General features: G+C 45.3%; 3 protein-coding genes and 2 non-coding genes across 17 annotated transcripts; all 5 read right to left on the reverse strand.

Moving 5' to 3' along the window:
* Positions 1-3,059: 3,059 nt before the first annotated feature.
* ARHGEF19 (Rho guanine nucleotide exchange factor 19) lies at positions 3,060-19,144 on the reverse strand. Of its 5 annotated transcripts, none has more exons than XM_071220848.1 (16): positions 19,029-19,144; positions 12,548-12,991; positions 11,868-12,131; positions 11,588-11,696; positions 11,436-11,512; positions 10,849-11,111; positions 9,949-10,109; positions 9,684-9,836; positions 9,318-9,447; positions 9,095-9,169; positions 8,833-8,922; positions 8,541-8,701; positions 6,457-6,615; positions 6,074-6,153; positions 4,821-4,925; positions 3,060-4,400 (listed from the first exon to the last, which is right to left on the reverse strand). In XM_071220848.1, the coding sequence occupies exons 2-16, from the start codon at positions 12,960-12,962 to the stop codon at positions 4,243-4,245; spliced, it is 2,400 nt and encodes a 799-aa protein (XP_071076949.1). In that variant the 5' UTR covers positions 12,963-12,991; positions 19,029-19,144; the 3' UTR covers positions 3,060-4,242. The 5 variants fall into 5 exon arrangements, with proteins under 5 accessions (XP_071076949.1, XP_053777100.1, XP_053777101.1 ...); XM_053921125.2 differs by lacking the exon at positions 19,029-19,144 and adding an exon at positions 16,374-16,558; XM_053921126.2 differs by lacking the exon at positions 19,029-19,144 and adding an exon at positions 14,008-16,352.
* Positions 19,145-23,529: 4,385 nt separating this feature from the next.
* CPLANE2 (ciliogenesis and planar polarity effector complex subunit 2) lies at positions 23,530-29,473 on the reverse strand. Of its 6 annotated transcripts, none has more exons than XM_045190568.2 (6): positions 29,257-29,473; positions 26,866-27,014; positions 25,649-25,801; positions 24,931-25,055; positions 24,478-24,614; positions 23,530-24,272 (listed from the first exon to the last, which is right to left on the reverse strand). In XM_045190568.2, the coding sequence occupies exons 2-6, from the start codon at positions 26,975-26,977 to the stop codon at positions 24,023-24,025; spliced, it is 777 nt and encodes a 258-aa protein (XP_045046503.1). In that variant the 5' UTR covers positions 26,978-27,014; positions 29,257-29,473; the 3' UTR covers positions 23,530-24,022. The 6 variants fall into 6 exon arrangements, with proteins under 6 accessions (XP_045046503.1, XP_053775980.1, XP_024410490.1 ...); XM_053920005.2 differs by lacking the exon at positions 29,257-29,473 and adding an exon at positions 27,211-27,928; XM_024554722.4 differs by lacking the exon at positions 29,257-29,473 and adding an exon at positions 27,341-27,914.
* A 9,584-nt stretch (positions 29,474-39,057) lies between these two features.
* On the reverse strand, positions 39,058-115,213 carry FBXO42 (F-box protein 42). 4 transcript variants are annotated; one of them, XM_045190564.3, is made up of 12 exons: positions 115,000-115,213; positions 114,414-114,499; positions 107,612-107,749; positions 80,736-81,002; positions 75,327-75,443; positions 66,037-66,171; positions 44,534-44,687; positions 44,048-44,158; positions 42,312-42,408; positions 41,780-41,836; positions 40,798-40,914; positions 39,058-40,279 (listed from the first exon to the last, which is right to left on the reverse strand). In XM_045190564.3, exons 3-12 carry the CDS (start codon positions 107,646-107,648, stop codon positions 39,164-39,166), a joined length of 2,208 nt encoding a protein of 735 aa, XP_045046499.1. In that variant the 5' UTR covers positions 107,649-107,749; positions 114,414-114,499; positions 115,000-115,213; the 3' UTR covers positions 39,058-39,163. The 4 variants fall into 4 exon arrangements, with proteins under 4 accessions (XP_045046499.1, XP_045046498.1, XP_024410032.1 ...); XM_045190563.3 differs by lacking the exon at positions 114,414-114,499; XM_024554264.4 differs by lacking the exon at positions 107,612-107,749.
* Positions 78,488-78,594, reverse strand: LOC112299687 (U6 spliceosomal RNA). The gene has a single exon (XR_002974280.2). It is a non-coding gene; the product is annotated as a U6 spliceosomal RNA (small nuclear RNA).
* Positions 80,095-80,200, reverse strand: LOC112299689 (U6 spliceosomal RNA). The gene has a single exon (XR_002974282.2). It is a non-coding gene; the product is annotated as a U6 spliceosomal RNA (small nuclear RNA).
* Positions 115,214-116,140: the final 927 nt, after the last annotated feature.

Raw genomic sequence — 116,140 nt, forward strand, 5'->3', positions numbered from 1 at the left:
CAGGGCACATGCCTAGGCTGTGGGCCAGGTCCCCATGGCGGGGGGTACGTGAGAGGCAACCACACATTGATGTTTCTCTCCCTCTCTTTCTCCCTCCCTTCCCCTCTCTCTAAAAATAAATAGATAAAATCTTTTTTAAAAAAAGCAGAAAAAAAATTTTTTTTAAAGTTCCATTTCAGGATAAACTCAACAATAGGTTTAGGTAGGGGAGGGCAGCAGGTCCTGTCAGGCACTGCAGAGAAGCGGGTTGGCCCTGCGTGTGGAGGATGCTCCCAGGTCCCTGCCATGGAGATGGGTTCCTGACATTCCATGGTTTGGAGACTGACTGAGCACACAGCCTCAGGGGCCAGAACCCCTGCCACAGACATGCCCACCCCATCTCCTGTCCTTCCCAATACCACCCCACCTTCCTCCTCCTGCAGCAAGCAAAGGCAGGGCCCTGGGTCCGTGGCCAAGGCCAAATATCAGGGTAGGGCCTACCAGGCAGAGGCAGGTACCACTGAGCGGGTCTCTCCCAACATGCCTTGCTTGGATCTACCTCCTGGGCAGGTGGGGAATGAGGGAAGTGGGGCTGGTGCACCTCGTGCAGCTCTGTTCTCCCTGCCTGGCAGCGTGACCTGAAAGCCAGCCGCGCCCCCTGACCAGCACCCAGGAATCTAGCCCGGACACAAATGCCATCCAGAATGCAGATACGCCGGGGCGGGCTGAAGGCTCGTTTCCTCTGCTTCGCCAACCTGGGCTCTCGCCCTGCAGACTCAGGATGGGAAGAAGGACAGAGAGGCCCGTCTTCACTCAGTGCAGGAATCCCATTCTTGGACTTCCTGAGTTCCTTAAATCCTCAAGAGACAGAGGCCTCACCACCTCACAAGGGCCCCCATGCTCTGGCTATGCAGCTCTGGCACAGGAAAAGCCACCATTTTTTTTGCAACTTCTTGTGGGCCAGACACTATGTCGACCTTACGTAGTTTATTTCACAGTGGTTCCATGAAGTAGGTATGGTTTTCACTGTCCCCATTTTTCAGAAATGCTAACTGAGGCCTAGAGCCACTGTCTTGCCTTAAAATCACACACACACACACATACGCGCGCGCACATGCGCACACTTCCTACCTCTGTCCAATGGGGGGGACGAGGAGCAATGACACCTCAATAGCAATGAGCACCCAGAACTTGGTTCCTAAGCACCACTCACCAGTGAAAGGAACCACACGCCTTAGAGAAATGGTTGATTCCACCACTGAGGCAGCGGAAATGCAAGGTGAGCTCGGAGCACCTTCCAGAGCCAGAAAGTAAGGAAATGCTCAGAAAACAAAAGGATGGGAGAATGTCAAACCGACCCAGGAGCTAATCTGAAAGAGCTCCCAGTGGCCCATAGTGGAACAACTTACACAACTAAAATAAATACCTTAGGACTGAATTATAACCCAGAGGATAAGACAGATAAATGCATGGGTCCATGCTGATAGAAAAAAAAGGTTGGTTAAATAAATTGGGGGCGGGGGAAGAGGGACAAATCTCCCTGACAGGAGAATTGCAAATACTAGGGGTGGATACACCCTCAAGGAGGTGGGGCCTGCCTCCTACCCCACCCCACACGCTCTTCAGTGCGGGCTCCGCTTGCCCCCACAGAACAAAGCCTGTTCTGCCCCCACAGAACGCCGACATCAACCACGTGACTGAGATTGACACCACCGGGAATAGTCGCGTGCCTCCTGAGCTCACCTGACGAGAGAGGCACCTGGCTCTGTGGTGTTCTCGCCCCAAACCCATAATTCCCGTCTAGTCAGGAGAGGAACAGTAGAGAAGCCCCAACGGAGGGACAGTCTAACAAAGCACCGACCGGAACTCCTCAAAATGGTCAAGGTCATGAAAAATAGGGGGTGCCTGAGACATTGTCACAGACCAGAGGAGACGGAGATGTGACGACTCATTACAGTGTGGGTTGTCCCGAAGTGGGTCCTGGAACAGAAAAGGGAGGTTGGCGGGAAAACTGGGGAAATCCCACCCAGTTTGAGCTGCAGGTAATAGTCACGCACCCGTGTCGGTTTCTCAGCTCCGATGGCCACGCCCCGGGACGTAGGATGTTGACAACAGGCAAGACTCAAAGCGGTGCATGGAACTCCCTGTACAGTCTCTGCCACTTTTCTGTAACTAACAGCTTTATTTAAAAGAAAATCACACGGGTATAAACATCTGAACCTGAATTTAAATTCAGAATGTGCCCGCCTCCTTAGCCTGCACACTCCACTCCCCTGCACCGTCTCATGTTAGAAAGTCGTCCCCAAAGGCCTCCTTGTGGGCAGGGGGTTCTCCCCACTTGCCTATGTTCTCCCTCTGGGACCACCCCGACTCATGTTTGCTTTGCCCCACAACCTCCTTCTGAGGGCTGAAGGATGCTCCCATCCTCACAAGTATTCTCCATTCCCTGGTCCTTCTACTCTCGTGGGTGATTTGGTTTCCAATGAATTGGCCTCCCCAGCATTTACCCTTCCTTTGCAGCAGCCACGGATTACTCTGAGGGTTCCACAGGGTTTCAGGGCACACAATTTCCCAGCTTGGCTCCAGGGATAGAGCACACAGCCTGGGCTTAGATCTATTAGCACGCACCAGCCCTTGGCCCCCGTGATCAGCCCAGAGGTGACCCAAGCTGGTCCTATCAGAGAGTGTCCCAGGACTCTGAGAATGTGGAGACAAGCCCGTTTCTCTTCTTCCATACTGGATGTGAATGAAGAAGCCCCCGGGAGCCTTAGGATGAAGGTGACACCAAGAACAACAGAGCTGAGAAGTGTGAAGGTCTGGGTCCTCAGAGACAGCAATGAGCCACTGGATTGAGCCTTTCCTGAAGCCCACACTATTCTACATTTCTCAGTCATGAGAACTGTGGTAGACTGAGAAAAGGTCTCCCAAAATACATCTACATTCTAATGCCTGGAACCTCTGAATGTCATCTCACATGACAAAAAAAAGGGGTGGGTCTTTGTAGATGGGATTTAAGTTAAGAATTATAAGATGGATTTTTTTTCAAAGATTTATTTACTTTTAGAGAGATGGGAAGGGAGGGGAACACTGATTTGTGAGTGATACATCGATCAGTTGCCTCTCACACACCCCCAACCAGGGACCTCACCCACAACCCAGGCTTGTGCCCTGACCAGGAATTGAACCAGTTGCCCTTTGGTTGGTAGGCCGGTGCTCAATCCACTGAGCTATACCAGCCAGGGCTATAACATGGATTTAGGTTAAGAATTGAGAATCTGGGTGGGCCCCAAATGCAATCACAGGTATCCTTATAGGAGGGAGGCAGGGGAAGATTTGACATGGACACTGTGGGAAGGCAGTGGTCTCAGAGAAGAGACTGGAGAGATACAACTGCCAGGCTAGGGGTGCTGGCAGCCGCCAAAGCTGAACTAGGCAGAGAACAGCTCTCCCCTAGAGAATATCTCTGCTGCAGCTTGGAGCCTGGATGTCCAGACACCGAGATTTTGGCCCACTGATACCAATTTCAGAGACTTCTGGCCTCCAGAACTGTGAGACAACAAATTTCTGTTGCTTACATCATCTAGTTTGCAGTGATTTGTTACAGAAGCTGTAAGAAACAAGTACTAATAAAGTTTCTTTAATATTTAAGCCTATTTGAATTTGCTATTTTGTTAATAGCAGCCCAAAGCAGTCTGACATGCAGTCCCTCTCCCAGCTTCCCCTGGTTGCGAGGGGAACTCTACAGAAGGGCAAATCTCCCATGGGAGGCAGCCCGAGACCCTCCTGGTCTTTAGCTGGGGATATGGGGCTGGGCAGGGGCAGCATCAGACGGCTCACAGACTCCAAGCAAAGGCATGATGGGAGTTTATTTACAGACAAGTAGTAACCAGGGCACACACAGGCACTGGCCAGAAGACCCCAGATACATATAGGCCCCGGGACCCATCACTACCAGAGCCTTTCCTTGCCAGGCCCCTGGTAAAGGCACCAAGGGTCAGGCAGGGTCAAGGACATGGAAGACAGAGGGCCCCAGTCCTTGCCAGATATCAGGTCACCTGTTGTGGCCCCCATGCCAGAGGAAGAAACTGTCCCCAGCCCTGAAGAGTGGACACCGAGAAGTGTGAGGACAGCTGTACTCTCGATGCCTGGCCGCAGGGCAGAAGTCCCAGCAGCAGCGGCTTGGGGCACGGAGACACTGCAGTCCCCCTCCAGACCTGTCTGGGAGCCGGGCATGCAACTGATGTCCCAGGCCACGGCTGCCCATCATGCAGGAGGCTCCCCAAGTTTGCTGGTGGCACTTGTGATCCGCTTATTCTCCCGGAGGTTTCGGAGGCGGGCACTGAGGCTGCTGATCTCTTCTACGTAGGCCTGGGGCACCCACCCCTTCTCACCATCTGCCAGGCGGACCCCCTCCAGCCAGCCTAGGGGCACACAGGCCAGGAGCAGCATCAGTAGCATCAGAGGGACACTGGGGCCAGGTCTGCAAGGGAAGGCTCCTAGGCCCTGATGCAAGCCTCATCTGCACCACTGGGGCCAAGGTGATGTCATCTGAGCGTCTCCCAGCTCCAAGAAGGACCCTGCCTCTAGGAGTCTCATAGAGGAACTTCTGACCTGTTTTTCCTAGCATCCTCAAAGGGTATTTCCCACTCTCCCCCATCAGTCACTCTTGATCCTACATCTTTACAAGTAGGAAGTTCCTCCTCTTGTCTAACTTCATTCCAGCATGCTGTGGCTGGTTGAGCAATGCTTGCATAACCTTTTCCTGTGATGTCTCAGCCATCTAGCTACCTCCTGCTCATGCCAGCCCCATCAGGGAGGCCTTCCCAGAGGGCCCCTCTCACCGTCACTGGTCCGGGTCCTCACTGCCAGGATGTCAGTCTTCTCCAAGGTCAGCTCGTCTGGCTGCAGCGCCTTGTATGTCCTGACACACTGAACCTGGGGGCGGTCTGACAGCCCAAGAGAGACTGAGGGAGTCCCCGGAGCATGATGGGGTGGGCAGGAAGGGGCAGTGGGAGGAAGTAAGGGGATGGGACGGTGGTCGCTGCTGCTTCTTTTCCTCTGCCCCTCTCTAACCCTCCCTGGCCACTCTTCTCCCCTCTTACCCTAAACACAAGCCCTAGGTGAATCCGGTCCCTCCCAGCTTCAGTTAGTTTCTGTGCCCAGGGCTCTCCCCTCCCCAGCTCAATCCAATACCTTGCTCCTGACCTCCAGGTCAATGCCCAACTGCCCCCAGAAACCCCCACAGAACAGTGATGGCCCCTTCATACGCCTCCTAATGCTACTCTGGTGCTCCCCCTAGGCCATTGTTCTCAACTGGGATTCAAGCCACATCACTCCCCCCATATATGACCCTCCACGGCTTCCTGCTCCTCTTAGAATAAAGTCCTAAGTCCTTCCCGCAGCCTACAAAGCCCTGCGTGGTCTTGCGTTGCCCCTTGCTAACCTCATCTCCTCCCTTCTTCTTTTCTTCTCCCCATCACTCATGAAGCTCAGCCACACTGGTCCCCCTGATGTTCCTCCAACACTCTAAGCTCCCTCCTGCCTCAGGGCCTTTGCACTGGCTGTTCCTCCGACCAGGAGCACTCAGTCCCAGATCTTTTCATGGCCGCCCCTCCTCATCCTTCAGGGCCCTTCCCATTCCACCTCTTTGGAACGGGAAGCTCACCCACCAGCCTAAACAGGATTCCTGCAGGGCTCAAGCCAGAGAATCTGTTCCAGTCCAGGCTCTCAGCAATTTCTACCAAACTGGGTGGGCTGGTAGTATCGGGTGAACTTGGACAAGTCACTTTACCTATTGAGGCTCTGTTTTCTAACGTGTAAAATGGGCTTCTGTGGGGAGGAAATGGGAGGACATAAAAGGCTTTGTCATCTCCCCAGTGCTGCCTGTGTATATGGGAGTCGGCCTGTCCTATGTAAATTCTTCCTGTCCTCCAAGGTTCTTCAGAGCCACCCGACTACCCCAGGCCACTGGATCCCTCTTCCTGGTAGCCCAACTGGCCACATGGCACCCAGGATTTGAGGGAAGGCAGGAAGCAACGAGGTACCCAGCCCAGGGGATGTGGACCTTGGAGGGAGGAGAGTGGCAGGTTGCTACCTTCCCCCTCGCTGATGACCTCCTTGTCCTCCTGGGGGCTGGCGGGGCACATGGCAGAGATCCATCGCTGCTTCTCACTTCTAGGGAGGGAGGCTGAGTTATCACAACATGCAAACTGCCTTTCCCAGGGCCGGGGTGGTGAAACAGCTGGGAGAATGCAGTATGATGTCCAGACCTGGAACCCAGGTCCTGTCTACCCCGCCCCAGGACACACCTCCCAGCCCTGTTCCCACAGCCCTGTGCCCCACCCAGCTCCATCAAAAGAACAGAGCAGGCCCTGAACCCCCTGGGTGCCAAATCTGCTCATGTCCTGAAGCCAGAGAAAAAAAGGCCAGTGCCTGCCTGGGACGGGGTCCCCTCTCCCCATAGGCAGGCCCACTCACTCCGTCTGCGCCCTCAGCAGGAACTGGTGCTTCGCGTGCTGCCCGTGGAGGAGCTGAAGGAGGAACACGTGGCCAGGGATGCCCTGGGGCTTTAGGCTCAGGTCCTTCACCTGCAGCTCGGCCATCTTGGCATGGACAAAAACGGCAAACTTCCCCAGCCTGCAGGACAGGGGGAGGAGAGGTCAGACAGGCGCCACCCTCAGGACCAGCCAAGTTCTGATTAAAGGGAGAGGGGGTCGTCTGCCCCTCTAGAACTTTCCCCAAGGAATCTTGGCTTTGCAGGGCACCACCTCCCTGGCAGCCAGCAAAGTTCACAAAAGGAATTGGGAGCTCCGTTCAGGCCAGATCACTAACAGGTGGAAGGTGAGCAGACCAGCCCCTGACCACAGGCGTGCAAGCACCTTCTCCCTGAGCCTCTGCCCTGAGCCCGTTCCAAGAGCCAACGGGCAGAAACTCCAATGAGACCTCCGCACTGTTTAGTGTCTGACTCACTAATGTCTAGAAGCTGAACTTTGTCTCTTGTTCTGCTCGCTTTGGTCCAATAGCCACTTGCAGGAAGGATGGGTGGGGCGGGGGGCAGATTTGGGGATGTTCCATAGGTTCCTTCATCTCAACCCATCTAAATAGAATTTAGTATCTCCCATCCCAAACCAGATCTCTTCGCTGCTCCCCATTCCAGTGAAAGAACCCTCCTGAGAGGCAACTCACTCATCTTTCTTGCTTCTCCTTCCTCTCCTCTCACCCCACACCAGCAGCCACGTCCTATCTATCTCCTCATTGTCTCCAGAATCCACCTACCACTTCTGGAGCATCTACTCACACCTGGGCAATTGTAAGAGCTTCGGGTCTCCCTCTCCAGTCCATCCTCCACATTGGCCAAGAGTAAAATACCACGCCTCTGCTTAATCCTCCGTGTTTCTTACTGCCCTCAGAAAGTCCAACCTCTCCACCCCGATTTTCAACGTTCCAGCTTCTCGCTCTACACATCCGGACACACATAGGCTTCATTTCCCACCACACACACTCTGCTCTTAGACCTTACTGTGACTTTGCTATAGGAGCAAAGGGAAGGACTTTGGGAGGACCCAAACTCCTTCCCTACCAGGAAAGCTCCTACGTATCCTTCAGAACCCACCTCAAATGTCCCTTCCTCTGTGACGCTTTACTGATTCTCACCCCACACCGGGGTATGCTACAGTACAAGTACACCCTTCCATCAAAACCCTGACCAGGTGGTGATTAGGATGTGCTTTCCCTGGTCTAAGAGCTCCTGTGAGCAGAGAACAAGGCCCATTCACCTCTGTGTCCCCAGCACCCATCAGAGAGCCCAGTATGGAACAGGGCTTCAGTGATGCTGCATTGAACAAAGAAATAAATCAGAAATGAACCCTTCCCATAGCGGAAGATGTCCATTCTGCGTCCCATCCAGCCTTAAGGCTAACGTCATTCAGAAACTCTTCTTCATCCCAAACTTATAACCACAGCTAATACTGAGTGTTCACAATGTGCCAAGTGCACACTAAGTTCTCTTCATGTACTATTACCACATGAATCTCCCTACATAGTAGCCTCTATTTTACGGGCAGAAGGCAGGGTAGTACAGTGGTTAAGAGCTGAGATCTGGCATCACACGGACCTGGCTTCCTCCTGACTCCTGCATTTACCAGCTCCAAGATATCGAGAATAATGAGGACAACTACTTCCCAGGGAAATACTTAGAGTACAAAAGGGAATAACCCACACAGCGTGCCTGGCACAGAATAGGCGCACAGTAAAGGTTGGCTGTTATCATTATGACTCAGGGCAGACCTGGGACTCCAGGGCTGTGCTCTTAATCTCTGCTCTAACTGACTTAAGTCAGAGCTTCAAGTCCTCTGCACGTAGTCCAGCTCTTGATTCTGGAAGATGAACTTGCCTTGAATCTCTGCCTTTCCTGCCAGTGCCTCCCAGGCTCAGGGAGCCCTGGCAATACTGTCTGGCACTGGCCAGGGCTCCCAGGCCCAGCGATGGACTGGTTGTGAGCCCATTAGTGAGGCAGAAGGTAGTCTCCCATCAACCTTCCCTCACACCCTGCCCCGACTCACTCCTTCCGCCGGGAGAGAAGCAAGCAGTCATTGAAGAGGTGCAGGTAGACCGCCTTGCTGGACAGCTTCAGCTTGGCCGGGGGGGCGGCAGGCAGTGGTGCCAGCTCCACCAGCTCCCCGTGCCGCACCAGCCAGCGGGCCTGAGAGATCAGTGGGAAGATCTGGGAAGGTGGAGGAGGCAAGGCAGGAGACAGGTCAGGCCCAGAGCAGCTGGGCAGAGGGCACAGGCCAGGGATGGGAAGGGACAAGAGCTGCCCTTTGTGTGCCCGTCCCGCTGGCTGTGGGCATGCACCTTGCCCTCAAAGTGGATCTTCTTGCTCAGGTGGATGAGCTCCTCTGTCCTCTTCATGGACTGCACACTGGCATTGCATTCTTGCACCAGCTGGGGAGGCCATAGGTGGGTCACTTGCAGCTCCCAAACCCTGGCTCCCAGAGCCCAGGCTCAGACTCCCACCTGGGGACCAGAAGCTCTGAAGGCTGGGGCTGTTTTAGAGATGCACTGAGGCTCCGGGAGGCCCCTGGGAGCCAGGTAGCTCCTGCCCTGCTGAGCTCACCTCCTTGAGTGCATTGAAGGCCTTGGTGGCCATGTCTTCATCGTCAGAGCCCTGTGCTGTCCGCTTCAGGATGTTCTAGAAGGTGGGGTCAGTTCAATGAGGCAGGCCATGACCTCTCCCCATGATCCCACCCATCCGCGGATGCCCAGAAAGGGCTGTGAAGGGCAAAGCAGCCTCTCCTTCGCCTGCCCTCACTGCAGCCTGGTGCCCACCCTCTAGGTACCTCCACCAGCATCTTGAGGCGGGTGATCCTTTGAAATGGCAGGATGAGGAAGGAGGTGAGGGGCAGACGTTGGCACACGGGAGATTCTTCTAGGCGAGCCAGAATGCTGGGGAACTTGGGGTTCCCCAGGCTGGAAAATTGGGAGGGGTCTGGGGTCACAGTTGGGCCTGAACTCCTGGGATTCATGACCCAGCTACCCCATTGGTTCTTCAGGTGCTTTCTCAGCACATCCTTCCTGCATTCTGGCCACAGATCCCTTTTCAGGGACCCCTCCCTCCCAGGTCACCCTTCCTCACCCAGTCCTCTGCACCTAATCCCACCTGAGAATCCCTTCATCCTCCCCCCTTTCAGAGGCCCCAGCCCTACAGCAGGCGCTGGTAGGTGCGCTCCTGGTAGGCCTGGTTGGTAACGTAGGGCAGGTAGACAAGGCGGAAGGCCGGGCAGTGGTGCAATACAATGTCACACACACTGAAGCGCAGTACATCTGCCTCTAGTCGCTGCTCCAGGTCCTGCAGGAACCTGAGGGGTCATCAATGGGTCAGGGCCAGGGTGAGACCCGAAACCTGGGAGCCTGGCCAATCGCAGGCTCGGTCCCCGCCCCCAGACAGGCCAGGCCACGCCAGTCCCTCACCTCTCGCTGGTGCTCTTGACCTCGGGCAGTTTGGAGAACAACCACTGTTTGTCCTGCGCCCCCAGACAATCACTCAGCTCAGCTGAGCCTAAGAAGTGGTCCACGGCCACCGATAGGCTGTGGATGTATGAGGCCTCGGACGTGATCAGCTCAAACTTGGCCTGAGCAAGGGCGGATGTAGGGTTGAACCTGCAGGACCAACCTGGCGGACCAGCCCACCAGGACAACCCCTCCTCGCTGAGCTCTTACCCCAAGCCCTGAACATCACCTCCCTAGACACAGCCACACCCCGTCTTCCCGACCCCATCTCTAGCGCCATCCCTGATCTGGTGCCTGGTGGTGTTCGGGACCCATCTCCTGCCGCGTGCAAGTTCAAACAACTGAAGCCCTGGATTAAGCCCCTAGCCCAGCGTTTCGAGCCCCGCCCTCCCACCAACGCCCCTGCTCTTGGCCCCGCCCACAACACGGTTTTTGCTTGTTGGCCCCGAAGCTTCCCAGTCCTAGCTTTCAGCGATGCCCTCCTCCTCTAGCCCAGCCTGAATCCGCCCCTCCTCTGTCCCTGCCCTATCCTAGGCCTCGTCCCGTGGGACCCTCCCCTGACCCCGCCCCCTCATCCAGCTCCTCCACTGGTCTTTGGCTCCAAGGCTCCTCCTTCTTCGCATGCAGCCAGCCCCGCCTTGTCAGGTCCTAGCAACCACCTTCAGATTTACTGTCCCATCGGTACCTCCCTGCTGTGGCCCCAAATTCCCCGCCTTCTGCCGTTTGCAGTCCCGCTAAATCTAGGGACCGGGTACTCCTAGCCCCGCTCCTGTTGTCCCACCCCCTCTGGGCCAAAGGACCACCTCCCACGACTGGCAGCTCTGCTGGCCCCGCCCCGCCCCTCCAAGTCCCCGCCCGCACCTCCTGCAGTTTGCAGTCGCGCAGGCTCAGCGTGGCCAGGACGCCGCTCCCTCGCACGTCGGGGATGTCTTGCCACAGCGAGAAGGTGGAGCCTCGCGCCGAGCGCTGCGCCCGGAAGGAGCTGCTCGGCGAGAGATTGGCGCGCGGCGGCCCCGGCCCCTCCTCCGCGCCCTCGGCTTCGTCCCCGGGGCCCTCCTCCTCGCGCTGCTGCCGCCGCAGTTCGCGGGCGCTGGCCACGTCGCTGTATTCCTGGTAGAGGACGGCTGGGCAGGGAGAGGGGCAGGGGAGGGCTGTGGGGCGCCCGCCAGCCCTGGCCGGGCGCCTCCTGGGCTCCCCCAAGGGCCCGCCTCGTTCAACAAGTCTTTCCGAAGGTTCAGATAGCCGGACATAGTGAATTCATTCATTCATTCATCCACTCATTCATCCCAAGAACATTGCTTGAGCACCAACTGCATGCTAGCAGCTGTGCTGGATACTGAAATTCAATTCTCTCCCTCTCACACGATCCCTGCCTCTCAATTCTCGAACCCATTTCCCAGCTTCCCCAAAACCCTAGCCTCTATCTCCATGACACCCCTCCCGCATACAGTTAAGGAGGAACCGTGACTGTCGTCGCTCGCTGGCACTTCTGGAACCCAGAGCCGACTCTTCTTGTGATTCCAGCCTAGGAAACAGAATGTCAGGGCTCTTCTTTGCCTGCGCCCCGCCTCACACCGGATCCTGGAGTAGGAGGTGGTACCTGGACTCAGGCCAGCTGCCATGGCCCCCGCTTGGGTCCACAGGTACTGCCATCGCCACACCGTCCACCCTCATCTCCACACTGCACGACTCCCTTCCAGATGCTTTCCCTGGAGAGGGCGAGAGCTGAGAGTAGGTGGCCCAAAGAGAGTAGCCCTGGGCTCCCAGGCGCCGCACTCCAGCTGACCAGTACCCAGTCTCAGGTGTCCAGTGAGTGAGCCTTGCTCCACCCTGCATCTGGCTCCTGGGCTGCTCTAAGGGCCATGGGGAGGAGCAGGTACCTTCCCGAGGTGCTCCAGTGCCTGACCCTTGGGTCAGTGCCCTGGCTGCTGAATTCCGCCCGAAGCGCAGGGAAGAGTGCAGCCGGGTCATCAGCTCAGAGGCTGAAAAGCGCCTCCGCTCAGGCCCCTCAAGGCCCACTCGGCTGGGTCCAGACAGCTCTAGCGACCTAGGCTCCTCTGTGCCCAGGGACTGCTCTGCCACCTGGCCAGGCTCAAGGAAGACAGTGTGGGCCTCTTCACGCTGGTACACCCGCATCTTGCGCCCTGCAGGTGGGGTGAGAACACAGGCTGGCATCCACTGGGGTCTCTCCCCAACCCCCTCTCTGATGCTGCCCTGTGGCCCGGAGCATCTGGGCAAGATGCCCAAGTGAAAGGGCAATGTTTTTGCCAAGATCTGGTCCCCAGAGAAATGAATTCGACAAGAGGGGTAGAGAGAGCACAGTGCCTGAATGCAGTGGGGGGAAGGTGGGCAAAGGGCCAGAAAGACCAGGACAGCCACGCATGTGCTGTGTTACCTCAGACAAGTCACTCATCTTCCCTGAGCTCCAAGTTCCCTATCACTAAAATCCACTTGTCCTGCCTGTTTGGGGAACTCTGGGGCTTAGGAGTCCTAAAAAGCCACCCAACCTGTCCCCTGTTCGCTCCACTGAGCCACCACCCCCTCACCCAGGGTGACTCACAGGCTGACTTCTTCTCTGAGCCATGGCTGGCCCGGCGCTGCGGCTGGGGGTGCTGGGGACTCCAGGGTCCCTCCAGGGCTGGGGGCTGGGCACTGGGACAGTGTGGCCAGCTGCCAGCCCTGCTGGGCCGCATCCCCCCACTGGTAGCAGTCTCAGTGTCTGGGACTCCTGGGGACGGTGGCCATAGCAGCCCTTGGAGAGGAGTAGGGGTCCCCACGGACCAGCGGCTGCCAGGAGCCTGCAGCTCCTCTGGGGTGACAGGGAAGAGATCCAGACACACAGGGCTTGGGGGCTGCAGGGTGGGCAACTCCACAAAGGACAGACTCTCCTGCTGGCATACAGCTACTGGGTGGCGGGCTGTACCAGGTGGCCCAGCCATGTGGGACTGCAGGGTGGCAGGTGGCCCACAGTCCATTCCTCTTTTGCTCTGCCCCTCACCTGGGCCTGCAAGGGAAAAGGTATCAAAGCCAGACACAAGACAGTAGGGCTGACCAGTGAGTGACCATGTCCTGGAGGCCTGGACAAAACCTCTCATAGACATGTGTACACCCACCTGTACAAGCACTCACACACCTAATTACATAGGAATAGCTAATACTTACTTGGCATTTAATGAATGATAAGCCAAGTGCTTTATACATATTATCTCATTTAGTCCTCACTGCAACCTTGAGTTGATGCTATTTTTAGCCCCACTCTATAGGTGAGGAAAGTGAGGCGCGAGGTTATTTGGTGATTCGTGGAACCAGGGTTCGAACACAGGCAGTCCAGCTTTAAACCACCTTGTACATTTTCTAATTCTCGCTGACCTATGATCAGATGTACAGACACGCACGCTGTCACACAAATCCATGTATGTTTCATATGCTGCACACACATTTCCTCCCAGGTATACATGTTGACATACACACTCACAGGTACACTCAGACATGTCACATTCACAGGCTCACACACCACACACACAACTACACATTTTCACACACACTGACCCATCAGTTATTTGCACATCCACTCAAGCTTTCTCACACTCCTGTCCCATTCACGCTCACTCACCAGGGTGCAGACACAAACATCCAGGCCCAGAAGTCCTGGCTTGGTGTTACCCAACCTCCCTTCCCGTGCCCAGAGTGGCAGACTTCAGTGCTGAGTGGTGCCCACACCCATGCCAAGCTGGCCGGGAGGGTCACGGACTGGCAGGAGTTGCCACCACGCAGATCAGGCCGGGACCTCCCAGGAGAAGGCAGGGCGGTGTCCCAGCCCCCCAACTTGGGGTGAGGAGGATTTCTTCCCTACGCCAGCTCCCAGCCCAGGCATCGGGCCAGGCTGAAGGGATCCTCTCTGCGTAGGCAGTCACCCCGGGGAGGCCACTGAAGCCTCGGGACAGGCCTAATGATCCAGGGGTCCAAGCTCCCACCCTTGCAGGGTGGCCCTCTGCCAACTGCCCTCCTACAGCCCCTCACCTCTCCAGACGAGGCCTGCTGCTGATGTTCGACTGCTCCGGCAGGGGAAGCCCTCTCTCTGCCCAGCTGGCTGGGGGAGATCCCACCCAGACAAAGAGTTTGATTCATCAAACCCTGTGGTGAGGCAGGCGGTAGGGAGGGAGGGAGCAGGCAGCGGCTGGGCGGGGGCCTACCCTAGCCTGGCCTCGCGGTGGGCAGGCGGGGCAGCCAGGAACCCCCCCAACCCCAGAGGCCCCTCAGGCCAAAAGGGCAGTGCCCAGCCTGGCAGGGCTAGGAGGCCCAGGAGACAGAGATAGAGACTAGAGAAACAGAGACCCTTTAGACAGCAACTTAGAAACTGAGACCCAAAGTCCTGCAAACCAGAAATCACAGACACTGAGACACTCAGGGACACCAAGATGGAGACAGAAAGGGACACTGAAAATTTCAGACAGACCAGACACTCAGAGACAAAGGTGAAGCCCAGAAAAGCCCAGGGAGACAGATGGACGAACATTTCATGCCTTGCGGGGTTGCCAGTACAGTGGGGAAGCCAAAAATGAAACGGTTACAATCTAGGTTGGCAAGAGCAGAACCAGAGGAACCATAAGAGCAGGGTGCTGGGCTCAACTCAACCTGAGCATTCCAGGAAGGCTTCTTGGAGGAAGTAATAGCTAACCATTCTGGCTGAAATACCTAGGGACCTAGTACACAAAGAGAAAGCTTTGGCCTGAGAGAAACAGTGACAGGTCAGCAACCCAGAGAGAGAGCGAGGGAGGAGAGTAGAGGACCCAGTGGGGACAGCTGGGCCTGTGACTGGGCCCCACTCTCTCTGCACAGCCCCTCAACTCTTCCCCTACTCTCTTCATCCCCTGCCTGGGTGGGGGGCATGCTGCTCCTAAGGGACAGTCACTGTCCCCCACAGGGACGGCTTTAGCTTGTACCTTAAACGTCTATCCATCTAAGCAAGTATCTCAGTTTCCTCATCTGGTAAATAGGATAGTCATGCCAACTCCAAAACACTGACGAGAATTAAGGATAACATAGTGGGAGCTCTGTCAATAATGATCATGCTTCTGAGTATTATTATTAGTCTTTCTCCAGTTCGGAGATGGCTTGGGCTACCGCACAGATGGAAAAGCTGAGGCAATGAGGGTGAGATACACCCTACTCTGCAGAAGCATCTAGCAGGCGACCTGGGACCTCTGTCTGCCAGACAGGTCTTTTTCTCTCCAGGAACCGATGTCCTCGACACAGAGGTCCCACTTGCTTCTGCGGGCACACACACATGAGAACACACGCATGTCCCTGCTCCCTTGTGTTCTGGGAGATTTTCTCCACTTGGGCCCTGGAAGCACCTGAAGGGCAGGAAGGAACCTCCACCCCCTGTCAGTTGCAGAGATAAACCAGCAAAACATGGAGCCCTTGGGGCAGGAATAACCCTCTGAAAGCTTCAGGGGGAAGAAGGCTGGGTGAACGTTGGGTGGTGGTGGTGGAAAGCTTTCTAGGGGGAGATGGGGCTGGAGGCAGGTCTCTAGGGGAAGAGCCAGGGAATGACCCATCTAGCTGTGCTGCCTGCCCTGTGGCCTTCCAGGGGTGTGGCCCACTCAGCCGGATGCTGGGGGCCAAGGAGGTGCAGAGCTGTGTTTTTATTTTGTGTAGCTCATCTCTGCTAGAAAAGAAAAAAACTCAAGAAGAGACCTGGCCAAGGGGGCAGGGACATTACCTGCACAAGACATGACCACAGGACACTCCAGTGCCCATTAGGCCAGAGTCGTTCTGGAACCCACAGGGGGAAACCCTGCCAAAGTTCAAGGCCCGGTGTGGACATGGACAAGCTGTGTGGCCTTATGCCCTGGCCGGTGTGGCAAGCCGTAGTCAAGTCATAGTCTGTCCCTGGGCCTCAGTGTCCCCATCTGTAAAGTAGCCCCTAAGGCCCCTCCTGGCTGTCCCTTCCAGGAAACCTGTGTCATCAAGAGCATCTCTGCAAGCTGAGAAGGATGGGCAAGGGCCAAGGGTCCCAACCAGTGGCCACTGCTAACCACAGGACAATGGATCCCCTTTTTGGCAAGGCTGGCAGAGTGGGCCCCTGGACACTACCATGGTCCAGGCAAAGCACCTCTGGCCTCCTGTGCCCAGCTTTTCCCTACCCCTTCCCTGGTGCCCAGAGAAGTAGGGACCCTGCTAAGGCCCCTCAGCCCCTAAAGGGACAAAGCCAAGGGAAGGTCACGGCTGGAAAGGGGATCCAGGCCAGGCAGGCTGTGCAGCCCCAGGAGGCCCTCAGTGAGTGCGGTCCGGATCAGAGGCCAGTCAGGCAGCACAAAGGACTCACTCTGGAAGACTGGCGGGAGGAGGATGGGGCTGCTGGCAGCCGTGGGGGGCCCTACCTCAGCCGGGGAGCTCCGTCCAGCCTCCGGCACGGTCCAGGGCTGCAGGCCACCCTGGGGGCTCTGGGGTTGCAGCCAGGTCCTCAGGGGGCGATGTCAGCATGGCCCCTGAGCCCGGGCAATGCAAGCTCCTGGGTATTGTGTGGGGCAGGGAGGGGGGGAGGTGAAGGCGGAGGGAACCTCGCAGGCAGGCAGGCGGCTGTCTCAACGTGCCTGCTCCCCGCCCCCCTCCCCCAGAACCGGTTTGGCCAGTCTGGGGTACAAGAGGGGGGCTGGAACAATGGGAGTCCTATGCCCAGGAGAGGATCTGAAGGACCCCAGACCGAGTCCTAAAGATGGGGAGGCACTTCTTTTCTTCCCAGCAGACAGGGCACCCTCTTCTAGAGCTTCCCAAATGTGAGACACGCTCAGGAGGCTCCTTGGGGCAGGAGAGCATGGGGGGAGCTTCGCGGGGAAGCTCTCAAACCTTGGACTCCTCAGGGACCCTGAGAACTCAGTGGGCCGACCCCCTGAGTCCGCTACAGCACCTATCAAGTGGGGACACTCATCTCTACGACTGGGGGACAGAAATCAGGAAGGCAGGTGGTGTGATACATCTAGCATCACCCTGGCCAGCCCTTCCAGCATCACTGCTCTTCACGAATGACCTATCTCAACACCTCTAATGGCCTCCTCCACCAGGAAGCCTTCCCAGACTCTAGCCCCACACCCAATGAGCCCTCAACAAACCAACTGAAATAGCCCAAGCAGAACCAGCATCAGGGAAGGAAGGCCTACTCTGTGCCCTGCATGCAATCTTCCCACGCCTGGGAAAGGAGAAGCTGCCTTCTCCCAGGGGCCACCTGCCATTTATTTGAGCACATGGTAATTGCCAGGCACTCAGCACTAACATGAATATGTCCATAAATACTAATATTCGCGTTGCTAATAACACTTATTGCACACTCGCTATGTGCCAGGCACTGCTCTGGCTGCTGTTACAGCCCCACTTTTCAGATGAGGGTGTGAGGCCGTACAGGTTGGGAGGGGCATTATCCCACTGAAATCTCTCGTCAGCTCTGGGAAGCGCCTATCTCGCAGATGATGAAGTTGAGGTTCCAGGAATTAAATAACTTGCTCAAGGTCACACAGCTGATAAGAGTCAGAAGGAATATTCAAATCCAGGTCGTGTGACTCCACCACTAACGAGTGTCCTTAATCACTGCCCTGTATTGCCTCCCCAGGCTTTGGAGAGGATCTGGTAAAGACAGTGTGAGAGTCTGCTGGGAGGTGTCTCAGCTGACCTAACTCATTTTCAGCCGCACACTACAGGCCTTGAAGAACATAGGGGGCAGGGGGTCCAGGGCCCAGACCCCAGTGGACTCCCTCTGCCAACAGGTGGCTATTCAGTTCAAAGTGATTCGGTGCCTCCACTCCCTCATATACCCCTGGGGGCCCCCCAGAGCATCATCCCATAATGAGGAGACACTGCACGCAGGGACTGGGGACCAGGTGTCCAAGGAGAGGCAGCAAGCTGGGGCTCAGAGAGAGGTGTATTGTCAGCATTGCACATGGGGCAGGACTAGGGGTCTTCAGAGAACTCCGACCCTCTCATCCCAGCTCTGGGGCAACCTTGAGGACGCTGGCCAAGGTACTGCCCAGACCCCTAGCTAGAAGCAGAGAACCATAATCTAAGGAGCATTCTTGGGGACCTAGGGTCCTGGAAGGGCAGTCCTGCTTCACTCGCTCCTGCATCCCGGGCTCCGGGGACAGAGCTTCTGCTGTAGCGAACGGAAAGCACGACTCGGTCAGGCTGAGCAGGCTGGCCCCCAGAGCACAGTAGACTCGAGCGGGTATCTAGTTTAAAAGGGGGCGTGGGTGGAGTTTGGCGAAGGGCGGGGCTAAGAGATAATTAGAAGTAATGCGGCCAATCCTCCCTCCCAGCGAGGACGAACCAGAACGAGGGCAGGGGTTGGGGGCTGGCGATGAAAGTTGAGCTAAGGGCGGGGGCGTGGCCAGAGGGGTGGGGCCAGGGTCCCCAGGCCTTCCGACTGAAGGCGCCCCACGGTCGTCCGCTAGCGCCTGTTTAGCCAGGTAGCGGTCGCGCTTTATCTTGGTAGCTGGGACGGCTGGCACGTTGGGCACAAGCCAAGCAATGAAGGGCAGGAAGAAGAATACCACGTGCTGGGGAGAAAGGGGACCAAAGAGAGAATGATTGCCTTAGCAATCTCAATTTATAGAGCGCTTACTAAACGCGAGGCACTATTCTGAGGGTTGTCCGGGTATTAATTCATTTAATCCTCAGAGCTCTAGGAGGTAAATACAACTACTACTCCTGTTTTACAAGTGAAGAAGCCGAAGCATAAATAAGTTGTCATTTGCTCAAAGATACAGAGATATAATTAGAACCCCTTCACACTGGGACCCTGTTAGAGGCAGGGCTAGAAAAGAGGGATCTTCAGCAAAGCTGGAGAGAACATGCTTCCTCCCTACCTCCAAGTCTGTTGCCCAGAGATAATAGTAGTTGTAGTAATGAGATTAAATCATTGAGAACTTACGATGTGCTAGGCAAGTGCGGGACATTGAATCTTCCTAACGATACTATGAAATAGATCCTATTCTGTAATATATCCCCATGTACAGCCAGTCGGCGGCAGAGCCTGAACTTGAGCCTACCTCGAAAGTGATGACGAAGTCCAGACGCACAGCCAGCAGCTTCCAGTAGAAGAGAGTGAGGTTTCCCTGCGCAGGCTTTGCACCTGGGCTGCGGGAGGGCGTAGGATCCTGCCAGACTCTGGATTCCACCCCGGGCACTCCCGCTCCTCCCCCTGGAGCCTGGCCCAGCTCCTCCAGACCCAGCTTCCCGCCCTCCCATCTAGGTCCCACCCCACCCCTTCCACAGGCTCTGTGCCCCTCCCCTCCGAGAAAGGTCCAGCCCCCTCCCCGCCCGCTCCCACCCCTCGCCTGGTGGATATCCCAAGTGCTGGGCTTGTGGTTGCTCTGAGCAAGGTAGGCTGGAGATACAGGCGCCAGCGCTGAAGCTGACCTAGCAGCGCATCTGGAGGTGCCGTTCGTACTGGTCCAGGAGACGTGGTAGTCCGAGGCGAAGGTGCTAGGGAAAGCTAACAGGGCTGGAGCATCTTCAAGGCACCATCTTCTAACTCACATCCACCTGGGTCCAAACCCACTCCCACAGGGGTATTATTGTCCCTATTGTCCCCCTTTCACTCAGAGAGAAGCAAAGACACAGAGCTTACAGGAGGCAGAACTAGCTAGCGTCCCCATCTCCTGACCCCCAGTGGGGCGGGGGGTCTCTGCTTCATTCCCATGAAAGCCCTCCACTCCGCCTGACTAGGCCCAACCCTGTGCCCCTACCCCTCCTGTACCCACGGCATGACGAACTCCTGCAAGCTGTTTGCCCACTGTGATGACGAAAAGATGCTAAGTGAGCTCGAGGAGGCCGCTGCTGGGGCCACTGTGGTTGGCAGACACAGGGCACCTTACTCCAGGCTTAGAGACTGTATAGGGTGGCCCCCATCTCTCTGTCAGAGCATGGAGCTGTTCCGCTGCTCCTTGGGGGCCCCACAGGCAGATCCTGCCCCTGCCAGACCTGAGGGTGGGATGACCCCCACCAACCCCTAAGAGCCACCCGGGGGGCATTCACGTCCTCATTCTAGGAGCTTACTAACCAGGGTGTCCCGCACACCTGGGGGCATGTGCCCTCCTGCTGTGGAGCCAGGCCAGGCCGCAGCTGAACTCCACGCGGGGGCTGACCCCTCTGCCCACTATGCCCCTGATCCTCTGACCTCCCCTGCACTGAGCCAATGATGGCGACAGGACCTGCCCCCTCCCCACTAGCCCCAGAGGGCTGCGTTCCCAAGGGCCTGTGGGACCAGGGCCGTATCTACTGCTCAACCCACGAGAAGCCAAGGAAGGCCCAGGAAGAGGGTGTCATGTTTGTGGGGACAAGTTCTGATGATTCTCCCTTCCATGCCCACCAAATGCAAGGGCAGTAACAGGGTAACACCACCCCCTGGGAGCCTAGCCCTTTAGGACTCCTAACCAGTCATTAAAAACAGGAAGCTCCTGAAGGAATGAAAAGCCCTGGTTTATTCGTGTCCCCAGCATCCGGTCCAGGGTGCTCAGCGAGAGGTCATCACAGAGATGGCAATGACCCCAAACCGCAGCACTAGGAGGTGGGGGGAGACAGACCTGGGCCCCCCAGGGAAAAATGAGTAAATGAATGCAGGTGTTAGAGTTTCACATTTGCCCTATGAGGTGTTGGTCTCTTCCGGCTGAGAAAACTGAAGCCCAAGGAAATCAAGGTCCAACTTCAAGGTCAACAGCAAGACCTGGTTAGAGATAAGACTGGAGGCTCAAGGATGCTACTGCTCTGCTGGGCCATGTCCTTGGGAGGCAACAACTTTGGAAGGCAGGGGGCCCTCACCTGCCTTTGAAGATGCCACATAGAAGGGAGAGGAGTAGAAATTGACAAACTGGAAGATGATGACTTTGAATGTGAAGGCATCTCCACGGAGAGTCTGGATTCTGTGCATCTCTGGGCCAAGGGCAGAGCCGGTCAGAGTTCTATGAGGTTTATGGGGGCTGGCACAAGCCACTGAGTGAGCCCATATGTTTTGTCCCCAACCCACCTTCCCCTAGTGCCAACCGTGTGTCCCTGGCCAGCCTCACTAGAGAATGGCTGAGCAGGCTAGCGACACCAAGGCAGGAGCTACAGGCTCTGAGGTGCAGGCAGACCTTCCTTGGGACTCTTAGTTCCCAACTGATGCCAGGACACCATTGCGTCCCCCCGCCCCGCCCTCACTCACCCCACCTGGTGAGCTGCTCAGCCAGCGAGGCGTAGACCTGACCTAAGAGGAGGGTCAGTAGCAGGTTGAGTACAGTGCTACTGACGTTTGCAATGTTGCCAGGCTAGGCAGAGTAACAGCTGTCACCTACAGGTCCCCACTGTGGGCCTGGAACCTAGAACAGTGCCCCCACGCTGTGTCTCCCCAAGGGACACTCCTGTCAGAGAGAGAATAAATGTTTATCCCAGGGCCCGAGAAGCTGGGTGTTATGGCCCTGGGGTGGAGGAAGCCTGCCCCCTTCCCCTGCCCACACAGGGGGCTCCGGAAGTGCGGGAATGAGGGCTGATTTACTTGTTTCTGTGGGGCCTTGTCCCTCAGGGCCTGGCTACGAACCTGTGGATGGGTGGGATGGACGGATGGATGGATGGACACATAGATGGGCGGGCAGACAGTTAAAAACAAATGGATGCACATGTGGGAGAGGCCTGGCTAGACTGATAGATGGGTGAGTAACTAGGCAGGAAAACCACCGGCAAACCTCTGTAACTGAGTGCACACATGGAGGTGTATGGGAAGGCTGGTGGACGACGGGCGATGGCTAGGTGGGGGGCAGATGAAAGCGTGGACGATGGACATGACGATGGGCGGGTGGGTGGACGGATGAGTAAGTAGCACATCAGTTTATTCAATGACTGCTGTGTGACTGCTATGCGGTAGATACTGGGTATGCCATGGTGACCAGACTGGGGTGGTGGGTGGCCAGACTCCAAAGCCCAGGTCCATTTTCTCCCTGCTCTGTTCTTCCCCAAGGAGCTGGCGAAGTGAATTGTTCACTGTTGGTTTGGAGCGAAGGTGGGTGACGGGTGAGTCTCTGGCTGGAGCAGTGCCACCCAAGATAAGATGGACCTGTGCTGTTGTGGGGGGGGACCTGGGTTATTTCTCCAGAGCAACCTTCTGGCTCTTAGCAGACCTGGTGCTCAAGAAGGATTCGGAATCTTCCTTTCTGGGGGAGCTTCAAGCCCAGAGATAACTGGCTGGGATGTGGAGTAGCTGGTCCTGTAGCTGGAGGGTCACAGTCAGGCCCAGAGGCCACCTTCCCCGGGGCCCACTCCCACAGTTGGCTGCTGCCCTGGTGGGGTAAGGACCACAGGAGCTAGGAACAGAGGGGACCAGGCTGAAGGCCACTGCCTGGAAGCAGAGCTGGAAGCCACCGTGGGAAGGTGTGGGGTCTATAGGCTGTGCCGCTGTGAGTCTTGGGGTCCTGCCCAGGACACTCCTTCTCTAGGGTAAGATGAGGCCTCAGCTATGAACCGAGTTGGTGGTAAGAAGATGCTGGTCAGTCCTTTAGGTCCTGGAAGGGTTGGCAAGTATATGGGCAGTGCCCAAGGCAGACAGACATGGCAAGGGCCACACAGGCAGTGTGCTCCAGAGGGTGAGCGGGGGTGGGGGGGTATGCAGGAGCCTCCTGTGCGTGCCAGGAGGGGAGAGCCTCAGAGGACAGTGCTGGGTGTGTGTGCACACTCGCACGTGACCATGTGTGCGTGTGGGTGTACAGCTGCCAGGGTTGACTTCTCAAGAGGGGGCTCCAAGGGCCAGCTGGCTTTGGGGGTCACTATGCCTAGGCCCCTGGGACCCTGCCAGCTGGGTCAGTCAGGCCAGGCCTCAGCCCAGGGGTCAGTCTATGGAGCCAGGTATCACAAGGGACCGTCAGAAAGTATAAAGGCCCCTCTTCGTCCTCGCCCTCCTCCCCACCCCTCACTTCAGCCTGCATCACCAGTGTCTCTGGCCGGTGGGGCAGAGGTGAGACACAAAAATGAGCAAGTTCACTCACCTTCCTGCTCTTGTCCTTGCTGGCTTCCCACCCCCACCTGGCCCGGTGATGCTCTCTGATCCCCCCAGGCTGGCAGGGCCCCTGTCCCAAGCCTAGCCTGACAGCCTCATGATCAAGAAAGGCGCTGCAGAGTGAGGGGCTCACCTCCTGGACACACAGGTGGACTACATTTCCCAGCTTCCCTAGCAGCTCCATGTGACTTTGTGACTAGGTTTGGCCAAAGGAATGTGGGCAGAAATGGGGTACGCTGCCCTAGGCCAGGTCCACAGAAACCTTCTAGGTGACTGTCACTTGCACTCGTCGGTCTGCTCACTGGATGGTGGCGTCCCAGGGCAAACTGGGAAGCTGCGTGTTGAAGACCTCAGAGCCTGGGTCGCTGAATGAGTGCACAGAGCAGAGACCCCTATGGCCACCTTCCCCTCCCAGGTGAGGTGAGGCATGAACAAGAATAAAACTTCGAGAGAGTTCAGCCACTGAGACTTCCAGTACAGCAGATGGTATCATCTCAACTACAGTGGGGCAAAAGGGTGACAGTTGAGAATATGTGAAACAGTTTATTCTTGTATTATTATTTACTAATCATTGTATTGTTTTCCACACAAACAACTGTAAGCCTATTTTTTCCTCACCCTGTAACACGGGCTCTCAGTTGAAGTCACTTGAGGTCCAGGGCCCAGCTGAGCCACCCCTCTCCCCAGTCACCCTCCCCATGTGCTGCAGAAGGGGAGGGACAGCGGGTCGGTGGAGATGCTTGAGTCCGGGGGCTCTGCCCATGCGGTTCCTCGGTTTCCAGAGCCTAGACCCCCAGGGCCATGGGAGAAGGCAGAGGGCCTCCAATCACCGCCCCATAAAGCCTGGTGCCCCCACAGCACCACCATGGATTCTGCAAAGAAAGTGCTGCTGGGGCAGAGTCTTCACAGGCCCCCAGCCTCCCCGACCAATATCCCTGTCCCAGCCCTAGGACCTGGGTCCTGTCTCCAGCTCTGGGTCACCTGAGACCTGGGAGGAGGGATCACACGTGCCCACTGATGTCAGCTGGGGGTGTTCTCTGGGGGGTTGGGGAGCAGGCCGGCTGCCACCTGATCCTGGTGCCACAGCTGCTCTGCTAGGCTATTGAGCACATGGGCAATGTCGGCCAGCCCGGCCCGCCCATCCAGCGTGCGCCCATCGGCCAGCCGCCGCCCCGGCACACTCTTCACCCGCAGGAGAGGCAGTTCCCAGGCCTGCCGGAAGGCTGTGATGTCGCGCTCAGGCACGTCCGTGTGCATGTACTGGTCAAATCTGGAAGAGGGTCAAGGTCAGGTGTCTCTGCTGACCACCCCATCAAACCCAGCCTTCTCCCTCCTCTCTGGATCCCCACACCCAGGGTCTGGGTGAGGCCCTGCTGCAGCCTTGAAGATAAGGCCCATGGGGCTGGACCCCACAGCGGGGCAGGGGCAGGGTCCATGTCTTGCCCTGGCTGTCCTAGGGGCCACCCAAAGGATACTTGGAGCCGATGATCATCCTGACAACACCAGGGGCCTCGCCTGCGACGCGGGTCAGCTGTCCAGGGAGGTCTTCGAAGGAGGCACGGTCGGTGAAAGAGAACAGGAAAAGGAAAGCATCTGTTTTCTCCTTACAAGCCTGGGGATGAAGAGGCCAATCTAAGGTTGTAACCACAGGACCAGAACACTCCCATCAGCTGCAGGGCCCAACTTTCACAGACTGGGAAACTGAGGCTACAGTTTCCTGAGTAGCTGGTCCCAGGGCAGAGCTCAGGCTGGGATCCAGTCCCCACTGCCAGCTCAGAGCTCGCCCAGCTGGGGCAGCACCCTCAGCCCATTCATGCCCGATTCTGGCTCCTGCAAACCTGGCAGGCTGGGCTCAGACACCTGGACTCAGAGGCCCACCTCAGACAACCAGCCCTTGTGGGACCCACCCAGGCCCCCCTCCTACTCACCGGCAGCATGTGATCGAACTTTTTGAGCGCAGACTCCCCGCAGTCCCAGAACTCAAAGCGGAACATGACGACCCGGTCACTGACCTGCAGCTTGGCCGGCCAGAATACCACAGTGGTCTGGATGCCTGGGGAGGCCGGGGTCAGCCACTTAGCATAGGAGAGGCAGAGGTGGAGAGAGGTTGGGGGCCAGGAAGGAACAGGAAGACCATCCCTGCCCTGGGGGGTCCGAGTCTGACCGGGAGGACAGAGTCCCTGACCTGGGAGCATTCTCAGTCCGATGAGGGAACCTGACCTGCCCTGGAGGAGCCTCCGGTCTACCAGGGAGATGCGGCCCTAGCCCCAGCCATGACAACGAAGCTGCACTCATATGTACAAGGGGTCCCAAAGGTCCCGGGATACAGGAGGATTTTGCAACGTGATGGTCAATCAGCATCCAGGGGAAGGAAACAAGAAAAGATTACTGTTTCCTGGGCACCTACTTTGTGCCAGCTCCATGCTAGGCATGTTACCACCACCATCTCTAGCACCAGCCCCCCAACAACCCCATGGGATTGGTACTGTTCTCCCTGTTGGGCAGAGGAGCTGATGTAGGCTCAGAGAGGTGACGCGACTTTCCAAGTCTGCAGAGTAAATGGTGGGGCTGGTTCAAATCCCAGGCCGTGTGGTCCAGGGACAGTTTTCTCTCCACCCTGGGGAAGGCCTCCAAGGACAGACTCACCAATGGTCTCGTGGTGTACCACGGGCACCTCCAGGCCAGCTAGCTTGGCCACCAGTGCCGTCTTGCCCACTCCGCTCTTCCCAGACACGAAGATCTTGTAGCAGGCCGTGTCAATGGCCACAGCTGGGGGCAGCACCGGTCGCTCGAGTAGCCCTGGGGCAAGGAGGGAGCCTGTGGGGTCAGGTTGTCTCACCCGGTCTTGCCCAATCAGACCCCAGGTGGCACAACCTCGTCTCTAAGGACTTTTTCAGTGCCAGCCATCTGTGGTTCTCTCCGCTCACTACTGTGGCCCTGGACACCAGCAGCACCCCTGCATGCGCAGCTCTGCTGAGAACGCCTGTGCTCCGCAAGCTGGGCCGAGCCCCGCTCCAGATGACACCGAATTATTTTTTTAAGTGTGATGCATGAGGTAGTTTTTATTGGTATTATCATCACATGTTCTGGATTTCTTTGTCATCGACGCTCTAGATTTCTCAAACATAAAAGCAAGGTGTTTCATAAGTCTTCCTTTAGCAGAGAAATATCAGCAAAAGTATTCTCGATTACTGTAAACTCCTTAGAGTTAATTCATCAAGAGCTTTATGAATGTTTTCATTTTAAAACTTGCAAAAGAAAAGTCTAAACTGTGATACGTCTGTAGACATAGGACCTCAAAGTCCTCAGTTGTGGGGTGCCCTCTCATTCTCTGGTCTGAAGCTTTCTGGGGCGTGGTCTCTCCTGGGCAGAGCTGGACTCTCACCGCTGATGCCAGCCCTGCCTGGACTGGGGGCGTCGGCTTCAGCCTGAGGAGCATGAGTGGCTAACCCTGGACGGAGCAGGATATGAAAGAGGTATGTGTCTGCTCACTAGTCTTACCAAGTCTGTAAGAGGTGCTGTGAGAAGGTGAAATGGGAGTCTATTATGTAAAGTGCCCAGCAAAGGGCTTGGCACAGGGGGGAGGGCTCAGTCAACAGCCTCTCTGGTGACAGTAGTTCCTGGCAGGTTTTCGCGTGTTTCCATGTTCCTGGCTCTGATGATGGAATTAGCTCTTAGGAGATTTTAGGGAGGGGACCCCACGAATAGTCCAGAGGTCCCCAAGGCTGGAGAGTGCAGTGTGGCAGGCCCTCACTGCCCTGCTTCTCTGCTCCCCCAAAGGAGCGACAGGTGACACTGTTCTCCCCAAGGAATAGCAGGTGCCAGGTTTGGGGTGTGGGGTGGGGGGAGTTGAGGGGACTTACCAAACACCCGCCGGCGGTTCTTGCGCAGGATGCAGGCCAGGTACTCCTTGCCCTCACCGCTTTCATGCCAGTCTGGGACAATCACTGAGCCCGGGGCGGGTGGTCTGGCCATGGCTGGGCATCCGACAGGGTACGGAGGTGGCAGAATGCTGAAAGCAAGGAAGAGGCAGGGTGACTGTCCCAAGCTGGACCTGTGAGCCCTCTTCACCTGCCGTCTGGCTCGCTCCCTCCTTGGGTGGTGGAGCGGTCTGGAGCACCGGCCTCCTTATTATCTCAATTACCATTTTGAGAGTCCACGCTCCGTTTCACTGTCCTGGGGGGTAGGGGTTACTCATCCCCGTCTACCTGTGATTACCCAGAAGGTACAATTCCATAGTCTCTTCTACTCCGCATTGCTCCCTGGTGGTGGGGGGGAGGGGGCAGCCATCCCATTTATTGCCCTGAGGGTATTTACACAGCTCCTCTCCTTTGTCACCTCCGGGAGGAGTCACACGGCCTTGCTTCTCCTCGGCCTCCTCGATACTGACCCCCCGGGGCCAACCAGCCCTCACCATCAGCAGTCCCCACGGGAGAAGAGGCCAGCGTGGTGAAGAGGCCAGTGTGGCGAAGGTCCCTTTAAAAGTTCTTTCCACGCTCCCACCGCCCAGCCCGCGGGGCCTATTTCCGCCCGGCCTGCCACCGGCTTTGGCGCACGCCGCCCGGCCAGGCGGGGGAGCAAGAGGTGAGGCGCATGTGCGGAGGTGTTGTCATGACGACGCCAGGGGGCGGGGTTGGGTTGTAGAGTTCGGGGAGACGGTAGTCTCTCCAGCCTCAGCAGCTATCGCCGTGGAGCGACACCTTGGACAGGGCCTTCCCCTAAGACCAGGCAGGGGTCCTCTTCTCCATCGCTTAGTCGGAGCCCGTTTTTCCTCCGAAACTGAATTAAATCCCCCTTCTCCAGGAGGAGTGGGGCCACTGCCCCTCTGCGCCGGTTCCCTCTTCTATGAAGTGGAGGTGAAGTAGTATTACCGCCTCGGGTTCTGTACAACAGTGCGCGAACCAAAGCAATGCTCAGCAAGTGCTGTTACTACTCTACCGACCCTGCTGGGCAGGACCTCAACCTGAGCTGCACCCCTCCGCCTCCACGGGTGGGGAAAAAGCAGCTCGGACAGATCAAGGGATTTGCTCAAGATCTCAAATCATGAATCAGAGGCCCACTGGATTGTACCTGCCAGTCATGTGTTGATTGACTGATTCATCCCACTCATTCAACAAATAATTACTGAGCACCTACTCTGTGCTCACCTGGTCTAGCTGCTGGGAATACACGAGTAAACAAGAAGTCCCTGCCCTGCTGGAGGGGACAGTTCTGCACTGAGGCCATGAACCCTTCCACACCGTTCCAACCCTGGGCACTGGGCCTCTCACCTGAAGGCGTGTGCTCAGTAAACGCCTCTCTAGCTGGACAGGGTGCAGCTGGGGCATTACTAAGAGGTTGCCTGTTACACTTAATTTTTACCATTGTCCTCTTACAATGCTTTCAGGTAGGGCAGATCACTGTTATGTAAGAAATAACCTGTGAGTTAACCTTTACTAAAGGCCAACTACGTGCCAGACGGTGGGGCTGTACAGAGGTTGCCCCATTTAATTCTATAAAGAACACTGTGTAGGAGACATTATTATCCCTCTTTTCTTTCACAGATGAGGAAGCTCAGAGACTACGTAATTGTCTGAGGCCATACCACACAGCTGGTCAGTGGGATACTAGACAGAACCCGAGGTTTCTGAACTCTGATGAATGTATCTGTTCAGCCAGACTGGGTTTTTCAGACTTTTCCCCAGCCATCCTGGCTGGTGTGGCTCAGTGGGTTGAGGGCGGGCCTGCGCACCAAAGGGCAGTGGGCTCCATTCCCAGTCAGGGCACAGGCCTGGGTTGTGGCCCCCAGTAGGGGGCGCAGGAGAGGCAACCACACGGTGATGTTTCTCTCCCTCTTTTTCTCCCTCCCTTCCCCTGTCTATAAATAAATTTTAAAAATATATTTTAAAAAAATTTAAAAAACGGCAACAACTTTGCCCCAACCCCTAGGAGGGCTGTTCCTAGTAAAGATGGAAGCAGCCACAGGACCACAATCCCACCAATCATGGGGGCCCATTATGTCCAGTGGGGTGGAGGGGAGGATGTGTAAGACACGGCACTTCCCTCAACGTGCCGCCACTGCAGCTAGGCAGAGATACAACAAACGAATAACCACGTCGACAGGATTCTGTGCTTGAAACTTGCCCATATTCCCAGGTCACTCAGCTCCCCTTCCTGCAGCCCTCGCCAGATCTGCCCTGAGTCAGGGCACTTCACAGCTGTGGTCTCTCCATGGACCAGCCCTGCCTCGGTGGCAGGGCTCAGATCTGACTCACCTCTGGGTTTCCAGACCTCACACCCAGCCCTGTGCCGGCTTGCCTTGCGGCGGACTCAGGGAGAGTGTGAGGAAATGAAGCAACACGGCAGAATGAGCTCGCCAGTTAACCTGCAGGCCAAGTCTTTCCATGCAGAGGGAGGGAGGCTGGTGGTCAGAGCTGGTGGCCAGAGGGTGAGTCTCAGGAATCAGTCTTGACTGCCCTCAGGAGCTCCTGGAGAGGACACTTCAGGGAGCATCAGGAGACCGTTCAAAACACGGATTCTTGGGCTCTGTCGCCCAGAGATTCTGTTTCAGGGCATCAGACGGGTTTGTGCGCCTGCACCTGTTACAAGAGCCCTGGGCGGTCCAGGAAGCTAAGCTCTGTATCAGTCTGCTAGGGCTGCCGTAACACATTGCCACGGACTGGGTGGCTTGAACAACAGAAATTTACGTTCTCATAGTTCTGGCAGCTAGAATTCAAGATCAAGTGCCAGCAGGGTTGGTTTCTCGTGAGGCCTTTCCTTCTGGCTTGTAGGAGGCAACCTTCTCACTGTTTCCTCACGTGGCCTTTCCTCTGTGCATGCAGTCTTTTAAAAAAATCTTATTTATTGATTTGAGAGAGAGGAAAAGAAAGAGAGACAGACAGACAGAGAGACATCAGTTTGTTGTTCCACTTATTCATGCATTTTATTGGTTGATTCTTGTATGTGCCCTGACCAAGGATCAAACCCGCAACCTTAGTGCATCAGGATGTTGCTCCAAACAACTAAACTACCCGGCCAGGGCACGTGCGTGCACTCTCCCCCTCTTTTTATAAGGATACCAGTGATACTGGATTAGGGCCCCGCAATTATTACCTCATTTAAACTTATATCTCCTTGAAGGCCCTATCTCCAAATAAGTCATTTTGGGGTTTAGGGCTTTGACATACAGATTTGGTGGCAGGTACACAGTTCAGGCCATAATAGGATTCACAAACCTAATTTCGATAAACTTTGCTGCTGGGGACAGGAGGCCAGTCGGCAGTTGGGACCTGGCAGTGAGGTGGTTAGAATTGCATCAAAATGATGCTTGTGAATCCATTTTGGTCTAGTGAGTTCCCCTCGACTGTGCCCCTTTGACCCCTAAGCAGTAGGTCGCCTTAACCAAGTTGCTTCTCCTCTTGGGGCCTCTGGTGAAGCAGGTGACCGTCTACCTAAAGGCCCTTTGAGGGTAGAACCTTCTGATTAATCCACTCTTTTCTTCACAGTCTGGTCTCTCCTCCAAGTTGATGGAACACCTCCTGGACAAGGCCCCACAAGGTCTTGAGAGGAGGACTTACCAAGATGGGAACACAGTCACCAGCCGCCAGTAGATGGCCCAGGTGGGCACCCTCCCACACAGGCCTGAGGCCCTGGATGGTAGGGGCAGGGGCAGGTGTACTTCCCGGGTGGGCAGGAGGTCAGTGGAGAAAGGACACAGTCGGATTTGCTTTCACTCCTTGCCTGGCCCGGGCAGCTGCTTCCTTTGGAGTTCCCCTGCTTGCCCTCTGGGATGCCACACGGAGGCTGGCGTGATGGTGTCAAAACGTAAATCCAGTAGTATCACACCCATGATCAGTCTCCCGGCAGCCTTCACTGCGCTCAGAATATAACCCAACTGCCATGCCTTCAAGGCCTTCTCTCACTGGCCCTTGATCTCTTGTTTTTCATTCCAACTGCCACCCTTTTCTCCTGGCCTTTTCCTGTGCCCCTGTAGGGCCTCTGCCTTGCGGTTCCCGGCACCTGCAGCTCTCCGCACCCACCCCAGTACCTCCCATGGACAGCGGCCTCCACCACTCAGCTCTCTGGCTGAGTGTGGCTGCACAGAGAGGTCGTCCCCTACAGTGCTCCAGGGTTTGCCCCAGGCTTGCTCTCTCACACCACCCTGCTCTTGACCTTGACATTTTAAAATGTATTGTCTGTCTCCCTCACCTGGACATAAGCTTCCTGAGGATACAGGCCAAGGCTTTTTGTAGTTGTGGCAGGTAGGTGTCCTCACATCACTTGTCCCCTGCACGAGTCCGTGCCCAGATTTCCTCCTATTGGGGCAGCAGTCGTGCTGGTTTAGAGCCCACCCCAGTGACCCGCTTTCACTTTAATCACCCCAGCAAAGCCCCTACCGTGAAGGTGATCACACACTGAGGTGCTGGGGCCAGGACTTCGACATACCAATTTTCCCAGGGCCACAGTTCTGCCCCTACTCATCCCTACTCCCTAGAAACCTGTCTGACAGAGAGTAAAAACTTTACAAAAATGTGTTGACTAACCACTGGCCAGGGCTACAGCTTGGAGAAGGGCCTGCAGAGGGTGAGCCTGGAAGGACCAGTGAGGAAGCAGGGTGGTCATTCCCGGCATGAGTGGGCTAGAACATGTATTTGTTGGATATTCACGAGCACTCCCTGCTGGGGCCGGACACTGGGAGGAAAATAGTGAGAGAGACACTGACCTTGCCCTTGGGTACTCCACACGCTGCTGGGAATAAAATCAAAGAACTAGGCCACCACACTGAGAAGCAGGGCAGCAGAGCAGAGAGGAGGGGCAGATTAAAGATGTCCAGATTCCGTGTTTAAACATAGGATTTGGGTTTGGGGTTGCCAGATCATGCCCAGGGAGTTCTTGGGGGTGCAGTGTGCCAGGTTTGGGGCTCTGGGCTGGGCAGCAAGGTTTGTGTCCATGACCTGGACGGCCTCCTGTGTCACTCCCCTGCTTAAAACCCTCTGGCAGCTTCCCATTGCGTCTAGAGTAATGGCTGCGTGTCTCAGGGCCTCAGGGATCAGTATGTGCTCAGGGCACGCAGGCCAAAAGTGGACAATCCCCAGGCTGGTCCTGGGCTCTCCTGGTCTTCCTGTGGGTGGGCGGCAGGCAGCCCAGGACCCTCGGCTCTGGGGCAGGAGCTTCCTTCTTCCTCCCAGACTTCTGCCTGGTAAGGCCTGGCCCTGAGCCCTCCCTTTTCCTGCAGGGGGTAAGCAGACAATTTCCCTGGTAGGGGCATGGCACACTCTACCAGCCTTTTAGACATTTACTTAAAACATCAGCTTAGCTTTGTGCCTGATGACAGGGCCTGGGCCCAGAGCCCAGCCCCGTGGGGGAAACGGGCTTTCCCACAGGTGGGGGTGGGGGCAGAGAGGGCAGGCCGGCCAGCCTGGTAATGGTGCTCAGAAGCATGGCAGATGCCAGAGAAGGGGTCCTACCCAGGCTTTACCAGCAGAGGTCGGGAAAAACGGGCATTTTTCTCCTTCGGCACATAGTTTCCTCCTCAAGGCTGCCTCTGACAGAGCACACAGGACTCAAAGCCTTTCACAGGGCGCCCCCAGGTGGCATTTTGGGGAATCACATTCATTTCCTACATTAACAATTACTGCTGGTTCCAGCTAAATTGCTAACCTGTGAGGCTGGCAGCATCATTGCCGTTTTATTGACAAAACTGAGACTCAGAGGGGTGGTCAAAGTGACAGGGCCAGCTTTTGAACCAACATCTTTCCTGGTCCAAAGTCGGTGTCTATGTCCCTGTCCTGCATCCTCTCTGGGAAGTCCTTTCAGAGTCACAGAATGTCTCACGGGTTGCAAGGGCATCTAGGACTCCTTTGGCTCCATTCTTGATCTGATGCGTAAGTCAGCTCTGTCATCTCAGCCCATGCAATTATTCCTCTCTGCTTGAACACTTCCAGCAATGGGGAAATCATTACCTCACAAGGAATCCACAAGAATGCTGAACTGCTTCTGTCTGTACGTTGCAGAGAGTGGGTAGGGGATAGTTGTGGCCACTGAATGGAAGGCGGACCTCAGCTGGGGATGCTCCCCTCTACCTGGGGGAGGCAGGAAGGCACAGAAAAGCCAGGGTAAACCCTAGTCACAGGCAGCAGCACTATAATAAGGCCAGCCTGCCGGATGTGGAGGTGATGCCTCCTGTCCTGCCTGGGCCTGAGGGTGCTCAAAGCCCGGATTAGGGTGACGTGAGGCCATCTTGGGCCAAAGAGCTACTTGGGGTAGTGACATGCGCAAGGCCTTGATCCCCTGAGTCACTGATTCCTGCACTGCCTTTCCAAAGAGCCAGCTGGAGAGGAGCTGCAAGGACCCCAGGAGAAAGCACAGTCTGGAGCTGCCTCTTCCCCAGCTAGGTGCCGTAGCTTAGAACAGGCCTCTTGTCTTTTGGTACCCATGGGAGTGGCCAGGGAGTGCTGTGCTGGGCCTGCATGGGAAAGCAGTGGCTGCCAACTCCTGCAAGGCCTTAGGTGAGTCATGGACCGTCTCTGACCTGTGTTCTCAACATTAAGGTTTCTCCCCAAGTCAGCAAGTCCCCTCTTCTCTGCTCCCACAGGTCCTCTGACCTGGGGCCAAGCGCATCGCTGTCTTCATGTTCTGATCGCCTTTGCAACAGGACATGCTCATCATGGCCTCTGGCTCGGACAGACGGAGGCAGGGTGCTGTCGGCAGGCTCACAGGACAGACCTGCCCTGAAGGCTGGGCACAGAGGGTATTCGCAGGCATCGATGTTTGCCTCCTTTCCGGGACCACCAATCACCCCTGGCACCCTATGCACAGAACATCCCGTAGACTGATGATCCAGGCAATGCTTGAATTCCACCTGTTACATAGAGCTGACTGTAACAAAGTTCTTCCCAATGACCCTGAAATCTAGTCCCTAGGGCTTCTACCCACTTGACCTTGTACAGCCCAACCCTTCCACAAGGGCAATGGTGGAAGCATTCAAAATGATTGCTCTACCTCCATTACTGCCAACAGAGTAGCTGTCAGCACATGGTGCCGGGCCCTTTGCACTCAAGGCCCTTCCTCACATCACACTCTATTTTGCCATGTGCCTTAAAAGTACAGAAAACAGCGTGGCCAGCATCAGACCACATTGTTAGAAATCAAAGTTTTGCCCTGACCCATGTGGCTCAGTTGGTTGAGCATCATCCCGCAAAGCAAAAGGCCACTGGTTTGATTCTTAGTCAAGGCACATGACTGGGTTGCGGGCAAGTCCTGGTTGGGATGCATGCAAGAAGCAACCAATTGATGCTTCTCTCACCTATCGATTTCTCTCCCTCTCTTCTCTAAAAAATAAAATACATCAAAGTGTCTTCGGGAAGCTTGGGACAAGAGCTGTAGGCCTACGAAAACTGAGCCTGGAATGAAGCTGATGACCCATGTGTACTGAGTGAAGAGGATGTAATAGTGCTTAGCACAAAGACCCAGGGGTGTAAGAAACTGGCACATACTCAGCCAATTGCTTCCAGGCTCTTAGCCGCCTGCCCTTGTGGTGCCTGGCTCCTCCTGGGTCCTCACACAAGTGGGCAGACTCATGTCATCGGCTCCCAACTGATACTTACAAATTGAGAGCCAACTAAATGTGCCTTTGAATCCATGCAAAGAATGTACCAGAGGCCAAATGTGATTGGCAAACCAAAGAATAAAGTCTGAAAGGGAGATTAACAATGGACAATTCTGACCTGATTTATGGCAGCAGCTGCTACTTACTGCTCTCGAGAGGCAAAGGCCTCTGAGGTTCTCACGACGTCTGAAAGATGACCCCAACAACTGCAGACACGCATGGTCCTTAGTATGGGCATGTGCCCACCAATTCCCACACTGAGCCCAGCCCGTTCCTTCAAGGTCCAGTATCTTCCTCAAGGGCTAATTATAAATAAGAGCCATCATTGTTTGAGCACCTACCACGTGCCAGGTACTGTGCTAGTGCTTTTCATATTCGACTTCAATTAATTCTCATGATGCTGTAAAAGAGAAACAACTATATTCATGGGTGAGGAAATCTGTATCCAAGGTTGGACCGTAAGTAGGGGAAGGCAGGGAGTAGATCTCAGGCCTCTCGGGCTTTAGGGCGGTGCTTCCCAGGCACCACTCGCTACGTTGATTCCAGACCCTGGAGCCTTGTATCCCTGTCTTTGCTCAGGTGGCCAGCGATGGTGTAGATGTCAACCTGCACGCCCCCCGCCCCACCCCCAGTCTCTGCTCCAAGCTCAGCAGCCCACTTGGGTCTCTACTGCAGGGCGTACTGAGTCTCTGAAACAAGACGCCAACTCCTTCAAGCAAGACGGAGAGAGCTGCTTTGGTACAAAGTGACATGGTCCTCAGGGAAGAGCAACTCCCTGCTTCCACCCCAAGACCACAACCTCTCTGCGGAAGAAACAGCTTTCCAACTACTTTCCTTCCATCTTCAACTGCTTTCCATCACAGCTTTATTTCTTTTCTACCAATAAAACAGTTAAGACGATTCTATTTTGTTTTATTTGTTAAACTGCTAAAAAGTCATCAGGGGAAAACAACAAAAAATGAAATTGACAGAAATTTAAATATCAATGAAATACCCACTTTTCATTCCTATACAAGTATGTGCCTAAAATGATCCTCTCAGGGTAAGCCACCCGGGACCCCCGAGTTTTCTGGGAAACATCGCTCAGCACCAGCTTCGCCAGGGCACCAGGTGTGCGCTGACAAGAACCCTGGTTGGTGGGAGGGGAGCAGAGCAAGGAGAGAAGGGTAGAGATGGAGGCAAAGCCTCAGATTTGCTCTGATTTGACAATGACCACGGGGAGAAGGAGCCACTTACTGGTGACCATGCAAACATGCCTTCTGTAGTTTGTGGGGAGGCTGCGTGGGACCCAGGCCTCAAAATTCAGCTTTCTTGCCCCTGGGTGTGTTCAGCTCCTCCCCACCGACTTGTGCGCTGGCCAGAGACCACAGATAATGCAAAGCAGAGCACATCACCATGCCAGGATCGCCACACGGACAAGGACAGACAACCCAACCAGGAATGTCACTTTTAAGGGGAAGGAAAGAAGCAAAGCAGAAGGAAACCCAGGAAGATACAGTGAAAAGGGAAGCATCCCTTTGTTCTCCATCAGCTGGTGGCTTTCTGTACTCCAAAGTCAAGATTTCTTCAGTTGGTTTTTTTCTTCCCTTTCTCCTTTTTAAATTTTCAAGAGTTCCAATACAGTTCTTAGGATAGTACATAGTTTCAGCTCTTGATATAAAAATCAAACATTAAAATCAAATCAATCCACAGAGGGCAAGGAGGAGAATAAGCCCAGTAGGGCCTTACAACCAAATTTAAGCTTGTTTCCACACCTAATTTGTGCTCCCAAAACGTGGGGTGGGTGGAGGTTGTGGAGCCCACCACCCAAACGTAGAGGAAGGGTGAAAACATGGACAAAAATCCAGAACCCTCTCTGCTGCCCAGACTGCAACGTGAGAAAACAGGAAGCTCTGTCCGAGGGGGTGGAAGAGACTCAGATTCTCACTTGAGGTCAACAAGGTGGCCGGGGAAGTCGGTATGACACGGGGGCTCTCAAAGGCACACTTGCAGGAATGGAAGGGGTTAAAGCTTCAAGTAGAAACAAAATGTACTTTAAATACTTAAATACTGATAAATATTTCCTTTAGGTGCTCCTGAGGGTTTAAAAAAAATATTTTGTCTCATTTTTCTCAGTGAGTTTTAAGACAAAATTGGCATCACGTCAAACCGGAGATGTGGTTAAATCAGATCTGCCTGAAGCATCCGAGGCGCTGTGGGAACGGTCACCTCGGCTGAGACACCTGAACTTCCGCTGCACGTGTGGCTTCTTGGGCCTGAGGAGGCCACCACCTTGCCTGTGCTGAGTCGCCCTCCCAAAGTACGTGCACACGGTGCCCCAGAGCCACCAAGACCAACACCACTGGGTAGACAAGAGGCAGGTTTTTCTTGAAGAGCTGTAAACAGACAGTCTGGTCCCGAGTGGTGCGGGCAATACTGGGATGCCAGCGAGTCCCGAGGAGCTGGGCTCCCTTCTTAAAGGAATCACCTCCGTTACCTGCCTACTCGGGGAAAGCAGAAGGAATCGACACGTTAACAGCTGGCTTAGGAAGGCCACAGGACAAAAGGAAAGATTACGAAGTTGGGGTTCTGCACTTTCAGGCTTCCAAACACTTTAGATTTAAATAGGAACTGAGTCTGGAGGCGCTGTCCCGTGCACAATGCGATGCCCTAAACAAGGTTCGGCAACAGCAGTAATGCCAAAGTTGCTCATCTCTCAGGCTAGCTTTCTCTTGTGAGGAAGGACCCCACACGATCTAACAGTCTTTGCCAAAAAAGGACCGGCAGCAGCCCCGGAGCAGGGAGTCTGGAAAGCTACGAGCAGCTGGACATAGTAGTAAGTAGGCACGTGGTAGTCCCCTCGTCTAAGGGAGCAGAGAGCCGTTTTAGGAACACATGCCCCTCTCTGTGAACGGGCCCTTCCCTGGGCTTGGCACCAGGGGGGGCTTTCCCACCAAGACCATATTGTAAAAGCGAATGGTTAGGGGAAAGGGTTCGACGTGACGTAACAAGAAAACACACCTATCAGACAGACTGCTGAGTGCGGGCCGAAAGCCAGGACTCAGGGCCAGCCGCAGCAGGCTGTGCCTGGGAAATGCTAACAAGAGAAAGGAGAGTGCGGGGATGGGAAATGCCACGTTTTGAAATTTAAATCTTAAAAGACAAAATAAAAATCCGCTTTCCATTGATGAGAAATTATCAAAAATGCACACTGAAGTGGTTCCAATGTGTCCAGGCCATGGTTTTAGAGACCACATAACTTCCTGCATCAACCAAAGAAATGCCCCAGTTGGTTGCAACTTATCTCAGAAATGACATAAAAAAAACCCCCAAACCTTGTCTGGATGACACAGGAACAAGACGATCACAAAGAAGGAGCTGATCCCAAGGTCAAGCATGCATCAAAGAGGTCAAGTCTTGTGAGGTGATACTCAACCTAATCACTGGTTAATAGCCAGGCAGAAAAATGCATGTCACAAGGACAAAAGTAATTTCTAGAAGGAACTGTTGATGGGTGCCCACTGTGCTTTGCAAGTAAAAAGCAGCTCATAAGAAAGAAACAGATGAGGCTTCAAGGATCTCTCATGATACTGGCATTTGGAATTCCCTCCTGGCCCCTTAGTGACACCAGAGAAAGCGTTCCAGAAATATTTCTAAGAGATCTCTCTGGGCACTTGAGCTTTATAAAAGAAACAAAAAGTGAGAAAGGTTTTGGAGGTTTAAAAAAATCTACATATGCAAAAAAAGAAGGAAAAAAAAAAGAAAAGAAAGGCAGCTTCTGAAGATCAAGTTTTAAGGGAAGGAAAAGGAGAACAGGTGTGGTTTTTGGCAACTTGTAATCAAGTACGATTGTCAGAAAATTCCACAATCAGACACCAAAGTGTTTTCTGAGACACGGAGGGAGCACTCAAAAGACCAAAAGACACTAGGTGGACAGGTGTCGCTGCATACACACTGTTTCACGAGGGTCCTGGCACACAAACGTGGACCAAAACCCTCTGCTGGGTAACTGCCCCCAGTCACAGAGGGCAGGAGGAGCCAGGCATAAGACATTACCGCACAGAGAGGTTTCACAGGTCCTCTGCGGTTGTGAGAGAAGGGGAAGAACAGCTTTCTACAGGTTACTTTACCCTGCCAGCGCCCGAAGCACACGAATCTGAAACCTCCACTGGTGCATCTGACACACGCCCTTCCTTTTTCTAACTCTGAGAAGGCCACGTAAAGATTTACAGCGGGCTCTTCGGTTTCTTTAGGAAAGTTCTGATATTAGTCTTTCCCTAAATTCTTGGTCTTGTTACCAGCAAAGTAGAAAAAGGCAGCACAGCCTCTGTTAAAATACAGCAACAATTTTGTCTGAACCAGGACGGAGGTCTCTCCCTCTTTGTAAACAGAGTTGGCTATATAATATATATTTATATATAATTTTTTCTTAATGGAGATTTGATCCCAGCCTGGAGTGAGTGAGGTTGGGAATTGGGGTTTTGGTTTATGGGAGTAATTTTGTCCTTTGTTTTTCCTAGTTCTCAGTCCAAACACTTGCACGCTGGAAAATTCCAAATTAAAAGCCACAGAAAGGGAAAGGGGTTTACAACATATTATCTCTTTGCTCGAACAAAGTACAAGGCGTTTGTTTTTGGATAGTACTTCACATTCTGTTTTTTGTCCATGAGCCCTCCAAATATGATGAGTTCGCCCCTGCCTTGTACCACTGTATGCAGGCTGGTTTCAGGAGGTCCGACCACAGAACTGCTATTAAATACTTTCCACTTGACCCGCCCCTTCTCCTTGGTGTCTTTAATGTCCAGCACGTACATCTGCATGGGCTTGCAGTTCATACTCTGGTACAAGGGTTTGCCAACATTTAGGGACTGTGGAGGGTGGTGGCCCAGGCGGCGGGCAATAGGAGGTAAGGAATGTCCATCTCCTTGGGCAGGCCCTGGCCGGGGAATAGGCACCGTTTCTCCACTGCTCAGATTCTGACTCCCTGGGGAGCCTGGAGAAGATCCCAGAGGAGGACTTAGTGCTGCGGAGGCTGAGGGGCCTTTGGATGACATTGCTTTGATGGCTTCTAGGCTCCGACGCAGGGCACCCGGGGAAACGGCTCCTGCAAGGGCACTGGCCACGTGTGGCGGGGTATGCACACCATTCGCCTGTTCAGGAAGGTGTCTCATGCTTCCCCCAGCTGTCCTGTTGTCCACACCGTCCATGTGATTGCTACTGGAAGCGGGTTTCAGATCCCAATTTAGATCTATTGATCCTAATTTCAGATCTTTCTGATCTGGTAGTGACCCTCGTCGGGGGGCCAAAGAAAGTCCCATTTTTAGGTCATATCCTTCAGTGGTAGACGGAGTGCTAGGAGATATGGCCTGTACAGGACTGTCCAAGGAAGAGCCACCTACGGCTGCTGTTCCTGGAGATAAACTCCCACCATTGAGGATGGGAGAGCCATCTCCTCTGGCTGGGGAAAGGCTTCCTTCCCGGGAACCTGAGGGGGTCTGCCTTTGAGCTCTGGGCCTCAGTGTTCCCCAGCGGCCATTAACACAAGGAACTTCATCCATGCTCCTTACTGGAGACTGTGAGCGGTACTCTCGGGTTTCCGGAACCAGGGCTGGAGGAGTGGCACTGATAGGTGATGGGCGAGAGTTCAAACTGGGGCTGAGTGGGGCTCTTCCACTGGGAGCCTGGCTGAAGACCACCACACACTGCCCCACCTGGAAGGCAAGACTTGTGCTCAGTTCCGATCGTTCATTCAACTACCGAACATGTTATCATGAGCATCTGGGCTACGCCAGGCGCTTTGCCGATACCTGAGATACAGAGATGAAAGTAACAGTCTGCTTTTCAGGTCAGAAGGGCAGACAGACATGGGAGCAATCTGTTGCTACAGCGTGACATGTGCTAGCATTAGAATTATGTCTACAGAGTAAGGATAGAGTAGAGGGAGGAATCAGTTTTTGTTTGGGGGATCCTTAGGGGATCCTGAAGAAAATTCTGTAGACAAAGAGATGCTTAAAGCTGGGACTTAAAGGATGAGTGGGGCCCACTAAGTTTTTTCTTCTAGTGATTCATAATGTGAGAAACTCCCAAGGAACTATGGTTAAGGTCTACCTATTTTGTGACATCAAGATGTCTTAGTTTTCCATATAAATTTGCTTGGCAATCTGACAAGTTAACTTGGTTTTACAGTTCAGGACCTCTCCTCCCGCTGGCCTGTCAGTTCCCTGCTTACCCGGCAAGCTGGATGGCACCACAGTTCTGGGGCCCCATGATCTTCGTTTTCCACCTTGAGTGGCTGCCAGGCCCAGGGACCTGAGTGCATGTGCAACAACCAAGCATCCTTGAACAGCTGTAAGAGAAGGACCAACAGCAGGACTCAGGTGTGGTTTCTGTTACAAAGCATACACAGACCTGGAATCTCAAAGTTGTGCCATCTGGTCTCGACAGTGCATGGGCTCTTCAGAAGGAAGAGCAAAATCTTTGTTACGCATTCATCTGTGCGTTTGCTCATTCCTATATTATCCCTGGCTGGACACAAAAAATCCTGCTTGTGACCCATGAATCAATTTCAAGTGGGTTTGAATTTTGCCTGTGGTTTTATGTGTGTGTGTGGGCGCGGGGGGGAGGTCAATAATACGTCTCCATAACTTTCTGAACCAGTATTCTTTTTTTTTTTTTTTTTAAGATTTCATTTACTTATTTTTAAAGCAAGGGGAAGGGAGGGAGAAAGGGGGAGAGAAACATCAACATATGAGAGAAACAGCAACCTGGTGTGCCTTGCACATCCCCAACTGAGGGCCAAACCCGCAACCCTGGTACGTGCCCTGACTGGGAACTGAAAGACCTTTTGGTTTGTGGGACAATGCCTGACCCACTGAATCACACCACTCACAGCTGAACCTACTTTCATGTCCCACTCCTCCTTGAAAAGAATGATAGCAGCAAACCTTATAGCCTAAAGAGGAAGTGGGAGTAGGAAAAAATACAGATATGAATATTCAAGAGATGACTGTTTCTGATTAAAAGAACTCCATACCCCTCCCCCCCAAAAAAAACCCCAGAGAAAATAGCCAGAAAATACAGAGACTATATACCCAAAGGGAAAAGGAACTCTTAATGAAAATGCCACAGAAAGTCTTAAGAGATGAGAGAGGGGAGGCAAGTCTGAACACTCAGCAGCATGTGCACGGGAATGCCACCGCAGCCGTACTCACAGCATTGGGACCGCCACAGCCTCCAAGGATCAATATAGTTGCATCATCTATGACAATCTGGGGACAGAAAAAAATTTAAAATAAAACCATAAAGACACAGCATCTGACCCATGCTTCAGCCGTATATGTAAACAGCCTACCCAGCTCCTAAGTGAGAGTCTTACTTCTAGTTACCACAATAAGCTCTGTATTCTCCCATGTCAGTTTTGATCCCTGTGAACAAACTGATGATTCGCCTGAATGGAAATATTCTTTTTTGATCAAATATTAACATGAGAGTGCCAACCACATAAAATGCAGGGTTCTCTTAAGAAATGAAACAGCAAAGTAAATGCTTTGAGAGGCATAATATAAAGCCACTAAAAATAAATACAACTCATTAGAAGTTGAAAAGCAAATACCAGCAAAAGTAATGACAAAGTCTCTTTTGACTTATGCATGTTGGCATCTTACCTGACTCCCTCCTCCCTCTCCCGTCCTAACTGAAAGATGCTACAGTGCTTGCTGAATAGTTATTTTAATTCCTGAGCACCTGAGATTGGCCACCTCGAGGATGAGGACTGGGGCCAGAGATGTTTGGCTTGGACCACGCCCACTGCTCGAGGTCAAGGACCCAGACATCATTGCTCCTGTAAGATAAGGACATAAGGATGAAGGAGGTGGGAGCTCCTGGGGACCACAAGAGCTGATATAAATGATGTTACATTTATAAAGATGCCCCATAAAGTGCCATGCTTATAGTTAGCACTTAAAACTATATATTTTTTCTTTTTTAAAGATTTTAGTAATTTATTTTTAGAGAGAGGGAAAGGGAAGGAGAAAGAGAGGGAGAGAAACATCAGTATGTGGTTGCCTCTCATTAGCCCCCAACAGGGACCTGACCTGCAACCCAGGCATGTGCCCTGACTGGGGATGGAACCAGAGACCCTGTGGTTCACAGGCTGGCACTCAGTCCACTGAGCCACACCAGCCAGGGCTGAACTGTATTTTTCTTCTGCTTCTTCCCCTGGAACCCATCTCTAGACCATCAGACCTTTGCTCTTCCCACTGACCCATAAGGCCTTGCTTGTCGGAGTCATGTCTTGTCACACACTAACAACTAAGAGTTAATAGACGACAGCAGGAAACAGCTACTGGCCAAAGTATAGTCTTTCTTCTTAAAAATTTATTGATTGATTTTAGAGAGAAAGAGAGAGGGAGAGAAAGATACATCCATTTGTTGTTTTACTTATTTATGCCTTCATCGCTTGATTCTTGTATGTGCCCGGACTGGGGTCAGGGGGTATCGAACCTGCAACCTTGACATGTCAGCACAACACTCGAACCACCTGAACTAACTGACCAGGGCTAAGATACAGTTTTTCAAAAGCAAAAACCAGAAAGAAGAAAAAAAATTATTCAAAAGGCAGCTCTAACATTGTCCAGGAGATAACGATTTAATGATTCTGGCTACAAAAAGTAATTTCACCATGGCTAATGAGAGCTGTGGTTTCATCAAGAACAAACTGTCCTTCCAACCCCCAAGGGACGAGTATGGCAAGGACAGACTCCTAGATGGCCGTCTGTACTTTATGGTCTGCTCTGGGAAGTCATTTATTCACACACCAGGACACAGCAATGAGCATGGCACCTTAAGCCCTTAGCCCCCTCACCTGGAGGAGAGCTCACACTGCCAAATCGTATAACAGTGGTTCAGATGGAGCACTCTGGCTCTGGGCTCCGGCCTGCGCTGGTCGGTTGTGGCCAGAGGTGGAGAGGAGAGTGCGTATGAAGAACAGCCTAACAGAAGTGTGTCAGACCTGACACAGTTTTCTCGCTCCTACACACTCCCCCAGGCCAGAGCATTTGGAGAGTGAACCATTTCCACCTGTCCTGTTAATCTACCTCTCCTTCTCTAAAGCCCCAAAGAGCACAAACTGGGTCACAGAGGAGAGCAAGAGAAAGTACTGTTTCTTGGAAGGGGGCCTTCTGCGGGCACAGGTAGAAGCAGACAAGGTGGAGGCACCATCAGAATTTGATCCCACTGAAGAGAACCACACACCAAACAAAAAGTGATTACACAGCCCTGATTCTGTGAGCAAGTTTCCCAACTTTACTGGTATGGGACTAGGGGATCAAAAATTGGAATGTCGGGGTGAGATAACTAACTGGATTAATCCGAAACACGTTCAGGAACACTGACCCTGACTAGTTCACTTTTCTGACCAACCGGTTATTCCCAGGAGTACTTACCTTCAGGACGACAGACAGCAAGCCAAATATACTTACATTTGCCGAGATCCTAAGGAGCCACCAAAGACGATCATTTTATCCTCTATCACACAGGAGGAATGGCCAGCCATGGGAGGCGGCCCATGGGTTGTCACAATGCAGTTCCACCTAATACAAAGTCAGGAGGAAGCCGAGAAGTCAGGAACCATCTGGACCCATGGCACTGCTGGGAATTAGTAGCCAAAACTGAAGATATCCCTGTTCTTCAACTGGCTCACTCATATTTCTTGGAAGAGGAATGTATCTCTCCCACTTTTTCTCTTTGGAATAAGAGTTCTTAATTTTAGGTTTTAAGGGGGTCCTGGAAACCCTCTGTAACTGTAGGCAAAAATATGTGCATATGCCAATTGTTTTTTCTGGGAAAAGAGTTCATAGTTTTCACCAAATTCCCAAGGAGATTTCTGAACACAAAAAAAGACAAGGAAATCCACTCATTTAAAATATTTTATTCCAGATTGAAAAGATCTTATCTTTGTGGCTTACCAGTTTTTAGAGGGTGAGTAAGTATGTATTTCATCAAAGAATCTCTCTGGCTGGTGTAGGGGATAAGGGCTCGGCCGAGTCCAGCCACCAAACAGCACCAGCAGGTCCTTGTACACGACCAGAGTTGCTCCAGCTTTGGGGGAAGGATAAGACCCTGGGAGAAGCCAGCAACAGCATAGTTAGGATTCATGGTCTTATGACAAGCCACAAGTAGGCTGTCTACAGATCACCTTTCCATGGAGGAGTGACCAAAGAGGAACCAATACCACAAAAGCATAGGAGAAAGGGGGAGACAACACCGGGTTTATAGGTGTGAAAGAAAACCATCACCAGTTTATATATCTTCTATAATTAAAACAGTGAAGCCTAAGTTAGAAGAAAGTTCCTTAGCCTCTACAGCCTTAGTTTTGCTCACCTGAAATTAGGGATGAGAGCACCTAGTTTATTAGTCTGTTTTGCATATTAAATAATACATTCAAAGCACTTAGCAGGTGCTCAATAAATGTCAGCCATCCCTCTCTTGCCCATCTATCCCTTTAATAAGCATAATAAAGAGTACAAAGAAAGAATTTAAGGGATCCAGAGAGGAGTATATATAGAGGCTAGACACCTGGATGCCACTTAAAAATAACTGCTACTACCAAACACAGGCAAAAAAGGAGGCAGAATGCAGTTCTCATTAATAGCGTCGATTACAAAGTCTTGAGCTTGAAAGGTAAAGCAGAGGACTGTCTTCCCTGGGATCCAATTTAAGAGTAATTTCACGTGATTTACTGAGAAGAGTCTTCCGAATACAGTGTAAGCATCTAAGAACATTTTGTGGCATCAGCTATTCTGAATAGTTTCTTAAGAGAACAGACATCAAACCAACAAGAACTTCACTACAGAAATCAATCTCCCCTAGGAACAGCTCTCGGGTCAATCAGTTCTTGCCGCCCTCATACCCCAGGGGAATCATGACTAGGGGTCATCAAGATCCGTAGTCCACAGAACTTCAGATTGCTAGTTAAAAACCTTTGCCTTCCTAGGAGGAAGTCTCCTAGCCCAACTAGAAAACCTAACAAAATATAATAGTCTCGTTAAAATGCTAGTATACCCAAAGATGATTTAATTTGTGATATAGCACACAAAGCTTCAAGTTCTTGCTCTTACCTTGGAACTCATAAGTACTGTGAAAAAGTTGGAAAAAGCAAATAAAATATGGAACAGACTTTATTACACCCGAGTAATAATTTTAAAATCTTCCAGACTGAAATTTGGATTTGGATTTCAGATACTGGCTTTTAAAATCAAGTTTATAAAGTGAAGCAGACCAAGGGTCCATCAAATAGCAAAAGCATGGAAACAACAACAAAAAAGTTTTAATGTAAATTGGGCAATTTGTATAAAAAATTTTAAGTGTGTATGCTTTAAATCAGCAATTTCACTTCTAGGAATTAATCTAATGAGATAGCTGGGCAAATAAAAAAAGAATTAGATACAAGAATACTCATTTGCAGTGTTTAAATAGATCAAGGAATATCCATATAAAATAATGCCATGTGGCAATTAAAAATTATGTGTCTATTTGTCTTAGAATAATTCCCATGCCCTATTAAGTGAAAACTGAAAGTAGCAAGTGACAAAATATGAAATAAAGCAACTAACAGTTGATGGGCACTATGCTCTTAGCACTGTTCCTAGTGCATTACACATAATTAATTCATTTAATCCTTACAAAAACCTGACAGGTAGGCACCATTGTACTCTTCATTGATCAGATAAAGAAATTGAGGCACAGATTGGTTAATTTCCCCAAGGCCACACATCCAATTAGTGTCAGAGAAGGAATCTGAATCTAGGCATATTGAACCCACTTAAAATAATCTACATGTGTTCACTACACATAAACAAAGTCTAGAAGGTCACCCAAGTGCCCATCAGTAGCTGAGTGGATAAAACTATGGTACATATAGACAATGGAATACTACTCAGTAGTTAAAAAAAAAAAAAGAAAAAGAATATTTCACCCTTTACGACTCGGAAAACATTATGCTAAATAAGTGAAATAAGCCAGTCAGAGAAAGACAAGTATCATATGAATTTACTCATATGTGGAATCTACTGAACTGAACTAAACAAGAAAAGCAGAGACAGACTCAGAGAGAGCAGGATGACAGCTATGGGGGGAGGCATCGATCAAAAAGGAAAAAGAACTGATGGACATGGACAAGCGTGGTGATTGTGTGGGGGAGGGGGTATGAGGGAGATACATGGTAACAGAAAAAGTACACTAAATATAAAAATATAGTCAAAAAATAAAATAAAAGTCTAGAAGGTCAAGAAATAGTTGATCTCTCTGAATTGTAAGATTATAGGTAATTTTCATTTTATTCTTTATAAAAGCCTTTCTGTATTGGCTAAACTTTGCAAAAAGTGATATGATACATGCTCATTGACTTGAGAAAAACAAAGCTATTTCAGTTGTTTAAAATGATAACTATGAATTCAATGCAACTCCCTTTTCCTACACCTTCCCTAACCTCACTCCATTTGAGAAGGCCTCTGTGAGAGGCTGTATACAGTGAATTCTCAATCGTTTATTCAACATTCCAAAATCCTCAGGGTTCTGAAAAATCATTTTTTTCAAAACTCATTTGGCAACAAAACTTGACCTGAAATGATGAGGCTATGGATTGTCTTTATTTAATCCACTCAGTATGAGTATTCATTATGAGCTGCTGCAGAAATATTAGTAAGTTTGATTATAGGGTGCTGCTCCAGGCTCCACTAGCAGTATTATAAAGGCATATGCATCATATCCCCATTTTAATTAAACCTGAAAAATTCTGAATTCCAAAACACAGTTAGCACCAAAGGTTTAACATAAGAAACTATGGTTAAGAACACAGGTTCTGAAGCCAGCCTGCCTGGGGTCAGGTCCTAACCCTGCCATGTAGCTAGCTGTGAAAGGCCAGCTCACAGATCTCTCCCTGCATCAGTGTCCGTATCTATAAAATGGAGAAATGACAGCATCTGCCTCATCCAGTGGTTGTGAAGATTAAGTAAATCATGCAATCTTTTTAGAACAGTGCCTGTTATTGTTACTAAAGCAAATTCACATGAAATTATTTAACACAAGGTCAATTAGCCATACACACCTGACAGTACTGCCATCTATGTGGAACAGTTTCAGAACAGAACTGAACTGGTGAACATATTTAACTACTAGCATATGGTTGGAATATTCCTGGCATAATAGCTTATTTAGCTCAAGAAAGTGTAATAGAAATAAAATTGTAATTGACAGTAGATGATATGAAAGGGAAGTTATCCAAAGTCCCAGGAAGGTATATCAAATACATCAAAAGTGATTTAGAAACAAACAATGGTTAACATAAGACTAGCTTGGGTTTGTTCTTTTCATTTGTTGCCTTTAACATCTTTTAAAACAATTTATAAGGCAAAACGAATTGATGTTTACCAGTTTTGGGTTCAAACAGATTACAAATGTGGTATAAGAATATATACCTCTTAAGGGGAAAAACTACTCAAAGAATTAAAAAGAGTGTTGGGCCCTGGCTGGTGTGGCTCAGTGGACTGAGTGCTGGCCTGCTCATCAAAAGGTTGCTGGTTCGATTTCTAGGCAGGGCACATGCCGGGGTTGCAGGAGGTGCACTCGAGAGGCAACCACACACTGATGTTTCCCTCTCTCCCTCCCTTCCCCTCTGTCTAAAAATAAATAAATACAGTCTTAAAAAATAAATTCTTAAAAAAAATAAATTCATAATCCTTAGAATATTAAAAAATATAAAGTGTTGGTAAAACATAATCATACCTGCATCTGTATCTGTGTATCACCTGACACACATAATCCAACCAGTGACCCAGTGAGAACACTACATACGTTTTGTACCTGCACTGTCCAACAGTCACCAGCAGCCACATGGTGCTAGTGGCTATCGAATTACAAAGCACAGATATAGATAGAACATGTCTATCATTACAGAAAGTTCTACCAGACAGTACTACTTTGACAAAGGATTTTAACTTTATAAACTGTGCCTGTTTACGGGGAATGGAGAAGGTGGAGGCATAAATGGGGTGATTTCATTAACTTCTAAAGACATTGCAATTACTATTATTTATAACTGTTACTACTGTTGCTATACTAATGATAATGACTAATACTGAGTATTTATCATATGCTAGGCAATTTTCTAAGTGCTTGGCATGTTAGAAAATTAAATCCTTCCCAAACTCCTAGTTTTATTCCCATTTTACAGTCGAGAATACTGAAGCACGACTCATTTAAGTAACTTGCCCAAGGTCACAGAACCAGTAAGTGGTGGGGCCAGGATTCCAATACATTTACTCTGAACTTAAAACTCATTCTCTTAACCTTTAGACCAGAGAGCTCTTCATGTATACAGATACATTCATTTTGAGTAGTTGCCACAAACAACCTTAACCTTAAAATGTCTGAGTGTTTAAAAGCTGAAAAAGGTCTTTCCTGAAGTTTAATTAAGTAAGCCACAAGACCTAGAGTAGACAGAGAGATAAGTAAATTGAACAGAAGGCTATTCTTAGGAACTCTTTTCTCCACAAGGCTCTGGGTCACACTCTATCTCTGGTACAGAACCCATCTGCTTGTTCTCTGGACTCTCCCAAGGAAAGGTAAGCTGGGGCCAGGGACCCTGATAAATCCATCCTTAAGGATTATCTTAAGCAAGGGCTTTCCAAAGCAACTTCTCAAGTATCTTGGTATTTCAGAAAGCCAAACTCTTTCCCTCTACTTATCCCAAGGAGTGGAAGAACTCCCTCCTCATCTGGCATTTCCAACATCTGTTTTATGTCACAAATAGAAACTTTAATTTCAGCACTGTACTTAAATATCTCCACAACTAAGCAGGGTCATACTAAAAGTTAATCTAATCATGCACCTCCACAATCTGTAAGGCATGTGGGAAAAATTATTATATAATAACAAATGAAGCAGGGGGGAAAGAGAGTACAGAATTCAATGTATAACACAGAGTTAGTTCAGAATTAAGAGGTCAAAGATGAGATGGTGCATCAAATATTCTATGACCCAATTGTGCATATAACATTTGCATTATTTGTTGCAAATCAGATACTTTTAAATTCTTATTACTTTCAGAATCAATAGTATGAGGTCTTCATAAAAAGTCTCTACTTTTATCATTTCCAAAAATCTATGTATTTTATATTTTGAATTTGTTTTAAAGCAGAGGGACTTTAACTTCCCTCCCAGTATCCTAATGCTAGGTCCACAGATCAAATGAATTGAATTTATGGTGAGGTCAGAGAACTTTAGCATAAAGTTCTATATCTTAAACAGTCTCTTTAGCCAAGTGGAGTTCTGGAAAGCAAGCAATAAATCTTTACTAAAATTTTGAGAAAAACAAGAGAAGTCATGTCCAAATTACATACCTTTATTCATTATTTTAAAGTTCTAAGAAAAGCTATTTAAATGTTTCTTACCAATAAACTTTCTTTAAAAAGCCCCCATGACAACCTGTCATTAAACAAGGGAATTCAGACATGGAACGGCCCTCAGTAAAACGTCAGGCCCTGCGGTTTGAAGAGCTGGGAGCGCTCTGACAATAGCCCCTCCATAGTGCAAAGACCCACCGTCAGCATGGGGACATATGAAGTAAATACCTTTCCCTCCATAAAGCTTATAAATGAAGGTTTTATATTCATTAGGACATTTCTTGGCCTGCCTTGAAAATAATGAGGTCACCGGGCCTCTAGACATGGTCTAAATACCGTTGTATCACAAAAGTGGACGAGAAAGGGTGTCGCTCCCGTGCAGCTTCCCCCGAGCACCACAGGACGAAACGTGCCCTGTATCAAACTTGGACACTGTGTTACTCGAGCCCGTTCCCCTAGAGCCAATGCTCTCCTCAGGCTTCATTCCCCAAACACACCGAAGGCTGCCTAATCACGCAGCAGTGATCAAGGGAGCAAATTCAAAGCAAGGCACAAGCCAAAAAGGCGGCTGTGGGAAATGGGACGATCAGATAGGCACCTATACACAGAACCAGCATTCCCCAAAACTGCTAATTGGTTCAGGTGTTTCCCAAGGTTCCTATGAATCAGAAGAAAGTTTCACATGTGAAAGACAGTGGTAGAATTACAAAGCATTCTTGTTTTCTTTTGCAAAGACAGTAAAAACAGTGAAGCAATTCCTAAATCTGGTCTGGTTTCTATGCCACTTTCCCACAATTGCAGTTTCTATTCACAGAGAACCTAGGCCTGAAAGAGCAGCTCAACTTGTTTGATACAAGATAAAACAGGAACCTGTTTTCATTAGGGTGCCTGTATTTTATGCATGACTAAAAATTACTTTTACATCTCCAGACTATGATTATTTATTAATATTATTAGTTTATTATTAAGGTGTTATAAATAATAGTTACCATTCCCCTGCAGCTGTAGTTTTTTTATGTTAATTTTTTTAATTGAATTTATTGGGGTAACATTAGTTAACAAAATTATATAGGTTTTAGGTACACAGTTCTACAACACGTCGTCTGCACACTGCCTTGTATGTTCACTCCCCAAGTCAAGTCTCCTTTCCAGCACTATTTATCCCCCTTTACCCTCCCTCACCCCCCCATACAGCTGTAGTTCTCGTCACAGCACACTGCTGCCCCCCCCCTTCTGAGTTCCTTATTTAGCAGGAAGGGGTGGGGAAGGAGGAGGTGCATTTCTAACAAGCTCACAGGTGATTGATGTTTGGGGTCTAGACTGTGGAACCCTTCATTTTGATAGTAAAGGACAAAGGTCCAAGGTCAGTTTTCCTTGACAAATGCTTTGATCAAAAGGGACTGAAAGAAACCACTTTAACATTTTCAATATACAAACATTTCCCTAGTCATTCTCACCCACGTGTCTCTGAACATACACTCTGCAAAATTAATTTTAAAATTTGTTCCACCTACTGGCTTTCAGGCAAATCATTTCAATTTCAGTGTCTTGCTTAAATATCTCCACAACTAAGCAGGGTCATACTAAAAGTTAATTTATTCATGTTCCTCCTCAATTTGTCATTTATGCTGTGACAAACATAATAATTATGGCATAAGTGACTTGCTAATAATTGTTCTCCATGACTTTGAAAATAGAAAAATCTAAAACTAGGAGTTAGGGACTTGTAAGACGTAAAGTTTGAAAATAAGAAAACTATAAAAATTTAAACATAAAAAAATTTACTGTCGGACTCACTAGCATGCCAATGAATCCAGGAGAAAATCACTAGACAAAAACATTTCCACTTCGCTCATGAAATTCCAGAATGTTTTTGTGCGTGATTTGCCTTTTAAAGGGGGCACAGACTAAACTGCTTAACTGGCAGTTAAAAAATTTTCCCTGAATGCTTTCAAATTATTTTATAATCATGATGGCAAAGGGGACATGAAAGACTGAGTAACAGTACTGATGTTTCAGATTCTACTCTCCATTTCATCCTAACAACTCGTCACATGCACTCACTTTCTTAAGAGAGGCCCAATGAAAGGCATTCATTCCACATGTAGCTCACCCGTCCTTCCCACACAAAACTGGCCTTGAGGGCTAAATGAGCCCAGACAGACCAGATTAACCAACAACTCTAACTCAGAGTTTCTTTTGTGTGGGTAGTTTCCTGTGGTGGTGAGGAGTCTGAGTTGGTGTGTATATGGGAGGGGAGTGTGGGGGGAAGAGATTTTGCCGATAGGACCCAAACTGGGTCTTAGGAAGCTGATCAAGCGTCTGTCTAGATAGAGCTGTCATTACGGTGGTGTGTGAAGCAACTGACCTTGATAGCAGGAGTTCAGAGGTCAAGAGAAGAATAATTTGGAGAGGCATTTCCCAGAACACCACATTAGCATCTGAATCAGCAAACCTAGAGGGCCCAAGAGGACAGGCTGGCACTCACAATTTAGGAGGCAAGAGACCCTTTAGTTTTTCTTCAAAATACTGGAGTTATAATTTAACTGCTTACATATCTAAACTGCTTTCATTTTTTTGGTTAACACTTTTTAATGGGAACAAGAAAAGCATGTTCCACAGTTTTATGATTTGAGGAATAAGGAGACAAAAGAAAAATTGAGAAGAATGCTTCATAATTCATGAGTATTAAAAAAACCCTCTTGGGCTGTAAACACCTGGACGACAAAAACTACTCAGAATGGTCTCTAAAGTAGGCGTCCAGGAGTTCTGTCTGGAACAGGCATCAATTTCTCTTCTGATGATGAAAATATTCCCACTGTAATGTCAATGTGGCCAATAACTACAGTAAGTCTGCATCTAGATAGAAGTCCACAGAAGATACAAAACTACAATGCTTACCTTATTTTTTATTTATTGATTAATTTTAGGGGGAGAGAGAGGAAGGCGGGGGGCAGAGAGAGATCAATTTGTTGTTCCACTTATTGTGCATTCGTTGGTTGATTCTTGTTATGTGCCCTGACTAGGGATCAGAGCCCACAAGCTTAGGGTATAAGGACGAAGCTCTAACTGCCTGAGCTACCCAGTCCGGGCTATAATGCTTATTTAAATAAGGAAAGTAGGAGGCAAATATAAAGTTATTCTTTGGCAAAGTCACTACAGAACCCCCAAACTCCTGCTTTCTAAGACTCGGTTCTAGCCAAGTGTGCTCTTTAACTCAGTCTAAAATCGGGATTTTAAGTTAGTTACCAAGGACATGGTACTGGACTCAAAAGAACTAAATTATTCTGCATAGGCATGGCTTTTTTCCTGGTTGCTCTACCTACCTCAATCAGCACTTAGCACGCTGTGCTGCCATTACCCAGTTAGAGTCTCCCGATAAGATTATATGTACCGCATTTTGCCATGTATAATGTGCACTTTTTAGCCCAATTTTTTGAGGGAAAAATAAAGATGTGCATTATACATGGGTATAATGATCACATACCATGGGTACAATAATCCCATGTATAACACACAAAAACATAGGTGCGCATTATACATGGAAGAATATGGTACTATGCTAGAATATCAGAACTATTCTTTATGAAAAAGTTTACTGAACTGAGCCAATCCATGGAAGCCAAATGGTTATATAGATCCCTCATGAGCTGGTAAGAGAACTGGCTCCAGTTAATCTCATTCACAACCCTGGAGGCAGCAGTGGGCCTTTCAGCAGGGGAAAGGCCAAATACTTCTTCAGGTGCCCCCACCCTCCACTCCTTTTATTTTTATTTTATTCCTCAATGCAATGTGGCCAGAGAGTTAAAGCTTGATATCAAAACAACTCACTGACACCAGACAAAGCTTGTCTGGATCCCAGGCTTCAGGGCACACATTTTTATTATTAAATTCCCCCCCCAATCTTTGTAAACATCACTCTTTAGGTCATTTACAGAACATCCAAAACAACAGGAACTTTTGTAATGGGCATGAGAAACTTTTAGATCCTGTCTAACTATACGTGCCACAGGCAGAAATAAAAGAAATTCCCTATTGGCATTGTCTAACCACCAGAAAAACATCAGACAAACCCAAACTGAATGACAGCCCACAAAATACCTGACAGTACTCCTCAAAACTACCACGATCATCAAACAAGGAAGTCTGAGCGACTGTCACAGCCAAGAGGAAAACTAAGGAGACATGAAGACCAAATGTAATGTATCCTGCATGGGATCTTGGAACAGAAAAAAGATACCAGATTAAAAATAATAATAATAATAATAATAAGGCTTCTTTTTGGCCAATACTGCCATCTTCCAGTAATTTGCCAAAATGACTTAACACAAAGGAAAAGAGGAGAGCCACCCGCTATATGTTTTCTAAGCCTTTTAGAAAACATGAAGTTGTTCCTTTGGCCACATACACGCGAATGTACCAAAAAGGTGATGTTACAGACATCAAGGGAATGGGTACTGTTCAAAAAGTAATGCCCCACAAAAGTGACCATGGCAGAACTGGAAGAGTCTATAATGTCACCCAGCAGGTAGTGGGGGGTGTTGTGAACAAACAAGTTAAGGTCAAGATTCCTGACGAGAGAATTAATGTACGGATGGAGCACATTAACACTCTAAGAGATGATATAGCTTCCTGAAATGTGTGAAGGAAAATGATCAGAAAAAGAAGGACACCAGAGAGAAAGGTACCAGGGTTCAGCTGAAACGTCAGCTTGCTCCACCCAGAGCAGCACACTTTGTGAGAACCAACGGAAAGGAATCTGAGCTGTTGGAGCCCATTTCCTATGAATTCATGGCATGACCAGTGTAACAAAAATAAAAGACCTCTCTCCTGATCATACATACATACATACATGCATACATACATACACAAGAAATCTAAATAAAGTATGGACTTTAATTAATAATACTGCATCAGGCCCTGGCTGGTGGGGCTCAAGGGATTGAATTCTGGCCTTCGAACCAAGGACTGCCGATTTGATTCCCAGTCTAGGGCACATGCCTGGGTTGTGGGCCAGGTCCCCAGTAGGGGGGTTGTGAGAGGTAATCACACATCGATGTTACTCTCCGTCTCTTTTTCCCTCTCTTCCCTTAAGAATAAAATAAAATAAAATAAAATAAAATAAATAAAATAAAATAAAATAAAATAAAATAAATAAAATAAAATAACAATACATATCAATACTGGTTCATTAACTTCACAAATGCACTATTTTTTTTCCAATTTTTATTTATTTTTAGAGAGAGGAGAAGGGAGGGAGAAAGAGAGGGAGAGAAGTATCAATGTGTGGTTGGCTCTCATGTGGCCCCCACTTGGGACCTGCCCCACAACCCAGGCAGGTGCCCTGACTGGGAATCAAACCAGCGACCTTTTGGTTTGCAGCCCGCACTCAATCCACTGAGCTACGCCAGCCACAAATGCACTATTATGATTAGATATTAACAATAGGGAAAACTGGAGGTAGGATAGATGGAATCTCTCTGTTATATTCTAAAATTAAAGTCTATTTAAAAGTTGACAAAATATGAAGTAATTATAGAAAAAATAAAACTACTCATAGCATGGCATAGTAGAAAAAATAGACTTTAAGAAACAAAATCTTGGATTTCAATGACTGCACCATCACTTATTGGTTATGTGATCTTAGATACATTACTAGGTGATTCTCTGAGCTTTAGTTTTTTCTTCTGTAAAATGGATATAATAGCAGTGCCAACCTAACTGGGTTGGTTTGAAGATTAGATAATAGGTATGGAGAATCGGGGCAACCAACATCCTGCCCTCCAAACCCTCTCCCCATGCATTTCCTCAGACAGTAGGCCACTCCTGAATGACCAGGGAAAAGCAGCAGCTAAGATTGCACACAGCAGCCATCCTTCTTCCTTAACAACAGTTAAGGAGTCCAGTTTGGCATATTGCACACCCACCTAACAGACTGTGATAACAGAGTGCGATCACAGATTGTACAGTAAGAAAACAAGAAGCCCTCCCTGGCTGGTGTGGCTCAGTGAATTGAGTGCCAGCCTGAGAACCAAAAGGTCACCAGTTAGATTCCCAGTCAGGGCACATGCCTGGGTTGCGGGCTGGGTCCCTAGTTGGGGGCATGTGAGAGGCAACTGAATGAGCACGTCACCATTTCTCTCCTTCTCTTTCTCCCTCTCTTCCCCTCTCTCTAAAAATAAATAAATACAATTTTTTAAAAAGAAAGAAAAAAATTTGTAGGGGTCTGGGATTTCCAAATTTAGCTAGGTTTAGAGTCAACTGGGACATTTTCTCTTTTTAAAAAAATGCAGATGCATGACGCTGTCCCCACTCCCCTGAGATTAGGTGAGCGAGTCTGCTACGAGGCCAAGCAATCTACAGGGCGGGGCAAAAGTAGGTTTCCAGTTGTGAGTACGTGAAACAGAGTTTATTCTTGTATTATTATTTATTCTTGTACTGTTTTCCATACTAACAACTGTAAACCTACTTTTGCCCTCCCCCGCATGTTTTAAGTGTCCCAGTGACTTGGAATAAGGTGATCTGCTATGTGTGTTTTAGAACAGTGGTCTTGTCTCTTCCTTTTTACAAAGAAGGAAATCGAGGCCTAGAGAATGCAGAAGGATTAGGTTCAGAAACAAGTGGGTCAGGAGAACGCCAAGCTTAGCACAGACATCTAGTTTGCACACGTCTGTCCTTGAGTGCTTTTTCCCTAAAACGAAGGGCATGAACCACAAGTCACCACTTGGAACTGCATGTGTGACTGAAAGAGAAGAAACTGGAAAGAAAAAAAAATCCTTGGCAAAGAAGAATCTATGGGGAGAATGTGGTGGGAAAATCAACTGTACTCTAGCACTAGTTAACCGAGATGACAGGCTGAGCTTTAAATCTTTACCTAACATTAATAGACTCTCCCCCAATATTTATAGACTCTCCTAACTGAAACAGGGGTGGGCTAATATTTAAGAAGTTTTGAAAACTTCTATTTTGATTAAGTTACCAAAAAAGGCTGTGACTTATGATGATATTACATATTAAACAAATGCCAAAATTAGCCTCAGTCTGAATAAAGGGCACTGTAGAAACGGTGGTTTAAAAACAGTAGTTTTTTGACGTACCTATCCCAAGAACTGCTCATTTGCTTTGGGAATTGACCATAGGCTGAGTCAAGCTAACTGATTAAGAACTAGGGTGTTACCTTAATATAATACCAGAGGGGAAACATTCAACTTCCTAGAACCACCTGGCAAAGACTATAATGTACACAATTGTACATTCATAACCACTAGCCAGGATTTCCAACCGTTTCTGTTCTGTCCCACCCACATTTTTTTTCCCCCAAGCGATAAAGCAATCAGTAAAGAACTGCCACCAGTTCCCAAATTTAGCCATTCACCAGCATCAATAATTATATATTCCTTCTTCGTTCCTTTGGATCAATGGTCAGGGCTCCTACCCAAGGCTGACCCCTCCACCAGTATAGTAGATTCTGCCTGGCTAAATCCTCGAGAACACAGCTCTAAAAATTCTTCTTCTCAATCCAAATCAATTCCTCCCTGGAGAAGATCATTCCCACCAGCACATAAATGTTATGAAATCTGCCATCTTGAAACAAAACAAAACAGCCCTGGCTGGTGTGGCTCAGTGGATTGGGCACAGGCTGTGAACCAAAGGGTCACCGGTTTGATTCCTGGTCAGGGCACATGCCTGGGTTGCGGCCTGGCCCCCAGTGGAGGCACGAGAGAGGCAGCTGCACGATGATGTTTCTCTCCCTCTCTTTCTCCCTCCCTTCCCCTCTCTCTAGAAAGTAAATAAATCTTTAAAAAATAAAAACAAAACAAAACCTATCAATCCTACATCCATCTGCACAGCCCTTCATTTCTCAGCTCTCCTTCATAGCAAAACTCTTTTAAAAATGTATTGTTTATACTTACTGTCTTCAACTCCTGTTTTCCCATTCTCTTAAAACCATTCCAAATAGGCTTTCATCCTTACAACTCATCAAAAACACTCTCTTGAATTTAAATTCTTTTAAAATTCAAGGTCATGCCCTGGCTGGTGTGGCTCAGTGGATTGAGTGCTGGCCTGTGAGCCGAAGGGTTGCTGATTCAACTCCCAGTCTAAGGTGCATGCCTGGGTTGCAGGCTGGGTCCCCGGTGGGGGGGGGGTGCGTGTGAGAGGTAACCACACATCGATGTTTCTCTCCCTCTCTTTCTGCCTCCCTTCCCCTCTCTAAAAATAAATAAATAAAATCTTCTAAAAAAATAAAAATAAAATTCAAGGTCAGTCCGCATATGACTTGACATCCTGACAGACATGGATGATTATGTCCTCCTCTGCAGGAAACACTTTCAAGTATGGTGGCTTCCAAGATGCCACATTCTCCTGGTTTCTTCCTACCTCTTTGGTACTCCTCTTCTAGTCTGTTGCTATGTCCCCTTCTCCTCCCTGATCTCCAAATGCTGGAGTCTCCCACACTTAGCCTCCTCTTCTTCACTCACTCCCTTGGTAATCTCATCCAGTCTCATGGCTTTAAATCCATCTAGTTACCAATAACTCCCACTTGGCCATCTAGACAAATGTCTAACCTACTGTCTTCCCTGAACTCCAGACACATACATCTCCACCTGGAAGTCCTAATGTGCATTCAAACTTCACACGTTTCAAACTGAATTTCTCATCTTTGCTGTACTTTGCCAACCTTGACCACCCCTCTGTAGACTTACCCATCTGTTAATGGCAACTACACTGAAACACCCAGGCTAAAAACCCTTAGAGCCACCCTTGACTTGTCTCTCTTTCACACTCCATATCCAAACCATGGGCAAATCCCATTGGGCCATCCAGTTTCTCTTTTTTAATTTATTAAATTATTTCTTTAAAGATTTTATTTAGGCAGAGGACAAGGAAGGGTGAAAGAGAGGGAGAGAGACATCAATGTATCAATGTGTAGTTGCCTCTCCCATGCCCCCCAATCAGGGACCTTGCTTGCAACCCAGGAACATGCCCTGACTGGGAATCGAACCAGTGACCCTTTGGTTTGCAGGCCGCTGCTCAATCCACTGAGCCGCACCAGCCAGGGCCAATCCATCCAGTTTTTATCTTTCTCTTAACACCTTAGTCCAAGTTGCATCCTTTCTCATTTCTCACCTAGATTATTGCTACTTCTTAACTGGTCTCCTCATTTCCACACTTGCCCTCTTTACACAGTCTTCTCAGTAACCTAAATGACCAGCCATTCACTTAAAAAATACAACAATGTAAAGACCTTTTTGCTCTTTACGATGTCCAGAAAGGCTTACATTTATGATACCCTCGCCTCCATTATCTGTCCAACCTTCTCTCCTAGCATATTCTCTTTTATTCACTCTGTTCCAGTAGATTCCTCATTATCCCTTGACCGTCCCTTTGCACTAGTTATTCTCTGTTTGGAATGTCCTTTCCTTAGATAACCCCATGGTCCCCTTCTTGTAGCCATCAAGTCTTTGTTCTAATGTCACCTTCCCTATGAGGTCTACCCTGATCTCCCCAGGTATAAACCCTTCAACCTGACCCCCCTACCATGCTATAGTTTTGAGCCAACAGCATTAATCACCCTCTAATGTGCTATGTTATGTATTTGTCCTTTTTAATACATCTTCCCTCATTTGAGTTAATCTCCATCAGAAGTGGGATTTTTGTCTGTTTTATTAGACTATGTATCCCTAGCATCCGAAACAATACCAGGCACAGAACAGGTAACCCATAAATACTTGCTGCATGAACAGATGAAGGATAAGAGAAGAATGAACTGAACAAAAGGAAAGACCGTGCTGTCATTTACAGGAAGTGAAGCCATCTGTTTTACAATAAATGTCAAACTCTCGTAAGAACTAATGACTTAACATCACCACTTAAACGTTTAAAACGTTTAAAAACAAAACTTCTTCCAAGCACTTATTCTCCATTTCACCAAACAGCCCCACTATCTACAAAGCTGCACAAACCTGAAATATAAGTCAGCCTGTTCGATCCTCTCACCTTCCCCTATCCAACCCATCAGGAAGTCCCGTCAATTTTAACATAAAAATTCAGCTCAAATGCATCCATCTCTCTCTATCTCCACTACTAGCACTCTAGCCCAAGCCATCAGTCTCTCACCTGTACTATTTTGAAAGCCTCCTACCTGTTCTCTTTTATTTTCTTGCCTTCTTCAATCCACTTCCTACATAGCAGCAAAAGTGTTCTTTAAATTGTAAGTTGGGTCATCCTGACTGGTGTGGCTTAGTTGGTTTAGTGCCGTCCAGAAAAGCAAAAGGTCATCGGTTTGATTCCCATTCAGGGCACATATCTGGGTGGCAGGCCCGGTCCCCGGTCGGGGCGTGTGAGAGGCAACTGATCATTGTTTCTCTCACGCATCAATGTTTCTCTCCCGGTCTTTCTCCCTTCCTCTAAAAATAAATAAAATCTTAAAAATTTATAATAAATCAATAAAATAAAATGTAAATTGGGTCATAATACTCCTCTGCTTAAAATCTCAAATTTTCACAGAACTTGCTTTGTGAGTGAGGGGGCTCCATGTAGGCCACTGTACTCCGTGCCTACTGTGCTGCTTCCGGGCCCTGCAACATGTCCTACTCTTTGCCGTCCCAGGGTCTTTGCACATGCCGTTCTCACTTCTCCACTCTTCATTCTTCACTCTGTATCTCATCCCTTGTGTGTTTCCTCCATAATTTCTAACAAGTTGCTTACCTGATTTTTGTTTCTTCCCCACTACAAATAGCTCCACAAGGGTAGGGACCACAACAGCGAGGATACAGGGAGAGGCAGGGTTGCCTCTTTGGAAACGTCTGAGCAGCGCCAGCTGTAGGTCAGTGTCAGCTGTAAGAGCTGGCGTTCCAACTCTCATCACCACAGAGCTCCCTCCAGATGGAGCACCTCTATGATTTCAAAAGGAACTAAAGACAAGGTTTCATTGGCAAATCACATCAATTCCAACTGCCGTGGACCAAACTGTATCTCCTCAAAATTCACATGTGGAAGCCCCAGCCCCAATGTGATGGCATCTGGAGACAGGACCTTTGGGAGGTAAGGAGGTTCAGATGGAGTCAGAGGGGGAGTCCTTATGATGGGGCCAGTGCTCCTACGGGAAAGATGAAGAGGAAGAAACAACAGAACTCTAGCTCTCTGCCATGTGAGGACAGAGCAAGAAAGCAGCTCAAGAGAGAGTTCTCACCAGCACCCTGATCTCAAGATGCCTAGCTTCCAGAATTGAGAAATTCCTGTTGTTTACACCAACCAGTTCATTTTGTCATGGCAGCCTGAGCTAACTAAGAACGAACCCAGCCAAAACAAGAATGCTCCACTCTCAATGTAACCAAACAAACATGTAAAAAGGTACCTGGTACGGTAGCATGTCTATCAAGACTCTCCTAACCCAAACTGTTCCACTGCTTGTCTGATGCTCTTTCCCAAACAGCTACACTTTTGGAGACCAAACACTGTTAAAGCAATTGTTTTAAATACTCATCACTTGCAAATACTCAAATGCTAGAAGACGACTTCAAAGCGAGCACCAAAGGGTGGTGGGCAGCACCCTCCCCCAGCCATCCACCAACTCACCCACCTCCATGCACTAAAATGGGTGGTGACTCAGGCACATCAAACACATCAACAACTGTGTCTTGTTCAGAAACACTCACTGAGGCCCCGTTAGAGAGTGATTTTGGCTGAGACTCACGACAGCACAGAGACTCGACACAGAGAAACACCGCCCCAGGCAATCTTCCCATGAGATTTCCTCCTAACCGAGAGTCTCAGGGGCTCTCCACTGAACTACTGTTTGTTTGCTTTTTTTAAGTAGACATTTCAGAAAGCTAAGTTTCCCCCCCCTCTACAACTAGACTCTAACTGTAGAGCAGAGTGATTAAGCAACTAGATTCTTTGAGATACTTTGTTAGAAAACTACTTTAAACATTCAGGAACTTACATGATTTTATAAAAGGAAACAGTCTAACACTGTATTTTTAAAAATTCATATTCTTTGTAGAATCTGAATTATCAAGTCAGTTATTTCTCTGATACTTGCTACCTTGGAAATTTTAGAACAGTCTTAAAACTCAGTGGTTTTTTAAAAACACCCATGTCCATCTTATAGGGAGAAATAAGGAAAAATAAGCAAAGTAGTAACAGATTATGAAGGTCCCACAGTCAGAGCTCCACTTCTACAAGATAGAGTAACACCCAGAAGTTATCGAAGGCATACAGTGTAGCCACAAAACGGAGAAAGGCAGTATAAGTATTCTGCAACTGGAACAACCAAAGCTGCTCTGGGGCCTGGATACCAAGTACAGCGGCAATAGGATGTATAGACTGAAAAGACTCTCCACGTTTTAGAACTTGTGACTCCAAATGTTAATCGGTATTTCACTAAGTGCAACAGGGGACAAAGGGGTAGAAAAGGAAAGTATCTAGAGTACAAAAATCTGAGGACCCTAAAATAGTATTAACCCTTAAATTTTTTTAGAGATTAACACTTGTTCCTCTTTCCAATACTTTTTTTATGTATATTTTATTGATTATGTTATTACAGTTATCCCATTTTTTTTCTCCCCTTTATCCCCTTCCATACTGCACTCCCCCTACCTTAGTTCATGTTCCTGGGTCATACGAATAAGTTCTTTGGCTTCTCCATTTCCTATACTATACTTAAACCCCCTGTCTATTTTGTACCTACCAATTATGTTTCTTATTCCCTGTACCTCTTTCCCCATTCTCTTCCCTCCCCCTCCCCATGTGATCTTCATTTCTGTGATTCTGTTCCTGTTCTAGTTGTTTGCTTAGTTTGTTTTTGTTTTTAGTTTCAGTTGTTGATCATTGTGAGTTTGTTGTCATTTTACTGTTCGTAGTTTTGATCATCTTCTTTTTCTTAGGTAAGTCCCTTTAACATTTCACATAGTAAGGGCTTGGTGATGATGAACTCCTTTAACTTTACCTTATCTGGGAAGCAACTTTTTTTAAGGCTTTAGAGAGACGGGAAGGGAAGGAGAAAGGGAGAGAAACATCAATGTGTGGTTGCCTCTTGCACGCCCCATACTGGGGACCTGGTCCGCAACCATGTGCCCTGACTGGGAATTGAACCCGCAACCTTTTAGTTTGTAGTCCAGTGCTCGATCCACTGAGCCACACCAGTCAGGGCTGGGAAGCATGTTATCTGCCCTTCCATTCTGAATGATAGCTTTGCTGGATAGAGTCATCTTGGACGTAGGTCCTTGTTTTTCATGACTTTGAATATGTCTTTCCAGCTGAGTCTTATGGGAATCATCTAATAGTCTTATGGGACCTCTTTGTAGGTAACCCTCTCCTTTCTCTTGATGCTTTTAAGATTCTCTCCTTATGCCCTGACTGGTGTGACTCAGTGGATTGCATAGCTGGCCTATGAGGGGTCGCTGGTTTTGATTCTAGCCAGGGCACACACCTGGGTTGTGGGCCAGGTACCCAGTAGGGGATGCATGAGAGGCAACCACACAATGATGTTTCTCTCTATTTCTCCTTCCCTTCCCTTCTCTCTAAAAATAAAATCTTAAAAAAAAAAAAAGAGAGAGAGAGACTTAAAAACCACTTTAAAAAAAGAAAAAGATTCTCTCCTTATCTTTAATCTTGGGTAATGCAATTATGATGTGTCTTGCTGTGTTCCTCCTTGTGTCCAACTTCTTTGGGACTCTCTGAGCTTCCTGGACTTGCATTTCCAGAAAGTCTATTTCCTTCGCCAGACTGGGGAAGTTTTCAATTTTTTGCCCTTCCTCTTTTCCTTTTGGCACCCCTACGATTTGGATGTTGGAACATTTAAAGTTGTCCCAGAGGTTCCTGAGACTCTCTTCATTTTTCTGAATTCTTGTTTCTTCATTCTGTTCCAGTTGAATGTTTATTTCTTCCTTCTGTACCAAATCATTGATTGAGTTCCGGTTTCCTTCCCTTCACTGTTAGTTCCCTGTATATCTTTCTTTATTTCACTCTGTATATAGCCTTCACTTCTTCCTTTATTTTACGACAATACTCAATCATTTCTGTGAGCATCCTGATTACCAGTGTTTTGAACCCTGCATCTGATAGGTTGTCTACCTCCTTGTCACTTAGCTCTTTTTCTGGAGTTTTTATCTGTTCTTTCATTTGGGGCATATTTCTTTGTCTCAGTGCACCTGTTACATTATACATGGCTGAGCTTTAGGTAGTCACCAGGGCGGGGCAACCCACGTCACTGTGTTGTGGCGCTGTATGTGGGGGAGGGATCAGAGAAGGAACATGCCGCTTGCTAGGCTCTTGCTCCCTTTCAGTCACTTCTCCCGCTACCCACAAGCAAACTGCATCCTCCTGGTGCCGATTCCTGTGTAGGTGGGTTTGTATCTGTTCTAAAATCCTATGGACCTCTCCAGTGGACCCCTCCAGTGAACTCTTCACTGAGACTGGGAGTTTTTCCTGCCTCCACAACTCCCACAGGTTTTTACAGCCAGAGGTTTTAAGGCTTTATTTTCCCCATGCTGGAACCCTGGGTTGTGTGGTCTGTCTCACTCCTCAGTTGTTCCTCCTGGTTTATCCGCATGTGAATGTGAGACTGCCTGGTCTGCCAGCTGACGCCTCACCCGTCTGCCAGGTCCACCAGCCGCCACATCTCCGCCCTGGCTGCCCACCTCTGCCCTTCCTGCCAGTCTGGATGACCGTTTCTTTTTTAACTTCTCAGTTGTTGGACTTCCATACAGTTCCATTTTCTGGCAGTTCTGGTTGTTTCTTTTATTTTAAATTGGCTGTTATCCTTCTGCTGGTTGTGTGAGGAAGTAAAGCATATCTATGCCTACATCTTGGCCAAAAGCTTCCAATACTTTTAATAAAGAGTTTCATCTGTACAAAATCGAGTCCCACCTATGAGTAACCTCCACTGTCACTGTGCTACTCCCTCCTCTTTGCCTATTTCAGGAGGAAGGAACAGAAGTTCACAGTTCTGGGGAAGCAATGTGTAGCAGCTTCTCATAAAAGGGTTTTAAGCCCCTGGCCTAGATATTCATAGCAGTCATTATACAACTAAAGAGAAAGATAAACTAGCCTTCCCAATCCATTTAAAACTAGAATCATCTAGTCCTACACCATATGTCTCTCAGAGAGATACAGTAACTTGTTCATAGTGACATGGAGAATTGGTGATTATGCCGGCAAATAAAATTCATGTCTCCTTACTCAGTCCAGTGCCCTTTCTAATACACTGGGTTCCCTCCCATTTAATAATCAAAGTAGTAAATCAAGACCAAAATAAGTAGGGAATCTGCACAAGGAAAACCCAAGTTGCCTTAGTCCTAGGGTGAATTCCAACCTTGAAAAGCCAAATGAAGAATGTTTGGGAAAAGCCTGCCAACAAATCTAGCAGAAAACTTCATAGTCAGTGGACTCTATTTCTCTCTCACATCAGCCCCTCAAATCTTATAAATGTGAGACTGCCCCACCTCTTGAGTGCAAAAACAATTGTTTTTATTTTATTTTTTTACCCCAAGAAAGTTTAGGTCAAAAAAGGAGAAAATAATCTCATTTCTTTCTGCCAGAATTTTGGCACAGTGGGACTGTGCAGGAATGCACCTACTGTGGAATCTTCCCACACTCCTGTGTTGTGGAGAGTAACCAGCAGAGGCATGTTCCATACACTCCCCAAATATCTCAGCTGGCAACAACAAAAGATATTCAGAGATCTTAGCCCTGGGACAGCAGCTTCTGTCAGTCAGCTACAGTTCTCACGACTCTGTGTTTCTGCTCTTATTTCAATTTCATACCAAAGAGCATATCACACCTGTGTAAGTATTTGAGAAAACCACGCAAATGAATTCACACAGTAGTATATAGCAATTTTGTCAAGGCACAAATACTAATGATAAAGTATAATTTTTTTTTTTTTTAAATTCAAAGACCTTACACAAGCATATTACTCTTAGCACTTACACAGCACATTTGACAAAGAACCCAGGGCCCCATTAACCTGTCCTTGAGACTAACACCGAAAATGATTCAGTAGTTTCCATGCAAAGGTAGTTACATATTAGGAAAGCAAAGATGAGCATTTTATCTCTTACCTGAAGCCAAAGGTCGAATCCATTCTTTGCTATTCAGGTCAAGTCGCCAGAGGTCATTGAAAGCAGCATTGCAGCTGCTTTGGGTACAGCCTCCAAACACATACATAGACTGATTAGCATCATAATAGCATGCACCTAGAAAGAAAACAATAAATAAATAACTGATGTTTAATTTCGAAGTCCCTTTAATACCTTAACTATAGCCCATATCTTTCAAAGATCAATTATTTCACATATTTTGCAACTCTTACCAGGTACTAATTTTCTATAACCAACCTGTTTTCTTCAGATTGGTCAGCATCACCTTTAAAATGAGGCCCAGAGAAAAGCAAAGAAAAGGTTATTTCTGAGCACACTAAGCAAAGTGACAATGATGTCATTAAATAAGACAGTATAGCCTGAGCTGGTGTGGCTCAGTGCATTCAGTGCCAGCCTGCAAACCAAAGGGCCGCAGGTTCAATTCCTAGTCAGGGCACGTCTGTGTTATGGGCTAGGTCCCCGGTGGGGGGCACGCTAGAGGCAACCACACACTGATGTTTCTCTCCCTTTTTCTCCCTCCCTTCCTCTCTCTCTAAAAATAAATAAATAAAACATCTTAAAAAAAAATAAGACAGTATAATTCTAGCAAGAACACACACGAATTCATATTAAGGGCACTCAACGAGTGATATTTCAGCACAGCTGCGTACTTAATCTGAATCTGCATAGGGTTAGGGAGAGAGAGTCAGTGCTAACAGATGTACTGTCCTCCCATTTCTCTCCTCCAGTCATCTTACTGGTTTGTTTTCAAATGAAACCCAAAGCACAAACCAATAAACAGGTCCTTATATGAAGGAGAATGAGAGAAGACAATTTTAACCAACGCCACGAAATAAGCACTAATGAAGACCAATGTAGCTCAGGCATCTCAGAAGTAGTGTGATCCCAAGACAACTGAGAGAAAAAGCATGAAAGCTCCTAGGTATAACCAGAAGCCACCAAGGCAGGCTAGTAATGCTAAACAGAAAAACAGTGCAGTAAGTAACATTTAAAAAGCAACAAGGTCTCTGAGAAGAGCCTTTTTAATTAGTAGATTATATGCACCTCACCAATAGGCATCATTCTGAAGAGGCAATGATTGTGAGAGGGCTGTGCCTCTAAAACTAGAAAGACCAGAGCCAGAGTCTAGATGAGAGATCTGAGAGCTAAGCTCTGCCACCTTGCTTCTCACTATCTTTTGGAAAAGATGACCACACTCCTTACAGTCCTGGATCTCAGGAAAAAGGCGAAGAAAAACTTCTCTTTCTATTCACTTCATGTTTTCCAGTGGGAAAAAGACCTCTCAAAGTTCATGTGAAACTAAGCTTGAACAGTTAAGGGTCATATACAAGGAAGGGGAAAGTGAAAAGAAAGTCAGAGATTCAACCCACTAGTACAACGTTTCCCCGATCATTTAGTTTATTTGCTGAGCTAGTTCGATTTGGCACGTCGCTGATTTTAAGATTTATTCTGAAATCTGGCACCATTTATTCGAGTTTAGAAAAAGGGAAATGCCACTGCTGTATTACCCCTGTGATATGTACTAGCTCTGGGGATAACCCTATCTTTTTATTTTTTCAAAACTGAGCCCACCCAATAGGCACTTTATGGAATCTCCACACTATGAAGGCCAAGTCAGAAAACTGGGTGAGTTAAGGACCAATAAAAGCAGTATGTTTAGTCACTTACACCCAGTAATTTCAGTCAGTGGAAAAGCACACCCAAATCATCAGATCTCTGACACCGTGCAACAAGGGAGCTGCAGACTTCTCAAATTTACAAAGAAATTAAAGAGACTAGAGATGTGAAGAAATGAAATACTATCTAATCATCAATAAACTCACACCTGCAAAATAGTTAATATATGTCCCTAGAATTCAAACACACTACAATGGCATATAAAGATTTAAATGATCTTACACCTTCCACTGACTGTCTTTGCCTTTGAAAATAACTTCTGAATCAGTGTTTTAATCCACATCCCAACAAAAAAGTCTATTAAGAAGTTAAAAAAAAAAAAAAAGTAAAATCCTGTGGAATTACATTGCTCGTGTCTCAGTTTTGTTACAAATTACAAATAACAAAGGATCAAATTAGATGACATTAGGTAAACAAAATGGATAATTAATGGTATCATATTTTAAACTCCACCGAAGAGCTACGCTTCAGATATTTTTGGCTTCCTCATACATTTCTTTCTTTCTTTTTTTTAATCCTCACCCGAACACATGCCCACTGATTTTAGAGAGACGGTAAGGGAAGGAGAGAGAAAGGGAGAGAAACATCAATCTGTCGCCTCCTGTACAGAGCCAAATGCAGACCGAACCCGCAACTCAGGCTTGTGCCCTGAACAGGAATCAAACCAGAGACCTTTCAATTGTATGGGATGACATTACAACTAATTGAGCCACACTGGCCAGGGCTCTCACACCTTTCTTGAACTAGCTATTCCAACAAATGGGAAAATTTTGAACCAAACCAACTGGTGCCAAGCATAAAGAATATTCTTTTCCTCTTGGTAATCCATATCTCCAGAACAGAAATTGGCAATGTCCTATGGCTTCTGAAACCATAATTTGTGTCCTTTATAACAATGTTTAGTAAGGCAAACTCATGATGTGATATCTGAAAGAGTGAGGGCTCATTTATGTCTCACCACTCCTCAAAGATCAACTCTTAGCAGCTGCTTCCTTTGTGTAGCAAAAGAGAGCAGTGCCTTTATTTATCAAAGAGGTAGCAAACATTCTTCTTCTCTATTTGGATTGAAAACTCAGCCAGTCACTGGGCCCCATGAGGTTCTTAACCACATGTATTTTAATCCTATACTAAAATAAGGCAATTGGCATTTTCCTGCTTCTCTTTGAGCAAACAAAGGTTTCTGGAAGAGGAAGGCACAGCCCAAACTATACAAAGATAATAAGACTAAAATGACAAGTTTCACACACCATGTTTTCAATGTTCAGCAGTCAATTATCAACAAAGCTTGGAGAGGAAGGGAGTCAATTTAGTCAGCTAAGTTTAGAACTCAGATACAATGGAATGAGAAAACTGCCATCGATAATACACTCAAATATTTTAGGCACCCTAGTGAACTTTGTGTATTGTCTATTTTTATTAAGACACCTACATGTTGTTCTGAGTGGGTGTGGGGGAACCAGACTAGTTCAATGGACCTTTTAGAAAAAATTAAGAATTTATACAAATACCAGTGTTCAAGTAGTCATTTCCCTTTTACCAAAGTTCTCCACCCAAAGAGAGTATTTTCCTTTCAGACCGTTGGAATGTGCCTTACAAAAATTACAGTTCATAATACAGTATGAATAATCTGCTAAGAAATTACATTAAGAATGTTTATTCAACTGCTAATTATCTTCAATCTTCGGAAATGGGTTTGATTGCTCCATGAACAATTATTGCAAGACACATACATACCTCAAGTTAGTACCTAATAGTCCCTATTCAAATGCAAGTCAAATATTCCCAGTTACACACACAGCAAGCAAACAGTTCTTCAGCACTCCAAATACTTCCCTCCTATATTACAGTCCTCTCCAATGCAAAGTATGCCAGTTGTTTCGCATTTTCCCTGGCGCCTGGTAATCACTCAATAAATGTCCACTCTAATTTTTTGCACTTTCAGGTGTTAAATTCTCTTCTGTTTCCCCACTTGTCTCCAGGGAAAGGCCCTGAGGCATTCATCCCATGCTTACCCAGACTCTGCTGTCCTGTGCGTCATGCCTACAAGCCGGGACACACTTGCTAAGGCCTGTAATTACATAACTATGGAACAAGCAAGGCTGGCCACCCAGTCTGGACCTGCTGGCTACTGCAGGAACATGATTAGCAATGTGTATGTGGAATGACCTGTGTCTGGAGCCTCAACACTAAAACCTTTTCAAAGCGTGACGCTGGGGACTCAACAGACCACTACATCAATCTGAAAAGGGCACCGTACAATCTGAAGAGAATCACATGCACTCACCAAAAACCCAGGAGAACTGGTTTCATTTTACTTCCCCTGCCTTTTTTTGGGCCAGACCTTTCCTTTTTAACACTTAGGAAAGAAGCTGTACTGCTCATATCTTTGTTATATTTAATTCCACACTATTTAATGAATTATGAATTATGATCCAGGCATTGAGAAAGGTGCACAGATGTCTCAAGACACAGAACCTATCTGTCCCCAGGTAGACAGCTGTTTTGTGGAGGAGCATCATCGTCATCATCCTACCGTTTTGCAGTTTAAAACCTTATTTATTTTATTTATTTTTTTTACAAATGTTTCTTCAATTCAATTTCCTAGCAACCCTGTGGTACAAGAATTTTCACTCACATTTTACAGATGATGAAATTGTGGGTTAGAGGAGCCAAGGAAAGTGCTTCCCAAGCCTAAAGTTCTCTTGCATGCAGCCTCTTGTATACGGGGAATTACAGTAAGAGACAGACGTTATGAACAGTAAGAGGAAGGTAGGAAGAGTGCATTAGGGGGGTACAAGCAGAGGAAGAACAGAACTTAATCTCCACGGTGGGAAATTTGAGAGTAGTTTTTGAAGAAAGTGGCTTTTGGCTTTGTTTATAAGACGAGTTTTAGAAGATAGGACATTTTTAGTCAATTAATGAGGGACACACAAGTCTAGGGACAGAAAAGGAACAAGTGGGAAAGGGTGGATGAAATCAGGGCATCCAAGAAGAGCCATGAGCTAGGGAAGTTTAAGACATAACAAGGAGTCTTGGGCACGTGAAGTCTGACTATGTGAGGACGCAACAGTGAGCTAGACTGGAAAGATAACCAGTGCCCTGGAAGCCAGGTGGAGTGGAAACTTCTCCGTGTAGTACAGAGAGGCTGAGGCTTTTTGGTAGATGATGAGGCTGGTTTTATGTTTCAGATCTGCAGTGTTTCCCGACAGGAGCTCTGTCATTTGGGGCAGGCTAATTCTTTGTGTTTAGGATCATCCCATTCACCGCAAGATATTTAGCATCCCTGGTCCTTGCCTATTAAATGCTTGAAATGCTTCCCAGTCAAGACGATGAACGACTTCACACATTCCCAAATGCCCTAGGAGGTAGCACTGTCCTCTGTTTTACAGCTGACTGCCAACAGTGTCTAGTACAGTTTCAAATGAAGAGAGAGGAAAAGCAAGAATCTATTTAGACAAAACTTTGGAAAGATGGAATGATTAGATCATACACATGAGTAATGGGGAAAAAAATAGAAACATATGACAGAGATGCTGAGACAGGAAAAAAGTCAACAGGATCTGACTTCTGTTGTTGCGGAAAAGAGAGGTATTAAGAATGAATCCAAGATTTCAGGCTTGTATAATTGAAAGCATGATAATGCCATTAACTAAATTAGGGAGAGGAAAAGATTTGGGAGGTACTACTGAATTCTGCTTTTAGCTGACTAATATGAAACATCTGTGTTATCTCTGGGGCAAAAGATGCAAAGAATTGGAAATGTGGATCTTGAGCTCAACATGAGCTGGGAATAAGGAATAAAGTTGAGCTCAAGGGGTAAGTACAGGGTTGGAAGAGGTAGAAACTAAGGAAAGAAATTCAAGGAATTCCTTGTTTTCAACCTATTTTGAAAACTGGTATTTCTCTCAGTCCTCACCAGTTTGCCAGTTAGACAGCACGTAGAGACAGACGGAAAGAAACTTGAGAGACAGGCCAAAAGAGATGGTAAGACACAGAGGCACCTCTTACAAATCTATGGCACCTGTTCTCGGATTTCAAGCAAAGATATGAGACAAATTTTAAGTAAAAACCAGTATCAAAACCTACCAATCTCTGAACTTCTGGGAGCTTACTAACTACTATTCCTTTCCATTTCCCCCTCAAATAACTGCCTCTATTTTGTGATAATACTTTTTCAAAAGCTAGTTAGTCCTGGCCAGATGGCTCAGTTAGTTGGAACATCATTCTGAACACCAAAAGGTTGTGGGTTCGATCCCCAGTCAGAGCACACAACTAGGTTGCATGTTTGATCCCCAGTTGGGGTGTATACAAGAAGGCAATCAATTGATGTTTTTCTCTCACATCACTGTCTCTTTCCCCCTTCTTCTCTCCCTAAAATCAATAAAAACATATCCTAAGGTGATGATTAAAAAAAAAATTCTCCCTCTCTCATCAGAAAGCTGAACTTTTGCTATGATAATTACTCACATCTGAATACTTCCTACTCTGGTTTTTATTTTACCCAGATTCATTCGATCTCCCTCATAGTTCTAAAATTGATTTAAAAAAACATCTAAAAAAAAGTCTTTAGACTTTAGAAACCTTGTTTCTACCTCTTATTCCAATTCTCTGTAGGTAACTGACGTTATCCTACCCTCAACAACAACCCAACGTGGATCCTTCCATAATTTCATTAAACATTCTTAGCAAGGATTCATTTTACTGTCCTTTGCAGTACTGTCTAAGTGTGGTCTGTGGGCTCCTGAAAACATTCAAGACCCTTTCAAAACTATTTAAATAATAATAATAATAATAATAATAATAATAAGTAAGAGGAGGGAAGTAAGGAGAAGTAGTGAATCGCCCTTCTCACTGTGTGGACATTTGCACTAATAGTGCAGAAGCAATGCTGGGTAAAAGTGCTGCAGCCTGCACACAATCAAGGCGGGACCTTCAACGATTCCAGGGATCACTGTGTTCTTCACGGCCACACACTCACAGGTCAAAACAGACAAAGCCAGTTCTGACTTCACAGACCCCCAAAGGGGCTCAAAGATGACCTCCTTCCCAGGGGTCCAGGAATCACCCTTTGAGATTCATCGCTCTAGTGCACAGGTGGCAAACACAAGGCCCGTGGGCCGAATCCAGCCCTCCACCTTGTTTTATCTGGCCTGGCTCCTTGTTTCCACCTGCAGCAGCGCTGAGCTCCTTGCCCCTAGTTAAGGAGTAGTTACATTTATACAGTCCTAAAATTACATTCAGCCCTTTGAAGGCCACCGCAAGGTGATGTGGCCCCCGGTGAACCTGAGTTTGACACCCCTGCTCTAGGGGGTGTACAATGGCACAAGTGAAAGCAGCTCCTGTAGAAAACTAAGAGCACAGCAATAGTTTGGCCTATTCCTTTGACCTGTTTAGATACCATTCAAACGTAATAATGAATTATAATTATTCACTGAACTATCTTCTGCATTCAGAGTACAGCACATGATCAGCAGCCAGCCTCCAAGATGGCCTCCAATGATCCTCACTTCCTGGTATCTATTCCTTCGGTCATCCGCGGTGTGACCAATAGAATACCGCAGAAAAGATGGTATTTACCTGAGTGATTAGGGTGTAAAAGACACACAGCTTCTGTCCTGGTGTCTGTCTCTCAGATCATTCATTCTGAGGGGCTCCAGCTGCCGGGCTGTGAGCAGCTCTGTGAAGCCCATGTTGGTGGGGGCTCCTCCTCCAGTCCGCAGTTCCCTGGGCGAGCTCAGAAGCTGGTCCCCCACACCCCCGCAAGCCTTCAGGGGACTAGAGCTCTGGCTGTCAGACTGACTGCAACCTCAGGGGAGACCCAGAGCCAGAACCTCCCAGCTAGGCCACTCCCAGTTTCCTGACCTTCAGGTACTCCATGAGATAAAAAATGTTTCAGACTGCTAAGTTTTGGGGTATTTTTCATGTAACATGGATAACTAATATTCTTTCCTTCCCTTCAAGAGTTCAAAATATAGTTTTTTTAAAAAGACACATACATGTAAGCTAACAGTAAAAGACACAGTGAATTAAGTGCCAAATTAGAATTTTAGGCAACAACATAAGCTCAGAACAGAGAAATATTTTCAATGGGCTAGAAAGTTGAGAAAAGGTTTTTATGAAGGAGCCAGAACTTCAACTGAGTCTTTAAGGAGAAGCAAGCTTCTGCTAAGTGGATAGGAATACTCCACGGAGGAAGAAACAAGTACGGCAAAGAGATAGCTTGAAAGAAGAGCTCTTGGCAAACACTGGAAGATGAAGTGATTAAATGTAGACACAGATCAAATTAAAGAGGGCTCTGAATATAAGACTAAGTTTAGCTTTCATCCTGTAGGCAATGAACAGGCACTGAAGGTTTCTGAACAGGGAAGTAATAAAATTAAAGCAGTGCCCTGGCTGGTACAGCTCAGTTGACTGAGTGCCGGCCTGCAAACAAACCTAAGGGTCGCCAGTCAGGGTTAGATTCCCAGTTAGATTCCCAGTTGGGGCACATGCCCGGGTTGCGGGCCAGGTCCGCCGTAGGAGGTGCACAAGGGGCAACCACATATTGATGTTTCTCTCCCTCTCTTTCTCCCTCACTTCCCCTCTCTCTAGAAATAAATAATCTTTAAAAAATTTAAAAAATTTAAAAATAGGTTTGTCAAAAAAAATGTTTTAAAAAAGCAGTAATTATGAGAACTAAGAGGCAATCCTCCCCTCAGTGAGCTCTCTTCTTGCAGAACCATTAATAAATACACCTTTATTGGCCTAAGATATACTACACCTCAATTTCACTTTGATGAGGGATATATGAATCACAATAGAATATAATGTGTCTATAAAAGTCAATTAAAATGAAGAGTTAATTCCAGAATAATTTTAAAACTCTAAATTATGTCTATTTGCCAGGACATTTTATTTATAATTTTACTATTTAAATTTGTATTTTATAATCAATAACTTTCACACTCAGAAATTTTGTGTGACTCTAGTCAAATTCAGTGTTTGCTGAGCATACACTATGTTAAAATAAAGAGTTATTACAAAACAGTGCTAAACTCTGGCTACTCCCTAAGCAAAATCTCAGTAATACCCTTGTGTACGCCATTCCTTTGTTTCTCTTACATGATGTCAGATGTTTAAAAGTCTAAATAAGCGTGACCCTGACCAGTGTGGCTCAGGTGGTTGGGCGTCGTCCCGCAAAGCATTTTGTGGTTCAATTCCCTGTCAGGGCACACGCCTGGGTTGCGGGCGTGGTCCTGGGTCAGAGTTTCTCTCCCTCTTTTTCTCCTTTCCTTCCCCTCTCTCTAAAAATTAATAAATAAAATATCTTTTAAAAACTAAAAATAAAAGTCTAAGCATAACCTTGACCTCTTTGGAGTACAGATACCACAAAAGCTCAATGAAAAGCAGAACATAAATTTATGCCAAAGCACCTACAATGTACTCAGACTCATGTGCTTCCCTCATTCTGAATGTAAAATTAATATAAATCCTCATTTTACATTCTCTTCATAAAAAAGTCAAACAAACGTACCTCCAAAGCAGTTTTTGGAAACACAGGCAGGGTGGGATGTGCTTTCACAGTGAATACTTACTGTGTGAGAACCGCTGAGTGATCGGGGTTCCAGGATAAGGGTAAGTCCGACTCTCCCACTGAATGTTTCCTTCCTGAACAGCCTTTATGAAACCATGGTAACACTGGTGGGCTACACCTAAAGACAAAAACAACAAGGGCCTCAGCCTAGGCATTTCACTTTTTTAAAAAATATATTTTATTGATTATGCTATTACAGTTGTCCCATTCCCCCCCCCTTCACTCCACTCCATCCTGCACACCCCCTCCCTCCCACATTCCCCCACTATAGTTCATGTCCATGTGCCATACATATAAGTTCTTTGGCTTCTACATTTCCTATACTATTCTTACCCTCCCCCTGCCTATTTTCTACCTACCATTTATGCTACTGATTTCTCTGTACCTTTCCCCCCTCTCCCCCTCCCACTCCTCTGTTGATAACCCTCCATGTGATCTCCATTTCTGTGGTTCTGTTCCTGTTCTAGTTGTTTGCTTATTTGCTTTTGTTTTTGTTTTAGGTGTGGTTGTTAATAACTGTGAGTTTGCTGTCATTTTTACTGTTCACATTTTTTATCTTCTTTTTCTTAGATAAATCCCTTTAACATTTCATATAATAAGGGCTTGGTGACGATGAACTCCTTTAACTTGACCTTATCTGAGAAGCACTTTGTCTTCCCTTCCATTCTAAATGAAAGCTTTGCTGGAGAGAGCAATCTTGGATATAGGTCCTTGCCTCTCATGACTTGGAATACTTCTTTCCAGTACCTTCTTGCCTGGAAGGTCTCTTTTGAGAAATCAGCTGACAGTCTTATGGGAACTCCTTTGTAGGTAACTGTGTCCTTTTCTCTTGCTGCTTCTAAGATTCTCTCCTTATTTTTAATCTTGGCTAATGTAATTATGATGTGCCTTGGTGTGTTCCTCCTTGGGTCCAGCTTCTTTGGGACTCTCTGAGCTTCCTGGACTTCCTGGAAGTCTATTTCCTTGGCCAGACTGGGGAAGTTCTCCTTCATTATTTGTTCAAATAAGTTTTCAATTTTTTTGTTCTTCCTCTTCTCCTTCTGGTACCCCTATAATTCAGATGTTGGAACGTTTAAAGATGTCCTGGAGGTTCCTAAGCCTCTCCTCATTTTTTTGAATTCTTGTTTCCTCACTCTTTTCTGGTTGGATGTTTCTTTCTTCCTTCTGGTCCACACTGTTGATTTGAGTCCCAGTTTCCTTCCCATCACTATTGGTTCCCTGTACGTTTTCCTTTGTTTCTCTTAGCATAGCCTGCATTTTTTCATCTAATTTTTGACCAAATTCAACCAATTCTGTGAGCTCTTGATTACCAGTGTTTTGAACTGTGCATCTGATAGGCTGGCTATCTCTTCATGGCTTAGTTGTATTTTTTCTGGAGCTTTGATCTGTTCTTACATTTGGGCCATTTTTTTTTTTGTCTTGGCATGCCTGTTACATAAAGGGGTGGAGCCTTGGGTGTTCACCAGGTCGGGGTAACGCTAGTCACTGCACTGTGACTTGTGACACTGTACATGGGGGAGGGACCGAGAGGGAACAACAGCACTTGCTCTACTCTCTGCTGATTTTCAGTCACTCCCTCCGCTACCCACAATCAAATTGGGCTCTTCTAGCGCTGCTTCCCGAGCGGGTGGGCTTGTGCATGCTCTAGGCCCCTGTGGGTCTCTCCAACGACCTCTCCTGTGAGGCTGGGAGTTTCTCCTACTGCTGCCTCAACCCCCACAGGTGTTTTGAATCAGAGGTTTGAGGCTTTATTTCCCTGCGCTGGAGCCCTGGGTTGCGAGGTCTGTCACCTGGTCCACCAGCTGCTGCCTCTCCGGCCAGCTGCAGCTTTGCCCACCCTGCTCCACAATCCACCACTTCGCTGGGTCTGACAGCCACCGCCTTGCTGCAAGTCCTCTCCCCCCTGGCTGCCTGTCTCTGCCCCACCTACCAGTCTAGATGAATGTTTCTTCTTTATCTCCTTGGTTGTCAGACTTCCATACAGTTCGCTTTTCTGTCAGTTCTGGTTGTTTTTTGTTTTTAAATTGTTGTTGTCCTTCTTTTGGTTGTGTGAGGAGGCAGGGTGTCTACCTATGCCTTCATCTGGGCCGGAAGTCCAGCACTTCACTTATAAATCGGATTATTAAAACTGCATCTATTAAATGTCTTATCACTTTTATAAGACATAAATTTCTTTGAAATACTTCAAATTTCTTTGATTTTTTCATTCAGGAAAAGAAAACAGAATCATATATTTTTACAACTGGAAGATCCAATCCTTTCATTCACCAGGTTCAGGAAGGTTAAGTGCCTTGCTCAAGATTACAAAATGAGCCCATACTGTAACTCCGCTCCCTTTTGTCATATCATGGTGCAACCCGTCCAGTAACTGGTATTAGTTACTACAAAGCGAAGGGGCGGGGGGCAATGTAGCTTCGTGGTTAAGAGTATGGTAAAACAGTACCCGGAATATAATAGGTATTCAGTAAGTCTCTATCATTAGAACATGACAACTAAACGTTCTCCATCTTAAACAAGGAGATACAATTTAGTTTACAATGGATTATTATTTATAACTAAGTTATTATTTATAATTAAGAAAATCTGTTTTAAAAAATGAGAACTTGGGAGTATTTGAGATTTTGCTCCCCAGCATATGTCAGTTTGCTCAAATAAACTCACAAAAATTTTTTAAAATGAGAACTTTTACTATAATGGCAGATACATGTCATTATACTTTTGTCCAAAGTCAGAATGTTCACCAAGTACGAACCCTAATACCACCTATGGACTTTGGGTCCTGATGCTGTATCAATGTAGGTTCATCAGTTGTAACAAGGGCACCTCTCCGGTGGGGCATGCTGACATAGGGGAGGCTGCGCACGTGTTGGGGCAGGGGTATATGGGATATCTCTGAACTTGCTCAATTTTGCTGTGAGCCTAAAACCACTTTAAAAAATAAAGCCTGTTTTTAGCCCTGGCTGGTGTAGCTCAATGGATTGAGCACAGGCTGAGAACCAAGGGGTCGATGGCTTGATTCTTTTTTTTTTTTTAATTGTTATTCAATTACAGTTGTATGCCTTTTCTCCCCATCCCTCCACCCCACCCAGCTGAACCCACCTCCCTCCCCCACCTCCACCCTCCCCCTTGATTTTGTCCATGTGTCCTTTATAGTAGTTCCTAAAAAATATGGAACGCTTCACGAATTTGTGTGTCATCCTTGCGCAGGGGCCATGCTAATCTTCTCTGTATCGTTCCAATTTTGGTATATGTGCTGCCGAAGCAAGCACGATGGCTTGATTCTTGATCAGGGCCCATACCTGGGTTGCGGGCCAGGTCCCCAGTGGGAGGGTGCGCGAGAGGCAACCACACATTGGTTCCCACCCCCTTCCTTCCCCTCTCTAAAAAATAAATAAATCTTTAAAAACAAAAAACAAAAAAAGCCACAAGGTGATACAAATGCTAAATAAAGCCTAAGAATAAATTCATATATTGATAAGAATCACAGCCCCTCATCTATGATTCCTCCCCCTGTTTTACTAGTGAAACTGTCTATTTCCACAGTGTAGGGGCCAATCTGTCCTGAAGAGTCCACTCACTCTGCCAACAGAAGTAGGCTGTGCACACCAGTATTACCAGTTATAAGCAGATGAGTTCAGGACCTGACAAGCAGTTTCAACACAGGTGATCCTTAGACCTCCAGGGTGGACTTGGATAATTGACAAAGACCACACTCCTCTGAGAACCAACCTGATGCAAGGAAAAGATTTTACAACTGATTCTTATCTGAAAGTTTTTCTCTTTCATATTTCTGCTGCCTTGCTCCCACCAGGAAAGAACAAACTGATACCAATCCTTGCTTCCAACAAAGATTATTGAACTGGTCTGGTCATCTTCATTTAAAAAAGGAGGGGGGAGGGTCATTTTCACCTAAAATGGAATAACGCCAAATAACTTCTATCTGTAAATTAAAAATACAGCCCTGGCTGGTGTGGCTGAGTGGACTGAGCACCGGCCTGTGAACCAAAGGGTCGCTGGTTCCATTCCCAGTCAGGGCACATGCCTGGGTTGTGCTTCCTGGACTTTGTACTCCCCATTTGGGGGTGCACGAGAGGTAACCACACATTGATGTTTCTCTCCCTCTCTTTTTCCCTCCCTTCCCCTCTATCCAAAAATAAATAAAAGAAATCTTGAAAAAAAAAATACAGAATAGCTAGTAACCTCAACATTTAGCTAAAGTTGAACTCTTGATTAGAAAATGAAGGGGAAAAGGGAAGAAACTCAGTTTAAAAAGCAACAAGTATCCAGAAGGACTGTGCTGTTTAGAGATAAAAAGCAAGGGGTAAATGCTGTCACAAATCCACATCTGCCACAATTAGCCACTCTTTAAAAAGGTATATTTTATTGATTATGCTATTACAGTTGTCCCATTTTTTTTCTCCCCTTTACTCCCCATCACCCTGAACCCCCCTCCCATCAGCATTTTCCCACCTTAGTTCATGTCCATGGGTCGTACATATAAGTTCTTTGGCTTCTCCATTTCCCACACTATTCCTAACCTCCCCCTGTCTATTTTGTACCTACCATTTATGCTTCTCCCTGTACCTTTCCCCCCATTCTCCTCCCTCCCTGCTGATAACCCTCCATGTGATCTCTGTTTCTGTGATTCTGTTCCTGTTCTATTGTTTGCTTAGTTTGTTTTTTAGGGGTTTTTTTTCAGGTTCAGTTGTTGACGATTGTGAGTTTGTTGTCATTTTACTGTTCATTTTTTTATCATCTTTTTTTTCTTAAAAAATAAAGAATGCTTCACGAATTTGTGTATCATCCTTGCGCAGGGCCATGCTAATGTTCTCCGTATTGTTCTAATTTTAGTATATTTGCTGCCAAAGGGAGCACACGATTAGCCACTTTAAGAGGCAATATGGTATCCTCACAAAGAACAAGGACTTTAACGACAGACTGCCTGACTATGAACCTTTGATCCTTCTTTTACTACCTGTGTGACCATGGATAAGTTACTCAGCTGTGCCTCACTTAGTTTCTGCATCTATCATAGTATGCCGAGAGGGCCGTAGAGCAGTTACAATAGTGCCTGACGATGGTAAGAGCCATATTAATGTTAGCTGTTACTGTTATCCCATATCTATCCCCTCTTCGCCTATTCAAGAGCAATGTAATTTACCACATCAACTCTAAGAATATGCAGAAAACGATCCTCATTTTAAAACTTCAAATTGATTAAATATTATAGTATTCAAGCTGCTCATAAAACTAACCAGGATAAAGAGAAAAGGGAAATGCACAATGTTAACTAACACTAAATTTTAGAACCACAGTAAATTTAAGGAAGAAAATAAAATTGAGAGTTTAAAAATAAACCATTCAAACAAATTCTAAATAAATGCATAAACCTCTCCAGTTTCCACAGTACCTTTGATGAGTCGATACCACTGTTTGCAGACAAGGGCTGCAGTTTTGTGTTCTTGGTACGGTGACAGAAAGGACAGGATGTATTCCAAAACCTCTTCTGGCAGCTCGGACATGGACCTATTATGTCTAGTCTCCTCAACCTCTAACACTGGTTGAGGCTCCTCATCTTGCTCCATCGTCCCTTCCAGCACAGTTTCTTCTTGGTCCACCGCCATGAAACTGTCATCTTCACTGTCCGAGGAGCTGGCCATGACATTCCACTCGACAGCTACAGTGGGAAAGAAACAAACATCAGTGTACACTGCTGGAAGCTCTGAAATAGCACTGGCACGCGCGTAACCTGTTCAGGATTTGTTTGAGACCCTCAATATGAAATCTGTTCTTCAGCACTGGTCGGGAGCCACCTTAATTTGATAGGTACAGCTCAAGTACCAAGCCCATCCCAAGTTATCTAACAACCCCTACAGGCTTGTTATTTTTTTTACTCCACTGAAAACTATGATAGCCAAGTTCTGGTATAACCGGAAAACCAGAAAACTGGTTCTCTAACAATTCCCCTGACTTAAGGATCTGACTGGAAGACAGCAAAGGGAATAACAATTTGCTTCTCTTGGCCAGTAACACAACTTCAGACCTCAAACTTAGAAGGAAAAAAATAAGTGGGTGCTACAAAGAGTAGTAAGAATATTCTGAGGATGTGGTTTTAAAAATAACAGTTTTTCTAGCTTTTACACAAGACAATTCACTTAAGAGGATAATAAATGTTCCAAGAATAGGCCTAACTAGCTAAAATATCAAATACAAGGCACTATTTATACTAGAAAACATCATAATAAATCCAGGAAGTAAAAAACTGGAAATAATACAAATGCCCCTCAACAACAGAACACTCAGTTCTATTGCGGTACACTCAGAGAGAATACTGTACAACAAGGAGCCACAGATAAACACACAGATAAGTCTCAATATAATACTGACAAAAGAAATCAGAAGAGCACATACACATGACCATGCTTATATCAAATTCAAAACCAGGCTAAATTAATGTATGCTGTTCCAAGTAAGGACAGTGGTTAGCTTTGGCAACTACTGGGAGGCTCCTGGGCTGCTGGTAGAGTTGTTTCCTGCTGGTGTAATGGTTACACAGATGGGTTCAGCTTGTGAAAAATTCACCAAACTGAATACTTCACGCTTAATGCACTTCTCTAAATTTTACCAAATTAAGCCATGGTCAAGTTACCTCTAGTGAAGGTAATTAATTAAAAAAAATTATTTTGGGTGACTTTAAAACTTCTTTGTGCTATCTGTATTCTCTAAATTTTCTGGAAAGAGCACACAGTAAGCATCCGCACAGAAGCAACGCCTTTACACCGCTGCCCTGATGTTTCACGCAATGCCCAAGGTGAAAAGAGGAAAATGAAGGGAAGGATGATTATGCAGGAAGTGCGCCGCACGTTAGATTCTCCAGGAAGCAGACGCTAAAATACACTTAGGAATGAAAAAGGTTTAAAGGAGAGAACTCTGAAGAAGAAAAACAATGAGCAGAAGGAGCCATCAGACCACGACTCAGATCAGGCAGCACTCGCCCAGTGGAAGCTCAGGAGCGAGGACGGTCAGGGAGAGGACCGTGGTGCTGGGTGAGGCCACACTGCGCTCTTGTCACTGCTCTGCCCAGCCGCTGGCTGGGGGCTGCTCTGAGAAGAGGGTGGCCCTGGCTCCAAAGCTGAGGCAGTCACTGAAGGGACTTAACAGTTTTATTTAGCTACACTCCTTATATTTAGGAAACAAGTCCTTTCTTGAAGGGGCATCTAAGTTCGTTTTATTATTTTATTAATACATCTAGTACCTTTGATCATACATACCTGCCCAGACCACTCACTCACTGTGCCATCCTTTATAAATTTCCAGCATTTTTTCTGGCACTGATGAAAATAGTAAGAGATAACAGGAAGAGAAGAGTGGTTTTGAAATATACTTTGGGGCTTAAAGAAAAATCTGAAGTATTCCAAAAGGTAAGGGGGTTGGGGAGAGCAAAAACTACAAACCTCCCACCTCATCTCTACTACTCCTGTAATTCATATACTAATTATGTACGACACCTTAAAAACTGGAAGAACGATCACATTCAGAAAAATGAAGACATAAATCAAAACTCAAGTGGCTGCCAGAACCCTGACGATGAACAAATGGCTAACTGGAAGAAGTGGAGCAGCCCACATCTCCTAGTCAGGGGAGGAGGCGGCAGTGGTAAAGGAAGGACAGCAGCATTTCCCTCCATTCCCCCCAAGTAAAGCATCGCCATGGGTTCACTATAAGCCGTGTTAGATAAAGGGTCCGAGATCGTTGTCAGCCACCCCTTGCCCTACCTTGGGCGAGCTGTTCTTCCCATGCTTAACTTGCTACAGGGAAGGCCTTTCCATTTCCAGTCCTAACTCTTATCCAAAAGTCATGTAAATATAAAATAAAAATTAAATTTTTTTCTGGCAAAAAAAGCTGCCTTTTTCTACTGGAAAAAAAAAAATCACTTCCCATAGTCCCGCTTATTCTTCCCTGCAAGTTACCATTTCTCATCTCCCACTGGCTATCTTCCCTAATTTATTGACTTTCTCATATTTTTAACCCCTACTCAGGCCTGAAATTCACCAAAGAAGAGTACAAAAAACCAATACCTTGAATTTGGCTGTGTTTTTCACATTTGAATTAAATATAGCATCTCAAATACAGTTGTTCCCTATACACCTTAACAGACTGTGAACCTAGGGTCTGTTTTAGCACAAACTGAATAATAAAGGCTGCAAAACATTATTTATATTACTATTTTTTCCCCAGGCAAAATAAATCTGTGTGGTTCAATAAAACAATTTGCTTCCTTTCCAAATTTTCTCAAAGTATAATTAGCAAGCCCAAAGAAAGGGACTCACACTTTTGTAATACCCAGTTTTAAGCAATCCTCACCATTCAACCATTTCACTGTCCATAAAAGCATCAAACCCCATGACTCTGAGGGCATGTCTGCTAACTTGGCCCCTGAACACAGATGCCAATGAGAACACACAGGGATGAGCTCGGATGCAATTCCTCTGTGATTACATGCCCAGCACTAATTTGCCCAACCCTTCATTTTCACTTCCTTGATTAGGTAATGAAATCATCACTCATATTCCCAGAGCACATACAGGTATTTTGAAAGTTTTTCATTTTTTCATGCCAAAAAAAGCCTTATAAAACATTTCACATATAAATGTATTAACTTAATTAATGAATGTGGTTTTCATGAAAGTCTTGAAATCTTCCTCACCCTTCACATTTGAGTTAGGCCTCTCAGTTTCCCCAAAGTGAGAAACCACAATTTGAAGTCAATTTACTGGACTATTTCAGGGCAGAGACCATCTGCCTATGTACCTTGTCTTCCTAGCACTGGACATTCAAGTGAGCCAAGGTGTATGGACATTTCTACTCACAAAACCTTTGTGCTGACTTCACGTTATTTTATAATAGAAATTACATCATTAGTACATCTAGGAAATAGCAGATCCTACCCTTATATGTCACTAGATATTGTCAAGATATTTTATTGGTCAGAATGAATATACTTCTCTGGTTCCTTGAATTTTGACCTTTTAAGGTGCACACTGGCCTGAGTCTGCTGCCAGAGGCCCGACCCATACCCAAAGAGAGGAACGGCACTGAAGAAACCATTTATTAGACCCAATGGTATCTTTTCCTCTTACAAACTACTATACTACAACCAACTAAATTCAAACACGTTTTGAAAATCCTTTTGAAGTATAAATTAAAGTTAAGATTTTGAGACCAGGAGATCTGGCTACTGTTTCTAGATGTAGTGCTGTGTGACCCAAAGTAAGTAACACAGAATTAGATAGGAAAACCTCTCTATCCCTAAGAAATCTAAGTTCCCTACCTACTTCACCAAGATTTTGTAAAAACAGCAGATATCAACAAACTACTCTGAATTCAAGGGAAATCAATTAAGTTGTGAAGAGTTTAAATTGATTCAAAAAGCCCTAGTTGGTATGGCTCAGTGGATTGAGTGCCAGCCTGCAAACCAAGGAGTCACTGGTTCGCTTCCCAGTCAGGCCACATGCCTGGGTTGTAGGCCAGGTCCCCAGTACGGGACACATGAGGGGCAACCACACATCGATGTTTGTCTCCCTCTTTTTCTCCCTCCCTTCTCCTCTCTCTAAAAATAAATAATTAAAGTCTTTAAAAAAACTGATTCAAAGAAATTCAAGATAGAGATGAAACTCCTTTGTATTTCACTTAGAAGTAACTGCTAGTCCTAGTATAACATTTGATTAATTGTGCCTGTGATTGTGTACAACTAGACATCTGACAATCCTCTTGGAGTAAACACATCTTTATGAAAATCAGAATACATTTCACTTACCTAAAAGGAAGCTGAAGATTTAAAATGCAACCAAGCTTATTCACAATTTCAAAAGGTTAAAAAAAAATGCAATTAAGGGATCTACTCCCTGATGGGTGTTTTACCAAATGCACATACTACTTAATATTTTATCTACATTAACAGAAGCTCATAATACGGAGGCTCCTTAGTTCCTGACAGTCAATGTTTTGACAAAAAGCCTGGAAATAGAATAACCTGACATAACTACTATTGCTATTAGCAAACTGTGAGCTATTTTGACAAGCAAATTCAGAGAGCTGTTTCTATAAAGCATTCCAAATTTTGTAACAGCTGCTGTAAGTTTTTTTAAAATGAATAACTCATCAGTGTGTTATGCAATTAAAATTCCCTTTAAAAAAATAGAAAAAAAAAGTATTTCCCCAAACTACCCAGCAGTATACTTTACCATTCTTTACAATGGTTGATATTAAATGAAACCACTTTAAGACTATTACAGAGTAGTAGTAGAAATGGACCAGTTGTGAGCCATTCTCTATATTCATATGTAGCAGCCAAAGAATTTGTTATTACTAAACATAAGTGGTCAAGAAAAATGTACTGGTTTCAATCATCAATAAAAATACTCTAGGTTCTGCAAATGCTATATGGAAAATCATACATTCTAGGTCCAGCAAAATGTTTCAATTGGTAGAAAAAGTAATATCCAAATTTAGATTTAACAGAAGCTTGAATTGTCAGATTTTAAGAGACGATAGTAATAATACACAAAGTATAGGATAATTCTTTTAAGATTTTATTTATTTATTTATTTTTTAGAGAGAGGGGAAGGGAGGGAGAAACAGAGGGAGAGCAATATCGATGTGTGGTTGCCCCTCACGTGCGGAACCTGGTCCGCAACCCAGACACGTGCCCTGACTGGGAATAGAACTAGTGACCCTTTGGTTCGCAGGCCCACGCTCAATCCACTGAGCTACACCAGTCAGGGCCTGACTGTAATAATTTAACATAGCAATGATTTAAAACAAAAGGCTTTCACTTGAAGTACAGTATCAATCAGAAGGGAGTTAAATGGGAAAAAGGTGCATTAAGATACATTTTTCTGGGCTTGGAAATTTTTTTCCTCTCAAAAATTATTTCAGAAAATAAGAAAAATACAAAAGGAGCAAATAACTATACTGTAACAATAAAAAAACTGTATTAACTCAAAATGGACTGCACCAGGCTGCAGAAATGCTCAAAGCACACCGACCTCTCCCTCTAAGCCCCCACAATACTCGTGCCTGCCTGCAGACCAGCAATTACTACGCAGTAGTCGCCCCTCCTCTGCTGGAAATGGATTCCAAGACCCCCCGTGAATGCCTGAAACCTCAGAGGGTATCAAACCCTACATATACTATATTTTTTCCTATGCGTACATACATATACACATATATACCTATGATAAACTTTAATCTATAAATTAGGCATAGTAAGATATAAACAAAACTAATAATAAAACAGATTATGACTATATCCTGTAATAAAAATTATGTGAATGTGGTCTGTCTCTCAAAATGTCTTACTGGCCTTGGCTGGTGTGGCTCAATGGATTGAGCACCGGCCTGCAAACCAAAGGGTCACTGGTTCGATTCCCAGACTAGGGCACATGCCTGGGTTGTGGACCAGGTCCCCAGTAGGGGGCATGCGAGAGGCAAGCACACATTGATGTTTCTTTCCCTCTTTCTCCTTCCCTTCCCCTCTCTCTAAAAATAACTAAATAAAATCTTTAAAAAATATATCTTACTGTGCTATACTCACCTTTTTCACTTAAAAGACACACTTTAGAGCTTCTCTTTGTCATATCTGAATTGTCAGCATTATTACTCTTGCACTTTGGGGTCATTATTAAGTAAAATAAGGGTAACGTGAACACAAGCATAGATACCACGATAGCTGATCTGATAGTGTAGGTGGCCATTAAGTGACTAGTGGGGCAGGGAGCATTTACAGAGTGGATACGCTGGACAAAGGGATGATTCACATCCCAGGCAGGATGGAGTGCGATGGGTAGAGATTTCATCATGCTACTCAGAATGATGTGCAATTTCATTTTTTTAAAAAAGACTTTATGTATTTATTTTAGAGAAGGGAAGAGAGAGAGGGAGAGAAACATCAATGTGTGGTTGCCTCTTGCACACCTCCCCCTGGGGACCTGGCCCACAACCCAGGCATGTGGTCTGACCAGGAGTTGAGCCTGCAACCTTTCATTTCAAATGACACGGAACCAACTGAGCCACACTGGTCAGGGCACAATGAACTTCAAACTTATGAATTGTTTATTTCTGGAATTTTCCATTTCATATTTTTGAACTATGGTTAACTGCAGGAAAGTGAAACCGTGGATAAGGAGGGCCAATTGTACTTCAGTTGTCTGTGTCTCTTTCTCTCCCCTTAGAACACAATAGAAAATAATTTTATTTCCTGCATCCATGCAAGCTCTCAGCAAAAGGCTACCTGACAAATAAGCAAACACAGCTTTACAAATTCATTTTAGAGTCAACAACAAAACCTAAATGTTAATTCATAGATATTCTGATGAAAAAAAAAATAACCCAGGAACTTCCTATCAAAAATTAAAATAAAAAAATAAAATCACAGAGTTCAGGTGGCTAAAGACAAAACTAAAAGAGGGAGAGTAAAACCAGGGCATGAAGAAGAGGAATTTCTATTCTTAAATTTAAAACACACAGTGTGTAGGCAAGTCATTACTGTTTTTAAGATATTCAGATGTTTCTGCCATTACGCAGCCTTCCTCTGACAAGGACAGCGTGTGCAAAAACCACTGCATGCTGGGATTCTCTTAACCTTTTGGGAAAAGGTTCTATTACCAAAATGGTTCCCAGACTTCTGAATTTCACAGGTCAGCAATTTTTCTGGACTGACATAGGGTCAAAAACTTCATTTTCCCAAATAAGGACCCCCAAAACCACAAAACTCAAAACATATATACACACACACACTACTAAAGTTAGATATTTCATTTTTCTAGTTATTTGCTTTGTGAAAAAATACCCACAGACATTTAAAACAAGTTATATAGTCTAAATTTTGTTTTTACCAAGTGTGTGTCTTTTCTTTAAGCCAATTTAAGTTAAAACTAGCTGTCTCCAGTATGCTGGGAAACCACTTCCTAATACTAGAAAAAGAGACGATGACTGCTGGCAAGCGCTCGTAAAGATGAGCGCAACCTGATTTCTGTTAGAAACAGCTCAGCTGCTCTTTACTTCGGCTGGCTCGTGAATTCATACTGCTTTTTTACTTATGTGTTTCCCCTGCTGAATTAAGGTCTATATTTTTAAAAGATTTCACTTTTTTCTTTTAAATTGCATTGAGTAGTGTATCAGTTAAATTTTATTATTGTTTTTCGGGGTATTAGAGTCAAGCCATGGAGTTTCAAAACTTTCCACAGAAGCTAAATTTTTAAACACCAGGTTCTCACAGAAGATGCTATTTTACACTACTTTCCAAAATTATCTAAGTTAGAAAACTTTTCAGGACCCAGGAAAAAAGCCCATGAAATAAGTAAGAACAACAAGTCTCCTCTGGGCTAAGAATGCCTAAAGCAATCATCACCTCACAGCATCAATTTTAAGAAGGGCTAACACACCTTTCTAGTTCATTCATCTACTGCAAATCTATTTCAATGGAAGAAATATTTTTTAAATCAAATTTATTGTTTTGCACATTTAGTTCTCTATCATTAAATATTTTCCCTGTAATTAAAAAAATTAAAGAACACTTCTACTTTGATTTACAATTTCTTTTAAATACATCTGTTATCTTATACACGTACCTCTGCTATTGAACAAAAATATTTGGGTATTTCCTTCTTCAGAAGGAAAAGTTCATACAGAAACAGGAAAAGTTCAAGAATGTATTGGGTTTGGCAGTATTTATCAATTTAAAATGTGTAACCCTTTTGATTCAGCAAATTAACTTTCAGGTGTCTTTCTAACACAAACATCCAGACATGTGCACAGAGATGTATGAACACATGGAGGTTTGTTGCATCTTCTTTGTAAATGACAAAAACTTCTAACTATATGTATGTCCATTAATAAGAGAATGGCTATATAAATATGCTATATCTAAACTATAGAATTTAAAGCACTAGTTTTTAAAATGTGGATATTTTGTCATATGTTGACATGAAGAGATCTCCAAGACAAACTATTATGTAAAAATGCAAAATAATATGATTAATAGCATTTATGTTAAAGAATAAATCAATGGCTGACCATCAGAATCATCTGAGAACTACCAGAACTCAGATTCCCAAACGCACAAATCAGTGCCACCTCAGGGGATGGGGTAGGCTGGAGCCCATCCCTCTTACTTTTAATGAAGCACTCACGCCCTGGCTGGTATGGCTCAGTGGATTGAGTGCTGGCCTTCGAACCAAAAGATCACCAGTTCGATTCCCAGTCAGGGCACATGCCTGGGTTGTGGGCCAGGTCCCCAGTAGGGGGCACACAAGAGGCAACCACACATTGATGTTTCTCTCCCTCTCTTTCTCCCTCCCTTCCCCTCTCTCTAAAAATAAACAAAATCTTAAAAAAAAAAAAAAAAAAAAAAGCAGCACTCACACAATGCTCTCACACTGGGTCAGTAACAATGACAAGAGAGTAAACCAAAATTACAAACCCAGAGCAGTGAAAACACGTGGAAAGTGATCTGAAGGACACGCATGAACTTAAGAGCATCATATCTGAGGAGGGAAAGGAGCTTGTTGCCTTTTAAAATTAATTTTAACAGCCAAGTATGTCACAGATACAAAACTGTATAGAGGTGCACATACTGAAAAACATATGACAGTTCCTCAAAAATTAACCAGAACTGCCACGTGATCCAGCAGCAAGTCTACTTCTGTACAAACCCAAAAGAACTGAAAGCAGCGACTCAAACAGATATTTATATGCCCATGTTCACAGCAACATCGTTCACAATAGCAAAAAGGTAGAAACAACCCAAGTGTCAATCAGTGGATAAACAGACAAAACGCAGCTTATAATCACAGGCTGTTATTCAGCCTTAAGCAGGAATGAAATTCTGACATGTTAAATGGAAGAAGCCTGAAGAAATTATGCTAAGTGGAACAAGCCATACATAAAAGGCTAAGTACTGTATGACTCCATTTATATGAGGTACTAGAGTAGTCAATTCACTCAGGGAGAAGGAAGAATGGTGGTTGCCAGGGGCTGGAGGGAGAGAACAGGCAGTTACTGTTTCATGGGTTCAGAGTTTCAGCTGGGGGAGATATAAACATTCTGGGGTGAATAACGGTGAAGATTGGACAACTACATGAATGTACTCAATGCTATTTACCTGTACACTTAAAAATGGTTACAATGGCCCCGGCAGGTATGGCTCAGCTGGTTTGAGCGTCGTTCTGTAAACTGAAAGGTCATGGGTTTGATTCCTAGTCAGGACACATGTCTAGGCTATATGAAATCAGAATTATCTGTTCCTTGAATATTTGACAGAAATTGCTTGTAAATCTATTTAGATCTGGGCTTTTCTTTGTGAGATTTTTCCGTCTACTGATTCCATTTCTTTGTAATGGGTCTACTTGAGTTTTTGGTTTCTTTTTGAGTTTTTGATTATATTCCATTTTTCATAAAAACGTGAGAGGAGTTACACAGATGTCAACTAAATAATGGGAAAATGCCTTTAAACAAGGCACATCTACTCTGAAAACTTTCAATTTACGACAGGCCATTTAACCTCTTAAAATCTCCAACAGATGTCACCCAAAAGTCTGTTCAATTACACAGCACCCATCTCTATTACCGGCTTCTAAATTTCAGTTGAACTTCCTTTCTTCACCACTACATTGTACACCACTTGAGGGCAGAGACTAAGTCATGTTCATCTTTGTATATCTGGCACATACAATTTAGGTGCCATGTTACTATTAATACTTTTTCTAATGAATGAAGATCACAAGATCTCAAACTGAGGCTGATGTTACTGACTCACTTCCGGTTGCCAAGTGTATGCTTGCTTGCTTGCTTTCTTCTTCTTCTTCTTCTTCCTTTTTTTTTTTTTTTTGAGATTTTATTTAATTTTTAGAGCAAGAGGAAGGGAGAGAGGGAGAGAACCATCTATCTGTTACACCCCAAACTGGGGACCTGACCTGCAACCCAGGCCCCAGGCATGTACCCTGACTAGGAATTGAACCAGCAACCTTTTGGGTCATAGGCCGACACTTGATCCACTGAACCACACCAGCCAGGGTGCCAAGTGTACTCTTGAGATGTTTAATGTTGAAGGACTCCTATCTGACCATACTTGCACACAACCCTCCTTGTGACCAAAGGCACAAAGCCATTTACAAGACAGCTTACCTTAGTTGGGAGTAAAACATAAAATAGGTCTTCCTTCATGCTGAAGTTACTGAAATAAAACTGAATCTTGAACTATTTGCTGCACCTGCACTCCTTGCTAACTAAATGAGTCAACCATCTAAGTATAAAACTGTAAAATGAACAACAGAAATAACACACAAAAATTATCAGGGAGAAAAAAATGCCAGTATACTACTCTATACCAGATTATGAATAAATGTCATCATTCAGTTGTAGATTTTATGGCACCTGGATTGTTTGAGGACATAACTATTCTTTTACTGAAATCTCTATGTTGCCAGGGGCCTAGCTAAAAACACAAAACCACCAACTTTTTATTCTGTAGTTTACATCCCCACAGCTATTCTGTAACTACCCATTTGTACTTCTCAATCCCCTCACCTCTTCATCCCTTGGCCCACACACCTCCTCCCATCTGGCAACCATCAAAATGCTCCTGTATCCATGATTCTGTCTCTGTTCTTCTTGTTTGCTTAGTTTGTTTTCTTAGATTCAATTGTTGATAGATTTGTATTTTTTGCCATTTTATTGTTCGCAGTTTTGATCTTCTTTCTCTTAAATAAGTCCCTTTAACATTTCATATAATAATGATTGGTGTTGATGAACTCCTTTAGTTTTTTCTTTGTCTGGGTAGCTCTTTATCTGCCCTTCAATGCTAAATGATATCTTCGCTGGGTAGAGCAGTCCTGGCTGTAGGTCCTGCTTTTCATGACTTTGAATATTTCTTGCCCATCCACTCTAGCCTGCAAAGTTTCCTTAGAGAAATCAGCTGTTGTCTTATGGGAACTCCCCTGTAGGTAACTAACTGCTTTTCTCTTGCTGCTTTTAAGATTCTTTCTTCATCTGTAACCTTTGGAATTTTAATTAGGTTGTGTCTTGGAGCGGGCTTCTTTGCATCCATCTTGTTACGGACTCTCTGTGCTTCCCCGACTTGCAAGTCTACTTCCTTCACTAATTAGGGAAGTTTTCTTTCATTATTTTTTCAAATAGGTTTCTAATATCTTGCTCTTTCTTTTCTCCTTCTGGTACCACTATGATGCAAATGTTGAACCTACTGAAGTTGTCCCAAGGCTGCTTATATTACCCTCATTTCTTTTTGGATTCTTTTTTCTTCTTGTTCTGATTGGTGGTTTTTTGCTTTTCATTTTGGTTGTAATTTTGATGTTGTATGAAGAGGCAAGCCATGTCTGCCTATGCCTCCATCTTGACTGGAAATTCCCAGCATTTAATAATGATAAATTCCAGAAGAAAAACATTAAAGGGAGGCCAAAATGAGAAAGATTAATATTAGCTAGATTCATAGCACTTTAGAGTTAAAAGTAGGACTGAAAGTTATTTTGGCCAAGCCACTTTTTAAAGCATAAAACTCAAGTAAAACTTACTATTCCAATCCACATTTGTTAAAAGCCACAGAACTTTACAGCACAGAGAGAAACTTAATGCAAATTTCAAAACAACTTACTGGGAAGGAATGAAACTGTGACAAAAGAATCTATCTGTATTATAAATATATAAAACAGCCATGGGTAGAGGTAACGGTGCTGATCTAAGTAATTTTAGAGATGAGTGGCATCTACAATACTAAATGCAAAAGGAACTGCGCAAAGCACTAGACTTTACTTAAAGTTGTTTCCCACAGGAGCATAGTTATGTCATTCTCATAGCTATACATGTGCATTGGAATTGAACAATTAGATAAATAAACAGCGGATGGCTGGAGCCAAGGTTCTCACAGCTGCAGTGGGAATTTACAGATAAGCAAGGGAGAAAGCATAGAATGATCATGTGATAGTAGATTAGAATGAGTGGCATTAATATGAACTCATGTTTAGCTTAATATACAGGGTCTGGCACAAATAACACCCCTTTTTTATTACAAAATCTTAAGTATGTAATTTGGTAATCCAACAATATTACTCTTAGGCACACCACATGACATTTTAGGTGAAATGTTCAAATTAAAACTATAAATATTACACCCATAGTTACCCTACCAACCACACTCAAGCAGGCATTACTTCTGCCAGACCCTGTAAATAGTTACATATAGAAATATTTATAGATAATGTATATACACTGGTTAGTACACACACATATTCTTCCTTGCTATATAGCTGAGAGGGCCTAGAAGCAACAACATTCCAGTAGCAATGAGCATAGCACTCACACCTTGACTTCTAATCCCATTCTCCACAAAAGGAACTGGGGTCCATTGGTGAAACTGCAGAACCTACAACTGGCACAGGAACTATACAAGATAAACCTGGATCATCTTGTAGGGCCAGAAAGAAAGAATGTGATCCAAAAACAAAACATTTATAGAATGATGTCAAAATGACACAGGAGACAAAGGAAAGAGCCAATGCTGAAACAATTTGAGCACAAAATAAATATCCATGAGTTCACATAAGATAAGTGATTGAATTTTAAAGAGGAAGGCTCCCTTGCTGATTTCCAAACAATTCACGTAGATTATCTCCCTTCTAGTAGGTGGGGCTTAATTTCACTCATACTCATATTCCTAATTTGCCTCCACCCTGGTAAAATTCTTATTAGCATTCAATGTAGATAGGTACTAAGTTAGTTTTACGATGCAAGAAAATTGGTTCCACCAGAAGACAGTTGCATAACTTCATTCCTTGGGCAAATAAAACTTCTGTGTATACCTATGCCAGGAAATTCATAATGGGAAAATTAAGCATAAAAATAAATGAAAACTGACAAATACTTCCCACGAAAAAACATCACCAAGGTCCCTAAGACCTCATTTCCAACTGTCATATGATTTTCAAGTTGTGTTTACCCCCCAAGCATTCCTTTACATTTGCACACCTAGAACTAGACCCTTAGTTTGAGTAGATGACTTAATAATTAAGTAAGTATACCAAAGAACTATGGCTTACAAACTATTCTTCCTTTTTGCTGAACTATCACTAGTTATTAATATATATTCTCAGCTTCTTTGCAAATAAAAAATCAAAATAGAGATGATAAAAGAGTTGTGTGACAGAGCATATCAACGTTAAGGAGGCAAGGTCTCAATCAACCCCCATGTGAGGATTTTCTGAAACCCAGTTGTGATCACATTATTAAGCAACTCTTAAGATCTATTCATTTCCTTCAGGTATTTTATGGAAATGACAAACATAAAATACTGATGAGTAACTCTCATTACCCTCTGTTCTGGACTGAATGTTTGTGTTCCCCTCAAATTCATATTTTGAAACCCTAACCTGCAATGTGATGGTATTTGGAGATGGAGCATTTGAAAGGTAATTGGGGTTAGGTGAAGTCATAAGGCAGAGGCCCTTATAATGAGATTAGTACCCTTTAAGACACCACAGAGCGCGGGCGCGCGCTCGCTCGCTTGCGCTCGCTCTCGCTCTCTCTCTCTCTCTCTCTCTCTGCCTCTCTGCCAAGATCATGGAGACAGGGCAGCCACCCACAAGCCAAGACAAGAGGCCTTAGAATGAAAACTATCTGCCAGCACACCTTGATCTTAGACATCCCAGTCTCCAGAAATGTCAAAAGTAAATTTCTGTTGTTTAAGCCACCTAGCCTACAGTACCTTGTTGTGGGAGCACAGAGAATGTCACTAAGAGTACACAGGAAGTAAGCTACCGTGGATTTACAGCATAATAAACAAACTAACATCTTAGAGAACTTACATAAAGTATGTAGTATCAGTTCCTGGTTATGTCTCATTATCTTTAATACTTAGCCACTTCTGATACAGATTTTTTCCTTACTGAAGATCCACTGATTCAGAGATGCCTTTTATATGTGTAACTTTGTTTCCCTACCCCAAAACTAGTGATAACTTGACTGATTCTGAGGTAACAAACAGATATGCAGAGAGGGAAGCAAGTGAAATTAAAATGCAGTGGTTCCTTTGCCATCTTCAGTAAATTTAACCATATACGTTGAGAGATTTGCTTACACTTAAAAATGATGTAAGGTTAAATCATTTGTAAGTTAAAAAATTTTAACTTCTCCAATACAGTAGGAAAGCAGATTGCTATTACTATTAAGGAAGATCAAACCTATTTCCCTCCAAAAAAAGAACATTTATGGAGTAGATCAAAAGATTTAATGGATGGAACTTTGATATGTCATCTGAACAGAAGGTAAATAAAGTTATACTTCTGGTTCCTAGAAAATATCTTATTTGGTTTAATTCTTCCTATAAACAATATAAATGCTTTGGTAAAATAAACAAAATTACCAAGCAATAGCTACCAAAGCATGCCAGAGATTTAAGAATGAGAAGATTAATGCCCCTTTCGAAGAGATTTCAATGCAGTCATTTTGCTCTACTTGCTCCTGAAATACCCTAAGCTCTTTTTTCATCTCTGGTCTTTGCTCTTACTGGCTACCCCCTCTTCCCAAAATACTCTTCTCTTGCTTGCCAGGATAGCAAATTCCAACTTTTTAAAATTTTTTTATTTATTTATTTTTAGACAGAGGGGAAAGGAGGAAGAAGGAGAGAAACATCAATGTGAGAAATATGGAACTGTTGCCTCTCATATGCACCCCAGCTGGGGACCGAACCTGCAATCCACGCATGTGCCCTGACTGGGAATCAAACTGGCAACCTTTCACTTTGTAGGGCAATGCCCAACCAACTGAGGCATCTCTTCTGTGAGATTCTCCCATTCCCTCCAGCCAATTCAGTGTTTCTCTGGCTTTCTATTGATTTTGTACAGTATCTTTATTATTTAAGAGTTGTTGGGGAGAAAAGGCACACAACTGTAATTGAATAACAATAAAAAATTAAAAAAAAAAAGAAAGAGTTGTAAAAATATTTGTTAAGTTAGGTGGCCTATAAGACCTAAGCAAACATTAGATAAATAACACATATAATTTCTACTTTTCATCACTTCACAAGTCACAATTCTGTTCATTAACAAACTTGGCTAATTGAAAACCATACTTTACTTCTTATTGCTTTGGTTTCCAATAAAGTCTACACAAAGACAACACATGGCAACCAAGATGCAACATGTACAGCTAGAGCTTTGCTTTAAGGCAGACAATGCGCCCTAAGGTAGGGTACCCAAGAGCACGTGAAAATTGCCAATGCCAACTGTCCTTTCATGTGTGTTGCACCACGCTGCACTTCTCAGATGGGCAGTGTGAAGGCTGAAAATCTTTAACATCCTAATTCAAATTTAAGAGTCTACATTTAAAAGGATGTAACCAGGAAAAATAACTTCATCTCTGACTTTCCTTAAATTTGCTGTAAACTCAAGGAAACTGATTTTGCATACTTATCATTTGTCTGGTAAAAAAAAAATTACCAGAAATTAAAAATATATATGTTATTTATTTATATTTAGAGTGGGGGAAGGGAGGGAGAGAAGGACAGAAGCATGAATGTGTGGTTGCCTCTTGCACACCCCCTACTGGGGACCTGGCCTGCAACCCTGGCATGTGCCCTGACTGGGAATCGAATCAGCGACCCTTTGGTTCACAGGCCATCACTCAATCAACTAAGCCATACCAGCCAGGAAAAATTACCAGAAATTAAACTGCAGTATTTTGTACCATTTCTATAAAAATAAGAGAAGCGCTAGGCAGGTGCCTCAATTGGTTGAAGCATCTTCCTGTACACCAAAAGGTTGCAGGTTCAATCCCCAGTCAGGGCGAGTTTGATACCGGGTCAGAGCATGTACAGAAGGCAACCAATTGATGTCTCTCTCTCTCTCTCTCTCTTTAAAATCAGTAAAAACACAAATTTTAAATCCTCAGGTGAGGATTAAAAAAAAAAACCACAACAACGCATAGGACCCAACTCGAAGGCATTCCCACAGATCTTAAGAGGAAACAATTTGAGCATCAAAACCACACACATACACAAAACTACTATGAATTCAAACATTGTGTGTAGGTTTATAATAAAATTAAAGAAAATTCATTAGTCAGCCCTGGCTGGGTAGTTTCAGTTGGTTAGAGCATTGCCACAATACATCAAGGTTGCAGGTTTGATTCCTGGTCAGGGTACATACAAGAATAAAAGAATCAACCAATATCCTGGCTGGTGTGGCTCAGTGGATTGAGTGCCGGCCTATGAACCAAAGGGTTGCCGGTTGAATTCCCAGTCAGGGCACATGCCTGGTTTGCAGGCCAGGTCCCCAGTAGGGGACATGTGAGAGGCAACCACACATTGATGTTTCTCTGCTTCTCTTTCTCCCTCCCTTCCCCTCTCTAAAAATAAATAAATAAGGATCTTTTTTTAAAAATCAATGTGTGTGCCTCTCTCTTCCTTTTTCCCTCCCTCTCTCCTCCTCCCCCTCCCCTCCTTCCTCTCTCCCCCGCTAAAATCAGTATTTTAAAAAATTTCACTGGTTACCAGGAGGGGCTGCTAAGAGACTAGTTCATGATTACTCTAAAACTTGATAAATAAAGGGAAAGCATCAAGTACTTTCTCAAGAGAGTAATCAAATAATTAATGTGGGGAAGTTCTTTATGAGGAATCCATTTAGATGAAGAAGGAATGACAAAATAAGAAAACTATTATTTTTGCAAATCCTGATAATTTATAATCAACAAAGGGTGTTAAAACCATGACATGAATGGTTGATGGAAAACATTCTAAAGGACAGATTAGGCTGATATCATCTGAACCCAGAGGTCAATCTGAGCACAGCTAAAAAGCAAGACCACCAGGAAGTACGCCTCCTGAGTGATACAATGAGAAGTACGAAACACTGCCTATGAAGAATTCTTGCTCTAAATTTTTAATTTAATCATGCTTCTAGATAAGCTAATTCCCAGAGGAAGCAATTAGACAATTCCAGACTATGGAACATTCTGCAGTTGTGCCTGAAGGCAATGTTGGATTTCAATGAAGTGAGGGGGAACTAAAAATGCCCATCAACCTCTCTGAGTTGTGGAGACGATTTCCAGAAAGAAAAGAAGCCACACTGAAAACGAACTCCAGAAATATGCATAGTATCCTCTTGAGTCTTTCCTAAGAACTGGGCAACACATACTGAAACTCCACAAAGTCAGGCAAAGAATGACAGGGAGATTCAAAGTTGAGATCAATTCCCACAGCTCACAAGCAGGAAGAAATTCAAGCTCCAGCAAGTAAGAGTAGAGAGCTCTTGGCAATCTCCTGGGATTTTCAGTGGAGACCCCAGAGAATTCAGCCCTTAGTACAGAGCTAAATTGTCCCTGAAATGAAGACTACACTAAATCTACCCTAGTGAGACTTAAAAAAACAGACCTCAAAAAGATGAAGAACTGATCAGCAGGCAACTTAACTGTCTGCCAAAACACTCTTTAAAGAACGACAACAAAAGCCAGAAGCTCATCCAATAACCAACCAAAAATTACTAGATGTGCCAAGAGACCAAAAAAAAAAAAAAAGAAAAGAAAGAAAAAGAAAGAAAGAAAGAAAAGGCTCACCCTAAGAGAAAAGTTACTCAATAAGAACAAACCCAGAAATGATGGAACTAGAGGACAATGATTTTGAAACAGCTGAAAGAAGTGGCCCTGGCCACATAGCTCAGTTGATTAGAGGGTCGTCCCCACATACACCAAAGATGCAGGTTTGATCCCCAGTCACAGCACATACAAGAATCAACCAATGAATGCATAAATAAGTGGAACAACAAAAATTTATGTTTCTCTGTCTAATATCAATAAATAAAAATAATATAAAACAGTGATACGAAGTATACCATTATTATGCTCAAGGATTTAAAGGTTAACTATTACAGAGAAATGGAAGATATTTAAAAGAAAATAAGGAACTTCCAGAGATTAAAAATATATGAAATGAAAATATCACTGTATCTAATTAACAGCAGGTTAGAGTATACAGAAGAAAAGAATCAGGTGAAATTTAAGACATATCAACATAAACTATCCAGAATGAAACAGAGAGAAAGATTTTAAAAAAGTAACAAAGACTCAGTAACAACAGGGACAATATCAGGTCTAACGTACATTTAATCAGAGTCCTGGTGGAAAGAGGAAAGGGGCCAAATAAAGATTTTAAGAAATAATCATGAAAATTTTTCCAAATTTGATACAAACTATAAACCCAGAAATCCAAGAATCTGAACAAACCAAGCAGGATAAAACACAAAGACAAAACTATACCAAGGTACATCATAATCACATTGCTGAAAACCAATGATAGAGAATGACTGTCAGAAACTGAAAGCCAGAAGACAATGGAATGACATCTTTAAAGCGCTGGAAGAAATAAAAATCAACTTGGAGCACTGGCTGGTGTGGCTCAGTGCACTGAGCACTGGCTTGTGACCTGAAAGGTCGCCAGTGCCAGTTCAATCCCCAGTCAGGTCACATGCCTGGGTTGAGGGCCACATCCCCAGTGGGGGGTGCTTGAAAGGCAACCACACACTGATGTTTCCCTCTCTTTTTCCCTCCCTTCCTCTCTTTAAAAATAAGTTAATTTTAAAAATAAAATAAATAAATAAAATCTTAAAACAAAGCAAAAAAAGATGCGGGTAATAATAATACTGTACCAATCTCATGGAGGTTTGTGAAGATTAAATGCGTTAATACATGTATACTCTTGGAAAAGTGTAAGGCATAGGATAAATACTCAAATGGTTTTTGTACTTTCCTTTACATTTCCATTTGCAGAACTTAAGGTTAAAGTAAAACATTTTAAACAAGCCAGTAGTGAAAGTAAATTTGTTTTATCATATATACCAATTTTATACCAGATGATGTATTAACTAATCAGTTTCCTCTGAGGAAAGCTGTTGTATATTCTAAGCAAATTAGATGAACCAATGTTTTTAATCAGCACAAAAAATGTAAACATACTCAGTTTTTTTCAAACTAGTTAGCAAAATAGTATGCCCTATATTATTACAAAGGGAGGCAACAATTATTCAAAGAAAAATTTGCACTTTATAACCACTCATACCAAGAGTTCTAAGCCTAGCAAAGAAATTTCCATTGAAAGCAGTGCCACATACAAGTCCAAAGGGAGATAAAAAGTCTGTTGCAGGACCTGTTTCACCTGATCTCAGTTTCCAATGAACAAAACTCTTGTGTGTCTTTATACATATAAGGCATACACAAAGAAATAATATATGTATGTATATGCTATATCTTTTTAATGTCAAGTAATCATTCCACAATTAATCTCACGCTGTTATCTCTAAAAGTTCCTGAAACTATTCTTCATCATGTAAAAAATATATATTTCTTGATTTCCAAATGATTTTAAAATTTCTAATTGCATTTTAATAGCTTATTAGTTACTTCATACAAATATGAAATATTCCTATTTCTGCCTTCTGAGTAGAGTAGAACACTCTGTATATAAATAACTATTTTCTTTAAGTGTCCAAAAGCAAACAATTTTCTAATTCTAGTCCTTCACAAAGAATTATGGAAACTGTATCTGCCGATAAAGCAACTACTCCTAGGCACTTTATTTGTGCTAATGCTCATCTTCTTATATGACACTAGAAGAGAAAAAAATATTCTCCCTTATTTTGCTCCAAAATGACTCATAGTATGGTTAAAGTATAACACTTTAAACAATCCAATTCAAAAAATATTCCAAATCAAAAAGCCTAATACAAAGGAAACTTTAAAAATCAGCTTAGCCACAAGTTCTGTTTACATCCATTTTTATAAAATGCAACGGTACCTGAGGGAAGCCTAGAGTTACATTTCTAAGTATTTATTTTAATTTTATAAAGAAAAGCCTACTTAACTAAAACAGCGGGTTAGCATAATTGCTTCCTATTTATATAGCATTGTGGCCAGAACAAGGAGTTATCTGTAAACTTAAAGAATTGAAGGAAAAATTATTTTTCAGATTCCAGACAACACAACTGCATCAAGTGTTTGCTGCCTACCAGAAGGTGATTTAGAAAGAAATGTAAGATGACATATATGTATGGGGGGGTGGGGGACTTATGATTTAGATGTTCCAAAAGAATTTTATTATTAACATTCACTTTCAGTAGGGATATCAAATTTATGATAATCAAGATGTAGTCAATTACATGCAAAGATAGAATCACTAAGACTTTTCTATTTCTATTCTGAAGCAAATTTTCGAGTTTTCCAACCAGAATTGACATTGGCAGCTTTTTACATTGCTTAGCCCCCTCTGCTGGTTTAGTAGCAGTAGGTATCGAAAAATTAGTTGCAGTACAAATGAATACGCTTTCATTAAGTTAATAAATTCATGTGTATTTCATTAAATATACACTTCATAAAATGCATACTTTCAGCTCAAAGCTGGCCACATTAACGTTAGACTTTAAAAATAAGGGAACTCGTTAATAAAAAAGTTATGTATGTTAGTAAAGATGTGCTTCACCAACTCATCTTTTACATTCACAAAAATGACTTCATAAAACAGAATCTAATTTGGACAATATTGCTCACTTTTTAAAAATTGATCGTCATATTAAGAAAACACCTACATAACAACACTATTACCATATAGTGTTATGAATACACGAATATACAGTATAGTAAAATATACAAACGTGCCTGGAATGATAAACACCAAATCCATCTAGGTTATTTTAGAGAGAGATAAAGGCAATTGAGATCAGAAGGGGAACACACAGGCCCTGGCTGGTGTGACTCGGTGGACTGAGTGATAGCCTGTGAACCAAAGGGTCGTTGGTTCGATTCCCAGTCAGGGCACATGCCTGGGTTGCAGGCCAGGTAGGGGACATGTGAGAGGCAACCACACACTGATGTTTCCCTGCTTCTCTTTCTCCCTCTCTTCCCCTCTCTAAAAAAATAAGAATCTTAAAAAAAAAAAAAAAAAAAAGGAAGGGAACACATAGGATTTCAACTGCTATCTGTGTCTTATATTTCCCTTTAAAAATAAATCTGAAACAAATATGGCAAAAGAACAAACTTGATACAGCTAGTTGAAATGTTAAAAAATGTTATTGCCCCCAAAATACTTTTTGTAAAATAAAATATAAAACATTATATTTCTTTAATATTTTTTTATTTTTCAATTACAATTGACATACATTATTAGTTTTAGGTATACCGTATTTCTTTTTTTAAAAAAAGTACAAAACTGAAGTATCATTCTTGAATCACTCTTCTGGGTACTTCAAAATTAAATAAGTTAAATATTATAGTAAAATTAAATAATTTTATATGTGGGAAAGATGAAACAATTGCTAGGAAGGAAGTTTGTTTTCAAATTAGCAGTAGGAATTTTATTTATATTTTTTAAATATTTTATTTATTTAGTTTAAGAGAGGGAACAGGGAGGGAGAAAGAGAGGGAGAGAAACACCAATGTGCAAGAGATACATCGATCTGTTGCCTCTCTCTCACCCCGAACTGGGGACCTGGCCTGCAACCCAGGCATGTGCCCTGACTGAGAACCAAAATCGGAAACCTTTCGGTTCTCAGGCCAGTATTTCCACTTACATTTTTTTTGCTGGTGGTCAAAGCAAAGAAGTTCATGAGAAATAAATAATATCTGGGGTACTCCCTGTCTCCAGGACACCCAAAGGAAAGTAGTGGCCTATGCGCATGAATTAAATCTTTGTTTCACAAGCTTAATTGATCATAAAAAAAATCACCTAGTCAGTAAATTTCCTGGATGTTGTTTCTGAAGATAGGGATGGGTCCAGGAATCTTCCATTTTTTTTAACAAGCACCACAGCAGACACAAGTTCAGAAAACCCTCAGTAGTACTTCTAAAACTTAAGCTTATGTTCTCATTTATAGTTTTCCTATGCCTTACATATTTCACTGAATAATAGGTTTAAAATATAGCCAATAAAACTTCCAGAAAAATATAAAATATTATAGCAAAAGGCCTTTAATATTATGAAACAGTTGAACCCTGATTTTATTGAGGAAACTGAGGTCAGAAAACTTAAGTCACTTCCTTAAAGTCATAAAGCTAATTAGTGGCAAAATAGAACCTCTATCTTTTGTCTTCCAGCCTACTGCTCATTCTAACATATGATACCAATATCTACTTTTGAAAGATTCATAGTAAAGCATTATTTACTGATGTCCACCAAAAAGTGACTAGCCCTGGCTGGTGTGGCTCAGCTGGTTGGCGCGTCCTCTGGGAACCAAATGGTTGCAGGTTCTGTTCCCGACCGGGGCACAACATACCTAGGTTGCAGATTCAGTCCTGGGAGCGTACTATCCCTAGTCCATGCAATCCTAGGTCTGTGTGATCCCTGGTCCAGGCGTGTAACAGGGGCAACCAATCGATGTTTCTCTCTCCATTCCACTCTCTAAAAAGCAATGAAAAAAATGTGCCGGGGGGGGGGGGTAATTAAAAAAGAAAAAAGTGACTAGCTGACAGCTAGCATATCCACAAAACAAAGCTACGAAAATAAATGATTAAGGGTTGCCTCTGTTCGAATATGGCATGATCTCCAAATACATTATGTGAAAAGAGAGGTGGTGAACAGTGTAAATAATATGGCAGCCTTTTGTATTAAGAAGGAGAAAAATAGGCCTGGCTGGTGTGGCTTAGTGGATTGAAAACCTGTGACCACCTGTGAAGCAGGTTCAATTCCCGGTCAGACACAGGCCTGGGTTGCAGGCAAGGTCCCCAATTTGGGGGTGTGTGAGAGGCAACAGATCCATGATGCTTCTCTCACACGTTTCTCTCCCTCTCTTCCTCTATCGCCTCCCTTCCCTCTAAAAATAAACAAACAAAATTTTCAAAAAAAGGAGAAAAATATATGTAGATCTTTGCTTATTTTTGCAAAAAGAAACACTGAAAGGATAAACCAGAAACTAATAAAAATTAGGAGAAGGAAGATGGCTCAAGCTCCAGCCATGTGGTTCTTAGCAATCCCTCCTCATGGCCCCAGCCCTGAAAGTGAGGGCCGTGCCTAAGGTGATGATCCCTCCTCCATATTCTTTAAAAGTTCTACTCCTTCTGTTCCCCCAACTTTTGAGACAATAGTTTCATCCTACAGTTATTAATCTCTAAGCTACCCTACCCTTTTCAGCTCTCAGTCTTACAACACACATGTAACCAATTCCCTACATTAAATCTTCTCTATTTGAAATATCTAGTATGTTTTCCATTTTTTCACTGGATCCTGGCAGACAGAATATCCTGGCATAAAAAGAATCACAGCCCTGACTGGTGTGCCTCAGTGGGTTGAGCGCCGGCCTGTAAACCAAAAGGTTGCTGGTTCAATTCCCAGTCAGGGCACATGCCTGGGTTGCGGACCCAGTCCCCAATAGGGGACCAGTGAGAGGCAACCTATTGGTTTTTCTCTCCCTCTCTTTCTCCCACCCTTCCCCTCTCTAAAACTAAATAAATAAAATCTTTTTTAAAAATCACAGAGAAAACTTAAATTTGCTTCAGTAATTTTGTTAGTGGTAATACAGGTAACTATATTTTTTAAAACTTCTTATATATACTGTAGGATAAAGCAAATAAATGTGAACAGTACTAAAAACCAAGATTTTCAGTTTAAGAAAGGAGAGACATCTAAAATCTAAGCAAAAACCTGTAATACGTTAAAATTAAACTGGAAATATCAATGTAAAGCTTTATTTTTTTTAATTTAATTAATTTATTTTTTTTTAAGAGAGAGGGGAAGAGAGGGAGGGGGAGAAAACATCAATGTGTGGTTGCCTCTCGCACACCCCCCACTGGGGACCTGGCCTGCAACCCAGGCATGTGCCCAGACTGGGAACTGAACTAGTGACCCTTTGGTTCCCAGGCCAGCACTCAATCCACTGAACCACACCAGCCAGGGCTAAAGTTTTGATTTCTAAAAAAACATATTTTCTAGCTGTGCCTGTTCAAAGGACCTATAAATAATGAAGACCTAGCAGCAATGAGCTTGGTTTCTAATGGGTTCCCTATAAAAAAAAAAAAACCAACAACCAGGTCTTCCTAGAAAAATGACTGATTTCAGGTCAAGGATGGGGAGAGTACAAAGTTAACCTGAGCTAATCTTGTTGTGACAGAAAACAGCCCAAACACCAATGGGGGCATGTCAAAAGGACGTATCACCAGCTTGAAGAAGAGACTTATACTGGCCAAAGGTCAGCGTCAAAAAAACTAATGGCTGTAACTATGTGTAAAATAATAAATAAATAAAAATTCATGTGCCTATAGTGAAACAGAAAATAGCAAAGAAACTTATTTGCCATCACTGCAGAGATCAATTCTTTACTAAGAAAACTGACAATGAAAAGCAGAATTAGCCCTGACCAGAGTGTGGCTCCGTTGGTTGGGCGTTGTCCCACAAAGAGAAAACTCACAGGTTGGACTCATGATAAGGGAAGGGCACAGGCCTACGTTGCAGGTTTGGTTCCCAGTCAGGGGAGAAACAACACTCTCCCCTGCTTTCTCTCCCTTGCTTTCTCCCTCCTTTCCTCCTCTCTAAAAATAAATAAAATCTTAAGAGAAAGAAAAGCAGAATTAAACACCCTGACATATTAGGAAAGACTGTTAATAGCTCATTCTCAGCTGATAATATCTTGCCAGCTAATAAACATGGAAGGATTAACACCATTCTTCTGCAACTTCCAATGAAACAACTGTTTCAGGCAAGGATCATTAACGGATGCTAAAACCAACAGGTGAAATATGGTGGAGAAATAAGAGTAATTGCATTGTGTCACACTGCCACCCCACAAATTATTTGATCATTGGAAAGGGAAACCTTTAAAATGGAAAGATCTAGGACTTTCAAGTTAACCGAATTATCAAATTAATGGGAAAAGGTGACATCAAATGATAGGAGTCCACAGTGTCACAAAGGATCGCAAATCTCAATACAATCAAGCCTGCAGTTTTGTCTTAAAAGGGAGGAAGGAGTTAAATAACACAAGGAAGCACCGAGAAGAATCATGAACGTCAAAAAGACTACCAGAGAACCAGACTGGGCTCTTCAAAAAGTCAACGCCATTGAGGGAAAGAAAAAGAGGGGGAGGAGGTCTGTTAGATTAAGAAGCAAAATCTAAATAACAACCAAATGCAATTTGGAAATCTGAATGAATCCTGGTTCCTACTTTTTAGTCCTTTGCACTTGCTGCCCCTTCTGTCCCCAAAACTTAGCATTACACACCCTGCCCTGTGTCTTCCAGCCCAAACATCACCTTCGCACCCAGGCCTTCTCTAAGCCAGTAATCTCAGTTAGTCATGCGCTGCAAAATGACCTTTCCGTCAAGGACAGACAGCATACACGACACAACAGTATTCCAGAGAGCCTCAGTGTGCAGTAGGCTACACCACACCCAGATCTGTGTGAGCATACTCTACAATGTTCACACAACAAAATCACCTAATGAAGCATTTCTCAGAACGTATCCCCATTGTTAAACTGTGTGTGATTGTAATTAGTCTCCCCTTCCTGCCCGTCATTATCACACCCTGTTTCATTTTCTTTGTAGTACTTATTATTATCTGAAAGTTTTTTCATTCATTAACTGCTTTCTCTGATCTCAAACTGAGATCCAGGAAATTAGAGACCTTGCCTGTTTTCGTCCACTGTATTCCTAACACCTTAGACCATGCGTGACTAGCACATAGTGGCAACATTCAATAAATGTTTGTTGAATGAATGGCCCAATGAACCACAAAGGCAAGAAAAATTCAACAGCTGGGGTCAAGTAATATTTCAGAAAATTCATGAGGAACATCACCCTGTAAGAATCAAAAGTATAGTAAGTCCTCAGTTAATGTCCTCAATAGGTTCTGTGACTTTAAGCAAAACATGTAATAAAACCAATCTTACCATAAGGATAATTGATATAAGCAAAAGTTAAGTTCTTATAGCATCTCATGCAACAATGTAAGGAAATGACATTGGGCAAAATGTCAAGGATCTGCTATATGTGCTGCATGAATGTTTGAGTGCCTAGTATAGAAGCACTAAATGTGCCTATAAGGCACTAAAATATTACATATGAATTACACTGTATAATACATCATTTTAAAGCTATTTGGCAGGAATTAATTGGCACAATACTTTTCTTTTAGGATGCAAACTTTAACCTAATTGTACAAACACAACAGTGGTTAAATGATAGAGCGTACAGCAATACTCTACAGAACTAGATAGAGTAGTTAAATGAAAAAAAAGTTGCCTCCTACCTAGGAAGATAAATGTTCCAGTCGTGCAAGTGAACATGATACATGAAAGGCAGTGAGACTATCCTGGCTGGAACAGACTGCGTGACGGGTGTCATGGAAAATAAGGCTGGAAATGTACAATGAGGGCCATATGGAAACCTTCAAAGATAAGCAGGGGAGATAGGCAATAATGAGTTACCATAAGTTCTTAATCAGAGGAGAAACCATTCAAATAGCTGTCCTTTAAGACTGGTCTGTCATAAACTGTCACCTCAATCTTAAATAACAGTAATGACTGTTAATTGAGTGTTTATCATGTGTTAGGCCTTTAGTTAAATATTTTACACATATGTCATGAGATAAGAATTGTAATTCCCATTTTGAAGATGGAGACAACTAGCAAATGGCAGAGCACGGGGAAAAAGACCAGCTAAGAATTATAACACTAATTTAGTTTGCCTTCAGCTCATAAAAGCCTGGTCTAGAGTCAGGGTAGTGAATATAATAAGGAACAAGGGAACATGACGGATACCGAGGAAGACAATACAGAACTACATGGCAGGATACAGCGATGAAAAGGTATAAAAAGTGATTTCCGGTTTTATGGTCTATCAGACCAGAATAAAATTATTCTAGCTACAGAAATGGGAATATTAAGAAGGGGACTTTGTTGATGTAGGTTTTTAATCTTAAGGGAAGAGAGATGAAATAATGGACTCAGCTGTGAATACTTGTGCAGCCAAATTAGAGGATATGCTCTATTAACATCCCTGGAAAACCAAGAAGCATAAAAGATCACATTAGATGGATTTAAGAAACATCAGAGCAATGACGTCAAAGGAAGCCACGAATACGCCCAATTCTCCAGTCAAGGGCAGACAGAGAAGCATGGGGAGAAAAGAAAACAGGTACTCCTGATGCAGGACAGGTGTGCCACTGGGACTACACCATAAAGAAGCTAGGACATAAGTTCCCCTTGTCCCAGTTTTAATGTTCCATAAAACAATATAATAATGTTTAAGACTTGAGTGTTTACTATGGAGTAGGCAATGTGCTAAGAAGTTCACACGAACTCCCACATTTAATTTTCCCACAATATAGACACCATATTCCTTATTTAATAGATTAAAAAACTGAAACTTAGCCCTGGCTGGTGTGGCTTGGTGGACTGAGTGCTAGCCTGTGAACCCGAAGGTTGCAGGTTCGATTCCCAGTCAGGGCACATGGCTGGGTTGCAGGCCGGGTCCCCAGTTGGGGACGTGCGAAAGGTAACCTCTTGCACACCGATGTCCCTCTCCCTCTCCCTCTCCCTCCCCCCTCTCTAAAAATAAATAAAGTCTTTTAAAAAATAAAAACCTGAAACTTATAGAAGCTAAGGACCATAACCAAGGAAAGTAGCTAAACTAGGGTACAAGCCTTAGTCTACCTGGGGCCAAAGCCTATCTTAATTACTACATTAAAATAAATGGTCATCAAGCCAGCTGAAAGAGAATATGTAAACCCTTAAGTTATATTTATTAAAAACTGTGGTAAAATATAAATAAAATTTGCCATTTTAATCATTTTTTGCATATGCAGTTCAGTGCCATTAAGTACATTCACGTGTCTGTGCAACCATCACTACCAACCAACTCCAGAACTTGTCCATCGTCCCAAACTGAAACGCCATACTCACTAAACACTAACTCCTTCCCCTCCTATCCCCTGGATAGTACCATTCCACTCTCTCTTTCTATGAACTGGACTACTCCATATATATCATGTAAGTGTAATCATACAATATTTGCTCTTTTGTGTCTGGCTTATTTCACCTAGCGTGTCTTCAAGATTTCATTACTACTCAGTTACTTTTAAGTTAAATAAAATGTGAAATTTTAACCTACCTGTCATTATGCAGCTCTATGGGATATTATATTCCCAAATTCCATTATGATTTATGAAACACACTTTTGGAAAAAAGACATGCATTTACTAAGAAAAAGGGTAGAAATAAGGAAGATAAATCAAAATTTGAAGAACCCACTTAAATTTTTATTGATTTGAAAGAGAGCAAAAAAACACATTGAAATAAAAATAAATTTACAAAAACATGCTGATTTGTTGTTCCACTTATTTATGCACTCATTGGTTGATTCTTGTATGTGCCCTGACCGGGGATCAAACCTGCAACCTTGGAGTAGCAGGACATTGCTCTAACCAACTGAGCAGGCCAGCAAGAGCAGGAATATAAAACTTTAGATTCATTAACAAGGAAGAAAGCAGCTTACTTGATCTTGAATAGACCCAAAGATCTATTTAGAAAGATGTTATTAAATATCTCAAAGCAAAAGCTAAGAACAGCAGTCCTGCCCTGGCTGGTGTAGCTCGGTGGATTGAGTTCGGGCTGAGAACCAAAGGGTCGCCAGTTTGATTCCCAGTCAGGGCACATGCCTGGGTTGCAGTACAGGTCACCAGTGGGGGCACACAAGAGGCAACCACACATTGATGTTTCTCTCCCTCTCTTTCTCCCTCCCTTCCCCTCTCTCTAAATAAATAAATAAAATCTTAAAAAAAAAAAAAAGAAGAAGAAGAAGAACAGCAGTCCTGCAAACACAATACTGCTTGATCCCAAGACAAGACAATGTTGTTTTTTGGTTAACAGACAGCAAGACTACTAGAAAAAGAGAATAAGAAATACTGAAATAAAATGATAAGTTCCATTTTCCTTTGACTTCCATCTGACAACATTTAGTAAAATTACACTGATGAATTAAAAATTAACATCAATCTCTCTTCAAACAATGAGCCAAGAGGTTCATTCTGGAAAAAATTCCCTGTTCTCCAAATCCCAATGCAACTTAAACATTTAAAATGAAAATAATAAAGGAAACATAAATTTGGAGAAGCACGTATGTCATACTAGTGGATTCCTTAAAGTAGTTGAAATAAAAAGTATCCTAAATATCACATATTCTAAGGGAATATTATTAGCTAAAATTAAAACTGGTTTGCCCTTGTAGAATTAAATGAACTACCTCAAATCTATGTGTTACCAAAAAAACAGAAAATAAGTTACTGTCCAGAGTAATAAATTTATTTTTTATTTTCAGCCCTGGCTGGTGTCGCTCAGTGGATTGAGTGCCAGCCTATGAATCAGAGTTGCCAGTTCAATTCCCAGTCAGGGCACATGCCTGGGTTGCAGGCCAGGCGTGGGGCACGCATGAGAGGCAACCACACATTGATGTGTCTCTCTCTCTTTTTCCCTCCCTTCCCCTTCCCTAAAAATAAATAAAATATTTTTAAAATTATTTTTATTTTTATTTATTGATTTGAGAGAGAGACAGACACATTGATTTGTTGTTCCACTTAGTTATGTATTTAATTGGTTGATTCTTGTTTGTGCGCTGACCAGGTATCAAACCGCAACGCTGGTGTATTCGGACAACACTCTAACCAACTGAGCACCTGGCCAGGGCCAGAGTAACAGAATTTTTCAATTAACTATTGCTTTGTATAATATCTACACATTTATCGGACTTATGTAAATAAACAGGAATCAAAGCACCACAAGACTCTTCCACCTTTGAAGCAAAATACAGACCAGCAACACTGGAAAAATAAATAAATAAAAACTTGGAAGAAAACTTTGTAAATTAAAAAATAGAAATTTAAAACAGGAAAGCCAGAATTCAAGGCAAATGTGCTTTCCAATAGATGCATGAGTAAGGAAAGGCAAAATTATACTATAGTTATAATTTTACAAGAGATTTAGCAGAATATCATAAAAAAACATTTTATAAGTAGGATGTATCATGAGCATGATACTGGGCAATTTTTCTGTAGATCACATCCTTCTACACGTTAACAATTTATCATACTTTAGGAAATGAACACATCATCTTCACTCTTCTGTGAACCACAACCTTGAAGCATTCATTCTCAGTTAAGACATAGACTGTACATGTTCAACCAATACTGCACCCTTAAAGATTCCATTCAATCCAAAAACTCATAAAACTTTAGCAATGTAGGCAACAACATGGAAATTAGTTATAAAACTACCACTGCACTAAGATGAACTTGCAATGGGACATTATCAGCAATACTAAGTAATCTCAATTCACATAAATAGATTCCATAAAGTAGTTTACTACAGTTTTGGCTTAAAAGTCAGTTTTACCGAAAGAGGAAAAGGACTTTCTCATTTTATTTATTATCGGGAGAAAAGAGACAGTGCTAATCACCACTTACAGTCAACATTCTGAGTGACAACTAAAAATTTATTAACGAAATGTGATCAGGTTAAAATCACACAGTGCTGCCTTGACTGGTGTGGCTCAGCGGATTGGGTATTGTCCCGCAAACCGAAGGGTCACTGGTTCCCTTTCTGGTCAGGCCATATGCCTGGGTTGCAGGTTCAATTCCCAGTTGGGGGCATACAAGAGGCAACCAATCAATGTTTCTCTCCCTTTCTTTCTCCCTCCATTCCCCTCTAAAAATAAGTAAAATCTTTTTTTAAAAATAAGACAAAACAAAACAAAAACAAAAGCATCATCACTGTAAGTTAACACCACTCAGTAACCTGAGATATTTTAATTGCAGCTGCAATGTTTGTGTTAGTTGCCAGTGCCTATGACTCATTCTCAAAAAGGTTCTCCCAAGACTCTTGGATTTTTGAGAATGCAGGAACCATAACTGGGGCATACTGTGTGGGAAGTGTCTTGACAGTGAATGAATAAAAGAAGAAAATAACTCATGACAGAATTTTTAAAAAGTTTTTATAAAAAGCAATTCACTCACAAAAGGCAGATTTTTCTGCAGAACAGGAAAGGTTGGGGAAGCTATCCTGGCACTGAGAACCCCTGGTTGGTTGGATTCAGGCACTTCTTACACTGCAACATACAGTATTCAAATGGTTTCCTTGTCTGACTCCCCACCCAGACTGTAGGCAATTTGAGACCAAAAGCTGTCTTGTCCTAGAATCATTAGTACCTACTTTCCAAAGTGCCCAGCACAAAGAGGGCCCTAGACAGGTGTTTTCATAACAGTGATTTATTGAATAATCAATCTTACATTTACTCTTTATTTTACAAAGTAGTTTTACAAACATTACCTCCTTTGATCCACAAAAGAATCTTGTGAAGTGGGAAGGGCACTGTCCCGCAAACCCAGAGGGTCACCCAGTTTGAGGCACATACATGCCTGGGTTGCAGGCCTGGTCCCTGGTTCTAGGTGTGTGAGAGGCAACCCACCACAGTACCCCTCACACATCGATGTTTCTCTCCCTCTCCTTTCTCCCTTCCCCACTCTCTAAAAATAAATAAAAATTAAAAAAAAAGTTGTTAATTCACAGACCTAAACAACCCTGAAATTATAAAGATAATCACATATTTGTTCATCGTTGTGATAACATCTCCTTGGGACCTCAATATGCTTGTAAAATCCAGAGGTTTTGCTAGCATTTTCTGTGCTTGCTCTTCATAATAGGTAGGAATCACACAGCTCTCAATTTTACAGAATGATTTTAACTGCACAAAGTAGTGTTAAATGAAGGCTCTTCTAGAAATCAGACATTGAGAAGCATCCTAAGCTACTTTTCCTGGCCCTGTTCTTTTTGCAAAGACTCTTGAGAAGGTAAGGAATTGCAAAAGGCAAAATGCTGGAGAGTGAATGATGTCATGGACATCACGAAGTTGCATCAATACCTGACGATGATTTAGCACAACAACGCCACACATTATGCCAAGAAGCATGGTGTTGAACCACCAGGATGTTTCACTGCATTAATTTTGTGACCTTTATTATTAGCAAATTGAAAGACAGAGTGGCTTTCCAATTTTCCACAACAGAGAAGTTGTTGGTTCAGGTTTATATCCTTAGCAAAGGCACTAAAAAATAATCTACAAATCTCTATGGTGATGGCTTTAAGAAAAGGTAAAATGGTAAAAATGTAAGATGATATTAAACTAAATAATTGTCATTTTAACAATTAAAAGATTTTTTTTTTTTTGGAAATAGACAAAACGTCCGTGGGTCAATGTAGAGTGATAACACATTTATACTGGGCTTGTCAAAAGCAAACAATTACACGGTATAAAATGACAACATACAAATGAAAGGCCATCCAGTCAAATTATACAGATGAATATGCTCAAAGTCAGGATTTGACAGAGCATCACCATTCACTATAATAGTGATGCTCTATAGTAAAAGCTATGGAGTGAATTTTCAATGTTCAAATTTAACGATGGCATTTCCTCCCAAATTTTCCTTGTCCCCTTCCAACCCACATAACGTCATCATTCTTAAGCACTGCAAAACAAATTTAACTTTACAAAAGGTATTTGAAGTGTCCAATCCAAAGCCATCACCTCCACAAATCCCCACAGCACAACTCCAACTGAAGCCATCAATTCTTAAGAAAAAAACCCGCGGGACTTCGAACCGACTTCCCTAGTTACAGAAACTAAATCAGCCTCTACATTAGCATTTGAACAACAAAAAAGTTATTCTCAAAACAGAACGACCATAGTACAACGTCCCTGCCAGCAAGTGAGAACTGGTAATGTGTCTGAATTTTCATCCAGAGCAATCAGAACCCTACCATACAGAAGTCCAAAAGCTTGGCAAATAAGAAACGAAGCTTTTATTTTCCTAATAAAATTCGGGAGACTGTACAGTCAAAAGCAATGGGCTATTTCAAATCTTAACAACTCAAAGGTTTCAAACGAAGGAGGACTTCATTAGCACCGAAGTTACTCTGCAGAGACTATCAAGACCTTTTTTTTTCTTCGTTTACAAATTCATTCCCACCCTCTCACCGTTCCGTTTACACAATTCTCACCTGAAGGCTTCCACAGTCACAACGTGGATTGCTGTCTCAACCAAAGAGATCCACGGTTCCCACTTCGCTGGCGAACACTCAAAAAGCTAAGGGGTAGGAAAGGCTGCTTGTGTTTTATTTTTTAGGTCAAGTCCAAAATCTTCCCGTTGCAGCTGCAGCTTCAGAGATGCTAGCCCCTCGCCGCAGCCCCAATTTTGTAGGGCACCGGCCTCCGGCTTCTCTCGCAAGACGCTAAACATTCGGGGGCGGGGAAAGACTACCTGACATCCCTACAGCCATCCTTGCCCACGTCACACACCCATTCGTGGCCCCGGGGAGGGGATAAGAATCGCCCTGCTTGAAGAGAGGGGCCAGGTTCACTCCCACCCCAATGGCTGGCTGGAGAAGGGCTCTCCTCCTCCTCGCCTAACCTGGGGAGGCCGAGAATGACGACGGCAAGGTCTCCAGTCCAGCCGGCACTGACAACCGCGCGGGGTGCAGGGCCTGCGCAGAACCCGGGGCGCCCACTGCCCGCTGCGGGCCCGGGGCATAAAGGGCAGGAGGCTCCAGCTCCCCGCCGCGGCCCCGGGATGGGGAGAGACCTCACCTGGCCCAGCCCGCGCCACGCTCTCCGGTTAGGTCCGCTGACGACAGCGGTGAGGGAGCCGGGACAGGGCCAGTGCAGAGGCGGTCCGCCTCAGGCAGCGCTTGCCACACTCGGGGCTCCTCACAGCTGGCCGGACCCTAAACCGCCAGGAGCCGCCATCTTCCTCCACTCAAACGCCGCCGCCAGGGCTGCTCTGGCCTGGAGAAGACAGCGCGGAGCACGCATGCGCCGGGCCCGGCGTGGAGGACGCGCGCGCGCACTCACACACGTCAGTTCGGCGGGCCCGCGCGGAGCGGCCTGGGGGCGTTGCCCTTTTGGGAAGGGGCGTGGTCCCAGGCTGAGGTTCACCCCGGATGGAACCCGCCCCCTGAAGTGCTGTAAAGCCCTGCTTCTTCGCCTTTCTTCCTTTGGTCTCTAGACCATACCCCAGGTCTGCACCCACCCTCCTTCTCAGTGCCTGGGGCAACTGGCTTGAGACCTTGATGGAAGTTCGACCAGAAGTAAACTCTTTTGTACCTCTTGGGGCCAAAGAGCGCAGGAGTGGAATGTGGAAGTTGGAAATGGATGATGCTCTTGGATGTTAACTGAAGGAGTGAAGCCTCCCTTAACTATAACGACTACTGTGTGACTTGTTACTAGCTCCATTTTTCAGATGAGGAAACAGGCACAGAGAAGTATCAGACATTTTCCCAAGGCCACACACCTTAGGGGAGAGGAGGCAGGGTAGAATTTGAACTCTGGCTTATCTGGTTCTCAAGCTCCTATACTTTCTGCTGTCACTATCCCCAGGCCAGACAGTGGGGTGCAGCAAAATCCCCCTTCCAAGGAAGCAATCTGGTGTGTAGATGAGAACCTGGAACCCAATGGGACAGCGTGTGGTCTAAAGAAAAGGACATGCCAGAGATACAGAAACCAAGGGCTTCAGTTCTTATTTCTTGCACAGAAAACCAAAGGAACCTTGGGGTGCCAGTCCACCACCCTGGGATAAAATGGACTTTCTGGGATATCTCTTGGGATACCCAGCTGGATCAGAACCCAAGTCCCCTCTCAAATTGGGAGGGCACTATTGAGCAGACTTGAGTCATCCTCACTCTAGAAATCACTAGATCTGTGTTCCTGAAACATGAATAATGATGAGACC

This window comes from Desmodus rotundus, chromosome 3 (assembly GCF_022682495.2).
Source record: "Desmodus rotundus isolate HL8 chromosome 3, HLdesRot8A.1, whole genome shotgun sequence".
NCBI classification, from domain to species: Eukaryota; Metazoa; Chordata; class Mammalia; order Chiroptera; family Phyllostomidae; genus Desmodus; species Desmodus rotundus.

What these genes read in the sequence shown, in the direction of transcription:
- ARHGEF19 (XM_071220848.1), bottom strand. Translation starts at nt 12,962, where the DNA reads ATGGACTGTGGGCCACCTGCCACCCTGCAGTCCCACATGGCTGGGCCA. An exon ending in CTCAGAGAAGAAGTCAGCCT is followed by an intron (nt 12,132 to 12,547) that starts GTGAGTCACCCT and finishes CCCCACCTGCAG; the next exon opens with GGCGCAAGATGCGGGTGTAC. An exon ending in GCCTCAAGATGCTGGTGGAG is followed by an intron (nt 9,170 to 9,317) that starts GTACCTAGAGGG and finishes CCCACCTTCTAG; the next exon opens with AACATCCTGAAGCGGACAGC.
- CPLANE2 (XM_053920005.2), bottom strand. Translation starts at nt 27,419, where the DNA reads ATGGTGAGGGCTGGTTGGCCCCGGGGGGTCAGTATCGAGGAGGCCGAG. An exon ending in GAACCGCCGGCGGGTGTTTG is followed by an intron (nt 25,802 to 26,865) that starts GTAAGTCCCCTC and finishes TCCTTGCCCCAG; the next exon opens with GGCTACTCGAGCGACCGGTG. An exon ending in AGGATGATCATCGGCTCCAA is followed by an intron (nt 24,273 to 24,477) that starts GTATCCTTTGGG and finishes ACCCTCTTCCAG; the next exon opens with ATTTGACCAGTACATGCACA.
- FBXO42 (XM_045190563.3), bottom strand. Translation starts at nt 107,648, where the DNA reads ATGTTCACTTGCACGACTGGAACATTTATCTTCCTAG. An exon ending in CACTCAGCGGTTCTCACACA is followed by an intron (nt 66,172 to 75,326) that starts GTAAGTATTCAC and finishes TTTTCTTTCTAG; the next exon opens with GTGCATGCTATTATGATGCT. An exon ending in CTCGAGGTGGCCAATCTCAG is followed by an intron (nt 41,837 to 42,311) that starts GTGCTCAGGAAT and finishes TTCTGTCCCCAG; the next exon opens with ATTGTCATAGATGATGCAAC.